Raw genomic sequence first — 144,179 nt, 5'->3', positions numbered from 1 at the left:
TGAGCATCCAAGCCTCCTGCTGCCCCGCAACTCGGAAGGAGGACGTGGAGGCCAAGCCTTTGGCACCGAAGCCAGAAGACACACAAAGCAGTAACAGAAAAGTACCCCAAGGGCCTCCCCCAAGCATCCTGTGATGGCAGAGGCTGCCGGGGGGACCACTGGGGTCCCTTCAAGGTCTGTCTCCACAGTCTTCTCTGTACCAAGGGGCTGAGGCTGCCGGGAAAGACTGGCTCTCCTGCCCCCTGTCGATCAGCCATCTGCAGAAAGTATGTCCATCCCGTGGGGGCCAGGCTTGGGCAGAGTTCCACGGCGAGATGGTAGCCATGGTGCCATCTGCAGAGGACCGCCTGCCACAGGGCAGCGTCCAGCATGGTCACTCTGTAGAGGGTTAAAGAAAGAACAAAGGAGACAGGAGGGAAAAGCCATCTCCAGAACTCAGAACGAGAAGATGAAGTGTTTTGCAGGGCAGAGGCCTTTCAAAGGACTTTTCATCCTGTGCCAGCAAGGTTTGAGTGACTGGGAAGAGACAGCTCTGAGCAAACTGGACAGAGGGCTCAGAAGGCAGCCGGTCGGTCAGCATCCTGGGAAGAGACGGATCCCGCCGTGTCAGGGCACCAAGGGCCATTCTGAGAGTTTCCCTCCTCACTAGGGTTTGTCCTGGGAACTCAGGTGCCTCCCTGTGGGGGCTGGGAGCAGGATGAGGGGCCCATGAGCTCCTCCCAGGGCCCCGGGCCTCTTGGGTCACAGCCTCTACCGAGGTCATGCCAATCTTGGGGGAAGACCCTCAGTTTCCCTCTCTAAACAAGGGCACTTGGCTGAAGAATCGCCAGGTCCTTTTCAGGTCCAGTTATCCATGGGCAACCTCTCTTATTCGAGATAGAGAAATATTTATCAACAAATATTTATTGAGCTTCTAGCAGAACCGTTCACACAAAGAAGGTGATTTGTAAATATTGCATGGTTTATTCATTGGCATCGTCTTTCCTGCCTTGGAGCGCTCTGAGGAGCCGGCGGCCAAGCTCGGTCCTGCCCCCGGCTGACACTCAGCCCTGCTGCTGGTCCCCATGTCGCCTCCCTTACCTGTCCAGCAAAGCCAGGCGACCTCACGCAGTCCCCGGTGTGGGTCTTCCTACCAACACAAGCCTGGCCGTCCTTCTAGAAACCTGGCAACTCTTCCAGTTCCTTGAACTTTTCTTTTTCCACCCAAGTTCTGGGTGGGGGAAAAAAGCCCAACCCAAAGCAAAGGGCAAAGCCTTTGCAAGGCGTGTTTGCAACTTTTAACGGCATTAATCAGTCAAGCTGCGTCTGTACCCTGACTGTAATAACTATGTATTGAGCAGCCCAAGACTTGATTTATTAACAATGAGATTTTACAAGCAAGCTGCTATTGACAAATGGCTGCAATTTTAGGCACTCCAGATCAATACCCTTTAATCGAGTCAAACCTCAACAAATTAAATTAAAGCAAGATTCAAAAATAGCCCCAAACTACAACAAATGAATGAGTATAAAATTCCCCCACATGGTTGGATGACATGCGGGTCCCTGTCCTGAGTCAAGAGCAGTATCTTTATTTATTTATTTGAAAATTGAGATTCTGTTGTTAAATGGGCACATCGGTGGTCCTCATGAGCCCCATCGTTGGACACCGGGATGGGAGAAAGGCCTCATTCAAGGACCACTTGGAAACAAACACCCTGCCTACTTGTCCGCCACCTCCCACCACGTTCCCTCTGGCTTATGGGTCCTGGAGAACCAAAGCCAGATCCCAGCTCTGCCTCCGGGGGACCCAGGTGAGCTTGGACAGATCATGGGTAACTTTCTTCATCCACAAAATGGAAATGATCATAGTCATCGCCACCTCCAGAGTCGCTGTGACACCAAACAAAATAACCTATTTGGCGGGCCAGGCGTGGGTCTGGCACAGCAAGGGTAACGGGGTCCAGCTGGACGGCTGCTAACGAGCGCCAGGCCAGCACCCATGGCCAGCCTGTCCCCGGGGAGACGGGGTCCCTGCGAAGCTGGAGGCTGGCCAGCCATGTCAGATCACAGCTGGTGCCCCCCAGAAGAGCTTCTCTCAACACACAGCTTTCAATTTGGGAATTCTTCTCCCCCTTAGAATTCTGAAGCATCAGACAGGAGTCCTTGTTTCCAAGATTCAACTATGGATCGTACCCCATCTGTAGAAGCCTGATGTTCTCCGTCAGCACTTGAAGGAGATGACTGGGCTTTGCTGCCACCGCATCCAGGACAGAGGGGATGCGTCGGAGACTCAGAGGCAGCCCAGAGCTTACCCAACGCACAGACAGAGCTTGGCTCGTGGGGGAGCTGAAAGCAGAAGAGGTTCAGGTGGGGACAGGTAGTGACATTCAGGGGGTCACTGGGGAGGTGAACGCTCCTCCTGCCTTCCGTTTAGGACCCCTCCCTGCCAGCTGCCTGCTGATGATTCAAAGAGCAGCTAGCCAGAAACACTGCTGGGGTTTGCAGGTTTTCCTTGCCAACCACACACTCTGCCTAAACACCTGCTTATCACCGTGACTCTGGGCCCAACTAAAGGGGGGGGCAGATATTTCATGAGTCCCCAGTAAGCGCTGGGAGGGCAGATGAGGGAGAGACCCAGCTCAAGCCTCAGCTTTTATTTTTAATGTGCTGTGTTTGTCCAAAGGTGTTCTTAAACCTGACCCCCGACCCCCAGCTACACCTGCAAGTAAGTCCCCTATCACCATCCTGACCCCACTTCTTTATAATTGTATTTGTTTCCTGTGGCTGTGATAGCAAAGTATCCCGAACGTGCTAGCTTGAAACAACAGAAATCTGTCCTCTCCCACTTCTGGAGCCCTGAAGTCTGAAGTCAAGGTGTCAGCTGGGCCATGCCCCCTCTGGAGGCTCTAGGGAAGGGTCCATTCCTTTCCTCTTCCAGCTTCTGGAGGCTCTGGGTGTGCCGGCTTGGGGCCGCATGCTGCCCATCTCCACTTCCATCTTTTCCTCTTCTCCGCATCTTTTTCTCGTATAAGAACACTTGTCATTGGGTTTAAGGGCCACCCAGACAGTGCAGGGTAATCTCATCTCAAGACCCTTAATCATATCTGCCAAGATCCTCTTTCTAAAGAAAGTGGTATTTACAGTTTCCAGGTTTGCACTCCTATCTTTCTGGGGGACACCATTCAGTCCACCACAAATAGTTTTCTCCCCATCAATGAATGAATGAATGAATGAATGAATGAATGAATGAATGAACGAACGAATGAACAAGCAGCTGCTCCCACTGACAGCAGTCAGCAAACAAAAGGAAGTTGGGCAGCCAGATGCCTTCGTGCCCCAGCGTGGCTGCAGCGTGGGGACTAAGGCTGAGGCTGGGACAGTCCAGCAGAGAGGACACCATTTCCCCATTTCCCAGGTCAGGCTGCAGAGCCCTGCTCCACCTCCTCAAATTTGGCAGCAACCTTGCATCAGGGCCCCTGCCTGTGGATCCCAGTCCCCTGGCCCTGAATGAGCTGGCTGCAGTGCCAAGTTAGAACACCAAGACCCCAGCCTGGCCTCCAAGCACCCCCTCCCTCCATCGCAGAGAAGGAGATGCTCAATAAGCAACGGGCAGTGCATGCGTGAGCAAGTGGACATGTGTGTGTGGGGGGGGGGTCCTTGCGTGTGCAGACATATGCATGTGTGTTGTGCATGTGCAGGTGGATTTGCATCTGCATACTTAGTTATGTGGTGTAACTGGAAACATTACCAGGAGACCTGCATCCTCTTCAGGCCAGTAATTCCCTACCCTGTCAGAATATTAGTACTAAAAATTATGAGACATAAATGGGGCTGGTTAACATAAAGCTGTAAAATATTTTTTTCTAATGGAGCCTGTATACAGCGAATCCGTCTTCTGGCAGCTGAGAGCCCCCCCACCCCAAGAAGAGGGCTGTCCTCTCAACTACAAGCAGCAAGAACACGCGCCTGGTTTTCAGAGAGTCCCCACACTCCCTCCCTGTGCTGGGGTCTCCTGGCCTCCAAGCACTGGGGAGGGGATGACGAGGAGATTTGCTATTTCTGGGCATCTGCCAGGGGCCAAAGTGACCAATGCATCTCATGCCACTGCAAGGCACCCCTGTCTTCCCCGCAGACAGAACATGAGGTTGCACCAGACGAAGGCACTTGTCCAAAGTCACACAGCTGGTCCCCAAGAAGCCAGGATGGCCCCCTAGACCACATGCTTTCCAGTGCAGAGCTTGGCACCTTGTGGGGATGAGAACCACCTGGACATGGGGGAGGTAGAGAGAGAGGTGATGGTTTTGTGGGACCACCTGCTCTCGGCCCCGTCCAAATCTCAGCCCCGTCCAAATCCCCTGGCGTGAGACTGGATCCTCATCCCTAATAAGCCCCCAATAATCTGTGCAGATGGCCCTCTAATGACCCTTCGAGGGGCTTGGGTGGGGGGACAGCTGGAGTGGCAGGTTTGTTCCCAGCCAACCTTCTAGGATGGACCCCAGGGAGGCTACACTCAGAAGTCTGTATAGTCGAGCACCTGCCCATCTCTCATCTCTAGGGTGACCCTGAAAGGCCCCCAAATCAAGGAACACTCAGGCTTTCTGGCAGTCAAAGGGCATCAGGGGACACTCAGGAAAAGGGTGGGACCCTAATGTCCCCAGATGAGCCATGTGGAGGGACACTTGTGTGGAGTGGTGGCTCTCGGAGGGCGCTCTGCAGACATTGTCCAGTGGGACACATGCTTCCCCTTACCAGGACCTAAGGCAGAAGCAGAGCATCCCTCTTGGCACAGATGGGCCTTTTCCTTCTGTCATGGAAAGCCCAGATCCTCTGATCAGTATTTGGTGGGATAATGAACACGTTTTCAATAAGGTGGACGGCCCTGAGCATGTTGGGAAGAAGGATTAGCCGACAAGCAGGGTGGATGGGCAAGGGCGGTGAAAGCCACGGTGAGGACTTGTACATTACATGTCTTTTCATTCATTCATTCACTCATTCATTCGTTCAAAAAGCAATTAGGGAGTACCTAGTATGCACCAGGCACTGCACTAGGGACTGGGATGCAGCCAGGAGCAAAAGGGCAGAACCTGCGCCGTTAAACAGGCAAGCGATACAACTGGTGAAGCACGAGGAGCCGTGGGAACCACAGCAGGGCCCGGACACAGTGAGTGCAGACATGCAGAAACAGTCCATACAACCACCTACTCAGGTCCTTACACAGGTAGCACAGGGAGAGGAGCTGGACTGTAATGATCGCTAACTTCCACCCAGAGGAAAGCATCCTGGAACACTGGGTCACCTGCTGGACTAGACAGGGGGATGCTCTCACCAGGTCCTGGTGGCAAGAAAAACCTGTTTTAGACCAAAGAGCCTCTCTGTTTCTATTCCTGTCTATCTATCTGTCCATCATTATCTACTTGTCCATCCATCCATCCATTCATCTATGCACGTATCTCTCCATCCGTCTAGCTAGCTATAAGCTGTCTATTTATCTGTACACCTAAGCATCTATGCATTTATCTACCTACCTACTTATTGATCTATGTGTACATATGTATGCATCCATCTATCACCTACCTACTTATGCATCCATTCATGAATCCATCCATCCATCCATCCTCCATCCATCCATCTATCACCTACCTACTTATGCATCCATGCCTCTATCTATAAATCACAGTATTACGTCCACATGTATGTATGCAAATATATGTATAGTAGATAAAGGTAGAGATGCATTATAAAATACAAAAACAGAAGCTGGGGTTTCAGCTTTTGGTTGCATTTGGATCCATATGGACATTTCTCTGGAGAAGAAAATGTCTTGCTCAATTATGTTCTGCTGAAATTGTAATAAATAGAAAAATAATTACAGATGGCTCCTCCAGAGCAAGCATATTTTCCCTAAAATGATTGATCCAGGGTTATCCTGATTAACTGAATATTCTGAACAAAAAAGACATTACCTTTGGAAATGATACCATGGACAATTTCAAAATTCTCCAAACATTGGCACTGGAACTTGGGATTGAAATGCTCCTGCATCAGAGCATTGCGGACTAGGGGCTTTCTCTGACGTCCATCAGCTCGGGTCGGTCCCTCACAGCCTTCTTTCTGCACAAAGGCCAGAAATCAGCCTCATTACTGAGCCTGCTCCTGTTTGGGCGAAGTTAACTGGAATTTACTAAAAACGACTGCCTTGGAGAGCTAAAAAAAATGGATGCTTTGCATCTGAATTTCCCTGTTCTTCAGCAACATATTTCATGAAGAATTTACCCATGCTTTGTCCCTTGTCCCTGGTCTCAATCTATCTTTAATGGCATTTCTGCCAGCCCGGCTTCCCCTCACCCCTGTTGGCATCTGAGGTTTTCATCGATCTCAGTGCCCTCAGAGGCCTCCCCAGGCCACGCCCTACGCCCCACGCCTCACATCACTCAGGGGCCATCTGACCGGCTCTTCTCCCAAACCTCATTCTGAGGTTCTACCGGTAAGCCCAGACCCTATTTATTCACCCAGATGAAGCCAGCCCCTCCTTGGAAGCCAACCCCACCTTCTCAAGAAGATCAGTTTTTGGAGGCGACTACTCTGACACAGACTGGGCACGGCAATCCCCTCACCGTGACCGTACACAAGTATTCCAGAATTGAGATCCAGCCTACATGCTTTGACCCTAGAAAGCAGAAGGGGACATCAAGCATTAGATCTGGCTTCATCCTGGCTCCAAAGGGCTCCATTTTGGTTTGAGGCATTACGTATGTGGCATGGAGTGAGAACACAGGCAGAGGTTCAAATCCCAGGCCCTCTCCGGTGGGTTACCTTGGACCGTTGACCCTTTCTCCACCTCACTGTACTCGCCACGTAAATGGAAGTATTACACCCATTGCAAGGTGCTCCAAGAGAATGAACAGAGTCCTCCAGCTATCCCCATCTGAGACATACTGAATGCACAGAGCATGGGAGGTCAAGAAAGGTCAAGGATATTACAGGTGAGAAGAAAAAAAGCAAACTTGTCACATGCACCACAGAGCCCAAATGGGACGGTGGAACGCAACGAGGCACCCGAAATCCGGATTCATCGCCTTCAATTCAGCCATTTATGAAATATGAATGCCACCATTGCCAGCAAGCCCACATTCATGGTGTTCCTGCCTCGGAGAATTTATGGAGACATCCCACCAGTCAAAGGAGACTTACAAGCTACATAAATACAAAGGATAATCCAGCAAATTCCAAGTTGTACTAAAGGGCTGCAAATCAGTTCTTGGGCTGGGGCCCAGATACAAAGAGAAAGTGTGATTAAGTGTGACTTTTTTAAAGTTTTGTTTGGATTTATTCCTAAAAGCTCCTTCACCCAGAGACTCGGATTTCTTGTTGGCACAGATGGCTGCCGTGTCATGAATCAGAGGCAGAAAATTTGAGCAGTGTCCAGAAGGAGCCTAGAGAAAAAAAGAAGAAGAAGAAGAAGAAGAAGAAGAAGAAGAAGAAGAAGAAGAAGGAGGAGGAGGAGGAGGAGGAGGAGGAGGAGGAGGAGGAGGAGGAGGAGGAGGAGGAGAAGAAGAAGAAGAAGAGGAAGAAGAAGCAGCAGCAACACAAGAAGCAGAATGACTCGGAACTTTGGGGCAAAATTAAGATTTGTCAGGACCTTTCCCTGGGCTGGGGGGCAATGCCATGAGCCACATATGCCCGGTGGGATCTGGTGCTCTGCAGCTGCCCCACACTGGCCCTAACTGGGCAAAAGCTTGTGTGGGCATTCCCAGGACCATGCAGGTGACCACAGACAGCACACTTACCCACTTAGGGGACATGTCAGAGGTATGGCAAGCCTCAGCTGGGCTGTGTATGGAATGAATGAAAGGACAAATGGCCACGTGACATTGGAGGACAGACAGGACAATGGGCTGGGCACTGATGGTCAGGTCCGGAGTCCATCCTGGGGCAGAAAGTCCTTCCTCTCCTCAGGAATCTGGGGAATGGGCTCCACCCACCCAGCATCCTCCCAGACAGGCCAGGACAGAAATGCCTGAGTAAAATGCCCTGGGACAACGGAGTCCTTCCGAGAGACTCTGAGCTGGGCTCTTGTCTACTTGCCTCATCTGTGTTATGGGAATAACCACCTTCCTCACTAACCTGCTATGTGGGTCATGTTATAGACACAGAGGGTCCTTCAGGCTCAGCCGACAAACTCAGATTTCAAGGCAATTTCCTCTACCCATTTCTTGTGATAGATAATAGCAGGTATATAGGGTTCAATCATGCCTTTTTATTTTCCGATGCTTTGCTACCTGGTGTCTTTTAGACTCTAGAGCCAGCCAATTCCTTGAGATAATAGATGACCAGCCTTGCAAGCACATCTTTCTGATGCAAACCAACCAAATGCAGAGCCCACATCCCTGCCACCTCCTCTATGGGGCTCTCACACTCTGGGCCATGTACCCCCTGCCCTAATCACCCCAGGCCAGGTACCAGACAACCAGGGAGCATCCCCAATGCTCCAGAGCCTGATGAAACCATTCAAACTGGCCAATGCTGACCCTGTGACTCTGCTTCATCCATTCCTTCCTGCAGAAACCCTCATAAAGCTTCTGGCCCACATTTCTGCCTCACTCCCTCTGCCCCCTGACCAACCCTAGTGCCTCCCCATGTGGCCCAGCATGGCACACTGAGCCCCCTCAGCTTGGGGTCTCTTGGCCTCCCCATCCCCGAATATTAATAAAATTTATATTTTCGGACAAGAACAACTAGGCCTGCTTAGTACATCGCCATTGTCTTCCCCTTGGGGACAGGCTGGCTGCAGAGTGACCTCTCTTGGAGGATGGAGTTCGCAGCGGGCTCAGCACGGGGGCTAGGGCAGGTCCAGCCAGTTCTGGGGAGGGATGGGCTAGCACATCTAAGCTACATGCCCACCTGGCCTCTCTGTGCTTGACAGTGGCCTCTGGCCCCTCCATGATGACCTCTTACATTTCCCAGCATCTTCAGAACCCGGGCAGAGGAGTGCTTTCAGTCAGGGGGTCCTGGAGACCCTCCGCTCAGAGAAGACCTCTCCCCTGGGGAAGGGTGTCCCCAAGGCAACATGGGGCTCCTCAGTACTCCTGCTCCTACTTCCAGGGACATGGAGACTGTCTTACCCGTGGGGTAAGAAATAGCTTCACGAATTTCTTCGGCCAATGAAATGGGGGTCACTTGCAGGCAGAGGCATCACATGCTGGGGCGAGACCACCCAGAACTTTCCTATCCAGCCGCAGTGAATCAGGAAGAGCACACTGACAGGGAGGGGCAACTCTGAGCCATCCCATGAAGAGATGTTCATTCTGGAAAGTCCCCAGCCCTGTGGGGACCCCCATGTGAGGGAGAAGTAGCATTCAGCTGGGGGTAGTCCTGAGTGGGGGGCTGTTTGTTACTGCACCACAACCCAGCCCGTCCTGACCAACGCAGGGGCAGACGGGGGGCCAGGTCAGCACCCAGAGACTCCCGGCTTGTGGCCACCAAAAGGACAAGGTGCTGGGCACCCACACACCACCCAGGAAGCCACCACAGAGGAAGAAATAGTGACAGAGACCATTTCACATGACTGCATCAGAAAGAGAATCCTATTCTATCTGCCATCTAAATTGCCTGGGGAGAGAACCTTTATTAAAAGTTTTCCATAAGCATTCCGCAGCAATTTAATCACAGAGCGTTACTTTTTTTTTCTTTTCCGTAAGATCTTAAACACACTTACTGCCTTTGCATAAAGAACTTTTGCTTCTAATCATATCGATTTTACTCTAATTAATTTTTAATATATTTTCCAGGGTCTTGTGTATAGACACACCAAGATTTTTTTTAATCATATATTAACATAGTCATTCCCACTCTTAAAGTGGGTGTTTAAATGAGGGTTAATTTATTATTGCTTAAGACGGCACAGTGTTAACCCAATTATCATTTGCATTTTGTCGTGCATGCTTTGGAATGCAATAGGACACCGAAAATAGACGCAATAGGATTACATTCGCCGAACTGAATCTTTGGGACTTTTGGGGAATTGTAACAAGGCTTGATTATCTGGCAAGAAAGACGTCCTAGAGAGGGTCCCACCTGATGCCAGGTACCGGGGTGCTGGAGTCACAAGCCCACCCAGACCTCTTCCCAGCTGGAGCACCCCCTCCCCGGTGCCCATCCCCTCTGAGACTCGGTTTTCTGACTTAGTAAAAGAGGGTGGTTATGGCTCCAACCTCACGGGGTTGTTCGTGGTTGGAGGAACACATTGTCACCAGGCTTGCCAGGGCGGCCGGTAAGAGCTCCCCGGATATCTGCTAACCTCGACATCATTACCACTCATACCGCTCATACCACTCAAGGCCCCCCTAACCTCGACATCATTACCGCTCATACCGCTTATACCGCTCAAGGCCCCCCTACGGGGGCCTTCCCAACAAGTCAATGTTCACAGAGAATATCCTTATCGAACACTGCCCCTCCTTCCAGGGCTGTTGGAAGCTCCCCCAGATGCAGGTCACAGCTCTGGTGGGCAGCCCCCGATGTCTGCTCCCTGGGAGCTGAGCTCGGAGCTCCCTTGCCCCAGCGGGACCCCACGACTGTCATCCAAGTTCCACTAAGCTGTGCTCTGATAGGAGCTGGTTACAGGATCAGCCGGGGTCATCGGTGAGCACCTGGGGCCCACGTTGAGCATCCACGTCCTGCACCACGGGACGCCAGTTCTAGTCTCCTGGTCCTCTTTGCCAAGGAACTGGTAACGACCCATCATGAGTGAGGCCAAGGACACTGGTCTGCTCAGACACCCCAGAGTTAATGGGCACTTTTCCTGGCAGCTCAGCGTGTGGTAGAGGGAGCCATAGGAGAGTCTGGGTGTGAGCATGTTTCATGACGGCCGGGTCGCGATGGATGGCCTGTCAGCCATAGCTAACGTAGACTGAAGTCCAAGGCAGGAGGTGTGGTTGCCACCCACCAATCAGGCAGCTGTTCAGGCCCAGACCATCACCCTCGGACCACTGAGCAAGGCTTTTGGAGCCCGCAGTTCTGTGCCGGCTCCCACCAAAGGAACAAGGAAGGCAGGGACTGGCCTCACCTGCAGACCGCACCCAGGCTGGCCACAGAAACCGGGCAATGGCCAGCCAAGCCCTCAGTGCTGGGGACCTCACAGGACAGTGCTCGCCTCAGCAGGGGAAGCAGAGAAAACCTCGGAGGCGCTGTGGTTCCACGGGGCCTGAGGAACGGCTGCACTGGGGGAGGCGGGAAGAAGGGGGGAGGGAAAAACCCTTCACAAGAGAGACTGCTCTGCTTGCGGAGAGCGCAGATGCGTGGGCATGGGCGGACAGATGGACAGCCAGGACGTAAGGAACTGCCGTCATCCCGAGTGCCTGGCCCAAGGTCAGAGAACAGCTGCTTTCCTCCCCCTCTCAACAGCCAGCTTGCCCTGTGACATTCCTAAGAAAGCCAGGCCTCACCCCTAGAGTCCAGCGGCCAGGACACAGAGGGAGACGGCCGTGAGAGCCCTGCTGATGCGGGTGCCTGTAAAATCCCTGTGTCGTCAGGAGCCAGTTCCGTGGTTAATCGCCCCAAAAGAGGATCGGGCTTTTGTCTTAGGAAGCATGGCCTTCCTGACTTCCTAATTGAAGGGGATGGGAGAACAGGCTGGCCCTCTTCTCTTTGTACCCTTCCCAAAGATGTACTGTGGTAGGGGGGGAGCCCCATTAAGTATTCTCTCCCCCTTCATTAGGACAATATCGTTTAGACTCACTGCTTCCAACGTCAGCAAAAGCCCCGAGCTTCCTCCTGCAAGGCCAGGGTTAGGGCACAGAAAGGCCAGGCAGTGAGGGGCTGCACAAATGCCCCCCAGGAACATACATCTCTCGTGGGTTAACCCGCCGGGGTTGATGGATGCGTTGTGAGATATGCTTATTTATCATATTTACACTTAGGGCGAAAGGAATATCCTGGGCCGGGGCCAATTATCTCAGTCTTTTTGGAAGCACTTCCTCTTTTTAACTAATGGAGAAGTGGCCTACTACATAATTCACAGCCCTGCCTTGCCGACACACGCCATTTCCATGGACAACATTTGGGGGTGCCGCCGAAGTGAGCGGCTTCCTGGGTCAGAGCACATGCCAGTTTGTGGCTCTGCGGTCACGTCGAACTGCCACCGGGACCCTGCAGAGGGGGTGGGAGAGGCAGTGACCCCCTCTCCCACCTCACTCTCGTGGGCGATAAGAACGCCTGGCATGGGGGGAGCACGTCCGCTCTCCCCATCGGAGATTCACTGGGTCGAGTGCCATCGGAGCATCAGAGGAGAAATGGAGGCCCCTGGTGGGGAACATGGCCAAGAGGGTGGAGAGGGTCAGGGTTAACTTGGGAGCCCAGAGTGGATCGCTGACCTGGCCTCAGCACGGGCTGACTCTGGCCCGATTCGTCCCTCCTTCATTTCCACCAGTTCTGCCAGCCCCTGGCCATCATCTTGCTCGGAAGCTCAGGGCTCAGTCCAAACGGCTGTCCGCCCGCCCTGTGGTTTCCTGCCTGGTTCCCAACCAGGGCATGTGGTCTGCATCTCTTCCCTGTATGTGCTCCTGGGCTGGATTTGGGGCAAGGACACTCACGTGGCTCGTTGAAGCTGCCCTCCCTCACCGCCCCCGGAGCCCAGCTCCCCACCCGATTCGGGTCCCTGTGAGACCATGCACAGAGATGCATCCCCAAAAGAGCCACATCCAGAGTGGCAGCACCAACCCAAGACCCTGCCCCTATGCGTGACTCGCCCTATGACCCAGGGGTAAATCTTCTTCCCTCTTGGGGGGTCTCAGTTTCCCCCAAATGAAAGAGATGAACTATGTCCACGGTTCTCAACCTTGGCTGCACACCGGAATGTTCGACGGCACCGTCACAGCGCCCAGGGCCTGACTCCAGCAGTACCTGATAACATGGCATCTCTGGCAGGGGGCACAGGGATCTGCACTTTTGTAAGTCCCCAGGTGACTCCAACCTGCAGCCAAAGGGGAGAACCACTGGGCCTATGCGTGGTTCTCAAAGTGGGTCCTGGAGGCTGCAGCCGTAAGGGCACTTGCTAGAAATGCCAATTCTCAAGTCCCCACCCCAAACTACACACGGGAACTGCCCCTCCAGGGGACTCTGGTACGATGGGCAGTTTGCTCCATTATCTTAAATCCTTTGGCCCTCCCTCCAGGGAGTGCCGACCAGACAGGGTTGAAGAGGAATCCTGCTCCCCTGCCCACTTGCCTTCACTTCCCTGCTCAGCATGTTCCTCATCTGTGAGGCCCGTAAAGCCCTTCCTCCTGGGCCTGGAAGGATGCAAACCAGGTAAGTGTGCAAAGTGCAACACCCTTGCAGGTGCTTAAAATAAGTTAGCTCTGCCGGTTGATTTGTGTTGATAATGTCGGCAGGCTGCAATCGGCTGCCAAGATTCAGAACCTGCCATGTTTTACTTCTGGAGAAGGACGGAAGGGCGGGGTTTTCCAGCAAATCAGAGACCCCGTGTGCTGCACTCAGGGTCCTGGAGCCCGCGACCCACGCTCCCACTGCAGCAGGCAGCAGGGGCTGGCCGGGGGAGGGGCCCTAGAGAAGCGGACTAGGAGGTGGAGGATGGAGAGGGGCGGGCTGGGGTTCCACCAGCAGAAGCCCCTTGTGAGAGACTGGGTGCCCAGGAGGAGGCAGACGGAAGAGGGAGGGTCCCCTGACGGCCTGGGTGCAGGCACACACAGGAAGGGACCCATTCCGGATCCACCGTGACGAGTGTCCCTGAAAGCCGGCCGGTGGGGGTGCGGGATGGGGGTGAGTCCAGGTGGGGATCCCGGAGGTTCCCGGGTCAGGCTGGGCGCGGGGAGCCTGCAGTGCACAGTGCCGGCCACCAGGTGGCAGCGCCACCACCACAACGCCCGGCGAGGGGGGTGGGGGGATAGCTTGGGGAGGTTCCCCAGCAGCTACTTTGTAGCAACTTTGTGGGGGTGGGGGCAGGGGAGCTGGGGGTGGGAATCGAGGAAGCTCCGAGAACTCGCGGCAGAAGACTGCGCCTCATGAACCAAGTCAGGGCACAATCAGTGAGCCCCACAGCCCAGAAACCAGATGTGCATGCTGGACCCCTGAGCGCCAGCCCTACCCAGCCCGAATAGACCCCCATATCGCCCCTCCCACCTCCTCCCCACCGGCCTCAGGCCGCTCTTCACAATCAGGTCCCTGGACAAATCCTTCAGGGTCGGCAAGTTGCTTGAGAACTTAAGTTTTGTGTTTTTTATTCCGATGAGTCTGAAATATTTCCTCCCAGATCTAAAGACAAAACTTACAGGGATCATTGACCAGGAAACATCATTTTCCTAAATGCCACTTTTCCTTAACCGATAAGCTGAACTCTAAGAGTTTCAGAGATATTCTCCAAGAGAAACTGCTTTCTCCAAAGAAATGTATTCACTTACCCACATTTCATAAACACTGGGTTAAAATTAGTCAATAATCATAATATTGATCACAGTAGCTAACTCTTACTCAGTGCTTACCACATCACAGCATTTCTCCTTAACAGAATTCAGAACAAGGCGGCAAGGTGGGTGCAGCATCATTCCATTCCACGGATGAGCAGACAAGGAAGAGAAGATAAATAACACATCTAAGGCTGATAGGGCAACCTGACCCCATTCTTAACCCTGGGGTCACACCACTTCCCCCTGGTTTCCTCGAACCCCTGTTCTTGCCTCCCCCATGTCGTCCCCTTATCTCCATCCAACTGGAACTAGGGTGGGAGTGCTCTCTGACCCTACAGAATTCTTTTGGAGAGGGTAGCAGAACCTAATTTCAGGAGATCATGAATGACTCGTTGTGGCTTAATGTGCCCTCTCTGCTGGGGGAAGACAGTGGCCATAAGGGCTGGGTAGAGTCAAGGGGAGTGGCCTCAGCTAATGAGGATGTTTGACTTGAGTTTCCTCTGGAAAGCAGAGCAAACCCACCAGCAAGGATTGAGCATCCCAGTTCTCAAAGAAGTGTCCACAGAACAGCTCCTTGGATCATTGTGGCACCCACACCCTGGGAGCATCTGGGAAGCATCTCCCAGATGCAGGAGGATTGGAGACAGGAGGGGGAGGGGGAGGAGGGATAGAGAGGGGGAGGGGGCTCCAGGAGGCAGGCAGGCTGTGCCCCCAGGGCCTTGATACATCTGGCTGATGCCACAGGCATAGTTTTCTGGGTCAGGCTGCTCCTCCAAGCCTCAGGCAGCATGCGAGGCCCCATAAATCTGCCCTGTGTGGAGTCCAGGACGTAATTGAGTCTCTCTGGCAAACAGGGAGAGCTGAGAGGCAGGAAATGCTGAGCTGATGGGCCACAGAAGGGACATTAACAGAGTGAGTCTACCCAGCTTAAAACAAAAACACATTCCAAAGAGCAAGCCTGCAAACCGGTGTCTCAGCACAAAGCTGGTTGTTCCCATCAGGCACCAGTCTGACATTACCCTCCTTCAAAATGGCAAAAGCAAGCAGCTCTGTGAAAGAGAGAGAGAGATCATCTGTGTGGGCCAGACTCTCAGAGAAAGAGCTTGGGAATATTCTGCAAGGGACTTGCTGGTCTCCACATCCCTGGATCCTGGAATAAAGGAAGAGGGAGAAAACAGGGGAGCATCATTATATACACAATTCCCACATGTCTGGAAGTGACCTTACCAAGATAAGTTGGCCTTCCAACCCATCCCGGCGGTAGAAGTTATAACGTGGAGTTACTGGCACCCTGCAGGGAAAGAGCACTGGGCCAAGAGTCCTGGTCATTATTGGCTACCTGATCGAATTTGAGAAAAATCCTCTCTCCTGGCCTCAGTTTCCCTTAGTTTTCAAACTGAGCCCTGAGGGGCATGGGGTTCTGCTAAGGAACCCCGTGGGCTCTGAGTGGGGTAGGGTCTACCTCCATCCCCTCACTCCCTGCCAACCAGGTGGGGGGCTATCCTTGGCCTCGCTGTAACCCCATCTTCAACCGCAGCTACTCTTTTTTTAATTTGTTTTTCTTTTGAAAACACTGGAACCACATAATATCTATGAAGTGCCCTCTGGCTCTGAAGTCAGGCAGCAGTGACTGAAGTCATGTGGGGTCCATGAAGACTCCTGTGGGCAGCAAAGCAGGTCCAGAACACCCCACTCTTCAGTAGAGCCGCATAGTGATTCGATCCTTACCTCTGTCAGTGCTTCATGCCTGTTCCCTGAAGGGGCCAGCTCTGCCACACCATGGACTTTTTGGCCAAGTGGCAACCTCCAAAGGACCCCTCCATCTTCTCCCCACTGTCCCTGTGCTGGGCTGTGCAAGACCGTCCCTTTCGGTGTGGTGTGAACTCAACACAGAGCAGGTGCTCGATAAATATTCACAGAAAGAATGAATGAGCGCGGCCCCCAGGGTTACGCTCTGAGCCTGTGGTAGACCGAATGTCCCGCCAGTGATGTGCCCATGTCTGAGCAAAACATGGTAAAGGGACATGGCAGGTGTGATTAAGGTTGTAGACGTTACAAGAGGAAGATCATCCTGGGTTATCTGCGTGGGCTCCATTGAATCAAAGGGCCCTTGTAAAAACAGAAAACTTTCTCCGGCTGAAGCAGGAGAAGAGGGACTTAGAAGAAGACAAGGGAGAGAGGGATTCCCCTGCTGGAGAGAGGGGTGCAGATCCAGGGGAGCACAGGCAGCCCCTGGAAGCTGAGAGCCATCCCGGCCACAGCAGAGAAACCCAGTCCTACAACCGCAAGGAAGTGACTTCTGCCAACGCCCAGAAAGAGCAAGGGAGCAGACCCTCCCCGAGGCTGCAGATAGGAGCCCAGGCACCCACACAGCTTGATTTCAGCTGCTGAGACCTGGGGCAGAGGAGCCGGCCAGGCCTGCCTGGACTTCTGACCTCAGAACCGTGGCATCATAAATGTGTGTTGTTTTAAGTTTCTAAGTTGGTGATGATTTGTTATAGCAGCCCCCGGAAGCTAATTCAGGTTTTTGTTATTGTTGCTGCTGTTTGCTTTTGGCTTGGAAGGAACAAGGTGGCACTCCCTCTGATCCATCCCGTCCCCCTCAGCCCCAGGGCACTCTGTGCAGCCCCAAGTTCATCTGCTCAACAATACCTCACCCTGCAAATACTATCCCCCCAGCATCCCCACTTGTGCCCAGTCCTCAACCATGCGTGGACATCGTAAAACATCACTGAATCCTCTCACCCCTGCATCAAGACTGCCCAGGACCTCCAACATACCCGACTAAGACCTTCCTGTTCACATCCGCCCCCATCTCTCTAGCTCACTTGTCATTCACTCCACTCCAGCCATGCTGGGTTTTGCTGTTCTGCAAATGTATCAAATGCTTTTCTGCCTCAGGACCTTTGCACATGCTGTGGCCCCTCATTCTAGGCCTCCTGTAACTTCCCTCTCATACTTTAGTTCTCAGTATAAATGGCACTCTTCAGAGAAACCCCCTGTACCACCCCTTCCAACCTCCCTTTCTCTCATCTTGGGCAGTATGTCTGTTTCCTTCTTAAAGGTCCCACAACTTGTAACTGTTTCATGCTCTCCGTTTTGCTGGCTCTCAGCAGCTCCCCCACTGGGCAATGAGCTCCATGAGGTGTAAGCATCACAGGGTTGATGCCCTGGAAATTCAAGGTAAGCGAATGTGCCCAGCTCCTCCCCAGGCTTGTTATGCCTGTGACACCGTTCATCTTCCTTCCGACCTGCAGGATGGACACGAGTGGCAAGCCCAGCCTCCTGGGAGGAGGGGTGTCAGTGCTGTGGCTATGGAGGCGCCCCCTCGGGTCCCATCAAGGGGGCTGCTGTGGGGAGCATGGTGTCTGCCTCCTGTGGGCTCCTGGGTTGATCTCAGCCAACAACTGAGAAGGGGAGGGGGTTCCAGAATCCAGCCTTTGTAGCCCCAAAGGGCAACATTTCCTCAAGGACTCCCCTGGTCCAGACCATCTCAGAATTCTGATGGGTCTGAAACTCTCCCTACCCAGTCCTCCCCTCCCTCGACTGCACAGGTGTCAGCCCTGCACAGCTCTCTGAAGGGTCCTACCGCTGGTGTGCCCTCCCGGTCTATCCTTCACCAGAGGCTCTCCCCGTCACTCTCCTCTACATCCAGCCCCACACTGGTACCACCTTCTTGGAGGACCCGCCCGACTTACCCGGCTTCCCCCCATTGGCCCTTGAAGAGGAGACTCCCCAGTTGGTCGAGATCCAGGTGTGCTCTGGGCCCGCCTCAGCGCCACAGCTGCTGCAGTGCACCCCGCCGTTGGCCTGTGGTTCTGATGCCCGGTTGGCCGGCACCGTGAGGGGCCCCTCTGCCCGTCTGTCCCTCTTGTCCCATGGCACTTTCTTTCTCCCAGTGTCATTCCGTATTAGAGCGCTAAGACCACAAGGGTTGGGGTGGGCCTGCGATGAGGACAAGGAGGGATGATCTTCATCAGGCCCCAGAGCAGCATGTCCACTACATCTTCACCAGAGGAAGCCTGAGAAGAAGCACAGGCTCAGACGAGACCCTCTTGTTCCCTTCCACACCTTCTCCCAACTGAGCTGTGCTTGACTCAGCCATTCACCAGCTGTGTGAACCCAGCAACCTCCCCAGACCTCCGTATCCCCAGCTGTGAAATGGGGACAGTGACGGCTCCCAACTCATAGGGTTGTTTCGGGCATTAAACATGGCAGGTGCCTTAAGTGCACCACTCAGAATGAGAGTGTGGGAGATGGGGCCCATTATATTGTCCCCATCTTTGGTGTGGAAGTTATCTTGTGAAAGAAAACGTGCCTTATAACCTCTAGTGGATGGATTTTTGTTTGCCTGGTAGTGGCTGTTTTATAATATAGTTTTGCATTTTTTTTCAAAGGAACTGGACTATGCTTGCTTTACAAACATGGGTTATGTGAAATTATGTTTGAAGATTATAGCACATTTCCTCCCATATTGGCACACTCAACACAGACACACATGAGTGGACACAGAAGTAAAGTTGGTGGCCTGAGCCATGAGCCAGGGTGGGTGAAAAGCAGGAGCATGGCGTTCTTGACCTGGCGCCCATCAGAATCACCTGGAGAGACCAGCACCAGGCCCCTCCAAGACCACTGGCAGCAGGGTCTTGCGGTGAGACGTGGGTGTCAGGGTTTTGAAAGTCCCCGTGTGGTTCAGATGTGCAGCCTCGGTGGGTGGCAGCTGAGATAATCCAGTCAGGGGACAGATTCTATAAGATCCTGAAATAGATATTTGCAACTAAGTTGGGGATAAAACAGATCTCGTGTTATGATGGACAGTCGCCATGCAGGTCCACCAGAGAGTCCTTTGCGTCCTTAGAATAGTGACAGTCCCCGTTCTCTGAGGGCAGGGAGGGTACCTGTCCCTCCCCTGTCAAGGTCAGAGAACAGTGCCGGGCTGATACCTGTGCAGGGGAGGGGAAGGGATAATCAAACCATGTTCCTGGAGGAGAAAACCTCACCACCAGCTAGGATCTTTCAAGACTAAGAAATTATGGTTACAATGTTTGGGGGAGGGTGCTGTTCCCACAGCTGAGTTTTAAGAAAAGGTCATCACCTTTAGAGACACGCAGCCCAATACTGAGGGAGGAAATGATACAAGACTCAGATTCACTTAAAAAATGACCCCAGGGAGGGGGCAGGAGTGGATGGGAGTATGGAAGAAACAGGGCTGGCCGTGTACAGGTGGATGATTTCTGTGGTTGGTGATGGCCCATCAGGTCTTCTGTTTGAAATTTTCTCCAATAAAATGCTAAAGACATAAAAATAGAAAAGCTCAGAGAAGCCAGATACCAAACACCGGTATCCACCACCTAGAATTAACCAGTGTTCATATTAGGTCATATTTTCCTTTGGTTTTAATAAAAGAAATTTCACATTAACCCCTCACATAATGTTTTCAGAGACAATGGGGCTAATACCCCAGGAGCATTTTCCTCTGGGCATTGTCAATTCCCTCTCAGAACATCCTGTTTTTTGTAAGAGTTGCTGTCATCCTGCAAGCTCCTTTTGATTTGCATGACCTATGATGGTTCGCCTCCCGCCTACCGCCTCTCAAGATGTCTTGACAAAAAGGCATGTCACATAAATCAATGTACCGGTGTATCATTTCTAGACTGGAAACTCTGTGCACAGAGTGACTTCAAACAAGGCATGTGGGGATGTCTGAGCCCCTATTGCTCCTCCACCAGGGTCTCCCCCCAGCAATGGTTCCCTCCGTGCCTCAATCAGCCCAGGCTGCAGAACAAGGCACCACAGACTGGTGCCTGATACAGCAGAGATTTATTCTCTCGCTGCTCTGGAGGCTGCAAGTCTGGGATCAAGGTGTTGGCAGGGTTGGCTTCCTCTGAGGATCCTCTCCTTGGTTTGCAGATGGCAGGCTTCCCATTGTGATCCTCATGTGGGGTGTGTGTGTGTGTGTGTGTGTGTGTGTGTGTGTGTGTGTGTGTGTCCAATTTCCCTCTTCTTATAAGGACGCTACCCTAATGACCTCATTTACATTAATTATCTCTTTAAAGGTCTTATCTCCAAATAACGTCAGGTTCTGGGTCCTGGGAGTTAGGACTGCAGCATATGGTTTTGACCAGAGTTATGTTACGCTCAGATGTTGCGTGGCACACTTTTATCCAGAACAATCTCCACATACATTATTTACCAGGTGAGTAATCTTTCCTCTTTCTGTTACTTCTAAAGAGCTCTTTTTTTTTTGCAAAGACTTCATTTTAGGAAGTTTGAGGAAGAAAAATAGAAAAACAAACCAACTTAAACCTCCAAGTTTGAATACAGTAAAACCTCATTAATTTGGGTTTACTGTCAGAAAATAATCTAGGAGAGCAAAGGCTTTTCCCTGAAGATCACTTCAGAAGTTTCCTTGTAACCAACCGCTCTGTCCTTGTCAAGCTGAGAAAACCTGTTTTAATAAACACATAAAAATCACATGCAATTAATGCTATCATCTGAGCACAAAGATCATGCTAATGTTCTTGACTAATTATTCCCCTGATTGGGTTCACATCTTGCTCCTTCTTTTCATATGCAACCTCTTCATGCTGGATTCCGTGTACCTGGTGGAATAAAGGTAAGCTGTACGTCCAATCTGCAATCAGGAGGAAGCTGAGCTGGGAAGACACGTAAACCCCCACTTTTGTTTTCTCTCTCCCACAGGTGGTCTATCGGCTCCCAGGGGGACTCAGGAGAACGGGTGTTGGCTCCAGATAACATGTCACACAGAAACCTGGATTAAAAACAGACTGTGTAATAATTAATTCATCACATCCCTTTGAGGTAAAATAAAGGGAAGTACAATTAGGCAGTAGTAACTCAAAAAAATTTTTTTTCTTTTAAGTTAATGGGGCCCATAGTTTTAAATAAAGTCATAGCCAATCCTCCCAGGTGTTATCAGCTCCCAGCGCAGCAATTAAACTTGTCAGCAAAGCTCCTACTTAGTGCTCCTGAAGCACTTAATTTTCATTAAAAAAATGACATTGCAAGCAATTATCAAGGACAATCCACATTCACGGGTATTTATATTCATAAGGACAGATTGTAACACAGAGATGCATAAATTACCCAGATCTGTTTCTTTGCTTCTTCCTAAGCTAGGCTGCAAACTGGTTGGTTCTAATTACCTGCTTCCAGTCTCTGCGTAGGGAGGGCCACTGTGTGGGGCTCTGTTCTCCACGTGTTCAGCACCCCCAAACACCCCCAGGCTGATGTGAATAAACCTTGGAGTATGACACTAGCAGGTTTTCACTGTGAACTCATTTCCTCCATTTATAACCCTTTACATGTATCCCTTTCGCCCTGTCACTCCCAAACGTACGAGGGTCAAAGCCACTGATAACAACAACTGGACTGTTTGGATCCCCTACAGCAAGCCAGGTGCCCCCCCACCAAGAGCATTTCCATATCTAACCAGATCTAAACCTCACCACCTGGAGCTATTGCCCCATGAATGATGGTGAAACCGAGGGTCCAAGGAGGCAAAATGATTTGTTCCAAGTTTGCTCAGCTAGAAAGTGGCCGAGTCAGGATTTGAATCCAGGTCTGTCTGCCAAAAGCTAGTCATCCCTCTGCTGTGCTAGGTGGGGCTTCCCAGATGGTCCCACAGATATTGATGGTGGCTACATTCTGTGCCAAGTCTGTGCAGGGTCCTGAGGATGAGAGTGAAGGAGACCTGGTGTCTGCGTTCCAAGTCTCAATCTAGTGCAAGAGGCAGACCCCAGAGGAGACGAAGGGAGTGTGGCTAGACAGTGCTGAGAAGAGAAGACAGTCAGCTTCGGATTCAGGTAGTACAGTGAGCTAGTATTTAATACATCTGCTCTGAACACAGGGCAATGGTAGACAAAATATAAGAACAGAAAGTAAGAAAGATGTAGCCAGGCTAAAACAAACAAACAAACAAAGAATGGACAAATATCTCCATGGACCAGAAAAGGGGTTGAGATGCTGACCACTTACAAAGCGAAAGCCCTAGGCTTTCTGGCCTCCTGGCAGGGAACAGTGGTGTAACAGTCCCACTCCTGAGAAGCCATGGGATCCAAATTACCCTGCAGGACACAGGACACTGGAACCGGGCTTACTGCTTTGCCCCTGTGGCGTTGACAACCTGTGAAACAAAGCATACAGGGGGCCACAATACAGCCCTGCAACCAGGAACCACGGATCTGCAACATCTCCCCAAATGCCCTGGTGATGCGAGCCCTGGACACTGTCCCGAGAGCTGGTTCTGAACATGGAGCCCCCCGCCTCTGCAGAATCAAACAGAAATCCAGTAGATGGGAAGCAGGGAATTCAAAGGAGCAGAGAGCAAAACAAAGGACCTGTGGTTCAGAAAAACTTGCAAGCCAAAACCTCAAATCATGTAGAAACTGAATGCTAAGAAAGCCAATGAACAAAATCTAAAAATTCACAAAGGATGTGAATGCACAGAAGATAAAATTAACTTTATGGAGCAGTCTGACACAGATTTTAAAACAAAGAAGTTTATGAGGTGAAAAGAGAAAGATTTTATAAAGAAGAGATTAAGAAATAAGAAATTAAGACATAAAAATTTAAAAGTTAAACAAAATGAGAGTGGATATTATTTTTAAATTCATTTAAATGAATTTAAATGAATTTAAAATGAAAAATGAAAATGTGGTCACTGAAAAAAATACTATAGCAAAGGTATACATTGGTTCAGTCTTCCCAGAAAGCAATTTGGCAAATTCAGTCAACATTCAACCAACATTTAATGAGCACCTGCTGGGTGCCAGGCACTGTTCTAGGTGCTGGGCTTTCAACGGTGAACAAAACAGACAAAAATCCCTGCCCTCATAGAGGCTCCATTACCTTGGGGAAATCAGACAGTAGAAAGATGGTAGGTTAGTAGGAGGTGAAGTCAGGAAAGTAACAGTGAGTGCAGGTCATGTAACCCCAGAAATAAGGAAATTACTGGGGGCACAACAGAGAAAGATAAGAGATGGAAAATACGGTGGGAGAAGTTAAGAGTCAGAAGATTAGGGTGAAGAAGTCCAAAATACATCCACCACATTTTATCAAATCTAAGACATCAATGACTGGACACTGCACCAACATCTTATGGGCTACTGTAACACAAATAATGCTTCCAATTAAACTAAAACTTTATGTTTCTTATGAAAACTTTTCCTACTTGGTGGAAACATTTTTTTATGAATTATACAGACTTAATAAAATGCTCATGCATCTATAAGAAGGAAAATATAAGCAAAAAAATTAAGATTGTCTTCAATCTCCTTGACCTTCAGAGTCTAACACTTCTGAATCACTTTCAACAGAAAGCAGACAACATCCATCTCGTCCCTAAACAGTTTAGCCCTCCGGGTTCTCAAGAGAGTTGATAATACTACATTTTTCAAAAGAGTGCTCCACTATTGTCTCCAGAATTTTTCCCAAAACATTGATTTTCACTCTGCAATAGTTGATTACCTTAATTTTATCAGAGGATGTCTATGGAAGGTTTTTGAAAAACAAGCAGGACTCACACTCCTTCCTCAAATGGTCTTTAAATGTTTTGCTGACTGTAATTTTGAGGGATTGAAGCTGTAGCATCTGCCACCAGAAATAACAACCAGGCTGAGCATGCTGCCACTGAGCTGGTAGCTTTTGTAAGAAACTAGAAACTGCCAGATGTATCCAATTTCCTTAGACATTAAAATATGGTGTGTGTGTTGGGGGGGGATTGAATCTTGGGATTAAAATATAGTAATAGAAGTTTCAGAATAAGACTAGAAAGTGGGAGAGAGGTGATATTTGAGGAGATAATGACCAAGTTTCCACAACTAATGAAAGATATGAGTCTTCAGGCTGAAAATTCATTCCAATTTCTGAACAGAATAAATGAAATTAAGTTCCCACTGAGACATGTAGAAGTAAAATTGTAGAACATCTAAGAGAAGATCCCACAAGGCTAGACTAAAGCAGACCACTCGTCATAAAAAGATGGCATTTAGAAGCACTTTAAAGTGTTAAGAGAAAATAATTGTCAATCCAAAATTCTATACCCAGCTAAACTATCATTTATAAGGAAGGGTGAAATGAAGATGCCTCCAGCTTTAGGAAGAATAAAGACCTTACTCCCTCCCAATCTTTGCAGAAAGAACCAGCAAAGGATCACTTCGGGAATAAGGAAAGTGAATCTAGAAAAGAGCAGGGATGCCAAGGACAGTAAGAAAAACTGAGCTCAACAATGATTTGGGTTGAGTCACATTGCCATAAGTTTGGGATCCAGTTCCCACGGCCTCTGCTGATGTCCAGCTTACACTTGGACTATTGGACCTTGCCAGTTGTTTCATTTGTCAGCTCAAATGGGGACTTTCTCATAGTAGAAGGACAATAAACATGTGTTTAATGAAAGTGATTGAGAGGAAGAGAGAAAAAAAAAAAAACAGGCAGAGGGCCAAGTCATCGAGGGTCTGGGTCTGGGGGGCCTTACAGGTCACATTTTAAGCATAACAGTGAGATTATCTTAACTGAATCTTTAAAATATCATCATGTCTGCTGGGTGGAAAATGTATGGAAAGGGGGCAAGGAGAGCAGACATGTGTTTGCTGGAGTCCATATGAGAAGAAATCAAGTCGGAGGTACAGGGATAGAGAGAAGTCAATTCAACAAGGAGATAAGAGCAGGTAGAATCAACAAAACCTAGAAGGACCCATCTTCTTCTCAAAACCCTCCAGTGACTAACAACAGCTACCAACCTCTAGTCCCAATCATATGGTACTTGTACCCATTCACTTCCTGTGAGCTCACACCCCGGATAGAGCCCTGCCCGCCCCCAGAGTTCTCACTGGGCCACAGATTGAGTGGTCCATCTGTCTGGAGTGTCCTGACCACCTTCATCACAGAGGCAAGAAAGGCCATGGCCTTCACTGGCCCGCATCCACGGGCAGAGTCAGTTCTAGGTCTTGCTCCGCTGATCGGCAGCTGAGTGGCTTTGGTACAGATGACCAAACTCCCTGAGCCTTTGTTCTGTCATCTGTAAAATGAGTGCATGTGAGCCTACTCTGCCCACCTCCTGCCATTCCTAAAATTCTTTATAGAGCATAACATGATATACAAATGCAGGGGCTCTGTCATCAGCATCAAAAGCAAACACTTCCACACGGGAACAAGAGCTCAGACATTTGCCCTGGCTGAGCCCCACAATACACCCTGCTTTGTTGGCCACAAAAAGCCATCACCAGGCATCTGGGCTCTGCTGGGAATCCAACTCCTGCTCCCACGGAGAGCCCTCACTTTCCTGATTCAACACTGGCTTGTCCACTCTGGGTTGTGCACCAGATGCAGTTCCCGGATATTCACGTGGTTTGTCTGGTGCAGAGATTGGCGGCTCGAGAATGCAGAGACTTCCTTCTCCAGAGACAGAAGTTTGTTTTTCTATATTCTAAGGCTTCTCCACCACAGGAGAAAATAATGAGAAGCCCACAGCATAGACACATCCCTTTGCAACACTTGTCTGTTCCTCAATCCAAAAAGCTCAAGGCACATCTCAGACCTGGGATCCCCCAGGTTTCCAGCTGAACACCATGGATCTCCATGCTGACTGCACCTACCTTCCATGTAATGCATTTGGTCTGGATGGACCTGGCAGCAGAAGTCTCAGCCAGGGTTGTTCTGTGCTGGCTTCAGATGCAGTGGGTCCAGCTGGTAAATGCAAAGGGAAGGCTCAGGGCCTCCAGAGAAAGAACCCAAACCACACCCTTTGCTCAGGATTTGGGGTTTCCTGGAAATCAATGGGATGGCCCCATATAAGCCTGCTGAAAAGGCTTCCAATGGGACAAATGGTCCAGGAAAAAAATAACCCAACAACAGAGCCCACCTTCTGAGCAAATGTTGACCCACACAGCTTTTAAACAATTCTATGTTCTACAAACAGGTAGATGGCAGAACTACCTTTCCCACTTATACCTGAGTGAATAAGGAACTATATGTAAGTCACAGAGTTCAGGGAAGTAGGAATGGCATGAAGACCTGGGGGCCGAGTAGCCCTGTGGTCAGGGACATTACATTGATGGAAAGAGCTTTTAGCGGGACAGAGACCGGCAGGGCCAAAGGCTTTCTGGGAGGCATAACAACCCCCTAAGGAAGTCCACACCCTAAACCTTGGAATCTGAGGATATGTTGCATTATATGGTAAAAGGGACTTTGCAACTGTGATTAAGGTTAAGGACCTGAAAAATGCGGAGATAATCTTGGATTATCCAGGTGGACCCCATCACCTGAGCCTTATAAGCAGAGAGCTTCCTGCAAGCCAGAAGCAGAAAAGACCCAGCCAAAAGGGAGTTAGAGGAACTCCAAGCCTGAGAGGGGCTTGGGGCACCACTGCTGGCCGGGATGGGGGCCACACGGAAGACAAGAGGAGGAACTGAGGCACCCCCAGATACAAAGACCAACCCTGGCTGACAGCCAGCAAGGAAAGGCAGTCTTACAAAGGGAGAACAACCTTGGCTGAGACTTCTGCTGCCAGGTCCATCCAGACCAATAAACTTGGACGCAGATTCTTCCACAGAGCTCCAAAGGGGATGCTGCCCTGCCAACCCCCCAATTTTGGGCTGGGCCTCTGCCCTACAGAAACTCGAGATGGTAAATGGGTGTTGTTGTAGCAGAAAACTAACATGGCCTGATTCTGAGTGTCTCCCTTGGGGGGTGAAGCCTCTGGGTGATTATTTGGGAAGGGTCCCAGGCTCTGCTGCAGCTCACTGCACTGATGCCAGGTGGGGAGTGCTCTTCCCACACTCTGGAAGGATAGAATCCACCACCGGAACAAGGGAGCCACTCCCATGCACAATTCCATCCTCCCTCCACCTCCTGCTCCAGGGAACAGCTATTTCCCCAGGCTCACAACAACGGGAATCGCCCTGGAAAAGGCGACCTCAGGAGGTGGGCACAGCTGGGTGGATCCCAACTCGCCCAGCCTGGGACAGGCTGCTGGTGGCCACTGCTGGTGGAAAGGGTGACCCGTGGGGGCCCACTCGCACCACGGCAGGAAGCGGCTCACCCACGGGCAAGAGGCTAGGCACCAAGCAAGACGGACATATCAGCCTCCATGGGCTGTACACTCCAAGCAGGGGGAGAGTTAGATGGTGGCACCAGAGCAAAGACTGGATGGCAGGGGATGAGCTGGGCAGAGCTCGAGTGGACCTTCCAGCAGAAGGAAGGTGAGGCCCAGGACAGGGGCGAGCCTGCAGGGTTTGAGGAGCCGCCGGGAGCCACACAGCCAGAATGATAGGGAAGGTGGTAGGACATGAGGTCAGGAATAACAGGGATCTGATCGCGTAGGGCCTCATAAGCCTGTTACAACTTTGGCCTTTACTTGGTAAAAAACGAGCCCCCGGAGGTTCCCAGCAGAGGAAGAGTGTTAACAGCATCAGGAAATCAGACCTTCGCGGCAGGGAGACCAGGAGGCTCTGAGAAGGGCACATGGAAACTGATAGACTGAATGCGTCAGAGGGGCCGAGAGAAGGATCGGGGAGTGGCCTGCGGGACAGAGAGGACTGAGCTGCTATTAACTGAAATGAGCACTGTCCCGTCCACACACATTAAGAGCCTAAAGTAGCGTGTGCTGTTGACCTAATAACTCCATTTAAAAAATGTATTGTAAGGGAATAATCATAAACTTGGGAAAATATTACAAATATGGCTCATTAGAGTATTACAATGAAGAAATGGAAGCAGCCTACTTATCCAGAAATAGAAGTTGGAACACAGACAGTACGATCTCTGGTTAATTGGCCAGCCAGCAGCTGTTCCCACATCTGCCTGTCCAGCTCCCACTTAAAGGGCAAAGAAGTCAGTCACTCACTTCTCTAGCCTCCCTTTAGCTAGGGATAGCCAGATGACCTGTTTATGACAGAGGAACCATGAGTAGACGCATGGTCCTGAGTTTCCAGGGTGGGTTTCCTTTCCCTTTGTAAGTTCGGACATAATAGAGGTGCTCACAGATTCGATTCCTTTGTTATTTTTCCTGCCATGGACACAAATGCATTGCCTGGAGCAGTGGCAGCCATTCTGGGGCCATGGGGCAACAAGCATGAGGGGAAAGAAAACCCAGCATGCTGCAAAATATAAAGAGATCCTGGGCCTTCGGTGGAATCAATGAAGAGCAGAACTGACTCCAGCTATCACCAACCTCCAGACTTCTCTTTATAGGAGAAAATGAATGCTTGTTGTCCAGCCAGTATGGACTGGGTTCTCTGATACTGTAGTAAAGCCTCTGTCATCAGGAGGGAGCTGGCCCAGTGCTAGGGGCTGGGAAACTCAGAGAAAATCCCCACAGCCTATTTTTCCTCAACAACCCATGTTGGGCTTGGTGCCAAGGCACTGAATCCTCAGAGTGCCCCAGAGATGCAGGCACTGTGGTTGCCCCTTTCCCAAATGAGGTGTCTGAGGCTACAGGGCTAACCATCTGCTCAAGGACAGGGACTGTTCAGGGCTGCACTTCCTTCCCCCAGGTCCTGCTTCCCTGGAAACTCTAGAGGATCCGGGCACATGGAGTCAATTGCGGCCTCGCCACATCACAACAGGGCAGGGTGGGAGCTTCTGGAACCTTACAAAGAGAGGGAGCCGGCAGCACTTTGGACCACTGTACTGCGGGGACATGGCTTGGCTCCCTTGGGAGGGCAGGCAGGCAGGTGAGTATAACTGAAGACCAACCTCCAGAAATGCAGGGGGTCCCTGGCTGGAGGGAGATTGCAAATTGAGACTGAGCTAATTAGACTGAAGGCTCCGTGTCCAGAGGTCCACAGTGGGATCCGATGAACACACACCCAGTGCCCCACGAGGGATAGAAGTGGGTCATGCCATTAATGTGACCTCAGAGGACACCCACAAGGGATCAAGTCATGGAAATTACATGTAATTTATGGCACACCCATGAAAGGGAATACCATCTAGCCATTTTAAAAAAATCCTATTTTCAAAGAATATTTTAAGACACAAGAAAATATTTATTCTATACTATTAGGTTAAACTAAAAACCGAGACCCAACCCTAAGTATCCAACATCATTTCAATTTTGTGACATTTAGAGTTAACATATGTCGAAGGTCATGCAAACAATAAAAAGAAGAAAAACCAGCAGCCATCCCTAGAGGTGGGATCAAGGACCCATTTTGATCTTATCCTTTATACTTCTTTGTATTTCCCAAGTTTCCATAGTGAATGCAGAGTGCTCTAAAATTAGAAGAAAGTCATTGCAGCACGTGCCGGGGGCCGGGTGGGCTGGCCTCACCCTCCTGGCCCCTCTGCTCCTCCCTCAGGACTAGCTGGGAAGATGACATCCAGAGGCATGTCGAGCTGTGTCTCGTCCAACTCTCGGCGCTTTGCTGTTCCCCACGGCATCACTGCCGCTAGAAACCCGTCCTCCCAGGCCGTGGGACACACAGGGTCCACCCGCCGGACGGTTTCAGCTGTCCGGAGGAACAGCTGTTGTGAGACCCACCGCTTTGGTACATGTGCCCCGCGTTCTGGAATTTGGTAGCTGCACCTTGGGACCTACCGCTTCAGAGAACAATTTTAATTGAAATGGTAATGATGGATGTTCTTCTCCCCACAGATGGCATGTGCATTGTGAACACTGCATCCCTAGTCTGGAAGCTGGCCCCCAGGATGCCACAGGACACAAATCCCTCCTAGTGAGGGCTGAGCCCTGCCTGGGGCTCTGGCACCCATGCCCGCAGGCAGACCCCGAGCTTGCCGGCAGGATAAAGGCTGTCTTCACGACGCCTTGTTCCAGGCACTCCGGCACCGTTGGTCACGCTGGCTGCACCCAGAAGTGACTCCCCAAATTCTAACACCAGTGAGGAATCTGTTCTCCATGGCAACCTGGTACCGTCAGCCCACCTGGAAACTCCCACTGGGCAGGACAACTGCATTTACAGCCCCTGGCTAGCCTACAGAAAGCTTTAACAGACGTGATCCACACTGATAACGAGCACCAGCGTAAGGCTGAGGTGTGCGATGCTGTATGCCGCCTGGGGACAGGGGTCGAGCATTCATGCATTCATTCAACAAACATGTGATGCAGGGTCCTGCGGCTCTGTGCCGGCTGCTAGGGTGATTGCAGGAGCAGACCTCTAGGCCCTAGTACCTCTAGACCCTAGAACCCGGGACCACAAGGGCCCAGAACGAGCCTCTCTGACTCTTCATGGCCTAAAAGGCTCCTTTGTGAGGAGGCGGAGCAAGATGGCGGAGGAGTAGGAGACCTAGATTTCGTCTGGTCTCAGGGATTCAGCTGAATAGGGATCAAACCATTCTGAACACCTACGAACTCAACAGGAGATCGAACAGGAGAGTAGCAACAACTCTCTGAACAGAGAAGCGACCACTTACTGGAAGGTAGGACGTGCGGAGAAGTGAATCCGAGGCGATATTCGGGAGGATAGACGGCGGGGGAGGGGCCTCCGCCGGCCGCTTCTGGCAAGTGCTAGAGCTGCGGAGCACAAAATCGGACCTTTTAGAAGTTGGCTCCGCGGAGGGACGTCGCTGCAGTGGCTAAGAGGGGGGTGGAATCCTCCCGGGACAGTGTGGTCTCAGGACCCTTGGGGTCACAGAGAGACCGGGGGTGCCTGAGTGCGCCAGAGCTCCCAGGTATCAGAGCAGGGAAGCCGGCTGCAGAGACGGAGCAGAGTCGCGGGCTCTCAGCTCGGGGTGGCCATAAACTGTGATCCGCGGCCCAGTCGGGGCACGGCTCCTCCAGCAGGGACCCAGCAGGCGGCAGATCCGGGGAGACTCCCCTTCCTTCCCGGGGAGGAGCGGTGCGGGAACACACTGCAGGGATCTGCTGGGTTTGGAGACTCCGCGCGGGGTCGGGTGCCAGAGATAGCAACGCTCGATCACAGGCCAGGTGAGCACGGAGTGCGGCCGGAGACCGGGGACACGGAAGTGACTGCTTTTCTCTGGGGGCGCACTGAGGAGCGGGGCCCCGAATTCTCAGCTCCTCCGGGTGGAGATTGGGAGGCCACCATTTCTGCCCTGGTCCTCCAAGGCTGTACCGAGAGCTTGCAGGGAACAAAAGCTCCTGAGAGCAAACCGGAGCAGCTTCCTTAGCCCGGACCGACAAGGGCGGGGCAATTCCGCCTCCGGCAAAGACATTTGGAAACAACAGCAACAGGCCCCTCCCCCAGAAGATCAGCACAAACAGCCAGCAAGCCAAGACCAAGTTGATCGATCAAGGAGAATAGGAGAACTCCAGCGCTAGGGGAATACTGCACATAGATTCATGGCTTTTTTTTTTTTTTTTACCATGATTCATTATTTCATCAAAGTTAATTTTTGTTGACTGTTTTTTTTTTCTTTTTCCCTTTTTCAACCAACATCTTATCAATCCCTTTTTAAAAAAAAAAAAAACATTTTTTATTTTTCATTTTTAGAGTCATATTTTATCCCTTCATAGTAGTTACCCTTATTTTTGGCATATATATATAAGTTGTTCTCTCTTTAAAATTTTGAGGTACAGTTTCTTCTAACAGATCAAAAGATACCCTAAATCACTAGTGTATGGCTTTGTTCTAGTCTCCTGCCTGATCACATTCTCTCCCTTTTTCCTTTTTTTTTTTTCTTAAATCTTCTTTCTTTTTTCAAACAACTTATCTTACCAAGTCCTTTTATAAAATCTTTTATAATTTTCATCTTTACAGTCATCTTCCATCCCTTCATTGTATCAAACCTTATTTTGTACATATATGTCTTGCTTCCTTTAAAATTTTAGGAGGCACTTTTTTCTAACAGACCAAAATACGCCCAAAATCTAGTGTGTGGCACTGATCTATGCACTAGCCTGATCATATTTGATCATATTCTGCTTTTTTTTTGTATTGTTCTGTTTTTGTTTTTATCTTTTTTTTTCTTTTTTTTTTCTCTTTCTTTTTTCTTTCTTTCCCTTTCTTTTCCCCTGGTTTCAGGTCTTTTCTGATTTGTATACAGTATATTTGCTGGGGACGTTGTAAACCTGTTAGCATTTTGTTGTTTCATTCATCTATTCTCCTCTGGACAAAATGACAAGATGAAAGAAATCACCTCAGCAAAAAGAACAAGAGGTAGTACCATCAGCCAGGGACCTACTCAATACGGACATTAGTACGATGTCGGACCTAGAGTTCAGAATCATGACTTTAAAGATACTACCTGGGCTTGAAAAAAGCGTGGAAGTTATTAGAGAAACCCTTTCTGGAGAAATAAAAGAACTAAAATCTAACCAAATCGAAATCAAAAAGGCTATTGATGAGGTGCAATCAAAAATGGGGGCACTAAATGCTAGGATAAATGAGGCAGAAGAGAGAATCAGCGATATAGAAGACCAAATGATGGAAAATAAAGAGGCTGAGAAAAAGAGAGAGAAACAACTACAGGATCATGAGGGCAGAATTCGAGAGATAAGTGATACGATAAGACGAAACAATATTAGAATAATTGGGATCCCAGAAGAAGAAGAGAGAGAGAGGGGGGCAGAAGGTATATTGGAGCAAATTATAGCAGAGAACTTCCCTAATGTGAGGAGGGAAACAGGCATTAAAATCCAGGAGGCACAGAGAACCCCTCTCAAAATCAATAATAATAGGTCAACACCCCGACATCTAATAGTAAAACTTACGAGTCTCAGAGACAAAGAGAAAATCCTGAAAGCAGCTCGGGAGAAGAGATCTGTAACCTACAATGGTAGAAACATTAGATTGGCAACAGACCTATCCACAGAGACCTGGCAGGCCAGAAAGGACTGGCAAGATATCTTCAGAGCACTAAACGAGAAAAATATGCAGCCAAGAATACTATATCCAGCTAGGCTATCATTGAAAATAGAAGGAGAGATAAAAAGCTTCCAGAACAAACAAAAACTAAAGGAATTTGCAAACACGAAACCAGCCCGCCAAGAAATATTGAGAGGGGTCCTCTAAGCAAAGAGAGAACCTAAAAGCAGCAAAGAGCAGAAACGAACACAGACAACAGACAGTTAACAGTCACCTTACAGGTAATACAAAGGCACTAAATTCATACCTTTCAATAGTTACCCTGAATGTAAATGGGCTAAATGCCCCAATCAAAAGGCACAGGCTATCAGATTGGATTAAAAAACAAGACCCATCCATATGCTGTCTGCAAGAGACTCATTTTAGACGCAAAGACACCCCCAGATTGAAAGTGAGGGGGTGGAAAACCATTTACCATGCTAATGGACACCAAAAGAAAGCTGGGGTGGCAATCCTTATATCAGACAAACTAGATTTTAAAACAAAGACTGTAATAAGAGATGAGGAAGGACACTATATCCTACTGAAAGGGTCTATCCAACAAGAAGATCTAACAATTGTAAATATCTATGCCCCGAACATGGGAGCAGCCAATTATATAAGGCAATTAATAACAAAAGCAAAGAAACACATTGACAACAATACAATAATAGTGGGGGACTTTAACACCCCCCTCACTGAAATGGACAGATCATCTAAGCAAAAGATCAACAAGGAAATAAAGACTTTAAATGACACACTGGACCAAATGGACTTCACAGACATATTCAGAACATTCCATCCCAAAGCAACGGAATACACATTCTTCTCTAGTGCCCATGGAACATTCTCCAGAATTGATCACATCCTAGGTCACAAATCAGGTCTCAATCGGTACCAAAAGATTGGGATCATTCCCTGCATATTTTCAGACCACAATGCTTTGAAACTAGAACTCAACCACAAGAGGAAAGTCGGAAAGAACTCAAATACATGGAGGCTAAAGAGCATCCTACTAAAGAATGAATGGGTCAACCAAGAAATTAAAGAAGAATTAAAAAAATTCATGGAAACCAATGAAAATGAAAACACAACTGTTCAAAATCTTTGGGATACAGCAAAGGCAGTCCTGAGAGGAAAGTATATAGCAATACAAGCCTTTCTCAAGAAACAAGAAAGGTCTCAAATACACAACCTAACCCTACACCTAAAGGAGCTGGAGAAAGAACAGCAAATAAAGCCTAAACCCAGCAGGAGAAGAGAAATCATAAAGATCAGAGCAGAAATCAATGAACTAGAAACCAAAAGAACAGTAGAACAGATCAACGAAACTAGGAGCTGGTTCTTTGAAAGAATTAACAAGATTGATAAACCCCTGGCCAGACTGAACAAAAAGAAAAGAGAAAGGACCCAAATCAACAAAATCATGAATGAAAGAGCAGAGATCACAACCAACACCAAAGAAATACAAACAATTATAAGAACATATTATGAGCAACTCTATGCCAGCAAATTAGATAACCTGGAAGAAATGGGTGCATTCCTAGAGATGTATCAACTACCAAAATTGAACCAGGAAGAAATAGAAAACCTGAACAGACCTATAACCACTAAGGAAATTGAAGCAGTCATCAAAAATCTCCCAAGAAACAAAAGCCCAGGGCCAGATGGCTTCCCAGGGGAATTCTATCAGACATTTCAAGAAGAATTAATACCTATTCTCCTGAAACTGTTCCAAAAAATAGAAATGGAAGGGAAACTTCCAAACTCATTTTATGAGGCCACCATTACCTTGATCCCAAAACCAGACAAAGACCCCATCAAAAAAGAGAATTACAGACCAATATCCTTGATGAACATGGATGCAAAAATTCTCACCAAAATACTAGCCAATAGGATCCAACAGTACATTAAAAGGATTATTCACCACGACCAAGTGGGATTTATCCCTGGGCCGCAAGGCTGGTTCAACATCCACAAATCAATCAATGTGATACAATACATTAACAAAAGAAAGAACAAGAATCATATGATCCTCTCAATAGATGCAGAAAAAGCATTTGACAAAATACAACATCCTTTCTTGATCAAAACTCTTCAGAGTATAGGGATAGAGGGTACATACCTCAATATCATAAAAGCCATCTATGAAAAACCTACAGCGAATATCATTCTCAATGGGGAAAGGCTGAGAGCCTTTTCCCTAAGGTCAGGAACGCGGCAGGGATGTCCACTCTCACCACTGCTATTCAACACAGTATTAGAAGTCCTAGCCACAGCAATCAGACAACAAAAAGAAATCAAAGGCATCCAAATCGGCAAAGAGGAAGTCAAACTCTCACTCTTTGCAGATGATATGATACTGTATGTGGAAAACCCAAAAGACTCCACCCCAAAACTGCTAGAACTCATACAGGAATTCAGTAAAGTAGCAGGATATAAAATCAATGCACAGAAATCAGTGGCATTCCTATACACCAACAACAAGACAGAAGAGAGACAAATCAAGGAGTCTATCCCATTTACAATCGCACCCAAAACCATTAGATACCTAGGAATAAATCTAACCAAAGAGGCAAAGGATCTGTACTCAGAAAACTATAAAATACTCATGAAAGAAATTGAAGAAGACACAAAGAAATGGAAAAACGTTCCATGCTCATGGATTGGGAGAATAAACATTGTGAAGATGTCAATGCTACCTAGAGCAATCTACACATTCAATGCAATCCCCATCAAAATACCATCCACTTTTTTCAAAGAAATGGAACAAATAATCCTAAAATTTGTATGGAACCAGAAGAGACCCCAAATAGCCAGAGGAATACTGAAAAAGAAAAGCAAAGCTGGCGGCATCACAATTCCGGACTTCCAGCTCTGTTACAAAGCTATCATCATAAAGACTGTATGGTACTGGCACAAAAACAGACACATAGATCAATGGAACAGAATCGAGAGCCCAGAAATGGACCCTCAACTCTATGGTCAACTCATCTTTGACAAAGCAGGAAAGAATGTCCAATGGAAAAAAGACAGTCTCTTCAACAAATGGTGTTGGGAAAATTGGACAGCCACGTGCAGAAGAATGAAACTGGACCATTTCCTTACACCACACACAAAAATAGACTCCAAATGGTTGAAAGACCTAAACGTGAGACAGGAGTCCATCCAAATCCTAAAGGAGAACACAGGTAGCAACCTTTTTGACCTTAGCCGCAGCAACTTCTTCCTAGAAACATCGCCAAAGGCACGGGAAGCCAGGGCAAAAATGAACTATTGGGATTTCATCAAGATAAAAAGCTTCTGCACAGCAAAAGAAACAGTCCACAAAACCAAAAGACAACCGACAGAATGGGAGAAAATATTTGCAAATGACACATCAGATAAAGGGCTAGTATCCAAAATCTATAAAGAACTTATCAAACTCAACACCCAAAGAACAAATAATCCAATCAAGAAATGGGCAGAAGACATGAACAGACATTTCTCCAAAGAAGACATCCAAATGGCCAACAGGCACATGAAAAAGTGCTCAACATCGCTCGGCATCAGGGAAATCCAAATCAAAACCTCAATGAGATACCACCTCACACCCGTCAGAATAGCTAAAATTAACAAGTCAGGGAACGACAGATGTTGGCGGGGATGTGGAGAAAGGGGAACCCTCCTACACTGTTGGTGGGAATGCAAGCTGGTGCAACCCCTCTGGAAAACAGTATGGAGGTTCCTCAAACAGTTGAAATTAGAGCTACCGTTCGATCCAGCAATTGCACTACTGGGTATTTACTACAAAGATACAAATGTAGGGACCCGAAGGGGTACGTGTACCCCAATGTTTATAGCAGCAATGTCCACCATAGCCAAACTGTGGAAAGAGCCAAGATGCCCATCGACAGATGAATGGATAAAGAAGAGGTGGTATATATACACAATGGAATATTATGCAGCCATCAAAAGGAATGAGATCTTGCCATTTGCAACGACGTGGATGGAACTGGAGGGTGTTATGCTGAGTGAAATAAGTCAATCAGAGAAAGACATGTATCACATGACCTCACTGATATGAGGAATTCTCAATCTCAGGAAACAAACTGAGGGTTGCTGGAGTGGTGGGGGCTGGGAGGGATGGGGTGGTTGGGTGATAGACATTGGGGAGGGTATGTGCTATGGTGAGCGCTGTGAATTGTGCAAGACTGTTGAATCACAGATCTGTACTTCTGAAACAAATAACGCAACATATTTTAAGAAAAAAGAAAAAGAAGAAGATAACAGGAGAGGAAGAAAAGGGGAGTATGTCAGAGGGGGAGACGAACCATGAGAGATGATGGACTCTGAAAAACAAACTGAGGGTTCTAGAGGGGAGGGGGGTAGGGGGATGGGTTAGCCTGGTGATGGGTATTGAGGAGGGCACGTTCTGCATGGAGCACTGGGTGTTATGAACAAACAATGAATCATGGAACACTGCATCAAAAACTAATGAAGTAATATATGGTGATTAACATAACAATAAAAAAATAAAAAATAAAAATAAAAAAATAAAAAAAAATAAAAAATAAAAGGCTCCTTTGTTCTTACTTTCTAGGGTCACTGCTCACCCCCCAGGAGCATGGCTGCAGCAAGAAGGCTTCTCTCCCTCCTGATGCAAAGGTTTCCCAGGGAGACCGTCCCATAGCAAAAGGTCATTGAGGGAGAGGTGCTCATGCACCACAGCCCACCTGCACACTAACTGAGGGAGCTTTGAGTCAGGGGCTCATCTTCACTGATGACTCGATGTGTGGCCCTGATCATGTTCCTTCTCTGAGCCTCAGTTTACCCCCTATAAAGTGTTAGGACTGTGCCAGACAATGGACAGACACTCAGCCCCTTCCAGCCCTGACCCCTGGGATGGTGGGTGGGGGTGGCTCCCTCCCAGGCATTCGAGGAGAACGGTCCAAGAAAACCAGGCACCAAGAACTGCATCCAAGATTTATCTCCTTAGCAGAATCCCTTTTAATTCCTCTATGAAGATGAGTGGCTGTCTGCATTCCAGGCTGCACCAGCCTGTCCCATCCATCAGCTGGGCCATGCGGCGCCGGTAAGACCCAGCACTAATTCACGCAAGGGGATCTTAGGGCGGGCGCTCCCCGTGGGGATCCATCACGCCTTGTCAGCGCTCCTCATGCTACGAGCACAATACCACGCGTGGGCGGCCCCGTGATGAGCGGCACGCAGGCCCCATTGCACCCCGGCACACAGGGTGGCTGGGCACCAAGCCACACCACCAGGGGCCCCTCGCAACTGGCTGCCACACCCACACCTTGCTTCTCCCAGGGGGCCTGTCCCACCTTTGGCTCCCCAGCTGTCCCTGACACTGGGTCGGAGTTCCCCGGGGTCAGGGCTGTGGACTCAGGGTCCAGCACGGAGCCAGCTCACTCATTGCAGGTGGGCACACACCTGCACGTCCCTGGGGCAGTCAGGAAGCAGGACCGAAGGTAGAAGCAGAGGATGGAGAGGAGGGGGTGACCATGGTGAGCCTGCCAGGGCATTAGAAGGGTTTTACTCCTAAGGAGATGCGAAGCCACCGGGCACTTCTGAGGAAGGAGGGGTTCTGACTCACACTTTTCAAGGATCAAGGCAGCCAGCGAGGCGGCGTCCCAGAATTCCTCCTGTGAGGGGCGGGCGGCATGGACCCAGGAGGCAGAACTACCTTCTGGAAGGAGTGCTGGCCAGACTTGCTAAAAGATTGACCACAGGGTATACGAGAAAAGGAACAGGGAGGACTCTGGGTGCAGACGAAGGAGGAAACTGTCATTTGCTACAAGGGAGAAGCCGAGCAGAGCAGGTGTGAACCCACATGGAGCTTGTAACAGCCGGGGGCCCGCAGGCAAGAGGAGAGTGCTCTGTCCCTGACTTTGTTTTCAAATGCTGCCACAAGTGATAAGAAAAAACAGGATGTCAAGAGTGATCTGACACGTCTAGTGTTGGAGGCAGGATATCCCAGAAGTCTGATTGGAGTGGGCTGGAAACAGGAAGGGAACGGAGGCGTCCGATCTGGACAATGAGAGCGAGCGAGCTCAGCTGGGGGATTCGGGGCCGGGGTGCTCTTTCTCCGAGCAGGAAAGACTGGTGGCAGCAGTGGATTAGAGGGGAAACCAGTGAACAAAAGAGAAGATGGGACTGCTGGAGCATCGGCTGGCAGTAGGAGCTGGGCAGGACGTTGGCCTCAGTAGGCACGTGGAGCCTGGAAGGACGTGTGGCGAGGAGGCGGAGTGTAGGCGGGTGAGGACATGCAGCTTCTCAGAGAAGTCCTCACTGGCGGGTGGGTGCTCGCGGGAGATGGGGGTGTCCATGAGTGGTGGGGTCTATTAGAGGTCTGCGGGGTCCACAGGGAAAGAGAGGTCCGGAGCGCCCCAGGAGTGCACAAAGTACAACAGACCATGAGCACAGAAGGGGACGTTGGAGCCAGTGGCTATGAACCTCAGCAAGGGGATGGGGGGGGGAGGACTCCTCTCCAGCTGCAGGGGGCCTGCTGGTGAAGGCTTGCAGAGAGGAGCGGCTGGGTGTGACCAGAATCGAGGTAGGTGTTGCAGGAAAGCACAGTGACATGGAGGGCATGGAAAAAGGGTGTGCACGTGCAGAGGAGGGCGTGCACGTGCAGAGGAAGACGTGCACAGACAGAGGGCGTGCACGTGCGGAGGAGGGCGTGCACGTGCAGAGGAGGGCGTGCACGTGCAGAGGAAGACATGCACAGACAGAGGAGGGCGTGCACGTGCAGAGGAGGGCGTGCACGTGCGGAGGAGGGCATGCACGTGCACGATGAAAGCCGGGGAGGAGGAAGGGTGGGCGTGGGCAGGGGTTGAGCTTAGCGCCGGGAGTGTCAGTGTGCCAGGCCCTGCAGAACTGAAGGTGTCCCCGGGTAGAGAGGGGCCAGCAGCCAGAGAGGAGTGTGCAGTTGGCTGGATGGTGACAATGCTTGTACCTTATCTGCTGGGTCTGGGGCTGTGGGAGGAATGCCTGCGGTGGTGGGGCAGCCACCTGTCCCAAAACTCAGTGCCTCAGAGCAGCAAGTCATCATTTCCTTCCAGGGTGCTTGCTGCATCACCTAAGACACTTCTGTACCTTCGCCGCAGTGCTGTTGCAGCCCAGGACCCGGATGACTCGCTCACGTGGCTGGCAGCTGGGGGCCCAGTGGGGGCTGTGATTGACGTGCCAACACTTGGCCTTTCCACAGGCTTGGACTTCTCATAGCAAGGTGGCCGGGTTCTGAGAGGAAGCACCAGAATGTCTGTGCCCCTCCCCAAAATCCCTATGTTGAAGCCCTAATGCCCAAGATGGCGATCCTAGGAGGTGGGGCCCTTTGTAGGCAACGGCTTCAGATGAGGTCATGAGGGTGGGGTCCCAAGATGAGCCCTTTTATCATCCTCTGCCCATCACCTCTCTGTCCCACACCCCTGATAAGCTAGGCGCTAGGGGCCACGTCCCTCCCTGATGGAGGAGTGGGGACAGTCCCCTGCATCTGTGACTTGGCACACAAATTAGACTCTGCAATGACCTGAAATTGTTCCAAGAGCCACAGTCAGAGAGAGGAAAACAACACAGACATAATTCAGTCCAACACCTGCCTGATGTTTGCAGGGGAGGGGGTGGGGGTGGGGCTGCAGGGAGGGGTGTGTGCCCCATTCAGGACCGCCAGGGTCTCCCTCTCGTTTCGTGAGCTGGGAGCGGTGAAAGCTGAGGATGCAGAGGAGGTGGGTGAATGTCACAAAGGGGAAACCCAGGGACAGACAGACGGTGTCCCCACTTTATAGGAGAGAAAACTGAGGCTCAGGGGAGTTAGTGTCCCATCTAGGAGCACAGGCACAACCAAGGCAAAGCCAACCAGCCCAGGGTCTTCCACGTTCCCTCTGGTAGGCACTAGTCTTTCTAGTTGGCCTCTAACTGGGCTTTTGGGGGCATCACAGGGAGTGGGCATGAGGGAGGAGGTGTGAAGACCCTGTCCTCTGTTCACCACCCTGTCCCAAATAGCACATTCCAGAATCTTCTCCCATTGGCCCAGCCACCTGCTGGGGCACTTCTCAAGGCCCTGTCGGAAAGGTGCTGGGTTTCCCTGGCTCAAGAGCAGGAAAGCAGGGTTGGGGCTGGTTTCTGTTCTGGGTGCCAAGCCCACAGCCCTCTATGAGCCATGTGACCACTGATGCAGAGCCAGGCAGGCCTCCAGGCTTTCCACGGGCTGTCCCTAAGCTCTAAGTCTCCTTAAAGTTTCCACCAAGGCCTCTCAGGGACAGCCCCCTCCCCCACCTCCCTGGGCAGAGGATGTCATCGGTGCATTTCCACAGGCAGGCCCCTAGACAAGCCTCTATGAGCGCCACGGGCAGTGGGGCAGGGGCAGGAAGACCCAGCACTGCCCCCAATCCCACCCAGCCAGGGACCTTCAAGGAATAGAAATCACACTTTAAGAGGCTCCCTCAGCTTGAGGCAAGAGATCTGGACAAGTATCCTCCTGCAAGCATCAGCCATCAATGTGGGCCATCACGGGGGCTGCATCCTCCAAGGTGCTTCCAGCTCTCTGCGCACATGGCCAGGTGCTCCTAGAGCCCAGGGAGGCAGGGGCGCGTTCACAAAGCCACCAAGGGGATCTGAGGGCCCCGGAAGAGCCCCAAGTGTCTGCCGTAGGCGAGAGCCAAGGGGGCTCTGCATTGCCTGCCCTGGCCCACTGACCTCGTCTTCCGTACAGACCTGTCCTCCAGGGGTCTTTGGTTAGGGTCCCAGAAAAGGTAGGAAATCACTGCTCTGTCCCTGTCTCTGTTGGCAGATGAGGACACACCACCACAGAAGTGGAAGGGACCAGCCATGCTCACCCTGCGAGATGGAGACCAAGGATCAGGCACCAGGTGTCCTCAAACCCAATCCCAATCACTTCCTTCTCCGCCTCCCCCGTCATCGCCCACACTGGGCCTGGTTAGGAACCCAAAACGTGAGTGAGCTCGCAAACCCACTCTTTATTCTTATCATATATTCATCCCACAAATGTTACCGGATGCTTACTCCTTACAAGGTGTGAAGGCCCCATGGGAGACACAGTACAACTACTGGTTAAAGAAAAAAATGGATTTTTTTTTAAATGTTTCTTAATATTTGCTTTTGGCTCAAGAAGCAGCACACTGAGCTGAACTTTTGTCATGCTATAACTGGACTGACCCAGAACAGGATCTGAACGTCAGCCCATTATCTGAACTGAATGGACTTTTCACCACTGGCCCTCCCGGGCCCTTCAGTCATGGCTATGAGTTCAGACAGAGTTCCGTAGACTCACGGTTCTTGGAAGGGGTCTGGCATCCAGAGGTTGATGCTGGTGGCAGGCACACACTATTTGAGGCTTTATACAAAGCAGGGGGATTCAAAATATATCACTTTACATGCATATAATAAAAGGCAATGATCACATTAAAAGCTTACCTTGGGCTGGGCACTGCCCCAGCATTTCTGTCTGCCGGTGAGCCCTTGAGGACGTGTCAGAGGGGTCAGGCGCCAGGGCAGGAGGCCCACGGCACCTCCAGAAAGGAGGGCCCAATGTGACATTCCCCTAAAAGCCAGACTTAGCTAGGGGGCCTGAGCCACGGGGAGATGGATGGGGTGCGAGATCTGCGTCCAAGTTGAGTGGCTCCATGAAGCCGAATCTTCTCCTGTAAGGGTAACGAGGTGGTCAAACAGCCCTACTTGGGCACTGACTTACTGTGCTTCATAAAAGCTGGCTAACCATAAAAGACACTATCTGTACTGATTTCAGTTCCATAAAGAGATATAAAACTGATACCTACATTTACCGGCACCTAAAACAGGATTACGAACAGCTAATATTTACTGAGCACCTACTAGGTGCAAGCGCTTGCCTCATTTCCCTTTGAGCTCCCAGCAGCCGAGGAAATGCGGGATCATCTCCGTTTTACCGAAGACAAAACCGAGACTCAAAATGAAACAAACATAGTTAAGATCTGAATTCAGATTTTGTCCTCTAGTCTTCCAAGCGCAATCTCTCTCATCACCACGCTGAGGATCCTGACTCGGCTGAAGGGTGCCACTGCCCAATGTGGTCCTTACTCATCGTGTTCCAAAGTGCTCCCCAGGGGAGGTGTATGTGCCTTCTACTCATCCATTCAATAAATATCGCTGAGCACCTACTATGTGCCGTGCATTGTGCCAGGGTCTGGAGGATAGACTGAGACTGACAGGACAGACAGTCGCCCTCATGGAGCTTACGTGCAAAATTCATGCCACCTGACATTTACCTCCCAGTGGGTCCCTTTGCTATAACTCTTCTGCATGTTCATCAGTTCAGGTCAGTACGTCCCTGAACATGTATGAAGCACTGACCACGTGCCAGACACCGGAGTGGACATGGATAACGTAACAGTGAGGCAGGGCTCTGCCCCGGAGCTCACCAGCTGGTGTGCTGACTCAGTTCGCATCGTGTGGCCACGCATGTGGAACACGTTCGCAGGACCTGGAGGCTCCAGGTGAGTCTTCAATAGAGGCGGCTCTTATCAGAATGAGGACTCTGGTGTCCACGTTCTGGTTGAGGGATGGAGCAAAGTGCATTGCCTAAGGCCAGACAGCAAGCTGGGACTGAAGTCACGTATGAGAATAACTAAGGGTTGCCGTTTGTCAAGGACATGTTGGGGGTCAGGTACTATGTTAACTTGACACTTCTGACCCCTAAGTTGGCATGATTGAGTCATCTCATGGGTGCATGTGATAAGCTTATTATAAAGGTCTCCCTAAGCCCACAGCTGCAAAGTCCCTGCCCACACCCGACACCCCAGACCCCATGGGCTCCCACAATGCAGGCTCAGGCCCAGGACCACCTGGGTGTCTCTGGGTGACTCTGGGTTGCACAAGCAGCTGAATGGGGCTGCCTTACTCTAAGAGAGAAAGTTTTCTCTTACCCTTCCAGGAGCCTCTGGTGACAATCAGTAACATTAACTGACCAGCGATAATCTCCTAAAACCATGAAAGAAATGTAAGCATGTGAAGTATGTTACATCCTCGTTGTTTCTGTGATTTGGTCCTGTGAGCTGAGACCTGGCAGCAAGGGGAGATCTCATGACGCCAGCACTGGTGCCCGTGCACCATCCTGCTCACTTGCCCTCCCCCTGTCTGGGACTCTTCCCCCTCTCTGTGCAGGAGGGCAGCACCTGCATGGGTCTCCTTCTTGACACTTCAGCCTGGACCATCTCAGGTCACAGTCCGGCCATGCTCAAGTTCCAGTAGCTGTTTGCCTGAGTCAGATGGGAGGCTCCACAGACAAGAAGCAACAGCCTGTGCAGAGGAGGGAGCCTCCCTGTGCGTCCTATTTGCTGATTACTGTCTAATTGCTCCACCTTTCCCTCATCTGGTTCTGGCATTCATGAGTGAGGTGTGGTGGCCAGAGACAGAATCAGCAACTGGGCATAGAGGCTTCTCCATTCCCCAACCTACGAGCAGGTCCCGTGGCCGCTGGGCTGAGCCCTCCCTGCTTCCCAGGGTCGGGGTCCTCCCCACTCCATGCCGTCTGAAAAGGACTAAGGGATTAACAGCTGAAAGGGACCGAGGGCTTCTCTGTTGTCCCCCCCAGTTCTGTCATGTTCCTGCACCCCTCAACCACATGAGGCCACCAGAGGCTGCAATTGTCACCTGTCCCATACTTAACCACACGGACGCTCGGCTCAAGGTTCCATACACTTCACCTCACTTAGCTCTTCCTGGAGGCTAGACATGAGGCACAATGGGTGCCCCTCTCCTACACACTGGTAAACTGAGGCTCTGGGAAGGGTCTGGACCTCTGCAGGGCCACACAGCCAGTGACTCGGAGCATCACAGTTTAAACGTGGTCTCAGGAGTCTACAGCTCAGATTCATAAACAGCCTCCTGCCACGTCCCTCCTCCCATAATGAAAATAAATATTCGGAGCCTTTACACTGTGCTTAGAACTGCTCAGGCATTCACCTGTCTGACCTTACCCCACCCCACAAGGTGGGTGCCATTGCGTTTCACAAGGAGGAGGCCAGGAGCTGAGGTCACACAGCCCGGGGGGGAACTGGATCATGCCAGCCATTGGAAGGTGAACACTGTGGGGTCTACAGAGCAAGCGCACCCTATTCACTGGCCGGTCTGGTACAGTGTTAAATTCACACCGAGGCCTGGTGCCCAAAGAGTATTTCACTAGCTTACAGCGACCACAGACCTGGACGGGGCTGAGTAGAAGCCTCAGATGCCCCCTTAGACTTGGGGGGACATCTCATCTCTCTGAGTCTCAGTGCCATTTTGCATAACATAAGGACAATAATACCCACTCTATATGAAGGTAAACTTAAGAATATAAGTGGAGGCTCTATGCACAGCGACGGGCAGGATGCAAGCCCTCAGAAAACATAGCACTTACCTTCGAATCCAAAAAGCAGAAAGGTCAGGTTTATTCAGAGAAAAAGAGAATCTAGAAATCCCAGTCAACGTGCTGCAAAATTCAGCTCTCTTGCCATAAGAGAAGGGAACCGTTGTTTTGAGAACTGTGGTTCAGAAAACATCCTACAAAGCAGTGCCCTGAGGACGCGTGTCTTCCCGAGGCTGGGTCCAGCCCTCAGGGCAGCCAAGCCACATGGCACTCAGGGACCAGGTTCCAGCCAGGGCCTGGGGCTGGCCAGGTAGCATATGGAGCCCATCAGAAACCCAGACCCAAGCTGGAGACCTTTAGGGGAGGCCAAGCCAACAGCCCCTCTCAGGCCAAGGGAGACAGTCAGGACATTGAAGGCTGGGCAGATGCCAGCCTCAGGGACTTTCTGAGCCCGGACTGCATACCACACCTGAAGGAAGTGGCCGCTGTCCCCCACTGTGACCAGGCAGTGGCTCTGTGGCACTTTAACGTCTGGGTGGACCCCAGCCCCACCAACCTCCACACTTGAATCCCAACCAAATCCAGCAGATGCCAGGCCCCAGGCAGGCTTACAAAGCCATCAGGCCAAACCCTACAGGCTGGTGGCGAGAGCCCAAGATCAGAGGGGGCACAGAAAATTCAGTGTGACATCAGGGTCATCTGGACACCATCCAAAATCATAGATGGTGGGATCTTCCAGAAGGGGAATGCAGGTCAAATGAGACAAAGCACCACCCAGGTCTGTTACTGGGGAACAATAGTTGGACATGACCTCATGTCCAGGTATAGGGGAGTGATTCAATTATAATGCAGCCATTAAATGAAAAGCTCTCCTGCATTAAATATAAATATGGATGAGAATAATGTCCATAATAAGTCTACTTCTATTTTTAGTATTTTTATAAGATACATCAAACATGCAAGTCTCATGCAAGACTATATATATGCCCAATTTGAGATGAGCATCACTTAAGAAGGTCATTGTTTCCAGCAGCAGCTCTCCTGGTTATAATTCCCTCCTGAACTCCAAGAGGCACTCGCCAGCTTAATTTAGGATTACTCTCTCCCTTTTCCTCTCCTGGTTTTTCTACATATGTATATATTCCTACACAGTATTTTGTTTTAGTTTTCTAGGCTTCAAATGTAATAAACAGACTACGCTTGTATGTTCTTCTGACTTGCTTTTATGGCCAGTGGTGTTTCTCAGGGTTATCCATGCTTAAGGATGCAGCATGGTCCCATCACTTCTATCCTTGGTGTCATGCACTGCCATGTCTTCAACCGTGTTCCTGTTAATGGGGCATTCTGCTTTCCTTTTTCTCTATTACAAATAAGACTGCCGTTAGCATTCGTGCATCCTGGAGCTTCTCTGGGGTTAAGTATGCAGATGTGGGATTGCTGGTTTGTAAGGTGGGCGCATCCTCAAATATGGATTTGAAGGCAAATTGTTTTGCATGGTGCTTGTACCAGTCTGCACTGGCACCAGCAATGATTAAAAACTCCTGCTATTCCATGGCCTCCCCAGTTTGGGGCATTGTTATCTGTATTAGTCAGGGTGCCAGCAAAAAGCAGATTGTTCCTTGGAGAGGCATCGGCCAACAGGCTTCTTTCCAAAGAGTAGGTGGGGGTGGGAAGGGACAGAGGTGGTGAGGAACCCAGGGACTGGGAGCAGGAGGTTGGCACCACCTCTCCAGGGACACTGGAACTGAAGACACAGGAGCTCTGGGCATGGACGGGCAGCTACAGCAGGAAGGGAGCTGAGATGCACCCTCTCCCCACCTCCAACCTGTGCCAGCCAGAAGCCAGCCATGTGTGACCACAAGATCAGCCCTAGAGGGCAGAGAGTCAGGCAGGAAGATAGGCAGTCCATCCGACTTTGATATTTGTACCTATCTGTTAGTGTTGAGATGGTTTCTCATTTGGAATTTAATTTACATTTCCATGGTGAGTAATAAGGGTGGGCATCTTTTCATACATCTCATTAGAAATTCAGGAGTCTTTTTCTAGGAAATGCCTATTTGTGACATGTGTGCACTTTTCTTATTAACTTATAGGATTCCTCTGAGTCTGCAAGGCACTAATCATTGTTCAGTTAATGGGTAGTAAATATCTTCTCCACTTGGCAGTGTGTCTTTTGCTCTCTTGATGATATCTCTGGATAAACATATCAGATAAAGGGCTAGTATCCAAAATCTATAAAGAACTTACTAAACTCAACACCCAAAGAACAAATAATCCAATGAAGAAATGGGCAGAAGACATGAACAGACATTTCTGCAGAGAAGACATCCAAACGGCCAACAGACACATGAAAAAGTGCTCAACATACTCAGCATCAGGGAAGAACACATCGCAACCATAATAAGATACCACCTCACAGCTGTCAGAATGGTTAAAATGAACAATTCAGGAAAGGACAGATGTTGGCGAGGATGCGGAGAAAGGGGAACCCTCCTACACTGGAGCAGCCACTCTGGAAAACAGTATGGAGGTTCCTCAAAAAGTTGAAAATAGGGCTACCCTATGACCCAGCAGTTGCACTACTAGGTATTTATCCCAAAGATACAGATGTAGTGATCCAAAGGGGGACATTCACCCCAATGTTCATAACAGCAATGTCCACAGTAGCCAAACTATGGAAAGAGCCCAGATGTCCATCGACAGATGAATGGATAAAGAAGATGTGCGCTATATATATATATATATGGAGTATTGTACAGACATCAAAAATGAAATCTTGCCATTTGCAACAACGTGGATGGAACTAGACGGTGTTATGCTAAGTGAAATAAGTCAGAGAAAGACAATTACCATATGATTTCACTCATATGTGGAATTTAAGAAACAAAACAGAGGATCATAGAGGAAGGAAGGGAAAAATAAAACAAGACGAAACCAGAGAGGGAGACAAACCCTAAGAAACCCTTAATCTCAGGAAACAAACTGAGGGTTGCTGGAGTGGAGGGGGGTGGGAGGGATGGGGTAACTGGTGATGGACATTGGGAAGGGTATGTGCTGTGGTGAGCGCTGTGAAGTGTGTAAGACTGATGAATCGCAGACCTGTACCCCCGAAACAAATAATACATTATATATTAATTAAAAAAAAAGAAAAACAAAAACAAAAGCCAAAAAAATGAAGGTATTTAGATTTTAATACTGTCAATTTTATCAGTCTTCCACTTGAAGATTTATTTTGTGGTGTGTATGCGTTTGTTTTACCGGCTCATACATTCATAAATTCATTCTCCTATAAAATTCTGAAAGCCTCCTAAACATTTTGCTTGTCACTTTAAGTGCTTGATTTCCGACATGTATTATTTCTATGAATGTCACGAAGGGGTGAACATATGATTTCATCTTAACACAAGAATAAACAATTGTTACAGCATTATTGATTGATTGATTGATTGGCTCCTCCTTTCTCCACTGAGCAACAAATGCCACCTCTGAGATGTTCCATTTTGTCCTCGGTGATATATCCTTTTGTCTATTGCTGTGATAAGACCATATTGTCTTGATTTCTATGGTTTCATAGTAAATCTTCATATCAGAAATGGCAAGTTCTCACATTCTTTATTTCTCCTTCAGGGGTATTTTATATAAATTTTGAAATCATGGGTCAGTTTCTATATAGCACTCTACTGGGGGTATGATTGCATCTATAGATCAATTTGGAGAGAATTGACCTATTTATAATATTGTTTTGTCCTAGCCATAAAAATACAATGTATCTTAATTTATTTAAGGATTTAAAGATGTCTTAACAGTTATATAATTTTTAGTACAAGATCTTGTATATCTTTCATCAGATTTATTCTTAGTTTCCTTTTCTGTCATTGTTATTTGTAAATTTTATTTAATTTAAATGTTTAACTGATCATTGGTGGTGTACAGAAATGCAATTAACCTATTGATCTTATATATTGATCTTATACCCAGTACTCTTACTAAACTCTCTAATTAACTTGTGTAATTTGTATTTACATTCTTTCAGATTTTTCCTTTTTTTTTAAGGATTTTATTTATTTTTTGAGAGAGAGAGAGAGCATGCACAAGCAAGCAGGGGGAGGGGCAGAAGGATAGTTCAGGTTTTTCTAAAACAAGTATATCATTCTGTACATAATGACAGTTTTATTTATTCCTTCTAATCTCTACATTTTTTATTTATTTTTCCTGTTTTATTGCACTGTTTAGTTCCTCAATACACTGTTGAATAGGAATGGGGATAGTGGGCATTCTTGGCTTGAAGAAATGCTTTACTTATTTTTATATTGAGTATGATGTTGGCTACAGGTTTTTAGAAACTGCATCACTGGTTTGGAGTTTGAGTAAAATGAGCTTCTATCATAATACAACATTGAATTTAAGTAAATGCTTTCCCTATATTTATCAAGCTAAACATATCTTTTTTTTTCCTTAAGCTGTTAATGTGGAAAAAGTAAATTAATTCATTTTCTATTTTTGCTTTCTGGAATAAAACCAATTTAGTCACAATAGATTATCTGTTTTCTACCATCCTGCTGTATTTGGTTAGCATATTTTTAGGAATTTTGCATTCATGTTCATGTTTGAGATTAGCCTGTAATTTTCCTTTCTCAAACTGTCCTTGTTTTGATATCAAGATTATACACTTCTCATATGTTGATTTTGTAAAACTAGTCTCTGAAAATTTTGTGTAAAAAGAAAATTATCTATTCCTTGAGTAGTAAAACCTGAATGTAAAACTTTCTGGGTCTGGTTTCTTCTTTATAGGAAGATAACTAAATTCAATGTCCTTAATGGTTATAGAAATATTCGGGATTTTTCATTTCTCTTCAGTTTGGGGAATTTATACTTTCCAAGGTTTTGTCCAAGTTTTCAAATTTACTGGCCTAAATCTGCCCATAATGTGTGAACTTACGATCTTTTTTGTCTATGTGACATCCACCCTCTCCATGATACATTAGAGAATAAAGAAAGTCCAAAAGTAGCTTGTAAAATATACCAAATTACACACCAAAAAATGTAGGAGTAGTTACTGCTGAATAACTACTTCTGAATTATTAGTGATTTTTGTGTTCTTCATCATACTTTTCTATATTTTCCAATTTTCCATAATGAACATGTATTGCCTTTCAAACCAGAGAAAAAATAAATATCATTTGTTTAAAAAAAAAAAGACAAAAATATTTAAGACAAGTAAAGCTGGTCTATCATGAAACAACATGTGTTCAGCCTTTTTCTCTGTGTTTTGGACTCTCCCCCACAGACCATACCCCACTCTCCAGTCTCTTTTTCCTTCTCCCATTCCCCTGGCTCTCTGAATGACTGAGGGAAACCTGACCTTGAGCAAAGGAACAACTTCCTTTGTGTCCTCACATCTCCCTGTTGGCCAGACCTGCCTGCTGGGCTAGTTCTTCCCCTGATGCTGCATCAACTCTCGGGAGAGCTCCAAACCTGGCATGTTTATTCTCAGATAATAAAAAGTTTTCCAGTCACTTTTGGTCACAAAAACCTGTCGCTTCAGTAATTAAAATGTCCATTATGATTTAACAGGCAAAACTCCAAACATCCTTTAAGGTTAAAGGTCCCCACCCCGAGCCAGGACCAGTTTGATGCCTTCAGACTTCACACCTCTCTGACTGAGCAGGGAGACAGGCAGGTCGTCAGGAAGCCTTGTGGTGTCTAGCACTATTGTTAGCAGCCAGTGGTCTCTTCCAGCCACGGACACCCTCAGATGATCAAAGCAGTCCCACCACTGGGGCTCATTGTGGGTCCTTTCAGTGCCCCCAAGGGAACAAGTGCTAATGTGATTCACATAATTTACATGGTCCAGAGGATGTATTTCCCTCCATCTGCCTCCTCCTTACCCCATGTGGGGTCTCCTTGCATCTGTGGGAGGACAATCTGGCCAGGATTTTAGGTGTCTCCAGGGTAGCTGTCTCTGCAGCGTCTATCTACGTCTGGTCTGGAAGAAACACTGAGACCCTTTCCCCACTGTTGGTGGTAGTTCACATGCCTCTAAAGTCGGGGAAGGGGGCCGATGTCAAGCTCTCTAAATGGCCAACTTGAAGCCTCCTCACCACATTCAAAGTGAAGATGAAGACCCCGGCCACCCACCCTCATGGGGTTGAACTCACCACTGACAACTCCTGAGTGACTTCAGATAATTAAAACCCACCTTGTCTGAAACTGAACTTTATTGTTCTTGCCAAACTGGCTCCATCCATGTCTCTCTCTACCTCAGTTTGATGGCAACACCTTCTCAGGTTAAGTTTGCGGGGGGGGGGGGCACCCTTGACGCTTCTCTGTCCCTTACAATCTCACCCAGTAGGAAAGCCAATCTTCAAACTGTGTCCAGAGTTCCGCCACATCTCCCAATCTGGGGTGGCTCCTGGTTTCCCTGTTTCTCCTTTTTCCACCCTCTGTTCATACACAGTGCTCGGCAATCCCCCTCCATAGCACTCTTCATCGCAAACCTGGTCAGGCTCCCCAATGCAAACAGGAAAACAGTCAAATCCTAAAATGGCCTCTAAGCTCTCCCTGTATGACCCCCATTGGCTGTCTGACCTCACCTTCTCTGGAATGTCGGACTCCAACCCCAACAGTCACACTTGCTCCCTGCTCTTCCCTGACTTTGCCAAACCTATTCCCATGGGGTGTGGGGGTTGTACACGATGTTCTCTCTGCCTGGAACAGACTCATCCAGATGGCTGCTGGGCTAATTCTCTCACCTGTTTCAAGTCTTCTTTCAACTGTCACCTTCTCAGTAAATTCTGCTCTGACCACCCTATTTGGTACTGCTTCCTTGTCCCTCCCCACAGACACACATGTACACACCATGGGCACGTACACACCATGGGCATGCACACACACACAGACACACCATGGACATGCACACACACACAGAGACATGCACACACACATACCCATGGACATGCACATATGCACACCACGGGCATGTACACACACACACACACACACACACACACACACAGAGGTATGCACACACCAGCCCTTCCCACCTCCCTTACCCACAGCACTTACTGCATCCTAACATGCCCACGTGCCCCCATAATGAGCACTCCTTGCTCATTAGTAACCTATCAGCCTCTCTACTTGTAGGATGTGGGCTCCAGAAGGCAGGACCTTGGTCTATTTTGTTCACAATTGAAACCCTGCGTGTCCATATGCGTAGCCCAGGGCAGACATTCAATTAGAACCAATGAACTCCCCCCAGAGAAAGCCTCAGACTTCCCAGAGCAGGGGGCTAAAAGGAGGTCTTAGGTGCCTCCACCTGTCCAGAACCTCACTGGTGATGTAGCTGTAACCAACACTCAGTCAGGAAAAGCCTCTGGAGTGGCAGGATGCTGGCTGCAGACACCGCTTCTATGGGGTGCAAAGCCCAACACCAGACAGAATTTGGAGCTGGGAAGTGTCAGACCCCAGGAGGTAGAAGTGATAGAAGAAAACCCTTTGGAGGTTGGCCCCAGAGCCCTCCCCCCACCCATGTTTGTTGCTCCTTCGCCCAACTTCCCCACTTAGGGGCGGGGAAGTTGCATCCCACACTGTGCTGCTTAGAGTCCTACACTCCCACTCCAGCTTCAAAACCACGCAGGTCCGAAGGTCTGGGCCCTGAGAGAGGGGAAGGATTCCTCACACTCCCTCAGCCCCAAGCATGGAGGTTTCCTGCCACGTACCCTCAGCCCCAGGGCCCTCCATCAGGTGTCTCTTGTCCAGATGAAAAGAAGACACACTATACCCCTTCCAGACCCAACAGGCTCATGAAGCTTGTTGACAAAAAGCCAATTCACCTGCCGGGTTCTTTGGGGGCTATCTTGATAAGTGGTTCTAATGTTCTCTACTTCTTAGTGATAAATATCAGTGATGGAGTTGCAACAGGGCTGGATGCGCCTTCTTGAAAAACATCAGTTCAGATGTAATCCATCCAAATCTCAATGCCCAGCCCCATCCTGCTTCACACCCCTGCTCCTGCCCCCTGCAAGGTCACCAACTTTGTCAACCAGTGGAGACACCACCAAGGCTCTATCATGGTGAAAAAGCCCCTTGGAGTCCCCAGGCTTTACAAGGGTCACGGATGCTTCAGGAATTGGCCAGTCTCTCTAGAGTGTGATCAGAAACCTCAGCTTGCCTTTGCTGGAACTATCAGAAGAGGTACTCAATCCTAAGGCTGTCCCAGCACTTTCTGGGACTCCCAGACTCGGGGCTCCCTCCCCGAAGGAGAACTACAGAGCTGGGAGTTGGGAAAGGAGCTGGCTTTCCACCTAGATTACGGCTACTTGCAGCAGAGCTCAAGCCACCTGCCCACGTCCCCCACCCGCTGGGTGACACCGCTCTCAATCTTCAGTTTCTCACCATCAAATGGGACGATGTAATGCCTGGCCTCCGAGGCTATTGTGAGAAATATTAAGATAATCCACCTGTACTAGTTAAGATCCTTTGAATACAGAATCTGACTCTGGTCAATTTAAGCATCTATTGGGAGGATACAAGGACACTTATTTTTATAAAATGAGAGGGAAAAGTGAAGCACCAAACATCATGAAGGACAGAAACCAAACCACTTCCAGCCACCTGGCCAACAAGAACAGGCTCCTGAGGTCACTGAAACCATTTCCAATTTCTGTCAAAATCAGAATTCCAGGAGCCTGATTGGCTGAGCCTAAGTCATGTGTCCACCTGGCCAGGTGAGGGTGAGGCTTCTTGATTGATAAATCTACCAAGTCTGCGTGCAAATACGGTGAGCTTATTCTACAAAGCAAAGTTAGATTTACCAGAAGTTAGGAGAATGGGTGCTGGGGACAGCAGGAGTCAGCAGGCATCTCTTGTCCTCAGCAGGTGAAGGGTCTTTCCTCAGGGACCAGAGCCTTGTGATCAATCAATGCAGCTAACCAACTTTTTGTACACTTGAAGCTTTCACACCAAGCTTTGGAAAAACAAGCTAGATGGAGATTCACGTGGGCACGATAAGCCATCCTTGTGGTTAGCAGCCAATCCACCAACATGCTTTGGAAAACCTGCCCACATCACCCAGAGAGGCAGGACCAGCATCCAGATTCCATTCTCAGGCTGTTAGTTACTTTGACTTAGCGCATCTTTACATCTCATTTGCTTTGATCAACTCCCCCTTCCCACCCACTCTCCAGATGGCCTGTAGCCAGGCCAGGATAGGAACCACGTTCCCCCTGTATAATGAAGAAGTCCATATGAGACCCCGTGCCTGAAACAGAAAAGTGGCGCTTACTTTTGTTGTTGTGTAAACTGAGGCCCCCAAGGATAACGGCTGGTACCTTACGTTAGTTACATCTATACCGTCTTGAAGAACAACCCCCAGTGCCTGTGAGTGTGACCTTATTTGGAAATAGAATGTTACAGATGTAACCAAATTAGGATGAGGTCATACTGGCTGCAAGTAGACCCTAGGGCAATAACTATTGTTCTTATAAGAAGGGGGAAGTTCAATCTGTGGGCGAGCATCTGACTGGCTGAGAATAAGTCATGCATCCACCAGCTGGCAAGTGATTGGCTGAGAGCAGGTCCCGCATCCACCAGCTGGCATCTGGTTGGCTGAGTGGCTCAGCATTCACTCGCTGGCTGTGCAGGGCACTGCTTCCTGTGAGGACCAAACTCAGCAGGCGACTCTCTGAAAGGGAAAATCTGGGTCCTACACAGAAACCCACATGTATAGTGATACACTATAGAGAGGGTCCATCCTGCACAGTTGGGAATGAATGAGACAGGAAGTGCCTGAGCAGTGGGGCTCCCTACCCCAAGGGAAGCTGCAGAAGTGGGGAGGAGTGCCCACCCCCCACCCAGGTCCAACCAGGACGATCAAGCACAGACTTGATTGGGGGTGTATAAGTCTGCGATGTCAGTCAGGGATCCATGCAGAGCCATCAAGAACGCTATGGTTTTGGCTGGAGGAACTATCTGGGGAAGAGCTACAGATCGAAACTCGTATGTATATGTGTGCTGTTCCAAGCTGTAACACCAAGTGAGACCACCAGGACACAGGTGCAGAGGGAGGGCAGAAGGTGGCCCGGGACCAAACTGTTGGCAGGAGGCAGGATGGGAGCTCCCCATCTTCGGTGCCTTTCCAAGCTAAGGGCCCCCACTGGCATGCTCCTCCTGGCCTTTCTCTGACTTCTCCCTGGCTCCTCCCCAGGGCACAAACAACACCTCATGTTTGAGTTTGGAAGGAGGAATGGATGTGTGTTCACAGCGCTAGCCTCCCCTCAGAGAGCATGCACTCAGTTTCACCAGGGTGCTGACCTGCAGGGGAAGCCTTCAGCATCCAGCCCAGCCCAGGGATGCCTAGGAAGGGGAATCTGCCTAAGTCCGGGCTCACTTCCAGGAAGCCCACGTGACTGCAGCTACCAGCCACATCCTCCAGCAGCCAGCTGTGGCCGTAACAATGACAACATAGGGTCTCTATCTGCCTCATTCTGTTGTCTAATTTCTCAGTAGATTCAGAACTCAGGCAAGGAGGGGTGTTGCTGTTGAAAGGGCCAACTTGAACCCCCCCACACATAAGCCTTGGCGAAAAGCAGAGTCAGATGAGCCCAGCCCAACCGATCACCGTGCACCTCCTTTTCCTTGCTTCTGTGGCTGATAATACGACTCAGTCCCTATTTTAGGTCAATGCACCTACTTGGGTTCAAGGACAGCACAGAGCCTGGGGACGCACCCCCCTGGGTCTGCACATTCACCTGCTTATTTTTATCCACGATGAGATAATCCTATTTCCACATCTCTGCAGGGCCCGCTCCGCATGCCTGGAAGCATCTACTCTCATGCTCAGCTGGAATTGGGGGTAATTATTATGGGGACCATGCAGACATTTCATCATAAGCTGTCTTCAGCCACCCCCAGCAAACGTGCTTATAAGTAGATCACAACAGTACTCAAGAGCAGTCATTAAACCTTCTGGAAAAGAACACTTCCAAAGGAAGGGATGATTACAAATAATGCCTATGCTTGGCAGCCTGGTTGGTACTGCACCTACTTGGAAGTAACGAAAACTTTGCTTCATTTCAAGAGAAAAAAAAGAACACATTCCACACTAATTTTTAGTAATATCCCTCGCCCTACTCCCCCATTCAGTAGGGTAGGTCAAGTTGGTGATGTTGACTATGCACGCAATATATATATGTGTGTGTGTATACATATATATAAATGTGTGTTTGGGTGCATGGACAAATCGTTCTCTTTTTAATTTTTTTATTGTTATGTTAATCACCATACATTACATCATTAGTTTTTGATGTAGTGTTCCATGATTCATTGTTTGTGCATAACACCCAGTGCTCTACGCACTATGTGCCCTCTTTAATACCCATCACCAGGCTAACCCATCCCCCCACCCCCTCCCCTCTAGAACCCTCAGTTTGTTTTCTAGAGTCCATCGTCTCTCATGGTTTGTCTCCCCCTCTGACTTATTCCCCTTCATTCTTCCCCTCCTGCTATCTTCTTCTTCTTTTTTTTCTTAACATTTATTGCATTATTTGTTTCAGAAGTACAGATCTGTGATGCAACAGTCTTGCACAATTCATAGTGCTCAACATAGCACATAACCTCCCCAAAGTCTATCACCCAGCCACCCCAACCCTCCTACCCCCCACCACTCCAGCAACACTCAGTTTGTTTCCTGAGATTAAGAATTCCTCATATCAGTGAGGTCATATGATACATGTCTTTCTCTGATTGACTTATTTCACTCAGCAGAACACCCTCCAGTTCCATCCACGTTCTTGCAAATGGTAAGATCTCATTCCTTTTGACGTCTGCATAATATTCCATTGTGTATATATACCACTTCTTCTTTATCCATTCATCTGTTGATGGACATCTTGGCTCTTTCCACAGTTTGGCTATTGTGGACATTGCTGCTATAAACACTGCTGCACGTACCCCTTCGGATCCCTACATTTGTATCTTTGTGGTAAATACCCAGTAGTGCAATTGCTGGATCGTATGGAAGCTCTACTTTCAACTGTTTGAGGAACCCCCATACTGTTTTCCAGAGTGGTTGCACCAGCTTGCATTCCCACCAACAGTGTAGGAGGGTTGCCCTTTCTCCGCATCCCCGCCAACATCTGTCGTTTCCTGACTTGTTAATTTTAGCCATTCTGACTGGTGTGAGGTGGTATCTCATGGAGGTTTTGATTTGGATTTCCCTGATGCCGAGCAATGTGGAGAACTTTTTCATGTGTCTGTTGGCCATTTGGATGTCCTCTTTGGAAAAATGTCTGTTCATGTCTTCTGCCCATTTCTTGATTGGATTATTTGTTCTTTGGGTGTTGAGTTTCATAAGTTCTTTATAGATTTTGGATACTAGCCCTTTATCTGATATGTCATTTGCAAATATTTTCTCCCATTCTGTCAGTTGTTTTTTGGTTTTGTGGACTGTTTCTTTTGCTGTGCAAAAGCTTTTTATCTTGATGAAATCCCAATAGTTCATTTTTGCCCTTGCTTCCCTTGCATTTGGCAATGTTTCTAGGAGGAAGTTGCTGCGGCTGAGGTCGAAGAGGTTGCTGCCCGTGTTCTCCTTTAGGATTTTGATGGACTCCTGTCTCACGTTTAGGTCTTTCAGCCGTTTGGAGTCTATTTTTGTGTGTGGTGTAAGGAAATGGTCCACTTTCATTCTTCTGCACGTGGCTGTCCAATTTTCCCAACACCGTTTGTTGAAGAGACTGTCTTTTTTCCATTGGACATTCTTTCCTGCTTTGTCAAAGATGAGTTGACCATAGAGTTGAGGGTCCATTTCTGGGCTCTCGATTCTGTTCCATTGATCTATGTGTCTGTTTTTGTGCCAGTACCATACTGTCTTGATGATGACAGCTTTGTAATAGAGCTGGAAGTCCGGAATTGTGATGCCGCCAGCTTTGCTTTTCTTTTTCAAGATTCCTCTGGCTATTCGGGGTCTCTTCTGGTTCCATACAAATTTTAGGATTATTTGTTCCATTTCTTTGAAAAAACTGGATGGTATTTTGATGGGGATTGCATTGAATGAGTAGATTGCTCTAGGTAGCATTGACATCTTCACAATGTTTGTTCTTCCAATCCATGAACATGGAACGTTTTTCCATTTCTTTGTGTCTTCTTCAATTTCTTTCATGAGTATTTTATAGTTTTCTGAGTACAGATCTTTTCCTTCTTTGGTTAAATTTATTCCTAGGTATCTTATGGTTTGGGGTGCAGTTGTAAATGGGATCGATTCCTTGATTTGTCTCTCTTCTGTCTTGTTGTTGGTGTATAGGAATACCACTAATTTCTGTGCATTGATTTTATATCCTGCCACTTGACTGAATCCTGTATGAGTTCTAGCAGTTCTGGGGTGGAGTCTTTTGGGTTTTTCACATACACTATCATATCATCTGCAAAGAGTGAGAGTTTGACTTCCTCCTTGCTGATTTGAATGCCTTTGATTTCTTTTTGTTGTCTGATTGCTGTGGCGAGGACTTCTAATACTATGTTGAATAGCAGTGGTGGTAGTGGACATCCCTGCTCTGTTCCTGACCTTAGGGGGAAAGCTGTCAGTTTTCCCCCATTGAGAATGATATTTGCTGTGGGTTTTTCCTAGATGGCTTTTATGATATTGAGGTATGCACCCCCTATCCCTATACTCTGAAGAGTTTTGATCAAGAAAGGATGCTGTCCTTTGTCAAATGCTTTTTCAGCATCTATTGAGAGGATCATATGGTTCTTGTTCTTTCTTTTATTGATGTACTGTATCACATTGATTGATTTATGGATGTTGAACCAGCCTTGCAGCCCAGGGATAAATCCCACTTGGTCCTGGTGAATAATCCTTTTAATGTACTGTTGGATCCTATTGGCTAGTATTTTGGTGAGAATTTTTGCATCCATGTTCATCAAGGATATGGGTCTGTAATTCTCCTTTTTGATGGGGTCTTTGTCTGGTTTTGGGATCAAGGTAATGGTGGCCTCATAAAACGAGTTTGGAAGTTTTCCTTCCATTTCTATTTTTTGGAACAGTTTCAGGAGAATAGGTATTAATTCTTCCTTAAATGGCTGATAGAATTCCCCGGGGAAGCCATCTGGCCCTGGGCTTTTGTTTCTTGGGAGATTTTTGATGACTGCTTCAATTTCCTTAGTGGTTATAGGTCTGTTCAGGTTTTCTATTTCTTCCTGGTTCAATTTTGGTAGTTGATACATCTCTAGGAATGCACCCATTTCTTCCAGGTTATCTAATGTGCTGGCATAGAGTTGCTCATAATATGTTCTTATAATTGTTTGTATTTCTTTGGTGTTGGTTGTGATCTCTGCTCTTTCATTCATGATTTTGTTGATTTGGGTCATTTCTCTTTTCTTTTTGATAAGTCTGGCCAGGGGTTTATCAATCTTGTTAATTCTGTCAAAGAACCAGCTCTTAGTTTCATTGATCTGTTCTACTGTTTTTTGGTTTCTATTTCATTGATTTCTGCTCTGATCTTTATGATTTCTCCTCTCCTGCTGGGTTTAGGCTTTATTTGCTGTTCTTTCTCCAGCTCCTTTAGGTGTAGGGTTAGGTTGTGTATTTGAGACCTTTCTTGTTTCTGGAGAAAGGCTTGTATTGCTATATACTTTCCTCTCAGGACTGCCTTTGCTATATCCCAAAGATTTTGAACAGTTGTGTTTTCATTTTCATTGGTTTCCATGAATTTTTTTAATTCTTCTTTAATATCCTGGTTGACCCATTCATTCTTTAGTAGGATGCTCTTTAGCCTCCATGTATTGGAGTTCTTTCCGACTTTCCTCTTGTGATTGAGTTCTAGTTTCAAAGCACTGTGGTCTGAAAATATGCAGGGAATAATCCCAATCTTTTGGTACCGGTTGAGACCTGATTTGTGACCTAGGATGTGATCAATTCTGGAGAATGTTCCATGGGCACTAGAGAAGAATGTGTATTCCATTTCTTTGGGGTGGAATGTTCTGAATATGTCTGTGAAGTCCATTTGGTCCAGTGTGTCATTCAAAATCTTTATTTCCTTGTTGATCTTGCTTAGATGATCTGTCCATTTCAGTGAGGGGGGGTGTTAAAGTCCCCCACATTATTGTATTGTTGTCAATGTGTTTCTTTGCTTTTGTTATTAATTGCCTTATATAATTGGCTGCTCCCATGTTAGGGGTATAGATATTTACAATTGTTAGATCTTCTTGTTGGATAGACCCTTTAAGTAAGACATAGTGTCCTTCTTCATCTCTTATTACAGTCTTTGTTTTAAAATCTAATTTGTCTGATATAAGGATGGCCACCCCAGCTTTCTTTTGGTGTCCATTAGCATGGTAAATGGTTTTCCACCCCCTCACTTTCAATGTGGGGGTGTCTTTGGGTCTAAAATGAGTCTCTTGCAGAGAGCATATTGATGGGTCTTGTTTTTTAATCCAATCTGATAGCCTGTGTCTTTTGATTGGGGCATTGAGCCCATTTACATTCAGGGTAACTATTGAAAGATATAAATTTAGTGCCATTGTATTGCCTGTAAGGTGACTGTTACTGTATATTGTCTGTGTTCCTTTCTGGTTTATGTTACTCTAGGCTCTCTCTTTGCTTAGAAGACCCCTTTCAATATTTCTTGGAGGGCTGGTTTCGTGTTTGCAAATTCCTTTAGTCTTTGTTTGTCCTGGAAGCTTTTTATCTCTCCTTCAATTTTCAATGACAGCCTAGCTGGATATAGTATTCTTGGCTGCATATTTTTCTCGTTTAGTGCTCTGAAGATCTCATGCCAGTCCTTTCTGGCCTGCCAGGTCTCTGTGGATAGGCCTGTTGCCAATCTAATGTTTCTACCATTGTAGGTTACAGATCTCTTCTCCCGAGCTGCTTTCAGGATTTTCTCTTTGTCTCTGAGACTCGTAAGTTTTACTATTAGATGTCGAGGTGTTGACCTATTTTTATTGATTTTGAGAGGGGTTCTCTGTGCCTCCTGGATTTTGATGCCTGTTTCCTTCCCCACATTAGGGAAGTTGTCTGCTATAATTTGCTCCAATATACCTTCTGCCCCTCTCTCTCTTTCTTCTTCTTCTGGGATCCCAATTATTCTACTGTTGTTTTGTCTTATTGTATCGCTTATCTCTCGAATTCTGCCCTCGTGATCCTGTAGTTGTTTCTCTCTCTTTTCCTCAGCCTCTTTATTTTCCATCATTTGGTCTTTTATATTGCTGATTCTCTCTTCTGCCTCATTTATCCTAGCAGTTAGTGCCCCCATTTTTGATTGCACCTCATCAATAGCCTTTTTGATTTCGACTTGGTTAGATTTTAGTTCTTTTATTTCTCCAGAAAGGGTTTCTCTAATAACTTCCACACTTTTTCAAGCCCAGCTAGTATCTTTAAAGTCATGATTCTGAACTCTAGGTCCGACATCGTACTAATGTCCACATTGAGTAGGTCCCTGGCTGACGGTACTATCTCTTGTTCTTTTTGCTGAGGTGATTTTTTTTCATCTTGTCATTTTGTCCAGAGGAGAATAGATGAATGAGAGAACAAAATGCTAACCGGTTAACAACGTCCCCAGCAAATATACTGTATACAAATCAGAAAAGACCTGAAACCAGGGGAAAAGAAAGAGAAAGAAAGAAAAAAGAAAGAGAAAAAAAAGAAAAAGATAAAGATAAAAACAAACAAAAACAGAACAAAACAAAAAAAAAACAGAATATGATCAAATATGATCAGGCTAGTGCATAGATCAGTGCCACACACTAGATTTTGGGCGTATTTTGGTCTGTTAGAAAAGTGCCTCCTAAAATTTTAAAGGAAGAAAGACTTATATATGTACAAAATAAGGGTTGATACAATGAAGGGATGGAAGATGACTGTAAAGATGAAAATTATAAAAGATTTTATAAGAGAAATTGATAAGAAGTTGTTTGGAAAAAAGAAGATTTAAAAAAAAAGGGAGAGAATGTGATCAGGCAGGAGACTAGAACAAAGCCGTACACTAGTGATTTAGGGCATATTTTGATCCATTAGAAGAAACTGTATCTCAAAATTTTAAAGAGAGAACAACTTATATATATATATATGCCAAAAATAAGGGTAACTACTATGAAGGGATAAAGTATGACTCTAAAAATGAAAAATAAATAATATTTTTTTAAAAAGGGGATTAATAAGATGTTGGTTGAAAAGGGGAAAAAGAAAAATTCAAAAAAAAAACACCTAAAAAAATATTAACTCTGAAAAACTAATCAATCATGGTAAAAAAGCCATGAATTCTATGTGCAGTATTCCCCTAGCGCTGGAGTTCTCCCGTTCTCCTTGATCGATCAACTTGGTCTTGGCTTGCTGGCTGTTCGTGCTGATCTTCTGGGGGAGGGGCCTGTTGCCGTGGTTCCCAAATGTCTTTGCCGGAGGCGGAATTGCCCCACCCTTGTGAGTCCAGGCTAAGCAAGCTGCTCGGGTTTGCTCTCAGGAGCTTTTGTTCCCTGCAAGCTCTCGGTACAGCTTTGGAGGACCAGGGTGAAAATGGTGGCCTCCCAATCTCCGCCCAGAGAAGCTGAGAACTGGGGGGCCCCGCTCCTCAGTGCGCCCCCAGAGAAAAGCAGTCACTCCCGTGTCCCCGGTCTCCGGCCGCACTCCGTGCTCACCCGGCCTGTGACCGAGCGTTTCTATCTCTGGCACCCGACCCCGTGTGGAGTCTCCAAACCCAGCAGATCCCTGCGGTGCGCTCCCGCGCCGCTCCTCCCGGGGGAGGAAGGGGAGTCTCCCCGGATCTGCCGCTTGTTGGGTCCCTGCTGGAGGAGCAGTGGCTTGACTGTGCTGCGGATCACAGTCTATGGCAACCCCGAGCTGAGAGCCCACGCCTCGGCTCCATCTCTGCAGCTGGCTTCCCCGCTCCGATCCCTGGGAGCTCTGCCGCACTCAGGCACCCCCGGTCTTTCTGTGACCCCGAGGGTCCTGAGACCACACTGTCCCGGGAGGGTTCCACCCTCAGCTTAGCCACTGGAGCAATGTCCCTCAGTGGAGCCGACTTCTAAAAGTTCCGATTTTGTGCTCCGCGGCTCTATCACTTGCCAGAAGCGGCTGACGGAGGCCCCATCCCCCGCCGTCTATCCTCCTGAATATCGCCTCGGATTCACTTCTCTGCATGTCCTACCTTCCAGTAATTGGCGCTTTTCTGTTCAGAGAGTTGTTGCTATTCTTCTCTTCAATCTCCTGTTGAGTTCGTAGGTGTTCAAAATGGTTTGATCCCTATTCAGCTGAATTCCTGAGACCAGACGAAATCCAGGTCTCCTACTCCTCCGCCATCTTGCTCCGCCCAAATCGTTCTTTGTTTCATGAAAGGATCCACTTTGGGGAAACTTGGTGTAATCTGGGCTCGTCCACACTCTGATCCTTGCTACATCAGAACCTCATGCGCATGAGGTCATCGCCCATGAGAACTTTCCCAAAACTAAAGCATCTGATGGAGGAAACCCTGTATCTTCCTCACATCTGAACATTCTCTCACCTTCTACTGGGCTGGGCTTTTTTCCTCAGCTGCCTTGCAAGCAACTTATCCAGAAGTTTTTGCCTTTCACGTCTCTTGCATTTCCAGTAACACCTGAAGTTGTTTGATAGATGATTAGTACTCAGCCTTGATTTCTATTAATATTTTCCCTGGAAGAGTCTAGAAAAGAAGTGGTTTAGAGCCTGGACCCCAGAGGCAGCACCTGGGGTCAGAAATCTTGGTCTCACCCTTGCCAGCTGGATGTCCTTGGGAAAGGTGCTCAAATTCTCTGTGCCACGGGTTCCCTGTTTATAACACAGCAAGACTAATGGTACCTGTTTTTAAAGTGTACATTATTGTAAATTTAGGAAGACAGAAAGGTAGATATCTATGTCTATCAATACACATATGTGTGTGTCGGACTCAGTAATGGCCCCCAGAGATATCCATGTCCTCATCCATGCAGCCAGTGGACATGAGACCTCATGTGGCAGGAAGGAACTTCACAGACATGAAATGTTAAGGATCCTAAGATGGGGAGATTATCCTCAATTATCCAGGGGGGCTCGCTGCCATCATCAGGATGAAGGCCGGCAGAACAAATCAGAGAAACTGTGATGACAGAAGCAGGTCAGAGGCAAAGAGCAGGGGAGACTTGAAGATGCTCTGTTGGCACATTCAAATGACGGAGCAAGGAGGCCCAAGCCAAGGAGATCAGTAGCCTCTAAAGACTAAGAAGGGCCAGGAAACATTTTCCTTCAGTGCCTGCAGAAGCAGCTCTAAGCTGACACCGTACTTCCAGACATCCGGCCTCCAGAACTGCAAGAGAATCAGTTTGTATTGTTTGAAGCTACTGCCTTTGTGGTGCTTTGTTATAGCAGCAATAGGAAACTAAAACTATATATACAGTATATATGTGCACCTGCATACATATATTTATACCTACAGAGCCTGGAACAGAGCCTGGCCCACCATAAGCACCGCGCATGTTGTTGCCATAAGCAGCCAACATAAAGTCCACCTGAGGACGAGGCTGGCGTGGGGTTCCCTGGGCTGTGAGCACCACAGCCGCCTGAACAACTGGACAGAACAGCTGGTGGAGAGTCAGAGGGTTCGAACTTCCAAGCGATCTGAGTGAAGGCACATGCTGAATGAACAGAGGGTGTGTCTAGTACCTACACACCTCCTCCCCTAAGGTCACCTATGATGGTTCCAACCTGTGTGGCCAAGACCGTAATTCAAGCTCAGCTCTGGGGTTCAGGGTCCTCCATGGTACATGCTGCACAGGGAGTGTTTCCCACTCTGTCTGAGGGCAGTGAACTTTACCAACATCAGGGCAGACGTGTGAGGTTGCTGCATTAACACCTGCTTGGGGGTCAGTTCGTAAGTGGGAGTTCTCTGTCTCTGTGTCTCTCTGCCCCCCCCATTCTCTTCCTCACCTCCCATCTCATCCCACTGCAAAGACCCTCGCATGCCCTGCGTATCCCTCTGTTATGGTCTTGATGTTCATCTACTCATAGACAAAAACACCGCACGCAGAGATATTCACTTTTAAATGTTAGTTGGTTTTGCTAAAATGGCATCGTGTTGTGTGCATTTCTCTGTGCGGGAAGGAATAGGTGGGGATGGTGGCAGGACAGGAGTGAGGGTTACACATGAGGGTGGGGGCTGCCATTGTTGTTCTGGCGAGGGGGGGCCTGGTGGCTGATCCCTTTAGGGTGACCGGGAACGCCAATGGGGTTTTAAATGCCTTTAAAATGCCAGTCATGGTGAATGTGAGCAGCGTCTCAAAAGGGGACAGCCTGAAAGGAACATTTAGGAAATCCTGGTTTGGGGCAGGAAGAAGGAAGGAAAAGAGAGGGGGGAGGGAGTGAGAAATAGAGGCAAAGTCATAATCCCCTGTCACCGTTATGAACTGGCGCTGTTTGCGGTGACAGAGACAGAGCATCCACGGTTCACTCCCAGGGTTATGAAGTTGAACGGCGAGGAACAAAAACATAATTCACTCCTACAAGATGGAGCCAAACCCACAAAGCCCAGCCAGGAGACCCTCTGAAATTGCCATCAGAGAGCAAATGCCTGGCCCCAACAGACTCTCCCCAGGACTCCAGGGTTGTGCTGTCAGATGCACGAGCTGTCTCATGTTCCTGGAGGTCCAGCTGTAAGTATGGCTTCTCCCCAGTATTAAGAAGTCGCCCTCCCCCACGAACCCTGCTGTCATCAAGAGCAAATGCCCCAAAATACCCAGGTCCCTGCGTGCATGAGCCAGTCACAGACACCGATGACCCAAGCCCCACACTACCAGGGAGCAGACACCAACCAGAGCAGAGCCTGGTGGCAAGTGGGGGTGACTTCCACTGACCCCCCCCAAAAGAGTATCCTCCCCTCTGCTCCTCCCTTTGGGTTGAAGAAAATCAAAAGAAACACCCACAACAGAAGAAAATACAAAAACTAAAAGCAGGTTTGGCAGTTCCTCAAAAAAAGCAAACGTAGAATTTTCATGTGACCCAGAAATTTCACCCCCCAAAGCACTAACAACAGGGTCTCAGACCAGTACCCGTACAGAAATGCTCACAGCGACACGAGCTAAGGTAACCAAGAGGAGGAAACAGCCCAGGTGCCCCTGAGCAGATGGAATGAACCAAAGCGGGAGCCACACAAGGGACTATCACTTGGCCGTGAAAAGGAATGGAGCATGGTCACACTCTACATCACGGAGGCTCCTTGAAAATACGATGCTCACTGACAGATGCCAGATGCAAAAGCTCACTCACTGTCTGGCTACATGTCTATGAAATGTGCAGAGTAGGTAACTCTGTAGACAGAAAGCCATGTTTACCTGGGGCAGGGGAAGGGCAGCGGCTGCTCATGGGGATGGGGTCTCCTCAGAAGGCTGAAAACGCCTAGAGACCAGACAGAGGTGGTGTCTGCACAACACCGTGAATGTGCTAAATGCCACTATTGTGTCCCACTCCAAATGGGTGACTTTATGTTTTGTGGAATTCACCTCAACTGAAAAAAAACAACAGTTAAGAGCAGGAAGAAACCTTTGAGCTTCAGTGTGGCAGACGAGGAGGCTTTGCAGAAGGACAAGCCTGGGGCAGGCCGGTGGGGGTGAGACCTGCAAGCCCGGGAGGTACAGAGGGGACGGCAGGCCCCTGACTGTGTGTGGTGTCACCCTGGGGATGGGGCTGGGACGGCCAGTCAGGGTGAAGTAGAACCTGTGACCTCACATGGCCGAAGGGACCTTGCAGCTGGGATTAAGTTAAGGATCTCCAGGAGACAGGGAGGTGATCCTGAATTCCGGGGGAGCACGAAATGCCATCACAGGTGTCCTTCCAAGAAGGAGACGGGGGGGTGCATTTGACACGGGAGAAGGGGAGGCGAAGTGGCCACAGAGACAGATTGGAGTGATGCGGCCACCAGCCAGGGGTTGCCGATGGCCCCCAGAAGCTGGAAGAAGCCGGAGACACTCTTCCCTGTAGCTTCTGGAAGGAAAGAACCCTGCCAACACCTCGATTTTGGCCCCTGTAAGACTCGATTCACCAGGCTACAGCAGCCGTAGGGAAGGAGCACCGTGACCACGGGGGCTGAAATCCCGGTCTCCAGACCCTGCCACCAGCTGCCAACGAGACCAGGAACACGGGAGAGTGTATTCCCAGACATCCTGCTCCCACGAGCCTAGGTCTGTCTGGACGTATTTTCAGCAAACTTTATATAGCACGCAGCATTTGGAAAACGTGATGGGACCTGAAATGGGGTCCACTGTGGTCCCTCCATTCACAGATGCAGAAGAAGACACTCAGGTGAAACCCGAGTCACTCTCTGTTACGTCATAGATTTAGTGGTTTCTTCTTCCAGAGAATTCTACCAGCAGAAATTTGGACATATATTTATTCTGTCCCTTAAAAAACTCAAATGGACACATTTCCTTGCCCTGGCTACGTGTCCTCTCCTATTCGTTAAGAAAATAAGGATGGCCGCCCTGGGCCAAACCCGAAGCCCATCTAGCCCAGGAGCTGGTCTCCAAAATTGGTGCCTGGGGATGATTTAAAAGTGATCTTCTTTCAGTTAATTACGGATTTCTCACTTGAGGCCAGTTGGTTGGAATATTAGCATTCGTAGAACGGGAAATCGTCTAAGGCAGCTCTCCCAGCCCGTGGCTCTCCAATGGGGTTCTATTAGCAGAGAAAAATGAGCAGTTGACCCACAGCCACTCAGAACTTAGCGTTCCGGCTGGGCCAGCTGCCGAAGGCAGGGCCAGTGTGGACATCCCCCGGGAGCAGGTGCAGCCCCCGTGGGAAGAAGGGTGCTGGGCACAGACAGAGCGGAAGCTGCTTACCCCAGGACAGAGGTGCTGGAGGACAGCCCACGGCACTACATCGAGCCCGGGGCGCCTGCGTCAGGGTGCTCAGGGTGGCAAAACGAAATCCTCCAGGATGGGTGGCTCAAACGAGAAATGTGTTTTCTCATAGTTCTGGAGTACAAGATCAAGGCGTGGGCAGGGTCAGTGTCCTAGGAGACCTCGCCCCTTGGTTTGCAGAAGACAGTCTCCTCATTGTCCTCACATGACCTTTCCTCTGAGAGCAGCCCTTTTTCTTCTTATAAGGACACCAGTCAGATTGGATTAGGACCCAATGGCCTCCTTTTAACTTAATCACCTCTTTAAAGACCCTGTCTCCAAATATAGCTGCATTCTGAGGCCCTGGGGTTGGGACTTCACCATATGAACATTTGGGGGACACGATTCAGCCCCAGGCAGTGGCCCCGCTACACACTCACCTTAGGGAACACCCCCCCAGCTTCCCTTCCCCCACATCCAATTGGTAGCAACCGCTTGACATATCTTCTCTCCCCCTCATCATCATTCACAAGGATGGGAAAGAAATCAAAACAGACACGAAAACCCAGCGCAGCTTGAATTGCAGGGGACAGCCGGCAACATTCTGGAATCTTTTACCAGGGAGTCACTCACCCCATCCTGCTTTTGGGGTGACAGAGGTGACAAGAACAGCTAACTTATGCCGGAGGGATTTTTTGAACCATGAAAGAGCCATGGGGTATGTCCTGGGGCCAGAAGGGAAGCAGCCTAATCCCCTACACCTTCAGCTGCTTTCGGAAGGAGGACCTGAGCACCACCACCACCACCCCCCGCCCCCGACTCCATCTCGGCCCTGCAGCCGGCTTCCCGAGACAAGGAAGGGAATCGTGCTCAGTGATTTTCCACAACAAAATCTGCAAAGAGGAGGAGTTCCTTTCCCCCAGTCAACCCCAAGGTGACCAGAAAATTAATGAGGCAAAATCCCCAGTTCCTGGGCATTCCAGGGACCAGAGGCCACACTCTGATGAGCCGAGGGATGATCAGAGGCCCAGGGATTAGCTGTGTATATTGATCCGGCTCCCCGGAGAACCTTTGATGCCGCTCTTGGATTCTGCTCCTGACTCAGGCCCCCACGTCTGTCCAACTCACCGAGTCTCCCTCTAAGTGAAGCCAAGGATTAGTTAATATTTGCAGACAGAAAGGGCTCCCTGCAGAATAAACACGAATACCATTCCGCCCGGGTCTCCGGCCAGCCTGAGATCCAATCGTAGAACTTCCTTGCCCTTTCCATAGGACGTGGCCAGGAATAAAGAGAAGGCAGCATCACTTCAGAAAGCCAAGACACAAAACCTTCTCCGCACAGAAGGGAGAACGGGCGTCTGTGCTGTAATCAGCCCTCAGCATAAAGCCTCCCGGGAAGGAGGGGCTTGTGAGCTCAGCAAACTTTCCCCAAAGTCCTGCGGGGCAAAGATGAAGCCGCCCCGGAAAATGTCACATGGGAGCATATTCCTGCCAAGACTGGGCCCCTTATGGGCCATCCAGAAAGGAAGGACTGGACTTTGAGTCAGAAAGCTCCTAAGATTGGACTTCGACCTGCCTGATGCACAGAGAGACAGGGCTGCCGTCGCCAGTCTCGGCCACAGAGCCCGGGAAAGCCGCGCGTGTGCCGTGAGAGCTGGTTTCATTCCTTCGCTTACTGGTAAAGACGAGGCCCCCAAATTTCTGCAGGCTGAGGGCAAGCGTACAAACAGAGGCCCACATAGTGTCAGGCCAGCAGGCTTCGATGAGACATGTTCTGGCCTCCCAGCTTGACAAATAGACTTCCCGATGACCCAGAAGGCCAGGCTCAAGTTTAGAATTCCCCACCCCTTGAAGGGAAGTGTCAGAATGGGCACGGCAGCACAGGAGAGCTGGCCTAGACCCTGGCCCTGCCCCCAGACCACCCCCATCTCTCCCATCCATGCTGTGCAGGAAAAGCACCCCAGACCAAGCTCTGGCCACACTCAGCAGCCCCTTGCTCCCCCTCTTTTGTCTTGGGAGGATGGACTCGGGGGCGCCCTAGAAACAGGCTCAGGGCCTTAGGGCCGGAAACGCCTGGGCCCAGAGCATGAGCTAAATTGGGGGCGGTGCACAGGCAGCAGATGCGTGTGCTCCCTGGTCCTACAGACCCTGCGCTGGGCTGGAGGAGGTCCGGCGGGCCTTGCGGGTCTCAGGCTGGATATGGCGCCAGGCCCAGCTCACATGTGCACGCTGCCTGAGCCTCCCCGGCTGAGCGCCTCTCAGCCAACACGCCTCAGAAGGACATGGAAGCAGCCATCCCCGCTCCCCACAGCAAACCCTTTGGGTGCAAAGTGAGATGTAAACAAATTAATAATGTGAACAATGAAAATAACACCACCACATTTCCCTGACTCCAAGACACGCTTTTTTTCCTCTTTTTAGCTTGTCTGGAATTGGGACACATTTATAATTATGATAAATGCTAAATACAGTGGGGCCTCCCGTTCTCTCCCAGGAAGCTGTTGGTAAGTCGATGGTGCCCCCTACAGTCAATGGCATCTGAGAATTGGGGTTTCTCAGGGATCGTGGTGGAGCCCTGGTCCTGGCTTAGGGGTCGAGACCCTCCATGGACATCTGGGGACCAGAGGTGTCAAGTGTGGGGCCCTGTGGGGCTCTAAAGGACCGGAGATGCTGGGGATGAGGAGAGTGGGCTGGAGGGGCAGGGTGGAGCTCCCCCCCTCACCTGCGTCCAGAAGACTTCTTACCCGAAGCAGCCGCACCTGTAAGAGGTGGGGAATCCATATACCTGGGGCTTCAGTGCCAAACTTCCCTCCCACGGGGGGTGTGACGGAGCCGCCCGTGGCCCCAAGAGCATGTTTAACCCCATTTCACCCACGTAAATATCAGGGATGTGTCTCCCTCGACATCACTTCTGCAAAGCTTGACTCTTGACTATCTTGGCAGAAGTGATCACTGCTTCACTCCCACCAGTAAATATTCCAGAAAGAGAAGTTCATTTCCTCAGAAGCAGGCAGGAGTCATGGGTCGTCCCCTTCTAATCAATAACTGATTATCTTGCTTGCAAATTCAATTCACTGCCTGAAACCAGCCTTCCTTGATGGGTCCTGACAAGTCCAATCGTTTCAGGGGAATCTGTCAAAGGAAAGACCTCCCAGGGCTGGTGGATTCCACGTGGGCCCAGGAGAGGGGGGCCCCCTGCTCCATGCCCTCTTTCTTCCCAGACCCCACCAGTCATGAGCCTTCCTCCCCAGGAGACCCTCACCTCAGAAAAGCAACAGAACCCCAAAATCGCTTCTTCTAAATTCAGTCTTCAGCTCAAGGGCCCAGCGGGTTGGGCATGGAAACTTCTGGTGGGGACTGGCTCCTTTAAGAGGTGGGCAGCCAGGGATGCAGTGTGGGCTGGTGTTCTAATGCTCAGCCCCTGGTGACATGGGTGATAGGACCAGCTCCCCCTTCCCTAACAGGGATGCATGTTGTAAGGACACCAGGAGGCAAGGACCCTCTCCATTCATTCATTCACTGATTCCCTATCACCTGCATGTCCTATGCCGAGTCCCCCGAAAGCCAGAAGAATGACAATTCTTTGTCCTTGAAGGAGTCATACATTCATTCATTTATTTATTTCTCAGATACTTACTAAGCTTGTAACAAGGGCCCTGGAACTTGGCTAAGCTCTAGTTTGGGACTATGATCCTACCCCTGGAGTAACTCAGAATCCGTAACCATAACCCAAGGCCGAGTGAGAAGGGCATCCCAGGAGGCATATAAATGGGTTTTCAAACTGCAGCCCCGGACGCACTCAGAAGTCATTCAAGTGTTCCAAAAATGATGATACAAAATTTCATTGTAATTACATTTGAACTATTTTGAGATATAATGAATAATCAACACATTCGCCAAGGTGTTAAATGGAAAGTTTCACACCTCAGAGACCAGCAGCCTGTTTCCTGGCTGACGGGTTACCTCCTTCCTGGGGAAGACTTGGAACAAAGTCTCATGTCCTTGACTGGAGGGGCTGCTCCAAGGCTAGCCCACTGGACGCGCCCGCAGGCCGGGCTGTACTAGCGCGGGGCAAGGGTCCGGCTCCCTCTCGTCACAGAAAAATAGCTGGTTGGCATGGATGCAAGAGATGCTACCACGCTGGAGGTGGCTTAAATGCGTCCTTAAAACCTGACGGCTGTCCAACTTCAGTCTTGATAATCAGGAGCAATTCCGGCACCGCTTTCACTGAAGAAAATCTTGAGATTGCAAGGCAGACTTTCCCGCCAAGGTCCAACCAAAGGAGCTTCTGAAAGAAGCTGGATGCTGACGTGGCTTCTAAAACCCACACTTTCCAACACCAGAGAATGTGATCGCTGGGAGAGCAGGAACTGTGTGTGTTGTGTTCACACGTGCATCTGAAACAGTTTCAAGGCACCGGGGGCACTTCTTGAATAAGTGAATAATTTTAACCGCTGTTACCATCTTATGAGGGAACATAGTATGATGGTTACAACTGTGGTCACTAGAGCCAGGCTGACCACATTAGCTGTGTGACCTGGGGCAAGTCCCTGACCTTTCTCTGCCTTTCACCCAGTGGCCCCAACCATTGACCATCTTCACCTGAATCAGTTATTCCCCTGGGGGATGAAAACTGGTTATTTTCTGCTCCTAACGAGACTTCCCCAATTTATTAGCCAAGATTCTTTTGGGGGGAGGGGAGTTCTCAAAATGTTGAGCCCTATACAATGCAAGCATTTTATTTATTTTTTTTAATTTTAATTCAGTTAATCAACATATAGTGTATTCTTAGTCTCAGAGGTAGAGTTCAGTGATTCATCAGTTACATCTAACACCCAGTGCTCATTCCATCACGTGCCCTCCTTCATGCCCATCACCCAGTTACCCCGTCCCCCCACCCACCTCCCCTCTAGCCACCCTCAGTTTGTTTCCTGAGATTAAGAGTCTCTTAGGGTTTGTCTCCCTCTCTGCTTTCATCTTGTTTTATTTTTCCCTCCCTTCCCCTATGATCCTGTTTTGTTTCTTAAATTTCACACATGAGTGAAATCATATGATAATTGTCTTTCTCTGACTGACTTATTTTTGCTTCACATAATATCCTTTAATTCCATCCACGTCCTTGCAAATGGCAAGGTTTCACATTTTTGATGGCTGCATAATATTCCATTGTATGTATATACACCACATCTTCTTTATTCATTCATCTGCCGATGGACATCTGGGCTCTTTCCATAGTTTGGCTACTGTGGACATTGCTGCTATAAATATTGGGGTGCAGGTGCCCCTTCGGATCCCTACATTTGTATCTTTGGGGCAAAGACCCAGTAGTGCAATTGCTGGGTTGTAGGGTAGCTCTATTTTTAACTTTTTGAACCTCCATACTGTTTTCCAGAGTGGCTGTACCAGCTTGCATTCCCACCAGTAGTGTAAGAGGGTTCCCCTTTCTAAGATTCTTCTTTTAACTTCATCTCATCAGCCAAGGCTATATAATTCTCCTAGAAAAGGAAGGATAAATGCTTCATTATTTGCCTTTCATTGCTCATTTTCAGAGTACAAATTCCATACTCCCAATGGCTGCCAATGAACTGTCCTTCTCCCCCAACCTTCCCCACTCATCTCTAACCTCCTGTTTTGTCTGACTCTACTTCCTCTCCTTGTAATATCATTATAAACTTATGGTGCTTTATATATTCCACACATTGCAATCATTATTTTTTATGCTCAAATTGTCCCATCTTTGAACAATGGGAGTCCTGTCATGCTGGTGCCTATGTTCTTTGATAGAACCCCAATAGTTTTTGATAGCTTCCCAGCTTTGGGGAACAACCCCCTGCCCTAGGACACGCTCATCTTGTATATTTCCTGCCCCAGAACTGGAATCAGACTTTTTTTTCTCAGACCCTGGTACCTGTTCATGAGGAATGGAATATAAAGACCATAATCCTGGTGCTTAGGATGCTTTTTGCTTCTGGACATTTTTACTGGGTAGCACCAACCCTTGCATTTTATAAAATCCAAAGATATCATAAGATCATACTGATATTTCCAATTCAAACTTACCCGTATATGGATTTTATATAATTTCTTTGATTTCATCATGGTATCTTTTTTTTAAAAACTAAAAATCTTGGACCTTAAAAAATATGAACATAATTTATGAACTTGCTTTATTTTCTCATATAATATTTTTAAAGAGTAATACCAGTATTACCAAAAATAATACAACCTTCAAAATGAAATTTAAGATTTCTTGGCAGCACTACTTGTACTTCAAGTGAACCAGTGTATCAGGTAAGGATATATGACCACAGTACTATATTCTACAGTAACATGAGATAATGATTTCCACTATGTAATTTCTTCCCAGCTCTACTGAGATGTAATTGACACAGACCATTGTGTACATTTAAGGCATACAATGTGTGGATTTGATGCTCTGATATTGCAACATGATTACCACCACAGTGTTAGCTTCCACCTCCAGCATATCATGTAATTACCATTTCTTGTTGGTGAGAGATCTACTGTCTTAGCAACTTCCAAGTATATGACACAGTATTATTCACTATGTATGTTGTAAATGCTGTATTGTGCAGTGTTTTTTCCCCTTTTTCCAATTTTCATTTCTTTTGGTATTTCTAAACTTATTTATGAGCTTAGTTTTATACATAATGCCTAAGCAGAAAGTATAGAACAAGATCAATTCAGAAAAGTATAATTTCCATCTTGTCACCTCTTCTGTCTTCCATCTGTCCCTTAAGAGATAGTCATTTTTTTAAGGAGGTAATCATTTCTATCAGTTTTACTCAAAAATAACAAAAATGTACATGGGTTCACACCTTGATGTTTTTCCATTTAACAATTTAGTCTGGAGATCATTTCAAATCAAATAGATATTCCTCTCATTTTTTTAATCAAAGAAAAATTTAAATTTAGCATTGAACCAACTGAGCCACCCAGGCACCACTCTTAGAAGTCTTTCTTAGAGAAGTTTCTAGTTTTGATAAAACACAAATTACCCACTTTTTCTTGTAAGGATCATACTTTTAATGTCATATTTGAGGAACTTTTGTTTAGTCCAATGACACAAAATTTTCACCATTGTCTAGCTGTCTAATATGGTAGCCACTAAGTAGATGGGATTATTTAAATTTAAATCAATTTAAATTTAAGTAAAATTTAAAATTTAGTTCTTCAGTCACATTAGCCACATTTCAAATGCCCAATAGCTACATGTGTCTGGTGGCTCCCATACTGGAAAGCATGGATATTGAACAGCTTTGTTCTAGAATTTTTAAGGTTTTAGGTTTACATTTAGGAATTATAAGAAGAAAAGAATGGGTTCTGATTTGGGGTTTTTTGATGTTCTAGCATCATTAATTAAAAAGACACTCCTTTCTCCTTTGACTTGTCTTTGCACCTTTGTAAAAATCAACTGGCCATATTCATGTGGATCTATTTCTGGACACTCTGTACTATTCTTTTTATTAAGTATTTTATCAAGTATCCATTAATAGGTGAATGGACAAATTGTGGCATATCCATACATTGGAATACTTCTCAGTAATAAATACTTCTCCGCTGATGAGCACTACATTGTATTGACTACTTTCACTTTATAGCAAATCTTGAAATCAAGCAGTATGGGTCTGAGTTGAGAAATATTCCCTCCTCTTCTGTTTTCTGGATGAGTTTGTATTAATTTTTATTTAAACATATTGCATAATTCACCTATCACACCGACCAGGCCTAGAGTTCTACAACAAGATTTTTAACCACAAATTCAATTTCTTTAACAGACATGCAACTCTTCAAGTTATTTCTTCCTGAGTGAAATTAGGGAGTTTGTGTCCTTCGGGGAATTGACCCATTTTTATCTAAATTGTCAAATTTATGGGCATAAAGTTGTTTGTAATATTCCCTTATTGTCTTTCAATGATTGTAATGTCTTCAGTGATTCTACTCGCATTCATGATGCTGGCAACTGGTGTCTTTTCACTATTAATCTTGTGTAGTCTGACTTGAATTTTATCAATTTTACTCATCTTTTAAATAAAAACAACTTTTAGTTTCATTGCTGTTTTATATTACTTTTTTATTTTCTCTTTCTTGTTTTATTTTCTTTATTGTTTCCCTCCACCTATGGTTTTCCACTTAATTTGCTCTTTTTTTCTATTTTCTTAGAGTGAAAGTTTAGGTTATTAATGTAAAGCCTTTCATTAACCTAATATAATTAACTAAATGTTGAATTAATGGATTAATTTTTAATATTTAATTAATTTTCATGCTTGAAATTTCCTCTCAGCTCTGCTTTAGCTGCATTTCACAAATTTTTGATACATTGTATTCTTAGTTTTACTCAATTTGAAATATTTTCTAATTTCTTTTTTGGCTTCTTTTTCACCCTCAAAGGTTTATTTAGAAATACATGTTTAATTTCCAAGATTTTTCCAGATATCCTTCTTTTATTGATTTTTAGTTTAAATATTCATGATCAGAGAAGATAATTTCTATTATTTCAACTCTTAAGTCTTTGAAATCTATTACATTTTTCCATAGAATAGGGTTTATCTTAATGAATGTTTCAGAAACCCTTACTAAAAATGTGAATTCTACTGCTTTTGAGTACAACGTTCTGCAAATATCACTAGGTCATATTGGTTGAAAGTGTTTCTTGGGTCTTCTGTATTCTTAGTGATTTTCTATTTGTTTTCTCTATTGCCAAGAGAAGAGGGTTGAAGTGCCTAAGTGTAACTGTGGGTTGTTCTATTTTTCCTTTCAGTTCTGTGTTTTTGTTCCCCTGTATTTTGAAGATTTATTGTAATGTGAGTAGTCACTTAGAATTATCAGATCTTCTTGGTGAATGAGCCCCTTTATGGTTATGCACTCCCTCTATTCCTGAAAGTATTCCTAGTTTTGAAGTTTACTTTGTCTGCTGTTAGTATAGCCACTCCGGCTTTCCTTCATTGGTTTTTGCATGAAATATATTTTTCTATCATTTTACTTCTGACCTACTTATACCTGTATATTTAAAGTGGATTTCTTGTAAATAATATATAACTGGGCATTATATTTTTATCCAATCTAACAATCTCTGCCTTTTATTTGATACATTTAACCATTACATTTAATGTTATTATTGATATGGATGAATTTAACTCAACAATGTTATTATTTACTTTGCCTCCTATGTTTCTTATTAATTTCTTCTTATTTTCTGCCTTCTGCACTATTTTACTGTTTTGTGGGGTTTTTTTTCATTTTAAATTTTTCTGTTGGATTTTTGGCTATACTTCTTTGTATTATTTTTTGGTGCTTGATCAGTGGATGATAGTATTTGTACCTAACTTGTCATGGTCTGCTTAGAGTTAATATTTCTGTGTTAGATTTACTACCCAGCCTTGCCAACTCTTGGTATGGAGAGTCTTTTTTCATTTTAGCCAGTCTGGTGGGTATGTAGTAGTACTATTTCATCAATTTTAATTTTTGTGTCTAATGATGTTGAACATCTTCTCGTGTGCATATTTGCCATTGGCATATCATCTTGTCAGTTCAGATGTCAGTTCAAATCTTTTGCCCGTATTTAATTGGGTTCTTTTCTTTATTACTATTGAGTTGTAAGAATTCATTATATATTTGATATACAAGATCTTTAGCAGATATATGTCCATAATATTATCTTATTCTCTATATAATGTTGGCAATATCTACAGAATTGTTCCTTTTCCCTTTTTCATTCTTTATATTGGTAATGTGTTTGCTCTCTTTTGTTCTTGATTAGTTTTATTAGGAGTTTATCAGTCTTATTGATTTTCTCAGATAATCTACTTTTGGCTCCATTGGTATTCTCTATTGTACACTTGCCTTCTATTACATTTATTTATGCTTTTCTCTTTATAATTCCTTCCCTTCTATTTTCTTAGGAGTTGGCTTGATTTTCTTTTTCTTGCTTCTTAAAATGAGAGCTGAGGTTATTGATTTTTCAGCCTTTCTTCTTTTCTATATAAGGCTATAAATTTCTCTCTAAGTACTACTTTAGTTATAATCTACAAGTATAATATGATGTGTCTTCATCATCATTTAGTTAAAAATATTTTCTAATTTCTGAATTTCCATTGTGATTTCTTTCTTGAACCACAGGTTACTTAGAAGTGTGTGGCTTAATTACTAAGCAGTTGGAGATTTTTCTAGTTATCTTTTTACTATTGATTTCTAGCTTAATTGCACTGTGGTCAGAGAACATTCTCTGAATTATTTCAATCCTTTGAAAATTATTAAGCCTTGCTTTATGAGCTACTGTACAGTCAATTTGGGCAAATGACTCATGTGCATTTATTCGAGTGAAAAGAAAGCACATTCTGTCTTTGTTGGGTGCAGTGTTTTATTTATGTCAATTAGGTCAATTTGATTAATTGTGCTGTTCAGATCTTCCATATCCTGACAGATTATTTTGTCTGCTTGTTCTATCGACTATTGAGAAATATGTCTTAACATCTCTTACTATGATGGCTATGCCTCTGTGACTTTCCCATTTTTATATTTTGTCAGATTTTGGTCTGCACTTGAAGTATATACTTACAGTTGTCATCCTGACCAGGAGTCCACTTTTTATCTGCTTTATATTTTAGAGTTCAGGAAATATTTGGGGGGGGGGAATCCCACTTCTGATACAGAAAAATGATTGGAAATTGGCAGAAAGGGTTTCAAGAGAGGAAACACTGACAATGAGATCTCTCCAGCCTAATAATTAAAAGTAATGTAAAGCATTCTGTGTCTCCAACTAACTCTTCCTTCCTGCCTGAAATGCCATCTCTTGGAAAACATTCCACTAGAATGCCCAAGACCTTGAACTAGAAAGCTTTTCCAAGCTTTTGGAACTGGGAATTAAGATGCAAATGAATCATACACTAAGTTGATATTTTCTATTAGTCAACTGAAATCAAGATAGAAATTTAAGTTGTATGGAAAAAGATGGAGGTTCCAGGGACCCCCGAGCAAAGAAGGAAATAGAGACAAAGCGACATAACAAAGTTAGTTCCCTGACCATATGTTCTCAAGGAGCAGACTGTGAAGGATGGAGGATATATTGTTCTCTTATATTAGGAATGACAGCCCCAGGGCTAGCCCAGGCCACAGTATATGGGGTTTCAGGTCTTCAGGGAGCTAGGAGCTCCCTCCAAAAAAGAGGGACTTCTCTGAGTAGAAGTGGGCTGGCTCACAGCAACTATGAGCAGTTTACACCATGGCTCAGTGAGTCATGAGCAAGCAAGTTACATGCTCTTGTATATAACCACTCTCCTGGGCCAGGAGTCAGGGCCAGGGATGTTTTATCTTCAGTGTGATTAAAGAGTCAAATTATCAAATTATTAAAGGTGTACATGCCCCGGTCTTACCTAAGCACCACAGGGGCTACCGGTGAAGGACCCACAGTTGTTGCCCCAAAGCAATGTGCAATCTAGTCAGAAAGGTGAGGGACTCATAAACAACCAGAGAATAAGGCAGGTAACCCACCGAGACTCAAGAACCAAAGTCATGTGCTGTAGAAACTCAGAGAAGAAAGGACTCAGGGCAAACTGGTCATCAGGAAAGGCTTTGGGAGAGGGGTGGGATTTGACTACTCCCTTGAGGATGATCAGGACAGAGAAAGGACAAGGAGTGGGAACAGTGTGGCCAGGGCACCCAGGGAGGTTGAAACAGGCTGTGTGGGCACTGGTCAAGGCAGCAATGAGGAAAGTCTGCCAGGCAGAAATCTGCAAAGAAAACACTTCTCTCAGATGTTCAAGGATCTCTTTCTAATAGCTTTATTGATGTAGAATTCATATACGATACAATTCATCAATTTAAATTGTACAACTCGGTGCTTTTAGTGCATTGACAGAGTTGCACAGCCAACACCACAATCAAGTTTAGGACATATTCATCACCCCTAAAAGAAACCCCCTACCCACATTAGCAGTCACTCTTCCCAACCACTCCAGCCAGGCAACTACTAGGCTACTTTCCATCTCTGTGGATTTGCATATTCTGGACATTTCTTATAAATGAAAGCTGTTATGGGATGTGTCCCCCCAAATGTCCTATGTTGAAGTCCTAATTCACAGTATCTCATAATGTGATATTACTCGGAAAAAGGGTCATTGCACATGTAATTAGTTAAGATGAGATCATACTGGAGCAGGGTGGCTGCCTAGTCCAGTGTAAGTTCTCTCCTTATGAAAAAGGAAAATTTGGACAAAGACACACACAGGGAGAAGACTGTCTACAAGATGAAGAATGCCAAAGATAGCCAGCAAACCCACCAGAAGCCAGGAAAAGAGCATGGAACAGATTCTTCCTCCTAACCGTCTAAAGGAACCAGCTCTGCCGGCACCTTGATTTCAGACTTTTGGCCTCCAGAAATGTGAGGGAATAAATTTCTGTTGTTTAAGGCACTAGTTTGTGGACACTAATGCAATACGTGGTCTTTTGTGACAGGCTTCTTCCACCTAGCATCATATTTCCAAGTTTCATCCATGTTGTAGCGAGTATCAGAGCTTCATTCCTTTCTATGGCTGAATAATATCCTGTCATGTGGATAGACCACATCTTCTTTATCCATTTGTCAGTTGATGGACATGCAGGTTGTTTCCACTTTGGGGCTATCACCAATTATGCGGCTGTGGACATGCTTGCACAAGCTTTCGTGTGGACATATGCTTTCATCTCTCTCTGCTACTACTTAGAAGTGGAATTGCCCGGTCGTATGGCAACTCCACGATTAACCTTTTGAGGAGCTGCCAGACTGTTTTCCAAAGGAGCCGCGCCATTCTCCATGCCTGCCAGCCACGCGAGAGGGCTCTAAAATCTTCACACCCTCACCAACACTTGCTATTGTCTGTCTTTTGATTGTAGGCATCATGGTGGGTGTGAAGTGGTCTTCAAGAATCTGCTTCTAGCCTTCTTTACAGACAGGCTACACACAAATAACCATGATTTTAAGACATCACACGCTATTTACAAGCATAGAACCCACGTCCCTCCTTATCAAATGCTACTTTACCAAACCCTAAAATTCTCTGCATTCTACCTGAAGATCAAGCAAGGGGACACAACGTCAAGTGACCTCATCACCTAGACCGGGGTCCCCAGGCCCACTCCATGCAATTAAGGGGTGGGGGAAGGCTGGCATAGATTTCACCAGCTGTGCCTCACTTCCTTCCTTGCTGTTACTATAGAAACTGTCATAGCCACAAGCCCTCCCTCGCCTTCTGGATGTTAATAAACAGCCTCATTATTTTGCAGAAAGTACTTTGAAAAATCAGCAACCCCACAGTTTCATCCTGGTCCAAATTAATGAGGAAAGATTGGGGTTTTCTCTTTTATTGACCATGAAAAGAAGGAAGAGTGATAGCTCATTCGTGCACTTTTGCTGTATTTATGTTTTATGTATTAGAAAGTGATTTCCACCTCCATTACGCATCCCTAATGCCCTTGTTATATTAAAGGTATGGACCAGGAATCTTTTTTGCCCATCAAACCACCAAATAAATGGTGGTAAAAGATATTAGGAAGGAATAATGCTTGATGGTCAGCCAGGCTGTGCCACCTGGGAAAAGATAAATCTGTTTCTCAGCCAAGTGTCACTGAGAAGAGAGAATCTAGCAGCCTCTTTGTGATGGGGGATGGGTCAGGAGTGACTGCGGGCCCACAGACAACCCACTGGGTCTGGGAGAGGCCACACCACAGCTGTGACACGAGCCCCAAGTTCCTCAGCAGTGAGCAGGAGTTGTAACAGAAGTGAACATGCGCTAAATATTAGGAGATCCTCCAGGCCAAGGAATGGCAGGATTAAGGTGGGGGGAAAGGCCCTGCTTTGGGTAGCTTGCAGTCACTGCGGGGACTGAGCAAGGCATACCTGTGAAGCCTTTGGCGTACAGTAGCCGTTGAGATCCCCCCACAACCAGGACAGTGGTTGCAGGCAGGACCTAACAACCTGTTACCTCTCTCCACGGAAAGCGGGGACCTGAGAAAGGATAGGAAAAGACTTCTGCCCAGTGAGAAACTGCCAGTGAAGATCACCATGTCTCCAAGGTCAGGAGCATAGGCTCTGGGACCTGGGCTGCTCGGGGTCTAATTATAGGGTCACCCCTGACCACCTCACTACCTGCATGACCCCAAGCAATTCCTCACTCCCCTTCTTCTCAGCTTCAGCATCTAACAGGTGAAGGCCACAAGGAGGCCCAGATGAGAACGTATACGTACAGTGCTTGCACATAATGAGTGTTTGGACATCTGGTAAACGTTATGGGACAGTATTCCCTAGTACCAGCAACAGCAGTGAGACAGAGGTGACTTTTGAGACCAGAGAAAAATAGGCCAGGAGCCGACAGCTCTCTCCAGCCTCTGAAGGAGTGACATGAAAATGTCCCTGGGCCTCTTCATGCTGGTCGCTGCCATGGGCTTTGCTTCCTCTGTGGCCAGTTTCAGGAGCTGAAGATGATCTGGGTGAGAACAGCTTCCAAGGGAGCCTCTGTCGCCCACGTCCTGCCCGCTGAGCCTCCAGCGAGCATCAGCTGGGATGGCTCTGTCCTCTCCAATCCCCCAGACCCTGCCATAACAGCGACACTGATGAGCAGTGAAGTGGCCAGTAAAGACTCTGGTAGAAGGAGAGCAAGGAGCCGGGTGGCCCACAAACTAGAAAACGACCACATAGTCCTTGGACATTGGCCTTGGCGGCCTCTCTGCTCTGCCCGCGTGAAGCCACAGCAAGATCAAGACCTGGTAGCCAGTTTGTTGTAGAGGGTTTTCCTCACTTCTTTCTTGTTCGGGGCATTTCCTCACCCCAGCGCCTGCAAAGCCCGCAGCTCAACTGTGTAGGGTCCCGCTGGGCACAGCACTGGCTCTGGGTTCCGTGGGAGAAGTGCAGGGGAGATGCCCCCAGCTGGGGTGCATGCAGCAAATCTCATTCACAGGATAGCTGCTAACACATTTGCTCATGTACCTGTGGGAGATGCCTTGGTGCCCTGGAGGCAGAAAGAGGAAGAGAAGGCATCCATAAAATGGGCAAATTGGGACCCAGAACAGAACCAGCTTCAGACCCCAGGAGATGGTCAGCTGCCCACATTCACCCTATACCCACATCTTGTTCTTCAGATGGAAGCCTCATGTGTGTATTACATGTATCTGGACCTTACTATAAATGGATTCGTAATCTCACTATATACACTAACTCTGTGTGTATGCATGTGTGTGCATGTGTGTGCATGTGTGTGTGTGTGTGTGTGGTTGACCTTCAAAAAACACAGGTTGAAACTGGCAGGCCCAGTTATATATGGATTTTTTTCAATAAATACAGCCCAGTACTATAAATGTGTTTTCTTGTCCTCACGATGTTCTTACTAGCATTCTTTCCCCTGGCTTACTTTATTGTGAGAATGTAGTAGATAATACATATAACACACAAAATATGTGTTAATCGACTGTTTATGGTATCAGTAAGACTTCTGGTCAACAGGAGGTTAGTAGTCGTTAGGTTTTGGGGAGTCAGGAGTCATACTTGGATTTTTGACTGGGTGGGGTGGTCGGTGCCCCAGACCCGACGTTGTTGTGGGGTCAGCTGTAACACGTACAATTGAAATGCATTAGTGCTGCTCCTGAAATGTTTGCATGGCACCCCGGCTCTTCAGGCCAAGAAACTGTCCCCCCATGGTAGGAAGCACCAGCTCAAGGGGGGCAGGGCTGGACTCAGACTGAATGCGGGGTTGACATCCATGTTGGGTCCGACCCGGGTTCAAAAGCATGCAGGGCAGCCGTCCAGCTCCGGGTCGGGGGGGGTCTTCATCTCATGCATTCATCACATACCTGCTGAGCTCCTCCTGCCCTCCTGGTGCCCACATTCCATCAGGGACAGACAGACCATCAAATAAAATGTATGGCATGCTGGATGCTTTGGGAAACATGAATGACACCAAGGCGGCTCAAGGGTGCTTGGGCAAAGAGAGAGAAACCGGGAACAGGATGGCCGGGGTGGGGTCCTTGAGAAGGCACCATTTGGGCAAGTACTTGCAGGTGGTGGAGACACAGACAACAGGATCGCAGGCAGAAGATCTATCGGTGCAGAGGCCCTGCAGGGCAGGGATGCCTGAGGGCTGGAGGGACAAGGGCTGGGACAGTGGGTGACAGCAGAGAAGGCTGAGAGGTGACTCTGGGAGCTGCCAGAGGTTACAGCGTGGGGTCTAGAGACCACCAACACTTGGGCTTTTCTCTAAGTCAGCTGCTGGAGACTTTATGCACTTCCTGTGGCTGCTAAAATTCAGGGCCACCAACTAAGTGGCTTAAAATAACAGAAATGTATTCTCTCGTCATTCTGGAGGCCAGGATTCCAAAATGGTGGTGTTGGTAGGGACACCATCCCCATCCCGGGGCCCCGTGTCCTCACTCCTGACGGTTGTGGCGGCCCTTGGTGTTCCTTGAGCACCTTCATGTGGTGCTCTCTTGTCTGTCTTCTGTCCTCACAAGGACACTCGCCACTGGATTTATGGCATGCTCGACTCCAGTACGATTGCATCTCTATCTTTAACTCATTACATCTGCAAAGACCCTATTTCCAAATAAAGCCACATTCTGAGGTTGCAGGTGGACACACATTTTTTTTCTTCAAATTTTTTATTGTTATGTTAATGACCATACATTACATCATTAGTTTGTGATGTAGTGTTCCATGATTCATTGTTTGTGCATAACACCCAGTGCTCCACGCAGAACGTGGACACACATTTTTGTACACTATTCAGCCAACTACAGGGAACCCATGGAGGATTCAGGGGACATGACATGACCTGATTGGGTCTTTAAGGAATCCTTTGGCTGCATTGAGAACAGGCTTGGACAGAGGTGGCCTGGACCCAGTGGGAGATGCCCAAGTGTGGGAAGCAGGGGACTCGGGGTCAGTCTCGAAGGGAGAACCGAGAGGTCTTGCAGACAGATTGGATTCTTTCACCTGCTAGCCCAGGCTCCCCGAAACTAATTTCTGTGCTCTGGTCTCAAATCATTGCTTCCCACTCCCTAGCACTCCTCGATGCTGCATATTGCAATGCCATTAGCTCTCAATCCATCAGCAGGTGGCTGGAGTGGCATGCTGCAGCCCAGGGATCTGTTCTCATCCATCACAGCCTGTGGTCCACACAACTCAGTCCCCTCACCCTGTCCAGAGTGGAAGGGGGCAGCCCACATCTGTCTGGCCAAGGCAAAGTAACAGATGAGTCCTGGGATATGCATTGAGGTACTCCAGACCACCTGTTGCTTTTATGTGATGGTGCATAGGACGGCCAGCCACAGGTGCACATAGTAACCCCCAGCAGGGGACAATGGTCCCTCAGCATCCTCACGACCCCCAGGATAGCTGCAGTCCTGATACCTGGTGTCCGCTAAAGAGTCATGCTCCACGGAGCAAGAAATCTATGAAAACACCTGCCATGCAGGTGTTTGAGTGCCTGGCACCTAAATCTAGCTTACAGTGTATTGGAAACCTCATGAAAGAGCTCTAAATCAACTTACAGTTTTCTGCCCAGCTGTAGAGGCTTTGATAAGGGGGTCCACGCAGGAAGGAGCAGGATGTCCTCTTGAGAAAAACACTGGATTTCTTTCAAGGGAAAGAAACTGCTTTGCAGTTATAGGGGCCATGGGTGTCCCAGAGACGGGTACAGAGCGACCAGGGGAACCCAGGAGGCAGGGTCCCCATGAGTAAGATGGTGTATGAACTAAATAACCCTGGCTTCAGTGTAAGTCGGTTTGATTTCATTCCTTCCCCTGTAAGAGCCCAATCGGGGAGATGAGGAGACAGAGCCCGGTCGCAGAGCCAGCAGCCCACCCACAGCCTCTGCCAGCTCTAAAACCCCATTAAACACTCATGTCTGAGCCCAGTGTCAAAACCAGAGCTACCCAGCTTTTAGGAACTGCACCCCCTCTCCCAAGTCACTGGGGAGGTTTAGCGAGGGCCTCCCGCCCCCCACCCCAAAACAAAATCTCCCCTGTGGTTTTCAATATTCTCAATCAAGACTGTGTTCCCCACCTCTGGCCTGAGAGCCGAGTTCCTCAGATGTCTGGAAGGTGGGTGTTCCAGCATCATCACCACAGACAGAGCAGGCGTAAGGCACAGGTGGCAGAGGGTCCTTCAGCAAGGCTCTCGGTGCCCACAGATCCGACCGGATGGGACCACGGCTGCCTTCAAGTGGCTCAGCCAAGAATCAGATGCCTGGCCTAATCTGCCCTTGCACCTGGGAGTTTCCAGCCTCTTCTCTCTGGCGGAGCATTTATGGGCATCCACAGGCATGGTGAGGACACCCTGCATGCTCTCAGAGACCTCATGGGAACACAGACCCTGTTCACCGCAAGGGCTTAAGTAGAGATGTGTGTGGTTTGTTGTCTAGTCAGACAAAGGATTTCAAAACCTGTCTTCATAGACAGCCCCCTCGGGGAAACGGAGAACCCCAATATCACCTCATTACATGGACAGGGAGGACTTCTCCTAAACAAAGCGCACTGCTTTTTACCAGATGCCACTCCATTAGGGAGAAAATGGACGGTTTTCTGAGCTGTTTTTTTAGATCTGTATAACCATAAAAATATTTGCCTTATTCTTTGCCAAAATTCTTTTTGGAACAGGTCGGGTTTAAATGAAAAACAAAATAATAATATACTCAAATAGTTAGGATCATAGGATACCTGTAGTTAACCCTGCCTTTCACTTAACGTGAAGGTAGAAGTTTTTCCCCATACTATTATGGGTTCCTAAGCTTAATTTTTAATCACCATTCAGTTTCTTCAAGCACTATAATTTACTAAAGCTCTTGTCTGTGGTTGGTCATTTATTTCCAAGGTTTCTATGTTGTAAACATTTCAGCAAATGTATGAACCAAATTACTAATTATCGAAACATCCACAGTTCCTATCTGCCCAGTTTTGTGCAATGGGGCAGGAGGATGAGGAGCGGGCATCATTTCTGTCCTCAAAGAGTTTGTCATCTAGGAGGGAAGCATCACGTAGTAAACAAGGATGGAGCACACGTAGGTGGGGGAAAGACGGTGGTATAAAAAAATTAAAAAGAGATGAATAAAAATATTGAAAAAATAGCACCAACCATAAAAAAAAGCGGGTGTGTGTGCACCTCACACTAAGTCAAGAAATCTAATGCCAGAGGAAAATTGAGTGGTATTCATAGTTGCAAACACCAGTCACAGTGGAGCCATGGGAAAGGCTTTCCTGGGCATACTTCGTGTGCTACGGAGAATCGTGTCCAGCCTGTGTTGTCTGCGTGGAGCTCCCGGGCAGTGCCAAGAAATGCTGGCAAGGGATGGAGGGAGACCAGGCTGGGGGCCCCGTGGGGCGAGAACACCTGAAGGCCCCGGACTCTCTCTGCACTGTGGCTTGTCCTCCAAGAAGCTGTCTGGCCCCAGGAAGGAGGGTGGAGGTGAATGTCAGCAGCTGCCAACTTGCTCCCCGCGTGTGCCCCGGGTGCTGAGCAGTCGGTAGTCCCCCGGTGCTGAGCGGGTTAATGTTCGCTGTGCTGGGCAGGTTGCTCTCCTGACTGTTAAGATTCACAGCTATACATGGAATACAACAGACTGTGAAATGTAATAAATCTGGACTTGCCTCTCAATTTCACCAATAATAATTAGCAAATTAAAATGGAAATGTCACCACAAACCCATAAAAACTCGTAAGTGCAGGATGGAAAACTCTCCCAGGAACAGAAATGGCTTCTGTCCGTGTAATACCCAAGGCAGACATGCTGTCAAATGTTACTCGGGACAGCCATTGTGCCCAGAGAGCCCAGCTCGGAGCTGATTAATCCCAGGGTCGGCTGTCTTTACGTGTCAGCAAGCTAACATAACTGTGTCATCGAGCCTGCTTTATGGAGCCTGTAATATGTGGACAGGGGCTGAAGCTATTACTCTGACAAGGCAGAGGGCAGCAGAAAGCATGCCAGACACACCTCCATTTCTCCGTGGCCAGCACCCTGGCCGCTGTGCAACCATTTGGCCAAACTAGGGGAGGATTGGGAAATTCTGAGCAAATCGTGTACCATCTGGCTTGCATTTTGGAGTTCAAGGCAAAGTGTTCCCACCACTCACAGCAGAGCCCCACCACAGAATCCTCTTGAGCCAGCCCTGGTACTCTGCTCCTGAAGACCAGACATTTCCCTCATGGTGGCCATGGGTTACCTCAGGAGAAAACCCGACTGTGAAAACCCAGACTTTCCCCAAATCAACAAAAGATGGAGACACTATCCACGTTAAGCAAAATAATTCTTTGTACCAGTAAATAATGGTATTCAGCACTTCCACTTCTGAAAAAGAGTCAATGTTCCAGCTCAAATTTTAAAAGGACCAAAAAAATTGTTCAAGACTTTGGACAATGGCCATAAAGTGATCCCTAAGAGATAGGAAATGAAAGAGGTGAGCGCTAAAATTGCCCCAACTGACGGCATCCTGTTTCCAGGCCACGGCACAGACAAGCATGGTAGACTCCCCAAGAGGAGAAAACCTTGTTGAGAGTCCTGGAAAACCTAGGCAAGAGGAGTGTGCAGGACAGAGAATCAGAGAAAAGAGAGTTGCGCAGAACATAGGGAACTCTGGGGATCTGCAAATGATCCCCTTGAGTATTCAGCTAGGTACTGACAAGCGCATGTGCCTGAGGAAACTTCTCAAGTCCACAGAAAGACCTCCCCACAAAGATCAGAGAGAACAGAACCCGGTGCTCACACAAAGCATGGATACTGCCTGGTAACCCCGGCTGGCCCAGGAAACCTCATACTTCCCAGGGCCTTGAGGAAAATACACGGGAGGGTCTTGCCTCAGTCAGGGGAGTAACGATCCAGAGACTGAGACAAGTCAATGACCTCAGCTTCCACTTTAAGAAACTAGAAAAGGAAGAGGAAATTAAGCCCAAAGTAAAAAGAAGAAAGGAGTAATAAGAATCAGAACAGAAATCAGTGATGCAGGGAAAAAAAGGTGGAGAAAAATCAATGAAACCAAAAGTTGGTCTTTGAGAAGACCAATAAAATTAATAAACCTCTAGCCAGACTGATCAGAATAAAGAAGAAAGAAGACAAAAGTTACCAATATCAGGAATGAGAGTGGTGCATCCCTACAAATTCTCCAGACAAGCAAGGGAGCTTAGTAAGGCTTCAGGACACAAGATCAATATATGGAAGTTAACTGTATTTCTGTATACTGGCCACAAACTGTCAGAAATTAAAATTGGAAAGAATAAAACATTAACATAGTGTCAAAATGAAGTGCTTAATGATAAATCTGGTAAAAGATGTGGAATATCTGTATGCAGAAAACTATAAAACATTGTCATTAGGAATTCATGATGACCTAACTAAATAGAAAGATACACAATGTTCATGGGTCATAATATGCATTATAGTTAAGATGATGGTTCCCCCCCCATTGGATCTATAGATTCAGTGCAATCCCATTCTAAACGACAGCACACTTTTTGTTGGAAACTGATAAGCTGATTCTAAAATTCATATAGAAATGCATGCAAAGAAATGAGAATAACCAAAACTATTTTTAAAAATAGTTGGTTGATTTTAAGATTTATTATAAAGCTACAGCAATCAAGACAGTGTGGTATTGCATCAATATCAACAAACAGATCAATAGGATAACATAGAGCCCAGAAATAGACCCACACATATATGGATAACTAGGTTGTTGGTTTTATATATATATGTATATATAAAGTTGTAAAGGCAATTCACTGGGGAAAGAATAACCTTTTCAAAAAATGGTGCTGGAACAGTTGGTTATCCATAGACAAAAAAAAAAAAAAAAAAAAAACCAGTGAGCTTCAATCTTCTACAGTATATAAAAATTAACTCAAAATTGATCGCTGTTCTAAATGTAACAACCAGGTATACAACTATAAAACTTCTATCAGAAAGCCTTTGTGACCTTGAGTAGGCAAAGATTTTTATGTGACAACAAAAGTACAATCTACACAATAACAAATTAATACACTGGACTTCATCAAAATTTAAAACTTCTGCTCTTTGAAGGATACTGTTAATAAAATGAAGACACAAGGTATAGACCAAGAGAACAATAGTTGCCAAGCATATCTCCAATGAAGACTTTGTTTCCAGAATATTTAAAGAATGCATAAAAAGAAAAATTAGTGACCTAATTTTTAAGGGGCAAAATATTTGAATAGATACTTCACCAAAGATGTCCAGATGGCAAATAAGTGTGTGAAAAGATGCTCGACATCATAAGTCATCAGGGAAATGCAAACTCAAACCAGTGACATCCAGCTGCACATCTATTAGAACATCTGCAATTGAAAAGGTTTTCCGTATCAAGTGTTGTGTGTCAGTGGAGGAACTGAACTCTCATACTGAGGGGAATGTAAAGTGGTAGACTATTCTGGGAAATAATTGGGAGTTTCTCAACAAGTCAAGCCACATGATCTAGCCATTCCACACTTAGGTGTTTATGTTGCCTCAAGAGGAAAGAAAGCAGATGTTCATGCCAAAGGCTTGTGTACCAATATTCCTTCCGAGCAGCTTTATTTGCAATGGCCAAAAACAGAAAACAAGCCAACCATCCATCAATGGGTGAATGAGTGATTAAGTCTTGGTATACCCACACAGTGGAATACATCTCAGTAATATAAAAAGGAATGAACTATTGATACATGCTATGTGAACAAACCTCAAACTAATTATGCTGGTTGAAAGAAGCCAGATTTCCACCGCCCCTAAAAAAAAGGAATATTTACAATATGATTCAATTTCTATAAAATCCTAGAAAATGCAAACTGACAGAGAGCAGACCAGGAGTGCCTAGGGATCCTGTGGGAAGGGCACAGGAGGAACAGAGGGGAAGGATTCAGAAGCACCATGAGGAAACTTAAGGCAGTGGCTATGTTCTTTATCAGCATTGTTCCGATGGTGTCTTGGTTTGCTCAGGCTGCTATTACAAAGCACCACACGCTGAGTGGATTAAACCACAGAAATTTGTTTTCTCAGAGTTCTGGAGGCTGGAAGTCTGAGATCAGGGTGTGGGCAGAGCTGGTTACTCCAACGCCTCTCTGGCGTGCAGATGGCCGTCTCCTCTCCGGGTCCCCACAGGGTCTTTCCCTGTGTCCTAATACCGACATCTGTGATATTGACTTAGCCCCCCGCCCCCATGACCTCATTTCGTTTAACTCCCTCTTTAAAGACCTTGTCTCCAAACACAGTCACGTTCTGGTGTCCTCGGGGTTAGGACATCGGCATTTGAATCCGGGGGGTGTACAATTCCATGCGTAAGAGCTGGTTTCACAGGTGTCTATCTATGTCCCTGTTCCTCGTAAATATGTATAATTTATTTTACATTAACTATACCTCTCTAAAGCAGTTTTAGAAAATATTACTCTCTGGTTATTTTGTTGTGCTTGTTTAATAATGAGCTCTTCCACTGCATGCAATGTGATTCATCAAAATATGGTTTGAGCATAATCGTGGGGAATAAAATAGCTTTCTAGGAGGAGGCCTGCCTGTATGTTTCTTCTCCACATTTTCTTGTAACTTTGCATGCCTTTCTCTACTAGCTTCGCCCTGGAGACTGACCACCCTGTGTTCTATATGGAGAACACGGAGGGCTCACTGCGGTCCTGGAGGAGAACAGGTGCAGGATGAAAGCCGCTGTGTCTGCGCTCGGCGCCTGCTGGCAGAGCTGTCCCTCGTTAACCACTCACCTTGACTCTTCAGACGCTCTGGTAGGCAAACAGCCTCCCTGAGAGTCATCCCAGACGCAAATCCAGGATGCATGGCTCCCCCGTAAGCAGCTTACAATTCCTAGAGAGAAGAGCTGAGCTCTCCAACCTCCTCCATCTGTCCACAAAGGTCCATGCGTGTATGATGTCACAATCATTTTCAAGAAGAGACTGATGTTTTACAGATTTTGCCTCCTCCCTCCATCCTTCCTCTGCTCCCTGATTTGCCTCGGGAACCCTGGGGCTTGTATCCACTCAGGAATCATGGGACCCTCCTTTCAGGCGGTGCCCGAGCTTGCTTTGGTCCAGACATGTGGCTCGGAAACACAAGTGAGCCAGGAAGAAGAGGACTCCGACCAGTCCCATTAAGTAAGTCAATGAGGACAGCCCCTCTCCTGTCAACTCCACCTTAATAATGAATCTGTTTATTTCCTTCAGTGCACTTAGCACACACGCCTGTGTCAGTCACTAAAACATAAGCCCTACAAAGCAGAGACCTCGTTTTCCTCAACCATTAAAGTACCCCAAACACCTAACAAAACCTGACACATGGTGGGTGCTCAGTAAATGCTTTTTTTAATGAACAAATTGGGCTGTAAACTCTCATGGGAAGTTCTGCCCTGTTGGAAGGTTCCTGCCCGAAAAAAACCCAGACCCTTCCCCCCTTATTCATAGCAGCAGGCTGGAAATTTTGCTTTAGGAGCTGCCTGGGATGTCCAGGGGTGGGAGCACCGACCCTACTCAATAGGAATACCTCGTTTTTGCCTGTTTCATATACTGTGGTTCCATGAAAATTTTTGTTTAAAGAAAAAAGTGATATCCTAGTTTTCTAAATGTCTACAAACCACTAACGTAGACTTAAAATAAGAACGACATCATGCCGTTTTTATTAGGCTTTTTTGCAAAGCTGAAGCAGTGACAGCCTTCAAGATGCTATGCCCTTTGAGATCTCATGAATGGAGTCTGCAAATATTTTCTCTATCACTGCATGTGAAGCACATTTTACAAACCAATGAATCTGCTCATGCCAGAGGTTGGACCAGAGAAACTCTATCATGTTTAATTGGTGCCCTGCTCTCTCCTCTGCTTTCATCAAAGGCTGGCAAGATGGGTATGATGCTGCCCAGATAGAAAGCAAAAGAAAAGCACATGGGGACAAAAGAGGGGCAGAGGCGGCCAGGAGGAAATTTGCTGTCTGCAGAAAGCGGCACGGGCTGGAATATTCCAGCAATGACAGCGTAGGTGCAGGGGCTGCAGAGCAGGAAGCAAGCTCCAGTGCCAAGAATAGGGAGAGAAAACTGTTTTCTTCTTCCGGGTGCAAAGGGCTCCTGGTTTCCCCATCATTCTACTCTCTGTTACGAGCAGTTTGAACCTCTCCAGAGGGATCCTTCTATCATATAGCAGCTCAGATCAGGTTCACTTTCTGGATGATAAAGCCCATGGCTACAATAGGACATGGCATCTTCCACGGGACCTAAAATTGACCCGCCGACTGGGTGATAATGGAGTGGACTTAGCCCCTGTGTCCTTCTCTCTCCCCCTGTCCTCCTGGTGGAGAACAACACTTAGGTGTGGGGCAAAATGCTCCAAGCGCAAGACACAGGAAGATGGTAGGAGTGGCTCCTGGACTTGAACTTTACAAAGTGGTGAATGCAAGCTGAAAACAGAACATGAGCAGCCTCTTTGAGATGAGCTCCAGCCTCGCCAGGAAGGCAGGAGTCATGGAGTCCAGATGGGGGCTCTAGATCTAGGAAGGCAGAACCTACTCCCCTGGTGGAGAGTGCCTGGCTGACAGCAGAGCTCTATCACCACATGAGCATCATCCTCTCTAGCCCTGATCAAATGACATGGGACAGTAATGACCAGTAGGCAGAGAGGCACATACAGGCATCACACACTGGATTCCTGTTGGGAAAATGATAGAAGGCTGCCCTTAGGGAAAAAATCCCACAAAAGAAAATTGCCTGTGCCAACTCTCCTGGACCCCCGCTCTTTCTAAGTAACTTAGGTACCATTTAATCCATTCACCTCAGCCCATCAAGGATCTACCTGCATGAGTCTTACCTACAGCAACCCAACCTCTACTGGGACAGCCCCAGGAACAAGGCTGTTCATTGCCTGGCTAGGTGGCCCTTTCCAACTTTGAAGAGCTCAGACTTTTAGAAGCTCCTTCCTTTTATCAGTTGAAAAGTTATTTCTCTGAAACCTCAATTCTGCCCTCAAGGTCACACAGAGAAATGAGTTATTTTCCTTCCACAGAAATATCCTTCCAACTTTCAAAGGCAGCCACCATGCCAACAACTCAGCTTTTCTACTCCAGGATAAACATTGCTTGTTGCTTCAACCTCTTCAGAATCTGTTTAGATTTATAAATGATGGTTTTAAATGTGTTATCAAACACCAAAGGCATCGAAATTATGTCTAACCAGTATGGAATACTGAGATAGGGAGTTCCCAGATTCCTACCACTCCAATTCAAATGCTTTCTGGTCTGTAGGCTTTCCAGAATCTGCCTTTCTCCCCATTTTGAAATGGGAACATTTTATCTCTGATTTTCTGGAGCTTCTCCAAGTCCCCATGATTCCTCATATTGCCGTGTGCTTTCTATGTTTAAGCCTGCAGCCTCTGTGCTAGGGTGTGAGTGGGTAAGAGCTGGAGACACGAATTTGCTCCAGCAAGGCACTAGACGGTTCTTTTTCTTGCTCGATTCACAGCATCATGCAAGGGTCCATTGCTCATCCAGATCAACTCTATCAGGACAAATGCTCTACTCACCCATTTGATGATGATGATGATAAAAGCAAGGCACAGAGTCATAAGTGATCCCAAGGGCCCAACACCAGCTGGTGGGGGGTTCTCAACCTTACCCCAAATCTTCAAGCCCAAAGCTGCTGTCCATCATCATCTCCATCCACAGACAGGGAGCGCACCAGGGGTGGCACCATCGAGGGAACATTTGGAGGCTGCAAATAAGGCCTGAGCATGAGGCTTGAAGACGGGCCTTCTACCCTCTGACTTCTTCATGCCTGACAGCCCTCGGCCTCTTACTCCATGGCCAGGAAATCCCACTCCTCATGACACAGGGAGAGTATTTAGTTTCTCTTGATAACAGCCCCCAGTCCGTCCCTCCCGGTGCCAGCACACAGGCAGGGACCTCTGGTAACAAATGAGTTGTGCAAGAGAGTCTCAAAAGAGGCCCGAAGGTGGCAGGTGCTGGAACTTTCCGGTGACTTTTATGTTCCTTTTCAGAATGGCTGTAAAGAAAACAAGACATAAAATACCTCCCCTGTATAAGTTGCTTGTTTATAGGTGGTTTCATCACCTTTTTTAAATGTCCACCCAAAGTGATCTTTATGTTTCCCTTATGGCTGATATTGCATGCCCTGAGAACACCGAGGGAGCTAAGGAATTCAGGGCGCCCTGGAGGAGGGGTGTCCCAACCCCCACCCCCATCCTGCTCCGTGGCCAGGTGGCGGTGGGTGGCAGTGGGCACGGGCCAAACTCACCCCTGCGCCGTCTGCAGGCCGCCCTCATGGACCCGTGGTCTGAGGGTGCTTCTACCCCACGACCCCCTGGAGGGGAGGCACGTGGGCTCTCCGGAATTCAAATTTACAACTGGAGGGACCAGGCTTATATAGAGATATAAGTAAAGAGAGGTATGTGGAGGAGGGATCATTCCCCATCCCGCCTCCCCTGGGGACTCCTCCTCTGAGACAGCCCTGCTCCCACTGTCCTGCCTCGCCTCTCCCACGCCTGGCGGGCTGTTGCTCAGTGCCCGTGAAAAGCTGTCATTGTCTGGCTGATTCTGTGCTTCCTTGGTTATTTAATTTTTTTATAATTAGGGGTAGAAATCATCTAAAACTTTATGAGAATGTGATTTAAATATTTAAACCACTGCTGCAAGCATTTGTTGATTGCTATCTATATTTATATAAATTTATTAAATTTAACTTTATTTTTAATATAAATTAGATTAAATTAAGAAGAATTTATTAAATGTTTAAAAATGTGCTAAATGTTGAACTCTTAAATTATATTTACATTTGACATAATTACAGGTTCACAGGGGGTTCCAAAAACAGCACAGACAAGTTCTGACTACCCTTGCCCCGGGGTCCTCAGTGGTAACAGCTTACATCACTATAGTAGAAAATCCGATGCAGAAAATTAATACTGCTATTATCCATGGACATGAGAAGAGTTCACCAGTTTCTCCATATACTCATGCCTGTGCATGTGTGTGCAGATATGTGTGTGCATTTGTGTGCATGTCTGTGTGTGTCTGTGCATGTGTGTGCATCTGTGTGTGCATGTCTGCGTGTGCCTGTGCATGTGTGTGCATGTATGTGTGTGCATCTGTGTGTCTGTGCATGTGTGTGCATATATGTGTGTGCATCTGTGCGTGCCTGTGCATGTGTGTGCATGTCTGTGTGTGCATCTGTGCGTGCCTGTGCATGTGTGTGCATGTCTGTGTGTGCCTGTGCATATGTGTGCATATATGTGTGTGCATCTGTGTGTGCCTCTGTGTGTTTGTGCATGTCTGTGTGTGTGCATGTGTGTGCATATATGTGTCTGTGCATGTGTGTGCATGTCTGTGTGTGCCTGTGCATGTGCATGCATATATGTGTGTGCATCTGTGAGTCTGTGCATGTCTGTGTGGGTCTGTGCATGTGTGTGCATATATGTGTGTGCATGTGTGTGTATCTGTGTGTGTCTTGCGTGGGTATGCATATATGTGTGTGCATCTATGTGTGCATGTCTGTGTGTGTCTGCGCATGTGCATGCATATATGTGTGTGCATCTGTGTGTGCATGTCTGTGTGTGTCTGTGCATGTACGTGCATATATGTGTGTGCATCTGTGTGTGCATGTCTGCATGTGTGTGCATCTGTGCGTGTGTGTGCATGTGCATGTCTGTGCATGTGTGTGTTTGTGTCTGCATGTGTCTCTCATGTATATGTGGTTCTACACAGTTTTATCACATATGCAGACCCTCGTAACCAGCACAGTGCAGCCACAGAACAGTCCCAGCACCACGAGTACCCTCACCTGTGACACCTGTTCATCACTGTGGGTTTGTTCACTCCAACGCCCAGGAGGACCTTCTCCCCAGCCTATGTCCATGGTATGGCCGGCCTCATGTGTCATGTCCACGGAGCAGGTACTGAATGAATGTGTGCTGAATGAATGATTCTCTACCCACGGGAATGCCTCAACAGCCTTGGATGTGAACTGATCTACCCATAACGCTGGCATGGACAACCAGGCTTCCTCCCGAGACTACTCAGTGTGAGAGAGGTGAGGGGGATGAAGGCTGACAAGGGTCTCCTCCCACCCCAGACTAGCCCCCAGAGGCCCACCTGTTCTATGCCACCCCTCACCACCAGCCACACTCACCCACCCACCACTCGCCCCTCCAGTGATATAAGACAAGAGGGACCTCCAGCAGCTCAGGGACACTTGCCCAGACACCTCTCAGGAAGGGATGGTTACAATGATTGCCAAGTGACCCATCCCCATGAGGGCTTCTCAGCTCTTGAAGAAAGGCAGGGACAAGGAGAGCAGCAAGACTGTGGACAGTCCATGCTGTTTTCCCAGAATCCCCCACTGTCAGCATGGCGGTTGGAGGACGCCCCACATCCCCACACTCTGCAGTCAGGCAACTCTTGGGCCAGTTTCTCCCTCTCCTTCCTTCAGAGGTACCCTGGGAGTTCACATCAAAGTAACACCACCTGGGCAGCAGTGTTGGAGAAGTCCATGACGGGCCCTGAGCCCTTACTGGGCTCCCCAAGAACATAGCCCACTCACTGTAAGCCTGGGCAGGACCCCAGGGATCCTGGCCTCCAGGCCCCTCAGTTCTTTTTGCCTCCTTCTTGAGCCTGCCAAGGGACCCTATTCACGCCCCTCTGCACCCTGGGCTCCCCGTGGCACCCGTGAGAACGGAGTTCATGACTCCTTTCTGTGGCTGGTCAGGGGTTTCCAGATCCCAATGGACGCCCGTGTCCATGGTAACAGCAGCTCTCAGCCTTCCCCACCTCAGCAGCCCTTGCCAATCCTAAACTCCAAAGGAAACAGAGACCACTGGCCTCTCTGGGGCCCCAAACGTCCCCTGAGATCACAGCCTTGGGAAGCTGCCAGTGTGATACCAAGTCCAAAACGCACTCATCAAATGTTGCCAGAAAGGAATCTGGTCTCCAGGGAGAGAGCAGGGGAGGGATATGCACGCATTTTAAAAATACGGTTAAAGCAATGTAGCAGGGACTCTATCTGTGGGTGGGGAGTGGCCATTTGGGACCTTGCCATCCTTGATGAGTCTGAACAGGTCTGGGCCCTGATGCTGCTCCTGCATGACCCCTTCACTCCATCTGCAGGTGATGGAGCTGAGACAGAGCAGGATCCCGAGAGTCTGAAGCATCCGTGGGGGTCACTGTGTCAGTGACAGTGACTTTATCAGTGAGGGCTGCTGCATCTGTGAATCAGATAAGCTATGCCCCCAGACAAGGTCCAAGGGCTACCCCTGACCCACAGCTCCACACCTCCCTATGGACCCCAATCATGCACCTAGATTCCAGAAGCTTCTTATGAGCTGACACCATATTTGCACCCCCATCACCTAGTCCCATGCTTGGCACACAGAATACCTACATTTAACAATATTGTATTATGTGTTTTAAAATACATGAAGAGGGTGGATCTCATGTTACATTCTTTTCAAAACCACACCCACACAAACACAAGGACATCTTCAGAGGTGATGAATACATATGTTTAGTGCCTTGACGTATCACAGGTGCTTGCATATGTCAAACTCGTCACAACATACACCCCAAAAGTGTGCAGTTTTTTGTATATATCAAGGATACCTCAGAAACTAAAAAGGAGCATGTTCTGAAAATGTAGTTGTCAAATGAATGAAAGAAGTGGTAAATCAACCCAAGTCGTGGGCTAATCTGCTGAAGGTTGGGACTGAAATAAATCCTTGGAGCTATTTGGTGGATATTTGGGCTCTTGCCTGTTGCCCCCTCATCTGTTACCCTCACGGTCGCTGCAAGAGCTGGGAGCCTCCAGGCTGTGCAGGGGGGCGGGGGGGACACGCAGCCTCCCCAGGACACTTACTGCGCTCAGGGGGTGCTAACCAGTAGAAAGCTGTTCTTTCTTTTAAGCCAAATCTACCGCATTAAGACTCAAAGCTGCTAAAGTTCAAGGAAGACATAATTGTGTCATTTGATTTGCTCACCAGAGAGCAGTTCAGATGGAAAGGTTACGGTGCTCTCAAGAATGTTCTGACAACATTTTTTTCCCTCATTTTAATGTTATCATTTTGCCGTTTCAGAGAAAGGATTTCTATTTATCAGCAATGAATAAATGCTTCTGAAATCTGGGATTACTGACTTTGACCTTCTCTTTATCGGCAGATACTAAAATGAATGGGCAGATGACAGAAATGTAATCTGAGGGTTGCAAGATTTACGAGGAGGCAGCGCGCTCAGCAAAGTGGTGATGATTCCGGAGGAGGAGGCGGAGACAGGAGACCCCACAACAGCGGTTTTCCTGGACCTGTGGCTTTGGAAGTGAAGGGGGCAAGGAGAAGAGACTGCTCACCAGGGAGCTTTGGGTAAGGAGGCAGGTGGATGAGTGACTCCACTGCAAAGCCATCATGGGGATTAGCCAAGAAGATGCTCCTAAAATAGGCAGCTCCGTGCTGGACACCGGCCGGCACTCAGTGAATCCCGGACACCTTCACTGTCAGATGAGCAGCGGAAAGCCCTGTGTGAGCCCTGCCCTGCCTGCCACCCACTCCTTCCTTTCAAAATCCTGCAGCTGCCTGCTTGCAAAACCAGGCCTCCCTCTTTTTGTCACTTCTGTGTCTATCAGTATCGTGAGTGGAATTGTGTCCCCAGATTTGTTCAAGTCCTAACCCTGGTACCTGTGTGTGTGCCTTTATTTAGACATAGGGTTTTTGCAGATTCTATGGAGATAAGATGAATTTGGGCCTGATCCAGTGATGGGTGTCCTTAGGAGAAGAGGGAAGTCTGCACACAGATGGAGGGAGGAGGCCCTGTAAGGATGAAGGGGGCCTCCACCAGCCTCAGATCATCGTGGTTCCCCCCACTCCAACACAAGCAGGAGGAGGAGGAAGGATCCTCCCCTGGGGCCTTCAGCTAGAGCATGATCGTCCATACCTTGAGTTCAAACTTCTGACCTCCAGAACTGTGAGACAATGCATTTTTGTTGTTTTAGGCCCACACCCTGTTCACGCTTACTGGTTAGGACAGCCGCAAGAAAGGACTAGAATCAGGCACTCAGTCCAAGCGCATCAGCATCTACCAGGAACCAGGCACCCTACAACGCTCACACGGAGCGCGGCGCGGGGGAGGGTGCGCACCAGTCAGTCCCCCCGCCCTGGAGCTGTGCGCGCCACGTGCCGCGCGGTACCCGGAAAACAGGCGACCCCAGGGCGACGGCGGGAAACAAACCCACACACATCCATATGATTTGGGATCGGTCCTATGAGAAGCGCAAGCCGAACTGAGAAGGTATCGCGGGGCCTGACCCACAGGGAGTTTCTTTCAGGAAGCTGAACTGACTCTCAAGTCCGGAACGGAGGGGGGCGGGTGGAGACTGGACAGCTTAGGCAGCAGCGTAATTTACATTCTGAGAAAAATCCACTCGCTTGTTCCTCGTAGTCAAGTACTGAGAGTAAACATCACTCAACCAAGTCCTCTTAGCCTGCAAAGGAACACGGAAGGGAGCGGGGTTCCCCGCGAGGGCCCCGACCTCGGGAGGGAACGCTCCGGGTGGGAGTGGGATGCCCACGAGCCTCTTACGTTTGCCCCAAGAGTCCTGGGTTTGAACAACTGTAGGAAACACTGTCCACTGAGGGCTGAGTTTCCACCAGCACAGAAAAGGGCTTAAGATATAACAAGGCACGCCCCCGCCAGAGAACTCAAAACCCCCTCCCAAGACCCAGAGAACCGAACAAGGCCCGGTGGTGGGTACTGTCCTTCGTCCGTTACAGAGAAGCCAGGGCGCCCTTGGGGTCCCCAGCCCAGCTCAGAGGCCAACACACAGTGATTGACAGCTGGCCCAGCCAATCAGAAAACAGTTTCCCCACCCCCCCACACACACTTCCTGGGGCTCCAGGACAATTAAGACCCATCCACTGGGCAGGTCACGTTCAGGGGGAAATCATTTTTAAATCTTAGGTTGAAGTTTGAGATTGAAGAACATCTGTTTTGATGGACATCCAAAGCTCTGCAAACATGATCTAACACCAGGCAATGTTGATGGTTGTGCCAAACACATCCACCCCCAAGGCTCCGGTGAGACGGAGGAGGCTCCCGAGGTGGAGGCCTGGAGAGCCCCACCACAGGCTGGTCACCCCCACGTGCAGCTCCTGCAGAGCACAAAGGTGCAGGCCTCTGTCTGAGCCAGCTTCGCCTGTCACTGCTGTAACAAGACTAACGAAGCAAATAGCTCAAAGGTTTGCGAAACGCAGCACAATTTCTCGGGGCTCATTTAAATATGGCGAGTCCAAAGAGGGAATCAGCTGTTGGATTTCACCTCTCAGATCCTTATTAAAACACGGGGGCGGACTCATGACCACGCTCTTATTCGCTAGTTTCTCTGTTTCTGTTCCGACTTCCGTTATTCTCAACTAGGACCTCAGCCAATGTCTCATCGGTCGGGGAGGCTCTGCTCCAAAAGCCCAGACAAGGATCTCAGGTAATGGGAGAAGGTGTTCGACCCTCAGCCAGGCAGGGTATCAGGAGTGAGACACACTGCTTAGGGGAACACATTCCTGATTCAAGTCCTCGTTGCACACCTGCTCTGCGTTAAACGTCCCTCAAGGACCTACAGATGGAGCAATAAACAAAGCAGAGAGAGTCCCTGTCCTTAGGTGAAGCATCAGTACCCCTGGGGAGGGAAGGAACAGAGCCCCACACTTCACATGGAAACCTTTTAAAATTAAAGGAAAGAAATCTGGTTATTTGCAGAGGGCAAACCACACAGTAAAACGTGTATGACATCTTCTCGGCTGCTGAGACTTAAGAGGAGGAGCGGTCTCCAACCAGGAAGGCCTTTTGGAATATGTGTGTGTGGGGGGGTGTCACAAAGGAGCATGGATGGGCAGGCTGTCTTGTTATTAATTTTGAATGAGTGGTACATGCACAAGGGAGAGAATGCCAAAGGAGACAAAGGTTCAATATGATAAGGAAATTTCTCGTGTATTCTTCTAGACAAGTCATGTGCCCGTTCGTGTATCTGTGTGCACATATGTCCATCTTCAGTACAAAAGCAACACCTGTTAGCTCCCAGGGTCTGGGTTGTAGCTGTCTCGTGCTGTGTCCTGAAGATTGTCCCAGATGCATACGCCTCCCTCTCTAAGGGCTCCAGAGGGCTCCATTGCAGGGATGCACCATAAGGGATGCATCCGGCCCCTGCTGGTGGACCTCTGGCTCTTCCTATTCCTTTCCCCAGTGCATAGTCTCATGCATGCATCTTCGTGCACATGTGCAAATACGTCTGAAAGATCAGATCCCATGCTTGGATTCGCTGAAACAAAGGATGTGTGCATCTTAAATTTTCAGAGAGGTCAGTCAATTGCCCTCCCTTCGAAAAAGGCTATTCTGGGGCGCCTGGGTGGCTGAGTCGTTAAGCGTCTGCCTTCGGTTCAGGTCATGATCCCAGGGTCCTGGGATCGAGCCCTGCATAGGGCTCCCTGCTCAGAGGGAGGTCTGCTTCTCCCTCTCCCACTCCCCCTGCTTGTGTTCTTCCCTCTCTCGCTGTGTCTCTCTCTGTCAAATAAATAAATAAAATCTTAAAAAAATAATAATAATAAATAAATAAAAGGTTATTCCGGTTTACATTCCCACCATACAAACAATTATTTCCTTACCATCTTTGTCCATCCAGTAGATTAAAACAGGCTTGTTTCGGGGTGGGGGCAGGGGGTTGATACTAAGGATGAGGTCACTCACTTCTCGCACATGTAAGGGCCTCTGCTATTTTCTTTGCTGTGGAATATGTCCTTGTCCAGAGCCCCGGTCCGTCCTCCTTCCCTCGCCACCACCACCAGCCCAGGTGTGTCGGCCTCGCCCCATCACCACCTGCCTTCCCGCTTCCAGAGATTGTGGGGCACATTTTGAAAGTAAATTGGAACCGACTCTGTTGTGATGGATTGTGCCCTCCTCAAGACAGCTGAGAGTGCCCTGGCATCTTTCAGAACCAGGGTTTGAGCCCAAAGGTCTGGAGATGTCACAGGAGCCAGCTGGGAGAGGGAGGGCGAGGAGAGGGGCCGAGCAGCCACATGGCGTGCAGGGCCCGCTGTAAGACTGCTCCCCCAGCATGCTGGCCCCCCAGCTCGGGGCTGGTTCCTGGGATGGGTGTCCGCGGGCCCACAGCTGTGTCCTGCTGGCCAAGCGCTGGGCCGTCTGCCGCTCGGGTATGTAGACTGCAGAACCACCAGTGGAATGCTAAGTTCTGTGGGCTGCCGGGCACCACTGCAGAGCCCGGACTGCAGGCCACTTCCGACGGGACTCAGGCCCAGAGGGCAGCGAGTCTTCTGCCTGGTCACAGACCGCACTGAACCTTGCTTGTGGGTGGACACGGAAAAGTGCTTCTGGGTGCGTGAAGGGTTCCCACTGCACACAGCCCAACTTTGCCTTCCAGCCCCCAGACCTGTCTTGCTCCCGCGGTCAGGATAGAAAGACCAGCAAACTGTAGCACAAAGACTGACCCAAACCGAAAATGTGGGTTCAGACTTTAGTTCCTAGCAATGCCTTGATGTCGGCTCATCAATTGTCACAGGTGTCCCACAGCCGTGCAGAATGCTGATATCAGGGGAAACTGGCAGGTGGAAGGGGGAGAAGGCACATGGGAACTCTTGGTACTTTCTGTGCCATTTTTTTATAACCCAAAACCCGCTCTAAAGAGTAAAGTCTTTTTTTAAAAAAGACTCAGAAATGGTTTCAATCCAAGATGTGCTTTCAGCTTCTCTCTGGTACATGAGGCATCATCTTGGGGCACTTGCCCCCTCCTTTGACCAATCAAAGCAGGTTTCACTGAGTTTGGGACATAGGCTGGGATGCTGAACACCCAAACTCTGAGGTCCACATAGCAAGCAGCAGCAGAATGAGGGGTTTAGGTTAACAGGCCAAACAAGGGCAGAAACAAGGAGGTGGGAGCAGAAGACAGACTCTGCTCAGAAGTGGCAGACCGCGCCGGCAGAGGCATGCACGGGCAGCCCCGGGATGTGGGGGCACCATGGAACGTCCCTCTGCCGCATCCCGGCACCCGGCCCGGCACAGCTGGGCTCCCAGACCACTCCACACATGGGAATTCGGGGTGTGAGGCTATGGCCTCAGCTTCCTTCCCTCCTCAGTCAGCAACCACTGCCAGGTGCCTGGGGTGCGCCCAGCCCCAGTGCTGGGTGCCCGCTTCCGTGGCACTTGGGGTCTGCAGCGTTGAGTAAGGAACAGGTCAAAGTAACTCAATCTGATGGCGAAGCTGGGAGAGAGAAGGTGCACGGACGGCACGTCTGCAGTTTCCTGGGGATTCAAGCGGGACAGGCCCACAGCAGATCCTGGGTCCTGCCCCCAGAGGAGGCCCGAGGACCCTGCCTTCAAGGAGCTGGCAAAATAGGCAGGAAAGGAGCCCCTGCACCCTGAGCCAGAGGAGGAAGCAGCCTTGTGACCTCGCCCCAAGGACACTGGCGCCGGGATGCAGGGGGGAACCCGAGGGCCCTTACAGCCACCTGGCATTTGCTGATACCCTGTCGGAGTTAGGGTTCCCTTAGGCCAAACGGCAGGCAGTGAGGACACCTCCCCATTCAAGAACATCCAATCCAGCTTTGCAGTTGCCAGAGAAGATGCCCCTCCCCCCACCTCCACCACGTGTCCCCCACTCTGCCTGGCCCCAAGTTCTCTTTGGGGACAGAGAACAAGAACAGCAGCCAAAATCAAGACTCCCGGCAGGCACACTGCTCAGGAGAGCCCGCTGAGCCGTGTCGAGCCAGCGCAGACTGTGACAGGAGGGGCGGACGTGCTCTGGTGTGGGACGTCTGGGCGTGGCCAGGCCAGCACTTGTCGCAGCCCGTGGGTTCCCTCCCCACCCACTCACTGTTGTTGCCTTCCACTGCCTCCTGGAACTTGTCCACGCAGGCTCAAGCTACACAAGAGCGGCATCCGCCTCGGGAGAGGACGTTCAGGGCAGCCGACCCCCTGCCAGGACATCCTGCTGCCCGGGCCCCCGTAGCACCCGGACACACCCAGGACTCCACAGGGCAGGACCGGACTGCCGCCACCTGCACGGCGGGGCTCCGTTCCTGCTCACACGGGCAGCTTATCTGAAGGGCTCCTCTGGTCCACAGCTCTCGTGTAGTCAAAAAGGACCCTGAGGCCCCAAGAGGTGAGGGACATGGGTCAGAGTCCCCAGTGAGGGGATCCACATTCCCGCTGCACTGTGGCCTCTCCTCTGCGGAGTTAGCTCCTGGCTCTGGCACTTGCAGATGCATCAGGCCTTCCGGCCCCCCCACCCCCAGCTGTGCCAGGAAACCCTCCAGCCCAGAAGCCACGGTGAGCAAGACAGCGATGTCCCCGCCCTCCTGGGGCCTACAACCCTGCGGAAGGGTGCTGTGGTCCCCCAAGGATGGACCGCGCGTGAGCCCTCGGTATGACCGCGCAGACCTGGCATCATCTGCAAATGCAACATGGGCTGCAGACCTTGATAAGACAGTCTGAAGAGGAGGAAGGGGCAGCTGGGCCCTGGGCCAGGGTAGCTGGTGTAAACGCCGCCTTGGCCAGCTAGGAAGGGGGGACAGTGCAGTCCAGGGGCTACTGTGGAACGGCATGATCCCCAGGAATGGCACACCCCACTGGAACTCCATGGTTCAGAGGATGGAGTCAGGAAGAAGGCAAGGCTCATGAGTCAGCAGACTGGCGCAGGAACCCCAAGCAGGAGGGGATGAAGGCTCTGGTCAAGTAGAAGAGGGAGAACTTGAGGGAGGCGCTGGACCAGGAGACAGATGAAGACAGAATCAACCAGACAGGGGGCAGGGGGAGCGTGACAAGCTGGAGCTGGAGGGTGTGAAGTGTGTGCGGTAAGAATTTAACCTTTGCCCTTTGCCCTGTGCTCCTGGGAGGTGATCTCTAAGGTAAGAGTGCCCTTGTCCATGCGGGGGCCTTGGCCACCACACAGTCTAACAACACGATTTATTTGGGTTGCAAGGTATCAGCTCAACCTCAGCAGGGGCTGGAAGTCAGCCATGTAGGTAACCGACCAGGTCTACGTGACTGGGTGTGCCCCATTAAGGACACTGGACACCAAGGTTCGGGGGAGCTTCCCGGGTCAGCAGCAACCCGTGTGTTATGGTCACGCATCACATCACGCCTAGAAGGAGTTAGTGCTGTCCACACCACCAGCGGGAGCTCCTGGAATGTCCCTGGACTCTGGACCATGCATCTCTTCCCTGGGGTGATTTTAATCTGCATCTCTGTGCTGTTTTAAAGCATACCCAAGAGAGGTCTGCAAGGCCCAGTGAGCTCTCAAGCATCAGATGTGAGGGTGGTCCTTGGGACCATCTCTAACATTACAGCATGCATCCCTAAGTGGGGCCAGCCTAGGAGCTGGAGGAGGCTTATTGGGACAGAGCCAGACCAGCCAGGTGAGAATCGGGGTCAGAGAATCCCAGGCCTCCGAGAAATGGCACCGAGAACGCCTGGGGCAAGGAGAGCTTGGGGCGCTCCAGCAGTGGAGAGATCTGTGTCCTCCGGGCCCAGCAAACAGATGTTCCTAGAAAGGGCTGGAGAGTAAGTGTGTTAGGCTTTCCAGGGCATGTGGTCTCGGTTGCAATTAATCAGATCGGCCCCTGGCAGCTTAAAAGCAAGCCAGAGACAACGCGCCAGTGAATGGGCAAGGCTGCGTTCCAATAAAATTTATTTACAAAAAAACGGACAATGGGTCAGATCTGGCCCTAGGACTGTAATTTGCCAACCCCAAGGTGTAAGGTTAGGAAGCTCATGAGAAGCCGTGCTGGGCCCACCCTGTGAGTTTTACCCCGCAATCCTGAACCACTTCCCCCCTAACTCCCCTACCTGGCCAGACTCCTCTGCACACACCCCAGCTCCATACCCCTCCTTTTTAGCACATGGCCTGACCAGCACAGCGAGGACTCATCGGATATTGCTCCGCCTTTCTCTGGACACTAGTCTATAAACACAACTAAAACCGCATGGTGTCAGCACCGGCACCACCGGCCCCCCGGGGAATTCACACCTGCGCTCCCGTCTGGCACAGGGAGCCTCTGCCACCCCAGCGTGCCGTTGGCTCGGGGACCCATGCTCACGACCTTACATGTTACCCTGTTAAGTCTCTTCCTGTTAGAATCAATTCTATCACTTGAGACTGTCAGGGCTGTTTTAAATCCTGGTTCCATCACCTGAAATTCTCTCCCTGCTTTGAGCTATGGCAGGAGGCCGTGAGGGAGGGGGGCTGGGAATGCGGACCAGTTGGGCCAGACCACCTGCGTTAGAATCCTGACACCTGCATCAGGAAATATGTGGCCGAAAGCAAGTTACTTGGCTTTTCTGTGCCTCGGTTTCCCTGGCTGTAAAGGGGGAGGTGAACCCTCCTTCATAGGGCTGTGTGAGGAAAACGAGGGACACATGTGGAGGGTTCATTAACCAGGGAGCGTTTAGACCAGACTCAGCTCTTAGAAGGAGCTCTCCAGGGATGAGCACTGGTATTTGACAACCAAGTTGCCAAAGAAGATCTCTTCTCCCAAGAGTGCCAAGGCCAGAGCCTGGGCATCTCCCTGGAGACCTCCCTCCAAATCAGCCAGTGCTCCCCAAATGCCATCAGTCCACCAGTACAGAGCGCGTCTGACGAGGGCTCTAGCAAAGAAGGCAAGGAGGATGTAAGCTAAGTGGGATCCCTGGAGGAAGAGCCTTGCCGAAAACCATGACTTTGACCGTACCTGGAGTCCCAGCTTCCTCCGGTATGGCCCCTCCCCGGAGCCTCCTTAAAATGCAGGTACACAGACTGACCGTAGCTCACACTCCCAGCGCTCCCTGCACGCTGGGCACAGGATGATATTCACTTAATTCACCATTACCCGGAAGGTAGGTGCTAGCCTCACCCTTCTGTGAGCAAGGGGTCTCTAGAACCTACTTCTTTCTCTGTCAAGTGGGGATGACGGCACTTTCTCCCCCAGGAGGGATTTGTGAGGTTTATCTGAGTAAACACATATAAGGTACCCAGGACAGCAGCTGGGAAGCCATGCACCAGGGAGAAGTGGGGGGCCGACCTCCAAGGTGACTCCACTGGATTCGACCCGGGCGCCCACGCCCAGCCCCTGCATGCCTCGGCTGCACTCTCCCGCCTCTCCTGGGCAAGAGAGGGCTGCAGGAGACCCCTTTCCCTGATGACCTGATGGGCCACAGGGCTGGCTGAGGGACAGCGCCCAGAACCCACCCTCGGCTCCTGCCTTCCTCACTTTGCCCCAGGCTGAAGCTGTATCTTCAGTCCGGATGAATCAGGTAATCAATAAACTCTCCAGAGCATCCAAGCAGTAAAAAATAGAAAAACATCTTCATGCCTGGAGAAGTCAGTAATTAACCCAAGCTGGAGGGTGGGGTTTGTTTGGCCAGATGTAATTGCCTTTACGAAGGAGGGATGGCAGGACAGATGCACGCCCTCCACACTCGGCCCAGACGGGGAAAGAGGCACTTGTGTGGGGGCCCAAAGGCTTAAGGGTCCCTGCGTTCTGCCTGAGCTGGAGCTCTGGGCTCCCGGAGCCTAGGACAGGGACATTTGTCTCTGACAGAGGTGGGAACTGGCTGCACTGGGAGCGATGTGTATCTCTGCTCTGCACACACACCATTAATCTGACAGCCAGCTCAGCCTGCGGGAAGATGGGAAGGCTCGGGACAGCTCGGGGTCACCTTTCCCGTCACAGAGTCCTCAGCCAGCCTAGAGCAGCCACCATACATGCCAGCCCAGCCCCAGCTCAAGGTCAAAGAGGGCACGAGAGCCACAAACCTGGGCAGGCTCAGGGGTGCAATCTGGGGTCCTCGGTGGGTGAAAGAGGGAGAAACAGCAGGAGTAATTGGAGCTGGAGGTGCAGACACCCTTGTCGCACATGGCACCCCACCTCCCTGGAGACCGTGTCCCGGTCAAGGACACCACACAGGGCCTCCCTGCTGGCCCCCACCAGGCTCTCAGAGGAGGCAAGACAGGACGGGCGGGGTCGGGCTGCAGGGGTAAATCATTACAAGTGGCTCAGTGACCTTGGGGTCATAACAGACTCGGGTCCAAACCCGGCTTGTTAAAGGGTCGGCTGAACTCTGACCTCCTCCAGTTTCCTCTTCGGTAAAGTGGGGCAAGGGTGACTCTGGAAGGATGCAGGAAATGCACTTAGCATGGGGGGCTCTTCAGCACCCGGGGGCGGGGAGCCCACCCTGTCCAGGCTCGGGAGGACAGGAAAAGGAGGGTGGAGGAGGGTCAGGGCTGTCCAGGCAGGGTGGGACGTGGGCTGGGAACGTGTGACATTCAAGTTGACAGAGAGGGCATTCCCAGCTGCAGACCTGCACCTGGAGGAGTGCCAAGGTGTTAGCAGGCTAAACTGGTGTAGAAATGGGCCAGACTAGCCCAGAGCTCTGCCTGCTGGGCAGCTGAGGAACCAGAGGTGGAGGAAGAAGCATCCTGTCGTGAAAGTCATAAAAGCCAGAGTGACCCCAAGTCAGGAAGTCCCTTGTGGGTGGAGACTCAATTTCCCCAGTGGTCCCCAGAGGAGAGGATTTGGGGGTCAGGTGCATACAAGAGGGCTGGTTCTAGATGATGGGAAATCGGGACCGTGACTAAGAAGCGATAAGGTCTGTGTGAGCCCTGAACAACGAGCCGTCTCTGCAGAGGAGAGCCATGCCGAGGGGGACCATGATGAGGACCTTGACAACAACCCTGCAAGCAGGCATTCTAATCCCTTCTTTGCATGTAAAGAAACTGAAGTTCAGAGAAGTTAGGTAACCTGTCCCAGGTCACTCAGCAGGCAAGTGGCGGGGCAGAATTTGAACCCAGGTCATTCTGACCCCAAACTCACTGTTTGCAGATGTGCATGTCCTTCCCTTCCCAGGGAATCCTGACCCTCTGCCCTTCTCTAAAACACTAAAGATAACTAGGTGGAAGCTTGTTATAGTTGATACCTCAGACCAGCGAGAACAGTAAATTATCGCTAATGTGAAACAGGGGATCAGTCTAAGCACCTTTCCATATCACAACACTCAGCTGTCATGACACCCGTAATGCATGGGTGCTAAAAGCATCCCCATTTTGTGGAGGAGGAAACTGAGGCTCAGGGGTCAGGTCCATGTCTAAGGGCACCCAGCAGGCCAGCAGTCGAGTCTGCTGGAGAACAGGGCCTCTGAGCACCACCTCCTGCACATCCTCACCTCCAAGTCTAGCACTCGAAAAGGCGTGAACCAAAATGAACTGACATATCTGTGGGGCCCTGAGAAAATGATTAATGTGACCCAGGCTGGAGAGATAAGAGGAAGAATGTGCCATCTGAATGCACCATACCCTACTGGCTGCAGGGTAGAGATGACTTGGGGTGCATCCAGGCTATAGGACACAAGGAGATGCACCCCAGCTCATCTGATCTCTGCGGCTCATACAGCCTGTCTGGCGTCTGGATAACACTCACCCTTCTTCCGCCAAGATAAATCTCTGGCAGGGACCTGCTCCAGAAACACCACCTGAGTGCACGATGCAGGGAGGCCACTGGGAAGCGTTGCTAGGATACGGGGAGGGGGGGCACAGAGGGCATCAGGACCAGGGAGCTCCACCAAACATCAGCAGGCTTCACAGCCAGCGTCCAAGGAGCAGGAGGATAAATGGATGGGCACCAATCTCTTGATTCCAATGAGGAAGATCTTACCCAACATTGACAGAGTGCTCAAAGCATAATTTGAAATCTAATTGGTGGGTGTTTTGGTTTGGTATTAGGGTCATTCCACTTGGTAAATATCAAGAAGCTGGATGCCTTCCCTGATCCTCTGGGCAAAGTTTACTGGCGCTGCCCTGGCAGTGAACAAAGAACATGCAAAAGCCAGAGAGAGAGAGAGAGAGAGGGAGAAAGCATTCCCAGGAAGGGGAGGAGGAGGGAGGGGAAGAAGCCACCTGGCCAAGCCCTTCCAAGACATGTCCCCCCATGGCAGCCTATGTCTGTGTTCTGCACAGGAAATACATATTCCAAGGGTCTGGTTTCCTGGTGCATTTATGCATCTGCCCTGCTCCCTGCTAACCCCACCCTGCATCCCAGTACCCACCCCCCTAGATGGAAAGGAAGGAGAGACACTGGTAGAAGCACATGTGTTACTTCTCAGGCAGCAGGAGTGTGAAGGTTGAGCTAGAGCCAAAGTGGCAGGGGTAGGAGTCAGCTTGATGCCCTGGTAGTGGGAGGTGAGTACAAAATGTCTGTAGTAGCTCTACCTGATTTGCATTGTAGAAATATTAACTCAGGAACCATCTGAAAAAAAATAAGAAAGTTGGATTCTTACCTCCTACCTTATACCAAAGAAAGTAACAGATGGGTCAAAGATTTCAATGAAGGGAAAAGAAAGAAGGCAGGGAGAGAAAGGAGGAAGAGAGGAAGGAAGAGAGGAAGGGAGGGAGGGAGGAAGGAAGGAAGGAAGGAAACCATTAAAGGATTTGATGACCATGGTTTAAAAAAAAAAAAAAAGCAATCTCACAATGAGGAAAGGTTTTTCTAACAAAGACACAAAATCTAGGAGCCACAAAAGAAAAAATGCTAAAACAACCACATAAAAGTGAAACTTTTCTACTGGGGAAAAGCTACCATAAACAGAGTGTTGTTTTGTTTTGTTCCCTAGGGATAAACCACAAAGATACCTATAATTCCTTAATATAAAGACTTAACTTCTGTATTAGATAAAGAGTTCCTATAAAACTGGATAAAGGGAAAAGCCCAATAGAAAATCATAGCTCACAGAAAAGGCACTTTAATTGACTCTCAAATGTATAAAAATATGACCAACCTCACTCACAATAAGAGGAAAGCAAAATAAAATCACGAGATAGTATTTTTCACCCATCAGCTTGGAAAAGATCAAAAATTTGATAAAACATCATTGAAGTAGTTACAGTAGTACTCAAAGACTGCTGCTAGAACTATGAATTGGTAGAGTTTTATTGATTGTGATTGAAAAACGTCTATCAAAACTCCAAATGAACGTATCTGATTCAGCAATTTCACTTCCAGAAACTTACCCTACAGACACACTCCTCATGTCTGAAATCACGGATGAGTAAGACTAATCATTACACCATTGTTTTAATGAACAAAAATCTGGAGATCACCTCAATGTTCTTCAACAGAAGCCAGGTCATTTAAATTGCAGACGTATGTATTAGCACCCAGAATACTTTGCAGCTAATTTTTTTAAAGAATAAATAAAGAAAAGACACTCAAACATAATGCCAAATGTTCTAAGGTAAAAACACCAGATGCAGAAAAATGTGTATAATGTGTCTCTATGCCTATAAAATAGGGGTGTATATAAATGCATAAAGAATCTCCAGGAACTGGTAACTGTTAATAAATGCAAAGTTAACGCAGGCAAGACCTCTCTTTCTTAACACTAAAACCCCAAAGAACCCCACAACATCCGAGGATTTTCCAACACATATGTAATCAGCCTTCACACTTACAGATTTTGGAACTGTGGCTCGTGAAAAATCAGTGGTAATATTCCAGCTACAGTTATTTGGCACATGATTAGAATCATCAGTTCTGTGAAAATTTGCAAAACTCATCCATACAACCATCTGGGCCTGGTGCTTTCTTTATGGAAGATCTCATTTTCTTAATGTTATAGGACTCCTCAGGCTTTCTTTTTCTTCTTGATTCTAGAGTACATCTTGGTACCACACAGCGTGTTTGAGATCAGAGCACATCGGTCAGAGACACAGCAGGAGAGAAAGAAAGCCACAGACCACAGGCTCCTTGTCTATTGCTTTTCTGTGCCCAGGCTGTCCTGCCTAGGGCCTGTTTAGATAGTTCAGCCTCTGCCACGAGTCACACTGTCCAATGTTCACTTCTCAGAGCACTCAGAGATCTATGTGTGGTCTGCCAATCAAAATGTCAGTCCAGGGATAGACCATGGCTTCAGCTTCACAAACACAGCCCTCAGCCAAAATGTTTGTGGCTGTCCACCCTTATATACTCAATCAACCCCACATTGCATGGAGAGTGCTGATCCTCATTGCCAGGTTCATGACTTAGGTCTCATAGTCTTGCACAACATCCCTGAGGGGGTCAGCCTCCCCATCCCTGTCTACCAGGGGTCTCAAATAGTTGTCCAACACTGAAATTGAGCCCAAATATTTTGTAGTTAGCCATATTGCCCACTTTTCCACAACTATGTATTGAATCACAGCAGGTTCAATTCACTCATTTATGTGACCTTCTGGCTCCTGAAGAATATGTATTTGTGATCCTTCAAGATTATGATCCTGAAAGATGGACTCAGGATGAGAAATTGGGTAAATCCTTAGTTATCTCTTGCTTCAGGATTTATCCTCATCCTAGGCTAATTATGGAGCAAAGAATCTCAAGTTCCCCAGTTTCATTCAGCTTGTGAGAAAGGTGCCCAGGGCTGATTTCCAAATTTATGCAATTGTCATCCATCCCAGTGCCTCTCATGGGGTGTGGAGGGTGGGAAGAAGAGGGCAGTGGGTCAGCAGTGGAGGCACAGAGCAGGTCCGAAGGGGGCCAGGAAGCCCACTCACACTGGGGCACCTTCCTGTGGTTCTGTTGAATGATTTAACAGAAACTCCTGAGGCACCTGGCTGGCTTAGTTGTTAGAACATGTGACTCTTGATCTGTGGGTTGTGAGTTCGAGCTGCACGTTGGGTGTAGAGATTGCTTAAAATAAAATCTTTTAAAAAATAAAAAAGGATTTAGCCAAAACTCTTGATGTGGACAGGAAAACAGAGAGGCCCACTGGTTAAGAAGTACTTGCAGATCCACTCTGGCCAGGCGGTAACCTGAGGAGATTGCATTGATTAGCACATTAATAAATAACATTGAGATTAAAAGACAGTCTTACAAGGGAGCTAGATGGCAGAGAAGTAGGAGACCTAGATTTCGTCTGGTCTCAGGAATTCAGCTGAATAGGGATCAAACCATTCTGAACACCTACGAACTCAACAGGAGATCGAAGAGAAGAATAGCAACAACTCTCTGAACAGAAAAGCGACCACTTACTGGAAGCAGGAACCCAACAAGGGGCAGATCCGAGGAGACTCCCCTTCCTCCCCCAAGAGGAATGGCACGGGAGCGCACTGCAGGGATCTGCTGGTTTGGAGACTCCACACCAAGTCGGGTGCCAGAGATAGACACCCTCTGTCACAGGCTGGGTGAGCACGGAGTGCGGCTGGAGACCAGGACACGAGAGTGACTGACTGCTTTTCTCTGGGGGCTCTCTGAAAGGCGGGGCCCCAAGTTCTCGGCTCCTCTGGGGCGGAGATTGGGAGGCCGCCATTTTCACTCCCATCCTCCAAAGCTGTACGGAAAGCTTGCAGGGAACAAAAGTTCGCAAGAGCAAACCCGAGCAGATTGCTTAGCCCGGACCGGCAAGGACGGGGCAATTCTGCCTCCGGCAAAGACATTTGGGAACCACGGCAACAGGCCCCTCCCCCAGAAGATCAGCAAGAACAGCCAGCCAAGACCAAGTTTACCGATCAAGGAGAATGGGAGAACTCCAGCGCTAGGGGAATACAGCACATAGAATTCATGGCTTTTTTACCATGGTTCATTAGTTTTTCAAAGTTAATTTTTTAACTGTTTTTTTTAATTTTTCTTTTTCCCTTCTTCAACCAACATCTTATCAATCCCTTTTTGAAAAAAAATGTTTTTATTTTCCAGTTTTAGAGTCATATTCTATCCCTTCATAGTAGATACCCTTATTTTTGGCATATATATATATAAGTTGTCCTCTCGTTAAAATTTTGAGATACAGTTTCTTCTAACAGATCAAAATATACACTAAACCACTAGGGTATGGCTTTGTTCTAGTCTCCTGCCTGATCACATTCTCTTTTTTTTTCTTTTTTTAAAAAAATCTTCTTCTTTCTTTTTTCAAACAACTTCTTATCTTATCAATTCCTTTTATAAAATCTTTTATAATTTTCATCTTTACAGTCATCTTCCATGCCTTCATTGTATCAACCCTTATTTTGTACATATATAAGTCTTTCTTTCTTTAAAATTTTAGGAGACACTTTCTTCTAACAGACCAAAATACACCCAAAATCTAGTGTGTGGCACTGATCTAAGCACTAGTCTGATCATATTTGATCATATTTTTTTGTTTTGTTTTGTTCTGTCTGTTTGCTTTTATTTTTTTCTTTTTCTTTTTTTTTCTCTTTCTTTTTTCTTTCTTTCCCTTTCTTTCCCCTGGTTTCAGGTCTTTTCTGATTTGTTTAGGGTATATTTGCTGGGGACGTTGTTAACCTGTTAGCATTTTGTTGTCTCATTCATCTATTCTCCTCTGGACAAAATGACAAGAAGAAAAAAATCACCTCAGCAAAAAGAACAAAAGGTAGTACCGTCAGCCAGGGACCTACTCAATATGGACATTAGTATGATGTCAGACCTAGAGTTCAGAATCATGATTTTAAAGATACTAGCTGGGCTTGAAAAAAGCATGAAAGTTATTAGAGAAACCCTTCTTGGAGAAAGAAAAGAACTAAAATCTAACCAAATCGAAATCAAAAAGGCTACTAATGAGGTGCAATCAAAAATGGGAGCACTAACTGCTAGGATAAATGAGGCAGAAGAGAGAATCAGTGATATAGAAGACCAAATGATGGAAAATAAAGAAGCTGAGAAAAAGAGAGATAAAAAACTACAGGATCATGAAGGCAGAATTCGAGAGATAAGTGATACCATAAGATGAAATAACATTAGAATAATTGGGATCCCAGAAGAAGAAGAAAGAGAGACAGGGACAGAAGGTATATTGGAGCAAATTATAGCAGAGAACTTCCCTAATGTGGGGAAGGAAACAGACATCAAAATCCAGGAGGCACAGAAACCCCTCTCAAAATCAATAAAAATAGGTCAACACCCTGATATCTAATAGTAAAACTTACAATTCTCAGAGACAAAGAGAAAATCTTGAAAGCAGCTCAGGAGGAGAGATATGCGACCTATAATGGTAGAAACATTAGATTGGCAACAGACCTATCCACAGAGACCTGGCAGGCCAGAAAGGACTGGCATGATATATTCAGAGCACTAAAGGAGAAAAATATGCAGCCAAGAACTATATCCAGCTAGGCTGTCATTGAATATTGAAGGAGAGATAAAAAGCTTCCAGGACAAACAAAAACTAAAGGAATTTGCAAACACGAAACCAGCCCTCCAAGAAATATTGAAAGGGGTCCTCTAAGCAAAGAGAGACCATAAAAGCAGCATAGACCAGAAAGGAATACAGACAATATACAGTAACAGTCACCTTACAGGCAATACATGGCACTAAATTCATACCTTTCAATGGTTACCCTGAATGTAAATGGGCTCAATGCCCCAATCAAAAGACACAGGCTATCAGACTGGATTAAAAAACAAGACCCATCAATATGCTGTCTGCAAGAGACTCATTTTAGACCCAAAGACACCCCAGATTGAAAGTGAGGGGGTGGAAAACCATTTACCATGCTAATGGACACCAAAAGAAAGCTGGGGTGGCAATCCTTCTATCAGACAAATTAGATTTTAAAACAAAGACTGTAATAAGAGATGAGGAAGGACACTATATCCTACTTAAAGGGTCTATCCAACAAGAAGATCTAACAATTGTAAATATCTATGCCCCGAACATGGGAGCAGCCAATTATATAAGGCAATTAATAACAAAAGCAAAGAAACACATTGACAACAATACAATAATAGTGGGGGACTTTGACACCCCCTACTGAAATGGACAGATCATCTAAGCAAAAGATCAACAAGGAAATAAAGACTTTAAATGACACACTGGACCAAATGGACTTCACAGACATATTCAGAACATTCCATCCCAAAGCAACGGAATACACATTCTTCTCTAGTGCCCATGGAACATTGTACAGAACTGATCACATCTTAGGTCACATATCAGGTCTCAACCAGTACCAAAAGACTGGGATTATTCCCTGCATATTTTCAGACCACAGTGCTTTGAAACTAGAACTCAATCACAAGAGGAAAGTCGGAAAGAATTCAAATACATGGAGGCTAAAGAGCATCCTACTAAGGAATGAATGGGTCAACCAAGAAATTAAAGAAGAATTAAAAAAATTCATGGAAACCAATGAAAATGAAAACACAACTGTTCAAAATCTTTGGGGTACAGCAAAGGCAGTCCTGAGAGGAAAGTATATAGCAATACAAGCCTTTCTCCAGAAACAAGAAAGGTCTCAAATACACAACCTAACCCTACACCTAAAGGAGCTGGAGAAGGAACAGCAAATAAAGCCTAAACCCAGCAGGAGAAGAGAAATCATAAAGATCAGAGCAGAAATCAATGAAATAGAAACCAAAAGAACAGTAGAACAGATCAATGAAACTAAGAGCCAGTTCTTTGACAGAATTAACAAGATTGATAAACCCCTGGCCAGACATATCAAAAAGAAAAGAGAAATGACCCAAATCAACAAAATCATGAATGAAAGAGCAGAGATCACAACCAACACCAAAGAAATACAAACAATTATAAGAACATATTATGAGCAACTCTATGCCAGCACATTAGATAACCTGGAAGAAATGGGTGCATTCCTAGAGATGTATCAACTACCAAAATTGAACCAGGAAGAAATAGAAAACCTGAACAGACCTATAACCACTAAGGAAATTGAGGCGGTCATCAAAAATCTCCCAAGAAACAAAAGCCCAGGGCCAGATGGCTTCCCCGGGGAATTCTATCAGACATTTAAAGAAGAATTAATACCTATTCTCCTGAAACTGTTCCAAAAAATAGAAATTGAAGGAAAACTTCCAAACTCGTTTTATGAGGCCACCATTACCTTGATCCCAAAACCAGACAAAGACCCCAACAAAAAGGAGAATTACAGACCAATATCCTTGATGAACATGATGCAAAAATTCTCACCAAAATGCTAGCCAATAGGATCCAACAGTACATTAAAAGGATTATTCACCAGGACCAAGTGGGATTTATCCCTGTGCTGCAAGGTCGGTTCAACATCCGCAAATCAATCAATGTGATACAATAAATTAAGAAAAGAAAGAACAAGAATCATATGATCCTCTCAATAGATGCAGAAAAAGCATTTGACAAAATACAGCTTCCTTTCTTGATCAAAACTCTTCAGAGTATAGGGATAGAGGGTACATACCTCAATATCATAAAAGCCATCTATGAAAAACCTACAGCGAATATCATTCTCAATGGGGAAAAGCTGAGAGCTTCTCCCCTAAGGTCGGGAAGGCGGCAGGGATGTCCACTATGACCACTGCTATTCAACATGGTATTACAAGTCCTAGCCACAGCAATCAGACAACAAACAGAAATCAAAGGCATCCAAATCAGCAAAGAGGAAGTCAAACTCTCACTCTTTGCAGATGATATGATACTTTATGTGGAAAACCCAAAAGACTCCACCCCAAAACTGCTAGAACTCATACAGGAATTCAGTAAAGTGGTAGGATATAAAATCAATGCATAGAAATCGGTGGCATTCCTATACACCAAAAACAAGACAGAAGACAGACAAATTAAGGAGTCAATCCCATTTACAATTGCACCCAAAACCATAAGATACCTAGGAATAAATCTAACCAAAGAAGCAAAGGATCTGTACTCAGAAAACTATAAAGTACTCCTGAAAGAAATTGAAGAAGACACAAAGAAATGGAAAAACTTCCATGGACTGGAAGAACAAACATTGTGAAGATGTCAATGCTACCTAGAGCAATCTACACTTTCAATGCAATCCCCATCAAAATACCATCCACTTTTTTCAAAGAAATGGAACAAATAATCTTAAAATTTGTATGGAACCAGAAGAGACCCCGAATAGCCAGAGGAATCTTGAAAAAGAAAAGCAAAGCTGGCGGCATCACAATTCCAGACTTCCAGCTCTATTACAAAGCTGTCATCATCAAGACAGTATGGTACTGGCACAAAAACAGACACATCGATCAATGGAACAGAATCGAGAGCCCAGAAATGGACCCTCAACTCTATGGTCAACTCATCTTTGACAAAGCAGGAAAGAATGTCCAATGGAAAAAAGACAGTCTCTTCAACAAACAGTGTTGGGAAAATTGGACAGCCACGTGCAGAAGAATGAAAGTGGACCATTTCCTTACACCACACACAAAAATAGACTCCAAACAGCTGAAAGACCTAAACGTGAGACAGGAGTCCATCAAAATCCTAAAGGAGAACACGGGCAGCAACCTCTTCGACCTCAGCCGCAGCAACTTCTTCCTAGAAACATCGCCAAAGGCACGGGAAGCAAGGGCAAAAATGAACTATTGGGATTTCATCAAGATAAAAAGCTTTTGCACAGCAAAAGAAACAGTCCACAAAACCAAAAGACAACCGGCAGAATGGGAGAAAATATTTGCAAATGACATATCAGATAAAGGGCTAGTATCCAAAATCTATAAGGAACTTATCAAACTCAACACCCAAAGAACAAATAATCCAATCAAGAAATGGGCAGAAGACATGAACAGACATTTTTCCAAAGAAGACATCCAAATGGCCAACAGACACATGAAAAAGTGCTCAACATCGCTCGGCATCAGGGAAATCCAAATCAAAACCTCCATGAGATACCACCTCACACCAGTCAGAATGGCTAAAGTTAACAAGTCAGGAAATGACAGATGTTGGCGGGGATGCGGAGAAAGGGGAACCCTCCTACACTGTTGGTGGGAATGCAAGCTGGTGCAGCCACTCTGGAAAACAGTATGGAGGTTCCTCAGTTGAAAATAGAGCTTCCATACGATCCAGCAATTGCACTACTGGGTATTTACCACAAAGATACAAATGTAGGGACCTGAAGGGGTACGTGCACCCCGATGTTTATAGCAGCAATGTCCACAATAGCCAAACTGTGGAAAGAGCCAAGATGTCCATCGACAGATGAATGGATAAAGAAGAGGTGGTATATATACACAATGGAATATTATGCAGCCATCAAAAGGAATGCGACCTCGCCATTTGCTTAATCGGGCATTCCGGGCAGTCGCCCATGAGTGGAAGGCTGTGTGCACCTTCGGGAGGAAGATTTAAGAGGCAGCATGTGGCTGATCCTGTTTTCTTTTCTCAGCCTCTGGAACTCTGCAAGTTCCTTTTGGGATAAGCGTCCATCTGTCTGAGTCCCTGGGTGACTAGGATGAGCCCCCCGACTCCCGTCTTCCCTTGTTGTCCCGTGACAGACATGAAACCTGAGTGAAGCCCATTTTGTTGGTTAAACACTGAGATTTTTCTATGTTCCAGCAGCATGAACGGTCCATCCTGACTGACGTGTGGTCCCACCAGATTCTCAGCACAGCCTGTGAGAAACGTTTATTTCACAAACGAAGGAACTGAGCCTCAGTGACGTAAGCACTGGGGCCGTGCTCTCACAGACAAGGGTGGGGTCGGGATTTGAACCCAGGTCTGTCTAACTTCAAAGACGGGGATTAAAAGAAGTTGTCAACGTGTGACGTGCTGGATGGTGCTGGGAATGCTTCCGGTTCACAGATAGGAAAAGGATTCTAGATCCATATGTCAAGTTACTCCTTTTGCAAAAAACAAGCGGAGTTTCACAAGTGATGATGCACAAGAAGGTCCTTAGAAAGTGCAAAGAGCTGGGTGGGTTGGACTTCGATTACCATTAGTGACCCTGGGATGAGCCTCCTATTCCTTTTTGAAAAGCCAGCCGGGACCAAGGCCGCAACACGCTGCTGCCTCGGGGAGCGGCTTCCCAGAGCACAGGTTTTCTGGGCTCCTGCTACCACAGACAGACACACCTGTGCACAGGTACTCGCCGAGCGCCTGCATGGGCATGACACCGCACTGAGCCTCAGACATGAATAGTGCTCAGGGTCTGCCTTCGGTTCAGCAGGAGGGAGATTGGTCCTTCCTCTGGGCAGGCTTCCCTCCCCAGCCCCAGAGTGGGGTGGCTACTCCCTGCATTTTCATCGAGCCCCGCTCAGATCTTTATGCTATGATGCAATTACCTGCTTACTTGTCCCTCTGCTCAGATCGCACTCTCCCTGTGAGCACAGAGGGGAGATTTCACCGCGGGTCCCCCGTTCTCACCCTGTGCCTGCACATAGTAGGTGCTCAGCAGACACCCTGGGAGGGAAAGAAGGAAGCACATAATACACCTGTCTACCCTACCCCCTGCCGCATATGTGAACACAGGTGCAAGAGCGCTCGTGTGTGTGTGTGTTCGCCTGCACACGCAGGCACACACAGGCACACATGCAACAAGTAAGTGCACACACACATGGACACAACATGCGTGACATGTAAGCTTGTGTTTCCGTGTGGCACATACACACACAGATGCACAGCCCTTCTCATGACTCATGGCTGAGAGGAGGGGAGCTGGTCCTTGGGGCTATTTTTCCCTCCAAGTCATGATGCTTCTACTTCCCCACTCTGTCCACACCACCAGCAGATAGGTAAACCCACTTTGCTCAGTCACAGGCTTTATCTAACCTTTTGTTCATGTTTTTTTATGGGAAGGGAAGATGGGACTCAGGGGGCTCATTATAAGCAGGTGTTTCTTTTCCTGGGCAGTTTGAATTCTGCCGTCAGATGTCTGGTTCTGAGGCCAGAGGGGCGCTGGGTGATTGCTGAGTTTGGCTGAGCACTTTATGAGGTTTCTACATTCTGGTTGAATCCTGCGGGTGCTAATGAACCCTGAGAGCTGAGGCCCGGCACCCCCCATTCACGCTGTCTGGAGGATGTCCTCTGAGCCACCAGCTGCTTGCTGTGAGGACACCATGACACCTCCTCTCCAAGTGCCACACACTCTGCCCAGGGCCAAGGCCTCTCAGCCCCTCTTGGGAGCACAGGGAAGAATCAGGAGTGGCCTTGGGATGATGCTCTAGGAGGAAAAGTCCTGGCCAGGTGCCCCTGTCATTCACTGGGGGAAGGTCACCTACCGAGGCATATGGAAAAATGGGTGCTGAAAAGTCATGAACATTCCACACCTGGGCTCCCCCTACCCCGGGGTGGTTGTGCTCCAGGCCTTGGCAGAGGCCACTGGAAAGGCGTGCTGAAGTCCCCTCCAGGTTCCAGGCTGGATGTGAGGAAGGGCTCTTCACCTGTGATTGTAAACATCCAGGAGACATTTATAATCAAATTACTCAGGGCTTTGGGTGCTCGGGCCCAGAGAATGCAAAGTGAAAGGCATCCACAAAGCAGCTGTGAGGCACGGGGGTCCAGAGGCCTCTGGTGGAGGCCGGCAAAGTGGTGGACAGCAGCGTCCAGCAGGGGTGGTGGGTGCTTGCTGTCTCGGCAGCGTGTGGGTGGGAAGACCCAGGCTTTGGACAGAGGCAGCCCCGGGTCCTCATCTTGGCTTCTGGAATGACTTGCCCTGGGCCATTTTGTCACTGAGCCTTGGCCTCAGTCTTCTGCTCTGAGAAGTGGGTTGGACCCTCTGCTCTGCCAAGCTGTCCTGGCAGTGCCTGACATTCGAGGGGTCCCGGTGAGAACAGGGCTTTGGAGTCAGGCAGTGTGGACCCTGCTTGAGAGCAAGCTATCTACCGTATCGGGAATGACGGGTTCCTCCCTCCTCCCCGGGCTGCTATTTTGGCCCTGCTCACAGAGGCCAGGATTCTCCTCCATGATCATCCCCCTGACTGATGTTTGCTGTAAGCCAGGGCCCCAGGAGGGGTGGGGAGTCTGGGGGCCAGAGCCGGGGGCTTGGCTCTTGCGTCGGGTGGGAGGGCAGCCCGGTGGCTGCTCGTGGGTCCCCGGAGCGGGGCTCCAGGCAGATCATGACGACTAATTTCCCTAGTAATTATGGTAATAACAATAATCATGAAGGTTCATTTGCGTTTAATGCGGGTGTGCATGACATGTCATTTTGCAGGAGTCACGGGGTAGTTAGGTGGTACTCGGCACCCTGGGTGGGCGGGGCTTCTGGCAAGGACAGGTTGTCTTATAGGGTCTGTGGCATGGGGTGGGCATGTTGACCGAATTTCCCTGAAGGTAAGGGGGGCAGGCATATGAGAGAGAGAGAGAGAGAATGTACATACATCCAATACTATGATGCGTGGGAAATTCTCAGGCAAAGACTCACTGCCCCCCAACACCAGGAGGCCCCAGATGCTGTTGCAGATATGGCCGGAAGCAGGAGAGGGAGTCGGCTCTGGGCTACACCACACACTTGGCAGGAGCCCAGAACATTCCCTTAGGGGTGTAGAGATCACAGATCAATGTGTGTGTTTGGGTGTGAGGGGGTGGCCAGAGGCTGTCCAGCCCACATAGACCTGAGCAGTGGCTCCTGGGGGTCAGCACATGGTCAGGACGAGGAGGGTATGTGTCTGGCCACCCACTAAGCCTGAGTAGCCTTTTAGGGGTGAGGGTCCAGAGGCTCAGGGAAGTGGGATGTCCCTCCAGAGTCATACCCCGCTAAGCTCAGGAGGTGAGATTGGAACCCATGCCTGTCTGGGTTTCTCACACCGCACCCCTGCCCCCCTCAAGGACAGATGTGGCTATGGCAGGTGGTGGAGGCGGGTCTGACAGCTGTGCCTGGCATTGGAAGCAGAAGGCTAGAGGCCAGCAGGTCTTGCAGGGATGGGGCAGGCCAAGCAGGGCTGAAGGGGTCAGGGCCACAGGTGGGGTGGGCCCTGGGCCACAGGACTAGTCCCTCAGTGAGTTTGAGGCCAAGCCCTGAATTACTGGATTAAACTGTGTCCTCCTCTCGCCCCCCCCTTCACATGTTCAATTCCTAACCCCCAGAGCTCAGAATGGGACCTTATTTGGAAATAGGGTTGTTGCAGATATAATTAATTGTGATGAGGTCATCCTGGACTGTGATGGCCCATATCCCATAGGACTGGTGTCCTTATAGAGTGGAAATTTGGACACAGAGGCACACAAATGGGGAGAATGCCACATGAAGATGAGGCAGAGGTCTGAGCGATGCTTCTATAGGCAAGGACACTGTGGGTGGACAGCAGACCCCCAGATGCCGGGGCCAGGACTGGAACGGATTCTCCCTGAGAGCTTCCAGAAGGAACCGGCCCTGCCAACACCTTGATCTTGGACTTCTGGCCTCCAGACTGGGAGACAATCCATTTCTGGGGTTTAAATCACTCAGTCTGTGGGACTTTGTTCCAGCAGCCCCAGCAACCCAACCCACTGACCAGAGCCTCTGAAATCCTTCTGGTCAGGGTGGGGGGACACTTAGCTGGGGGTGGGCGCTGCCTGGAGGGTTGGGGAGGCTGGGAGATGCCATCTGTCTCTGAGCAGAAGATTTCAGGGCAGGCCAGGGCTGGGCCATGGAGCACGTTCAGTGAAGATTTACTGGAAGGCAGGAGAAACGCGGCTTGTGGAAGATGTGGGCTTGGGGGGAGTGTTCTTGTCCCAGGCAGTTGTCCCCCAGGGAGTAAGACTGTGTGTGTGTGTGTGTGTGTGTGGGTGGGTGGGTGTGTGTGTGTGTGTGCGCGTGTGTTTATTGTTATGTTAATCACCATACATTACATCATTAGTTTTGGATGTAGTGTTCCATGATTCATTGTTTGTGCATAACACCCAGTGCTCCACGCAGAACGTGCCCTCTTGAATACCCATCACCAGGCTAACCCGTCCCCCCACCCCCCTCCCCTCTAGAACCCTCAGTTTGTTTTTCAGAGTCCATCCTCTCTCACGGTTGGTCTCCCCCTCTGATTTCCCCCCCTTCATTCTTCCGCTCCTGCTATCTTCTTCTTTTTTTTTCTTAACATATGTTGCATTATTTGTTTCAGAGGTACAGATCTGTGATACAACAGTCTTGCACAATTCACAGCGCTCACCATAGCACATACCCTCCCCAATGTCTATCACCCAGCCACCCCATCCCTCCCACCCCCCACCACTCCAGCAACCCTCAGTTTGTTTCCTGAGATTAAGAATTCCTCATATCAGTGAGGTCATATGATACATGTCTTTCTCTGATTGACTTATTTCACTAAGCATGACACCCTCCAGTTCTATCCACGTCGTTGCAAAAGGCAAGATCTCATTTCGTTTGATGGCTGCATAATATTCCATTGTGTATATACACCACCTCTTCTTTATCCATTCATCTGTCAATGGACATCTTGGCTCTTTCCACAGTTTGGCTATTGTGGACATTGCTGCTATAAACATTGGGGTGCACGTACCCCTTCAGGTCCCTACATTTGTATCTTTGTGGTAAATACCCAGTAGTGCAATTGCTGGATCGTAGGGTAGCTCTATTTTCAACTGTTTGAGGAACCTCCATACTGTTTTCCAGAGTGGTTGCTCCAGCTTGCATTCCCACCGACAGTGTAGGAGGGTTCCCCTTTCTCCACATCCCCGCCAACATCTGTCGTTTCCTGACTTGTTAACTTTAGCCATTCTGACTGGTGTGAGGTGGTATCTCACTGAGGTTTTGATTTGGATTTCCCTGATGCCGAGCGATGTTGAGCACTTTTTCATGTGCCTGTTGGCCATTTGGATGTCTTCTTTGGAAAAATGTCTGTTCATGTCTTCTGCCCATTTCTTGATTGGATTATTTGTTCTTTGGGTGTTGAGTTTGATAAGTTCCTTATAGATTTTGGATACTAGCCCTTTATCTGATATATCATTTACAAATATTTTCTCCCATTCTGTCAGTTGTCTTTTGGTTTTGTAGACTGTTTCTTTTGCTGTGCAAAAGCTTTTTATCTTGATGAAATCCCAATAGTTCATTTTTGCCCTGGCTTCCCGTGCCTTTGGCGATGTTTCTAGGAAGAAGTTGCTGCGGCTGAGGTCGAAGAGGTTGCTGCCCGTGTTCTCCTTTAGGATTTTGATGGACTCCTGTCTCACGTTTAGGTCTTTCAGCCATTTGGAGTCTATTTTTGTGTGTGGTGTAAGGAAATGGTCCACTTTCATTCTTCTGCACGTGGCTGTCCAATTTTCCCAACACTGTTTGTTGAAGAGACTGTCTTTTTTCCATTGGACATTCTTTCCTGCTTTGTCAAAGATGAGTTGACCATAGAGTTGAGGGTCCATTTCTGGGCTCTCGATTCTGTTCCATTGATCGATGTGTCTGTTTTTGTGCCAGTACCATACTGTCTTGATGATGACAGCTTTGTAATAGAGCTGGAAGTCCGGAATTGTGATGCCGCCAGCTTTGCTTTTCTTTTTCAAGATTCCTCTGGCTATTCGGGGTCTCTTCTGGTTCCATACAAATTTTAAGATTATTTGTTCCATTTCTTTGAAAAAAGTGGATGGTATTTTGATGGGGATTGCATTGAAAGTGTAGATTGCTCTAGGTAGCATTGACATCTTCACAATGTTTGTTCTTCCAGTCCATGGAAGTTTTTCCATTTCTTTGTGTCTTCTTCAATTTCTTTCAGGAGTACTTTATAGTTTTCTGAGTACAGATCCTTTGCTTCTTTGGTTAGATTTATTCCTAGGTATCTTATGGTTTTGGGTGCAATTGTAAATGGGATTGACTCCTTAATTTGTCTGTCTTCTGTCTTGTTTTTGGTGTATAGGAATGCCACCGATTTCTGTGCATTGATTTTATATCCTACCACTTTACTGAATTCCTGTATGAGTTCTAGCAGTTTTGGGGTGGAGTCTTTTGGGTTTTCCACATAAAGTATCATATCATCTGCAAAGAATGAGAGTTTGACTTCCTCTTTGCTGATTTGGATGCCTTTGATTTCTGTTTGTTGTCTGATTGCTGTGGCTAGGACTTGTAATACCATGTTGAATAGCAGTGGTCATAGTGGACATCCCTGCCGCCTTCCCGACCTTAGGGGAGAAGCTCTCAGCTTTTCCCCATTGAGAATGATATTCGCTGTAGGTTTTTCATAGATGGTTTTTATGATATTGAGGTATGTACCCTCTATCCCTATACTCTGAAGAGTTTTGATCAAGTAAGGATGCTGTATTTTGTCAAATGCTTTTTCTGCATTTATTGAGAGGATCATATGATTCTTGTTCTTTCTTTTCTTAATTTATTGTATCACATTGATTGATTTGCGGATGTTGAACCAGCCTTGCAGCCCAGGGATAAATCCCACTTGGTCCTGGTGAATAATCCTTTTAATGTACTGTTGGATCCTATTGGCTAGCATTTTGGTGAGAATTTTTGCATCCATGTTCATCAAGGATATTGGTCTGTAATTCTCCTTTTTGATGGGGTCTTTGTCTGGTTTTGGGATCAAGGTAATGGTGGCCTCATAAAACGAGTTTGGAAGTTTTCCTTCCATTTCTATTTTTTGGAACAGTTTCAGGAGAATAGGTATTAATTCTTCTTTAAATGTCTGATAGAATTCCCCGGGGAAGCCATCTGGCCCTGGGCTTTTGTTTCTTGGGAGATTTTTGATGACTGCTTCAATTTCCTTAGTGGTTATAGGTCTGTTCAGGTTTTCTATTTCTTCCTGGTTCAATTTTGGTAGTGATACATCTCTAGGAATGCACCCATTTCTTCCAGGTTATCTAATGTGCTGGCATAGAGTTGCTCATAATATGTTCTTATAATTGTTTGTATTTCTTTGGTGTTGGTTGTGATCTCTGCTCTTTCATTCATGATTTTGTTGATTTGGGTCATTTCTCTTTTCTTTTTGATAAGTCTGGCCAGGGGTTTATCAATCTTGTTAATTCTGTCAAAGAACCGGCTCTTAGTTTCATTGATCTGTTCTACTGTTCTTTTGGTTTCTATTTCATTGATTTCTGCTCTGATTTTTATGATTTCTCTTCTCCTGCTGGGTTTAGGCTTTATTTGCTGTTCCTTCTCCAGCTCCTTTAGGTGTAGGGTTAGGTTGTGTATTTGAGACCTTTCTTGTTTCTGGAGAAAGGCTTGTATTGCTATATACTTTCCTCTCAGGACTGCCTTTGCTGTACCCCAAAGATTTTGAACAGTTGTGTTTTCATTTTCATTGGTTTCCATGAATTTTTTTAATTCTTCTTTAATTTCCTGGTTGATCCATTCAGTCCTTAGTAGGATGCTCTTTAGCCTCCATGTATTTGAGTTCTTTCTGACTTTCCTCTTGTGATTGAGTTCTAGTTTCAAAGCATTGTGGTCTGAAAATATAAGACTGTGTGTTCTTCATGCACATGCATACTCGGTTAAAAAACAGGCATGGAAAAGGTAGACACTGACTTGAGAATAGTATGGAGTAAAGAGGAAAGTGCAATACATAAGGAGCATGTAAGTCAAGCATCAATAAAAGCTGTATTGTTGTATTATGTCCTCAAAAATTCACTCCAAAGCAAATGTGTCATAAAGCTACCCTGCATTACGCTTAACTGGCAGGTACATGAAAGTGTTATATCATTGCTCTCTACACAGGTCTGTATGTTTGTAACACCGCATAATCGTTTCAAAGGGCTGATAAAGTATGAAAGGAAGCATGCCCCAATGGTAACAATTGTGATCTTCAGGTGGTGGAATTATAGGTAGGTCCTTTTGACTTTCTTCTACTTTCATGTTATCTCTCTTTCCTTTTGTGAGGATTTCTTACTGTTAAGATGGCAAAGCATGTATTTTAAAACCTGTGTCAAATCACGCCATGCCCTGGCTGGGAGGTTAGCGAGGAGGGAGCACAGCCGTCCACCTGGCCAGCCCCTGGGCAGCTCTTCCGAGAAATATGTGGACACTTCTCCCCTGCAGCCGAAGAGTTAAGAAAGCTTGACGTTAAATGAATCTTTCCAGAGGAGCTAAATCCCTGCCTTATCTAATTTTGTATCCTGAGGCTGATTAACTTAAACTCTAAAATAAAATAAACATCAGCGTTAAATAAGGATTAAATACTCAGCAGGATCCTTAGTCGAACAAAGTGACGTTGTACATTTTATGGTATGGATTGGGGGGGGGGCCTGGGTAGCAAGGGGGGAGCAGAGGGAGTGCTCTGAACTAAGGGGAGAAAATTGCCAATGCTTTGGGATTCTGGAGTGCATTCACCTTTAGTTTCTTGTCTGGATGCCAGCAGAAAACTCAAGAGCCACAGACTAGAAGCTCTTCACACAGGAGAAAGCCTTGTGCTGTGTTCCCAGCTGCCCCTTGTCACCAAGGGGGAGGGGCTAATCAGGAGAGTGGGGCCAGGAGATTGGAGGAAGTCCCTGTGTTCTTAAAAAACAACAGAGAAGAGATTCTCTTGCCTGGGCATTGCTACCAAACAGCTTCCAAGAGCATGAACTAGCAGCCATGACCCCGGGGTCCCCAAGCAGCCACTAACTGTCTGAAGGAACCAGGAAATGTGGGACAGGTAAGGATGGGGTGGAGCTGTCTGACACATGAGCCTGGAAGGATCTACAAATCTGGGTGAGGGAGGAAGGTAGGCAGCTGATGGGTTCCTCCAGGCCTGCAGCACAAACCTGGGCCATCATCCCAAGAACCAGCTACATGCCCCCACCCCCTGCACAGTGGCAGCATCATAGAGCTGGACCATTGTGAGAGACCATGTACAGCATGAATGCAGCACCAGACTAGGGCACAGAACATCCCAGACCCAGGCCCAGTTGAACTTCTGACCAGTGAGCAACTCACTCAGCCACTGGTCTAAGGGATGAAGGGATGATGAAATCCCTTCAAGAGATGTATATTGAGCATCTACTTTATACAAGGAGGCACTGCATTATTGGTTGAGGTGTAAAATAGGTCACAGTCCCCCAAGGTAAGCATGGTAATACCTGAAGAGCAAAGTCAAGTTGCTATGGCCAACGTGGGAGGGGGTGGGTTTTGGACAGAGAGGCGAGAAGCATGGCATGTCTATGCAATCAGGAACATCTCATGGGTGGCTCCCAAATGGGCAGCTTCCCCTCTTCCTACAAAACCTATAAGGCATTTGCAGAGATTCAAGACAGCTGAGAAATATGCAGATAAGAAGAGAGGACAGAGAGAGCACATTCCTGGCATCAGCAGCCACAAACTTTTTGCAGAGAAGAAAGCAAGCTTCCTGGATCTATGAGTGACAGCTAAATGTACAAGAAGACACTTGTTGACTCTTTAGTTCACAGACTTGGAACATTTGCAGACTGAGAGACTGAGACTCTTCCCCAACCCAGACTGCACAGGGTGTGGAAGTTCAGGAAGGGGTCAAAGCAGGAGCACTGTGGTGACAGGACGATGAGAAGGAAGCTCTCCTCATGACCAACTCACAGACACTGCTCTCCCCCAACACCAAGACCTGTGAGTGGTAATGAGTGCTTACTGGTGTGCGGATATCATGCTGTTGTCTGGGGCACGGAGCTGTTCAACTCATCACGCACAACTGGTAGGATGTTGGAGAACTGGGTTTAAATTTACCATCTTGCTATTTGCTTTCTATTTATCCCATCTGTTGTTTATTCCCTCTTTCCTCTTATTTCTTTCACCTTGTTGATTATTTTTGTTCTATTTTGTCTTTTTTTGTTGGCTTATTAAGTATAACTGTTTTGTTTTGATTGCTTTGATTTTTAGTCATTGCTTTACAGTTCACTGTATGCCTCTTTAACTGAAAATAGTCAAATGATATTATGCCACTTCATATGTAGTATAAAAATTTTAATACACTACCATTTCCCCCTTTGGCTCTTGTGTTATTTGTATGCATTTTGCTTCTACGTATGCTATAAATCTCCTACTATATTGTTATTGTTTTTATTTAAGTAGTCAATTATATTTACAAGATATTTTTTGTGTTTCACTTTTACCCACACATTTACCATTGTTTGGTACTCTTGATTTCTTTGTGTAAATCCAGATTTCCATCTGGTATTATTTTCCTTCTGCCCAAAGGATATCCTCTATCATTCCTTACAGTGATCATCAGATAGTCATAAATTCTTTAAGCTTTTGTGTGTCTCAAACTCTTTCCTGTCATGTTTGAACAATATTTTTTAAGCAGGCTCCACACCCAGCAAGGAACCCAACACAGGGCTTGAACTCACGACCCTGAATCAAGACCTGAGCTGAGATCAAGAGTCAGACGCTTAACTGACTGAGCCACCCAGGTGGCCCTGAATGATATTTTTGTTGGGTACAGAATTCTAGATTGACAATTGTTCTATCCCTAAGTACTTTGAAGATGTTGCTCCATTATCGCTAAGTACTTTGAAGATGTTGCTCCATTATCCCCTGAGTGGCATTGTTACTGACTAGAAGTCTGCCTTTATTCTCATGTTTTTTCCTCTTTACATAATGCATCTTTTTTCTCTGGCTGCTTTTTTGTTTATTCCCTCTGGATGCTTTCAAAATTATCTCTTTATCATTGGTTTTAAGCAATTTGATTATGACTTGCCTTGATGTAGTGTTCTTCGTGTGTGTGTGCACACGCGTGCACACGCACGCACGTACACTTGGGGCTCACTGGTATTCTTGGATCTCTGGGTTTATAGTTGTCATCAAATTTGACATTTTCCACCCATTAATTTCTTCAAATATATTTTCTTCTCCCCTCACCCCTCTTCAAGGGATTCCATTCACACATACATTAGTCTGTTGAACTTGATTCTCTGCTCATTTATTTTAATCATTTTTCCTTGAAATTTCATTTTTGATAGTTTCTATTGCTATCTTCAAGTTTACTAACCTTCTCTTCTAAAGTGTCTAATCTGTTGTTCATCTCATCCAGTGTGTTTTTCATCTCAGACATTACATTTTTCACCTCTAGAAGTTCAACCCTGGTCTTTCACATCTCCTCTGAACATGCTGAACTTCTTCTTTACTTTCTTGATGTGGAAAAATATAGTTATAACAGTTTTAATGTCCTTTTCTACTTGTTCTATTATATGTGTCATTTCTGTGTCTGTATCTGTTGATGGACTTTTCTCATTATTGATAGTGGCTTTTTGTTTCTTTGAATGCCTGGTAATTTTTTACTAAATGATAATGTAAATTTTACTGTATTGAATACTGGATATTACTGTGTTTCTATAAATATTCCTGAGTTTGTACTAGGGTGCAGTGAAATTACCTGGGAAGATTTTGGTCCTTTGAAGACTTTCTTTTAGTCATTTTTAAGTGGGACTAGAGCAGCTTAGGCCTAGGGCTAATTTTCCACACTACTGAGGCAATTTTGTTCTCAGTAAACTATACATGTCTTGGGAATTATGAATCATTCCACTGTTGCTGGTGGGAACACAAAAGGTATCTGATTCTGTGTGAGGTTCAAGCATTGCTCCTTCTGCTCAGGTGGGGTTTTTTTCTCCAGACCTGATTACTCATATACATGCACTGATTGGTATTTTCCTGAAGACTCTGGAGATTTTCCCTTTGTAATGTTTTCCTCTATGGTACTCTGGGTACTCACCCTGTGTAAATTAGCTGCCTTGGTCTCCCCAGACTCCCAGCTCCATCTCCTCAACTCAGAAATACCACCAGACTCAGCCTGGGTTCTCATTCCCAGGCTGTCCTAGGAGCTCTTTAGGCAGTGAGTTGGAACAATCATTTGGCTCCACTCATTATTTGCTCTTCCTCAGGGATCACTGTACTGCACTGCCTGATGTCTGATAGCCACTGCAGAGTTAGATTTAAACCCAAATTGTCTGACACCAGAGGCTGTCCTTAACCACTGGGCCATACTTGTCCCTCAGTCCCACCTTGAGGATTTCAGCAGCTGCTGGTTGATGAGCAAGTAAGAGTTGAAATCAACCCTATTCTATATATTATGAGCAGTTGTTGGATGTCGTATGTTACTGCTCAGTGAGTTGCCCATCACTCACCCTATACCATGTGTCCTACCATTATTAACTAGCCTTCGTCCTTCTTACTGTCATTGCAAAGATGCTGAGCTAGACCCACTGACAGTGTCATTAGCAGTCAGGATGGGGATGTCTACCAATTACCATCGAGAGCTGATGCTCAGAGCCAGCACATCAGGGAGGCAGCCTCGGTGGGGGGTTGGGGGGGTCTTAAGAAGACCAATTTCAGCAAGTACTCCACAGAATGAAGTCTGGTCTTGAGGGGGCTTGCAGTATTGAATGAAGGAATTGAGGGTGATGATTTCTCAGACCTTCTCCCTTAACAACTATGAGTTTATAATTATCTATTTCCCCTCAGGGAAATGAAAACCATGATCCCTGATTCACCAGTGAATTTAGGAAAAAGAGGGAGAGAAGAATGGATCAGACCTATTCCTGGAATACACTAGACAGCTTCTGGAGATTAAAATAATGACTACTAATGGATATACATGTTTAATGTTTCAGTTACTGGTAAAATTAATACCCTGTTTAATATTAATAGAAGCAATGTACATCTCTGGGGTTGTTAATCTGCTACTTTTCCACTACGTCAGATGTAAAAATAGCTCCCCATGATTATCCAGGTGGGGAGGAAGGAGGGGGACCTGAGGAGTAAGGGGACAGTGATGACAGCATGCATTTTAAATGCATTATGGCTCATCAGAATTCTAAGGGAGAACATTTTCTTCCAAGGACAGACACTGTTTCAAACTTCATTCATGAGTTCATTTTTATTCAACAAATACTTATTGAATGCTTTCCGAGTACCATGTACTATGCTACTCTTCCTTACAGCATCCCTTTGATGGCACCACTATTATGTTTAATCTTCACAGCATCCCTTTGATGGCACCACTATTATCCCCATTCTAAGGATGAGAACACTGAGGCTCAATGTGCTGCAGGTAAGAACAGGACAGAGACAGCACCAGGGCCCAGGTCTCTCTGACTCTAGAGCTGGCACTTCTGATTCCAACCTTCTCTGGCTTTTGTTTTTCTATAGCATCTTTAAGTCTATGATTGCATAAACACTTCAAGAAGTAAATAGGAATATAGGACAGAAAGTGAGAGAGGTGGGTCCAGAAGGTGAGATGCCCTAACTCCACAACTGAGAAAGTGGCTTTGGGAACATTTACTTCCCTGACTGCAGCTTCAAAATTTCGTCATAATTAAACAGATATGTGTTGAGTGCCTACTATGTACCAAGCACTGCGTTAGACCCTGAGAAAACTGTGATCAAGACAGACGGCACACCTGCCTTCAGGATACTTATAATTTACATTCTACTGGAAGAGACAGAAACACAATGACATCACAAATAGAAACAAAACAAGTACATAGGCATAAATGAAATAAACACAAGTTGTATGGATTGCTTCTAAGAAACAAAGAAGAGACTGAGGCATCAGGGGACCAACTTGAGGAAAGAAAGTCATTAGAGTCCTCTCCGAAGAGGTCAGTCTGTTGGGAGTCTTTGGGCAAGCAAGGAAGACCACCTTGGTATCCCTCAGGGTAAAGGACATGTTGGAGGAGCCATGGGCAGTTCAAAAGTGGGAGAGGAGCTGGAGTTCAGAGGAGGTGAAGAATGGGGTCATCCTAGTGTCTGGCAGCGTAGATCACTCCCAGTGAAGATACGGGAATGAATGTCTTCCAACCACTTGTTTTCCCTTCCTTTCCTCCCTCTACTCAAGACAAAAATCTTAGGAAATGGGGTGAGGAAGGGGAGAGCCCAGTTGCCTGGCTTGGGTCACACACCTGCTCCTTGACTGGGTGACAATAGAACATCTTAACTTGCGCTGCCCTGTTGAGGCTTTTCATAATAGGACGGAGGAGATTCTCAACAAAAATCTTTGGTTTTGCTAGGAATGGAGAATGGTGCTGCTAGGCATGGATGGAAAGGTCAACCACAGGAGGAGACACTGGCTAGAATTCAGACTGAAAAATAAAGAGGAACCAACTTTTGAAAGTGGAGGGAAATGCAATCTAGGAAGTGAGGACAGCATGTGCAAAGGCCTGGAGATGAAAGTTGGTGTCAGTTAAGAAGAGGTGAATTTCATTATCTAGAGGAAAGGGACCTGATCTCTACATAAAGACACAGAGAGTAAATATACATATGTGGATAGATGATGATGCAGGAGGAGAGGAGGAGGAAGAAGATGACAAGAGGAAGAAGAAGGAAGGAGGGAAAGATGGAGGGAGGGAATAATTTATTGAAAATATAAGCTTCCTGAAGTAGGGAGGTGGATGGATGGGTGGATAGATAAACGAATGGAAGGATGAATGGTTGGATGGAAGGATAGACGGATGGATGAATGGGTGATGATGATGATGATGGATGATTGGGTGAGTGGATGGATGGATGAATTTTTGGATGGATGCATGGACAAATGGTGAGCAGATGGATGGTGGGCAGATGGATGGATGGATGGATGGATGGATGGATGGATGGATGGATGGACAAATTTTTGAATGGGTGTATGGATGCATGGACAGATGGTGGGCAGATGGATGGATGGATGGATAAATCTTCCTGAGATGCTGACATATGGCTTTGTCCTCAAGTCTTCGGTCCTTTAGCATCACCTTTCTTGTTGCTAAGACACCATGTGTCAGGGCTGGGACAAGGGTGAGGGGAGAGAAGTGTTGAGGGCACAAACTGTGGTGAGGGGCTCACTGTCAGAGTTAGGCAAATACCTGAGAGTGAGCACCTCCTTGGGTTTGGTGCCCTAGAAACCTTAATCACCTCCACTAGCCCCAGCCCCATTAAGCATTACCCACAGACTTCTGGAAAGGGAATGGAGCCTCCATCAGACAGATTACTCTGTCAGTGTGCAAATGCCCAGGGTGTCCCAGTGGTCTGTCCCACCTCCTGTTCTTCGACCATTCACTGAGACAAGGTGAGGTAACAGAACAACCACTTGCGTGGTTCTGGATCCAGATCCATGTCATCAGCTTGCTTTGTGAACCTGAAGAAGTCTCTTCCCTATCTGGGCTTTAGTTTCCTTCTTTGTAAAACAAGGGAGGTTGGGCTCACATCTGGTTCAAAATAGGGGTGGAAAAGAAAGGTGGGAGGTTCCCAAAAACCTTCCAGGCAACCACTCCTTAGAGGGCTTGCATTACCCCTTGCCCACTTTCCCAATATTTTCTTCATCTGTTGATTTTACAAATATTCTTCCTACATATCGAGCATTGGACTAGACACTGGGGTATAACAATGAGCCACACAGACACTGTCCCTGCCCTGCTGGAGCTTAGAGTCCCAGCAGTCAAGTCAGAGAGTAAATCAAGAAGGTTGCCAATCACAGTTTTAATAGCTGCTCTGAAAGCAAAATCTGGTGGGCAACAGGACCCTGGCCAGGGACCCTGACCCAGACTGCAGTCAGGGAGGCTTCCTGGAGGAGGTGGCTCCCACAAATGAACAAGAAGAGATCAGGTAGATGATGAGGAAGAGATGACAGGTGCCCTGAGGTCTCACACTGAGGTCTGGGGAGGTGGGACAGATCCCAGCTCTGCGGACCCCTTGTCAGGCCCTGGGAGACTCACTCATTTGTGGTGGCAACACTGCCTCCAGCTCAGAGCACATCATCTTGGAGTCCTGAGAAGTCCTTTCTTCTGCCTTGCGAGGCTGGGTCTTGCTGAGCACACAGAGGGGCTTTTAAGCTGTGACTTGTTGGAACAGAAGCAGCAGAAGGTGTCATTTTTAACACACATGCCCTGTGGCAGCCCGGCATGCAGCCTTGGAAAGATGAGTAGGGTATTTGTTCAAAGGACATGATTGCTACATTTTCTCTTCCACTTTTGATGTTTATGACTCCCTTTCTGTCTTCTGGCTGCATCCTAAGCCATGCAGAGCTCAGTATTCAAACCTCATCTCATTATCCATTTTCCCCCCAATTGCATATTTTAGGGGCTGGTAATAGGGCTGCCTATGGTGCTATGTGTTACAGCTGAAGACTCCAACACCCCCACACTCCCCCACTGTGCAAAAGAGACAAAATATTTTCATTTCTAAGCCCCTAAGCCCAGAGGGAAAAAAAGTTACGGGATTGTGTGACTGCTGTGGCGTCTTAAGAGCCTTTGGGAGCTGAGGAAGGAATCCAAGCCGGGGAAGGAATCCAGCCTCAGCTGACTTTTCTTAAGTCACAAGTGCCTGGGCCACCTAACATGGCCAAAAGAGAAGTGACCTGCTCCTGAATACATCTACCCTCACATCCACCTGCCTGTCTAGAGGTGCCCAGGCCTTGCTCAAGACAGGTAGTTTCTGGGATGAAGGGGAGGCCAGAACCATGCTAATTAAGCACCTACTATGCAAAGATGCTATGCCTTCTAGTTTCCAATTTGCATTAATTTGCATGTGTATCAGTAAGCTATGCTGAGTAACAAATCACCACCCATTCAGCAGGTTTAGAACAGCACAAACTTATTATCTTGTGGTTTCCATGGGTCAAGAGCCACGGTACAGGTTAGCTGGGTCTCTGGGTCCCAGTCTCACCAATCAAGGTGACGGCCAGGGCTGGGAGCTCTCCAGGTGTGATTTGAATTGGGCCCCTCTACTCAGGAGGGCAGGGAGAGCATGAAGAAAGAAGCAGACCACTCCAGACTGGTGGGTGGCAGTTTCAGTAAGCAAGGGGATTTACGAGATCTGTCCTGGGAGCCACAAGATGAGTGGCCCTCCCCACTCCCCCACCAAATCTTAAAAGTTTATATAGAGGACTTAACTGGGTCCAGTCACACATACCACCCAGAAGCCGTCAGCACATCATTATCTCAAGCCTGTATCTTTGGGGCAGCTTCTGGGAATGGAGTAGGCAAGCCGGATGCACCTTCCCAAGACAGAGGAAGAAGTAATGAGCCTCCAATTGCCTGGTTCTAGCTTGTAGGTCAACTGGTGATCACACCTCCTTGATGATCTCCCATAACAGATCTCATGTTATAGACTCAGGGTCCTCTTCCAAACGTCCTGGCTGTTGTATGAATTCAGTTCCTTGCAGTTGTAGGACTGAGACCCTCAACTCCTAGGGGTCACCTGACCTTCCCCCTCTCCACCCCATGTCAGCTTGTTTTCTCAAGGCCAATAGAAGAGTATCTGCTGCTTCAAATCTCCCTGACTTCTTTCTTCTCTGACTTCTAGACTTTATACATATGTACACACACAGAAACACACACTAAAAGGGTTCACCTGATTAGGTCAGGCCCACCCAAAACAATCTCCCTTTTAACGAACTTAAAAGTCCACCAGGTAGAGACTTTAATCACATCTGCCAAATCACTTCACCTTGCCATATAATGTAACCTCATCATACTCACAGTCCCTGCTACTTGAAGGGAGGAGATATATAAGGGGTACCCCAGACAGCCATCTTAAAAATCTGCCCACTGCAGCTTACACCATCTTCTGTCCATACCCGGCCTGGCCTCAGTGGCACGGCACCTCAGGTCGCCTGGGTTGAACCTCTGCTCTGACTTCCACTAGCTGTGTGACCCCGAGCAAGCCACCTGTGCCTCAGTTTCCTCATCTGTAAAATGGTTCAGTAAGAGTACCCACCTGGAAAGTCATTTTCCAGGTTAAGGGACAAAGGCATGTGGCCTGCTTAGCGGAGCTGAGTGTGCAGGAAGTGCTCAGCAGACACCTGCTGTGATGACTCTGCCTGATTTCTGGATTCCTCCCCCCCGCCCCGGGCTGTGCCCGAACTGAGACGCCTCCCCCCTCCAAAGCACCACCCTCCCTCTCCCCACCTGCAGCTGTCCCCTCCATCCCAGGAGCAGACAGAGATGGAGCAATTAGCCTTCAGTAATAAAAGTACACAGGGCCGTCGGCTGGGCTGCCAGAGGAATTTATGAACTGCATGGAAGCTTCTGCTGCTACAGGAGAGTCTGTCAGGGGACCACTTCCGAGGTAAGAATAGAAAACACACCATCCGTCACTGTCAGATCCTTCCCATGGCAAGATATTAAAGCGTTGCTGTCCCTTCCTGCATTTTCCAAACCTCATACAGTGAGCCTGCGTTATTTTTATCATCAGACGAGAAAAGGCAATAAACCTGATTTTTCGTAGAAAAGCTCTGTGGTCAGAAACACCAACTTCCGGGCGCCTGGGTGGCTCAGTCGGTTAAGCGACTGCCTTCGGCTCAGGTCATGATCCCAGGGTCCCAGGATCGAGTCCCGCATCCGGCTCCCTGCTCAGCGGGGAGTCCGCTTCTCCCTCGGACCCTCTTCCCTCTCGTGCTCTCTATCTTTCATTCTCTCTCTCTCAAATAAATAAATAAAATCTTTTTTAAAAAAAAGAAGAAAAATAAAGAAACACCAATTTCCATCAGGTTGCGTCTGCAGGCGGAGTGCTGCCAAGATGCCTGAGAGCTTGTGTTTTCTTCTTTTCTTTTTTGTTAAACAAAAATCCACGATGCAAGTCGATCATAAAATTTTTAAAGCATCTTGTCCTGTCTCAATTAATTACAGCCTTCGCGGGCCCAGCTTCCGCAGCAATGAAATCTTCGCGGTGCCCCCCCCCCGCCCGGGGCTATCCTGAGAGGCAGGGCCGCTAGCCTGTCCTGCCCGCGGGACTTCTGTCCCTGCAGCCCATTGCTTCAGAAGCAGCATCAGTTACCACCTCTGTCCTCAAGTCTGCTCTCCGTCCCCCGTCCCAAGAGAGCAGGTCCAGGCCCCTCCACAACCCCCTTCCCTGCCCAACAGCCATCCAGAGGCGGCTGAGCAACCACCAGCAGCCCCACCCGGGCCTGCCGTCCCCGAGTCTCGGGGATAAACATGAGGTATCTTATTTCCACCCCCGTCCCCAAATAACTGCTCCCAAAAGTGATGTTAATCTCCCCCACCCCTTCCTGCTGAGTACCAGGTCCTTTGTCAATATCTTGGCCGATGACACAACTTCTCCATCTCAGGTATGACAGCAACCCCATGTCAATAGTCAGGGGACGTGTTTGGACCAGTGCAGCAGAACAGCTGCTCTGGCAACAAGTTCAGCCATAGAGACTTAAACCAAAAAGAGAGATCTTCCAAGTGAGTGAAAGTACAGCCTTCACTCCTGGAGAGAGAGCTTCTGTTCAGGTTGTCCTGGTGCCCCTGAGGCTCAGAAAGGCTGGCTGGGGACATGTTCTGTGGGGTTCTTGGGGCTCCCACAGATGTGTGGGTCAGAAGACCCGGAGGATGCCATGATGACTGGCGGACAAGGCAGGTCCAAAGGGCACAGCCTTGCAGGGAGCCTGGGGAGCACGGCCCATCTCAGCCTGGAAGAAGGGTTGGAAAGAAGAGCCCAGGGCTTCCTGGAGACTCTGCCTGGTGCCCATTCCTCCCCACCTTCTAGCCTGGCAAGTCCACCCAGGACCAGCTCCAGCCCTGCAAAACCCTGCCGCCCACCACGAGCCCCAGGAACACAACCTTCCCAGGAAGCCTAACTGGAAGCAAACTGCCCTGCCTGTCCCCTATCTTCCTCTTCTTTCCTCTCCCTCCTGCTCGGGTGCAATGAGGTGGACAGCGATTTCACGACACCCCCCCCCATTCCACGGCACCCACTGTCTAGTTCCTTGCTCTCGTCCCGGCTCTAACTTGTCCACACAGCCTGCGTCACCTTCTGCCTGTTACACTGCGTTAGCAATTAGCTTCAGGAAAAACTATGGAAGTAAGAACCTTGAGCCGAGTTAAAAACGGTGAAAGTAGTTGTATTGATTCGAGAGTCACAGGAGAGCCCCGGGGCTTTGGGCAGTGAGCTGCACCCTCCCCAACGCCACGCCTGGTCACAGACATACTCAGAGCATTAAGTGCCCACCACGTGGCAGACCCAGCCGTAAGCACCTTCCCGGCAATGTCCCCGCTTAATCCACACAGCAATCAGTTTTCCTGTCCCCTTTCTGTGGAGCTGGAAACAGGATCAGCCTGAGGAGCCAGCCCACAGACAGGAGCCTGGGACCTTTCCTAGGATGGCCTCCTGGGTCCTGGTGGGAAAGGAAGGCCAGAGAGAAGAGCCCAAGAGAGGAAAGAGCAACAAGGATCTGCATCTGCTGAAAACCTCCCGGCCACCACCGTGGACCCAGGGCCCAGAGGGGTGTGTTTTACATTCGTACTGTCAGAGGTTTTCATCCCAGCCAGCCCACCAGCCTGGGCCCAGCACCCTCACCAGGGTCTCCATCCCAATTAAGAAGCTCCTTTGCAAAGATGCTGAGGAGAAGAGAGAGAATGAGAGAATGACCCTGCTCCTTGCAGAAGGAGCCACACGGGGACAAGACGCTGAGAAGCCCATCCCCAGGCCCCCAGTTGAAATGGTCACAGTCACCCACACATCTCACCCCCTGGGCTCCCGCCCAAATATCTGCCTCCAAACAGAAGGTGCCCAGCTCCGCAGATGGTCACAAAGGCGCCCCAACAACCAGGGTCCTGTTAAGAACCAAGCAACCAGCAAAGGCGGTGTCCAGGACACTGGCACATGGGCTCCATTTAGATGAAATGAAAGTGGCTATTGCCTGTCCCTTCCCTCTGGGTGACCTGAGCCCCCAGCACAGACTCCACAGGGCTGCCACCAAGTGTCCCCAGCACTGCACTCAGAAGGTGAGGCAAATATGTCAGGAAGCTGCTCTGTTAGACCAGAGACGATCAAGTGGCAGTTATCACTGTGAGTCCTTTGTCATTTTAATCTGGACCCATCTGTTTAGGCTCATGGAGTCTGGAGGGCACTGGACCTCAGACGTCTCAGCAGAAGGCTTGCGGGCCCTGAAGAAGGCACATTCCCCAGTGACTGACCCCACACCGGACCTGGTATCGCCACAAGACTTCCACACCACACCATCTCGGCTTCCAAGAATTGGGCCAGGGGTCCTCCTCTTTCAATGTGCCACCAACTCACCCAGTGCCAAGCATACCTCCCATGTCCCCCTGCTCATCCTTTAACTGAGCACAGCGCTTTGGGGCCGGGAACCCCAGAGGGCAGCCAGGTACGAGGGACCGCCCCACACATTTCTTAACACATGAAGCAACAAGTGCATTATAGGAGAATCAGAGTCCAGATGTCACACTTTCACAACCATCTCAGATGGATGGCACCGCCACAGTGCTGGAGAGTGAACACTAGCCTCTCACTTTGATCGGGCGCCAGGCCAGGACCTGCTAAAGGCCTTTGCTGGACAGAGATTAAGCAGGAAGCTACAGCTGGTGGTGAGATGCTACCTTAGGCCAAAAGAATGCAAGCTCCAGAGCAAGTCCTCACACCTCCTCACGAAGGCAATTTCCACCCTGCTTAGGTCATGTTGGCAGGGAATCCTTGTGCAGTATCCAACCTGGGCAACCAGACCTAACAACCTTGCCCACTGTCCCAGGACTCTAGTGCAAGCAAGCTAAGAAGTTTTACAGGCATAGGCAGAGAAGTAAATTAAACTCCAAAAGCATGAATTGTGCAATCCCTGTGTCTTGAGCGTAGAGATCCAAAGTTGAGTGAATAAGACCTAGTCCTGCCAACCAGACCAGAGAAGGCAGGTGAATTTATCACTAGACAAGCATTCATTGTGTTCTCAGGCCGGGCCCTTGGGTGTCAGGGTGATGCAGTTGTGGCCCCATCCCAGGTCTGCCTGTACTAAAGGAGGAAAAGGAACACACCTGAGCAGCCAAAGAGTGATGAAGGCTCAGGAAGACATGTGAAGAGAACATTCTGGGAGCCCAAAGGAGAACATGGTATTCTGCAGGGTGTATGAAGCCCCCAAAATGAAACCTGCCTCTCTTTCCCCCCCTCACCTGCACCCTGCTACACCCGTAACCGGCCGGTGCCCCCCCCCCCCATGCTCCTGACTCTTCTCTCTGCTGTCCTCAGGCTTCCCACCGGTCTCAGTCTTCACGGTCCTCAAGCCAGCCACTTCACCTGGGATCTTGCTAGGAATGCAGAATCTCAGGCCCCACCCCAGATCTGCTGGGGCAGAGCCTGCCTTTTACCCAGACGCCCAAGGACTGACACATACACACTTGAGCAGCACAGTGGACAGTGGCCCGCACACACCCGTGTGTCCCAGACAACCTCTCCCAGACTTGACAGCCCTTCGCTCATCTCTGATGCCCTTCCCCACCCTGTCAGATACAGACGGACTCATAGCCCCTCATCTGCATGGCACCAGGCCCTGTTCAGATAGCTCCACAGAGTCTGTGCCCACCTTTTCCAGCCACCAGGCCATGTGCCCACCGAAGGCAAAAATCCAGGCCCACACCTCTTCGCATCCCCAAAGTTAGCCCACTGCACCACTGACACGTGGTGCCCAATCACAATGAAGATTTGCTGAATGAGTCAATAAACTGTACTTGAGCTGCTTTACCACATCACACCCTTAGTACATGGACCACAAGAGCCATGAGGAGCCTGGGTAGAACTATTTAAAAATCATCTGATTTGTTCGCAGCCTTTTAAAATGTTCAGAGAAGAGAAACCACTGAGCTTTTGGAGAGAACAGATTAATGTTGGGGCCTGGGGCCGGCTGCACGGTGCTGGAGCCGAGAGGGCGCTGGCAAAGTGGCCCTGCGTACTGGGGCCAGACGAAGGAGTCCACTCGGCATTTCGTTCCCGTGTCCAAGAGAGTGAAAGTTCCTCTGAGCTGGCTGCTCTGGGAACCTTGTGGGGCTGAGACGGGAGAGGGGAGCTTTTGGCACACAGAAGCCCCACCCTGGTCTATCTGAGAAGGAAACGTCATCCTTCTTTGCAAAGCAATTACATTGCAAAAGCAGAAATCAAGCAATTGTTAAAGATCTCAGAGACCCAGAGACACCTCAGATATTTTGGGGTTTAAGGATTTGGTGCTCACGGGCCCTGCGAGCCTCAGAAGCCGACCTGAGAAAACCAGGCTGTAGGGAAGAGTCCAGTGGCTTTGGGACACAGCACACAAGTAGAATAATGTACCAGAGAGGAAGGACATAGGGCAGGGGGGCAGTAGGGGGGGCGGTGGAGGCCGCAGTTACTCATTCATTTGGATGAATCCTCTAAACTATAATTAAGGAAGAATCTCTCCAACTTTGGAGTACACAGAACAATAAACAGCTGCCTGCTTTGATTAATAGCCAGAGAATCGCTGAATCTGTGCCCAGCAGCCGGGGCCTGCAGCAGTGTGCCATTGGGGAAGGCTCTCTCCACTGGGGCAGGCAAGCCTCTGGGCCTGCTACAGCAGCACCTGCAGGCC

This window comes from Eumetopias jubatus, unplaced genomic scaffold (genome assembly GCF_037043125.1).
Source record: "Eumetopias jubatus isolate StellerSeaLion01/CBP00866 unplaced genomic scaffold, mEumJub1_p1.0 scaffold_4, whole genome shotgun sequence".
Classification (NCBI taxonomy): Eukaryota; Metazoa; Chordata; class Mammalia; order Carnivora; family Otariidae; genus Eumetopias; species Eumetopias jubatus.
This window is presented reverse-complemented; position numbering follows the sequence as displayed.